The sequence below is a fragment of the Mytilus californianus genome, unplaced genomic scaffold, assembly GCF_021869535.1.
Source record: "Mytilus californianus isolate M0D057914Y unplaced genomic scaffold, xbMytCali1.0.p SCAF_7, whole genome shotgun sequence".
Lineage (NCBI taxonomy): Eukaryota > Metazoa > Mollusca > Bivalvia > Mytilida > Mytilidae > Mytilus > Mytilus californianus.
The window spans coordinates 106,739,322-106,851,034 of NW_026262723.1; the positions used below are offsets into that span (position 1 = coordinate 106,739,322).

The following is a 111,713-nucleotide window of genomic DNA, read 5'->3' on the forward strand; positions in this document are numbered from 1 at the left end:
CCCTTTTGTGGTAGACATACACATGCATTGTATTGATTCCCCTTTTGTGGTAGATATACACATGCATTGAATTGCGTGATTCCCCTTTTGTGGTAGATATACACATGCATTGTATTGATTCCCCTTTTGTGGTAGATATACACATGCATTGCATTGATTCCCCTTTTGTGGTAGACATACACATGCATTGTATTGATTCCCCTTTTGTGGTAGATATACACATGCATTGTATTGATTCCCCTTTTGTGGTAGATATACACATGTATTGTATTGATTCCCCTTTTGTGGTAGACATACACATGTATTGTATTGGTTCCCCTTTTGTGGTAGACATACACATGTATTGTATTGATTCCCCTTTTGTGGTAGACATACACATGTATTGTATTGGTTCCCCTTTTGTGGTAGACATACACATGTATTGTATTGATTCCCCTTTTGTGGTAGACATACACATGTATTGTATTGATTCCCCTTTTGTGATAGATATACACATGTATTGTATTGATTCCCCTTTTGTGGTAGACATACACATGTATTGTATACCTGTTTATTGTTGAAGACTGTATATTGACTACTTGATGTCTTTTGGTTAGTTGTTTGTGTCATTGGATTGCTACCTCACTCATCTCATATACATATTTAACATACAAGGAACCAATATCAGAGTTGTCTTGTGTTCACTGATTCTTAATCCTACATGTACTTGTATGCAATACCCCACATTAGTGCAGAATACATGGAAGACCTTTACATAATTTCCATGATGTAAATAAGGTTGCCATGCTGTTTATACAATATTTTACAGCTTTTTTCAGTATGATTTAAAACAATTTCATTTGTTGTTACAGGTGTTCAGTCCTCACAAAACAATGGAGAAATGCTATGTTTAAAAGATGCATTAGTTCATCTTGTTTAAAAAGAAATAATGGAAATGTTTTGTTTACAAACAAGCTAAACAGTTTTACATACTTCCCAAGTCGCTGCTATCCATCTTCAGAGTATCCAGAGACTTTTGATCCTTTCAAGAAGAAAATGCCAGAGTTTGATCCAAATATTTCGAAAAGGAAATTCCAAACCATATATTTCTTTAAACCAATTAAAGTGGCAAAAATTTTGTCAATGTTAAAGATTTACCAGACTGGAGTTACGTTTGCCCTAGTTCCATACTCATTATTTATGTTTCATTCTCAACTTGCTGATTTTAATGTTATTGCTGCATGTGTTGGACTTTCAATATCTGCCACGGTTTCATTGTATTATATCAGTATGTATATACAAAATATTACAGGTATCATTGGTGTAAACGAGGATATGACAAAAGTTATGATTTCACATTTGAATTTCTGGGGCAAACGTGAGGATGAAATTTTCAAAAGAGAGGAGATTGTTCCTTTCTCGGACAGTGGAGAAGATGTGAAAAGTGACATTTATAAAATGATCACATTTTTTTCAAATGACCAGAAGTATTATCTTTTTGTGAATAGAGGCGAAGTGGTAGATAGAGAAAAGTTTGAAAATATTTTTGGAAGCTTGAGATAAATAAATGTTTCACTTTCATCTTCAAGATTTTAGTGACAAATAATTCAGAATAAAAGATGACATAATTCAAAGTTTCCTGTTTTAGAGGTAGAAAGGTGTGTCAATCAACAATCTGTGATTATATCATGAAATGATTTGTTAGATATCTGAAAAAAGAAAAATGACTTTTTAAGATATATTAGAGAATGTATGGCATGCCAACAACATGCAATACATGTACATGTACCGGTACATTGTATATATACTTTTCAAATTTTCAATTCTCAATTGATTTCCAAATGATAAAAAAAAATAGGATTTAAACATTTTTATGACTTTAAAAATCTTTAAGAAGACACTTCTCAGCTTGTTAAAATTAGCCTTATAAATGATTTGACTGTAAAAATACTTCTTTTTAGCTCACCTGGCCATCATTTTGCGTCTGTTGTAATCTAATTTTGTCAAACTTTTTCAAAGATCTTTTTCTATGAAACTACAGAACCAATTTCAACAAACCTTGAGGTGAGTGATCCTTAGTGTATTTAGTATAAAGTTTGTGTTTTTTCACTGGTTAGTCAACAAACATGTCCAACAGGGCTAAAAATAGAGCATAGGGGTAAAATGTATAAATTGTCTTTATCATGAAAACCATAACAGGTAGAGAAAATCTGAAAAGGTAAAAATACTCAGAATGACCAGATCTATACCTACTAATTTTCAGATGACTGTATGGAGTTATTGCCCTTAAAGTATATGACGGTTTTTAGATAATCTTCATGTTTTTGCCTTTTATCTTAAAAACTACATTAGATGGGCAAAAACTTATAAAGACAAAAATTATCAGCAATTCAAGAACTATAAAAATGCCACAATAACTGATACCATAGGATGACTTCTTAAACTTGTTTTGACTAATTTTTGTGTCTGTTGTGAAATTTTCAAAGATCTTCTCTGAATAACCAAACAAATTTCAACAAAAACCTATCTATTTTTTTGTTAGTACACCCAACTTGGTGCAGTGAAGTAACCATTTTTTGGGTCCTATCTATACTCTGCTATGTCAAATACTTAATCATTATATATATAACAGGCTATTATTTCAACTTGGAATTATTTTTAATTATGGAATTTGCATAATTTCTTGTGCTTGAAAATTTTAATAAATTCCATGTTTATTCTGTATTTTAACGTTCTGTGCGGGGCACAACACTTTCTATTACAAAGAAGAATGCACATTTTCAATAGAATGTACTGTGCGGTGCACAACACTATCTATATAAAATACATTGTATGGAAAGAGTTATGCACCGCTCAAAACATTATAATACAGAATAAACATGGAATTTATTAAAAATTTGAAGCACAAGAAATTATGCAAATTCCATAATTAAAAGTAATTCCAAGTTGAAATAAAAGCCTGTTAATTATGCAAATATCCAATTTTCAAAATGATGTGTATGTAAATTATATTTGTCAATTATAAAAATAAGAAGATGTGGTATAATTGCCAATGAGACAACTCTCCACCAGAGACCAAATGACATAGAAATTAACAATTATAGGTCACTGTACGGCCTTCAAGAATGAGCAAAACCCATACCGCATAGTCAGCTATAAAAGGCCCCGAAATGACAAATGTAAAACAATTCAAATGAGAAAACTAACGGCCTGATTTATGTAAAAAAAGATGAACGAAATACTATATGATATACAGCGACAAATGACAACCAATGAATTACAGGCTCCTGACTTGGGACAGGCACTTACAGAATGAGGTATAGTTAAACATGTTAGCGGGGCACCCAACCCTCCCCTAACCTGGGACAGTGGTGCAACAGCACAACATATAAACAAACTATAAAAATCAGTTGAAAAGGGCTTAACTCATCAGATTGATACGAAGAGGAAAAATAAACAACAAAAACACAGACAGGACGTGGCAGGGTATATATACATCCCTACAACAACAAAAACTAAGTACAGATCAGAGAGTACAATGTACTCGCAGTTATTGACAGCTACTTCAAAGCCAATAACAACTAATAAAAAAATCATATATCTAAGACTTAAACCATTTTATTGAAAAGTACACAAGTTACAGAAGACTACAAATTATGGACAATGGGATGTAACATGATTCCATATATTTGCTTCAGTATGTTTCTCTGCTAAATACAATGCAATGCTTTGACTTGCAGTTCTCAATGCACAATGAAATCAATATTTACAACGAAGTGTTCAAAATTGCTTTGAATCATAAATGTGAAGGACAAAAAATCTGCAGTAAGATCTGCACAGTTAGTCCCCATTGGAAAAAAATCACTTTATGGTATATCTTCAAGATAACATCTAGCTAAAAAATGGTTAACAAATTGTAACTCTTGTAACTTATAGTACCCAGAAATTAATGTCAACCAAGGATTTGTATAGTATTTGTCTTGCTATACAAATCCTTGTGTCAACCAACTTCAACAGATACAGTTAAGTCAGGTTTTTAGTAATCCCTGACTTAATAATGTACCAGTGATAAATGCAGAGTTCTGGTGATATGTTTGAGAACTATACTTATCATACACCGAATGGGTCAAGTACTGTTGATCATGTTATTCTGTCAGAGAGTATCCTGAACCAAATATTTATTTTAAAGTCTCAGATTTTTTACCAACATTGTCAGATACTCGCTGTAATCTAGAATGGGAATTTCTTGCTACATATAAGGGAACGACCATTTAACTTCAAGGGGGGTATGGTTTTTGTCGAGCCTTCGACTTTAGTCGAAAAAGCGAGACATAGCGATCCTACATTCCGTCGTCGTCGGCGTCGTCGTCGTCGTTGTCGGCGGCGTCCACAAATATTCACTCTGTGGTTAAAGTTTTTGAAATTTTAATAACTTTCTTAAACAATCCTGGATTTCTACCAAACTTGGACAGAAGCTTGTTTATGATCATAAGATAGTATCCAGAAGTAAATTTTGTAAAATTAAAATTCCATTTTTTCCGTATTTTACTTATAAATGGACTTAGTTTTTCTGCCGGGAAATATTACATTCACTCTGTGGTTAAAGTTTTTAAAATTTTAATAACTTTCTTAAACTATCCTTGGTTTGTACCAAACTTGGACAGAAGCTTGTTTATGATCATAAGATAGTATCTAGAAGTAAATTTTGTAAAAACATAAATCCATTTTTTCCTTATTTTACTTTTAAATGGACTTAGATTTTCTGCCAGGAAACAACACATTCACTCTGTGGTTAAAGTTTTTAAAATTTTAATAACTTTCTTATACTATTTTGGATTTGTACCAAACTTGGACAGAAGCTTGTTTATGATCAAAAGCTAGTATCTAGAAGGAAATTTTGTAAAAAAATAAATCCATTTTTTCCGTATTTTACTTTTAAATGGACTTAGATTTTCTGCCAGGAAACAACATATTCACTCTGTGGTTAAATTTTTTAAAAATTTTAATAACTTTCTTATACTATTTTGGATTTGTACCAAACTAGGACAGAAGCTTGTTTATGATCAAATGCTAGTATCTAGAAGGAAATTTTGTTTTCTTCCAGTTAACATTACATTCAGTCTGCAGTTAAAGTTTTTAAACATTTATTAGATTCATAAACTATCCTGGATTTTTACCAAACTTGGACAGAAGCTTCTTTCGATCAAAAGATGGTATCAAGAGGAATATGTTTATTGATTTACTTCCTCATTTTTGTTGAGCCTGCGATTAACAGAAAAAGTAGGCGAGACACTGGGTTCCGCGGAACCCTTACGAATTTTTTCCTAAAAAAATATTCTGATCCCCAATTTGATGAAAAAAAATATTGTGGTCAAGCAGATGATAAAAAAAATATATTATGAATCCAGACTTTCCCCATACCTTATAGTGTTAAATTTTGAAAAAAAATAATTTGATTGATAGCATCGAAAAACTAAAAAAAAAAATCTGACTCAGACAAAAAACCATAATCCCCCCTTGAGGTTAAATGGTTGCTCCCTAAGCAAGGATGAGTATCTCAAGACAATATTACACAATCCTTATCATCTAATTTTAAATGGGATAATGACTTGGCTACTAACTTTTTAATCAATGGCACTTGTGATCTGCTGACATTCAAAATGTTCTTCTTCTGGTATACAGTTAATACAACTTCATAACATTGATGATTACTTACATGCGTGGGGGATGTAAATAAAAATATATCAAAGAAAAGTGCAAAACAATAATAGAATTTACTTTGATGTGACTATGTACATGATCAAGAATTTAATTAGTTATTTAAGTCTATGTACATTGTAGAGAAAAGTTGGTGTCAACTGCTCTCTGAAGGATTCGATTTTTGGACATGCTATAATAACTTGTGGTAGCATATTCCACTGAACTATTGTATGAGGAAACCATGACCATTTGTAAGTTTTTTGTAGTAAAGATTTGCCGAAATGCTTGGTTTTGTGTCTGTTGAAATTAGTGCTATTGATGGTATTGCAATTAGTCTGTGTACGACCTTGTAAAACATGATAATTAGATATAAGAAGATGTGGTATGAGTGCCAATGAGAAAACTCTCCATCCAAGTCAAAATTTATAAAAGTAAACCATTATAGGTCACAGTACGGTCTTCAACACGGAGCCTTGGCTCACACCGAACAGTAAGCTATAAAGGGCCCCAAAAATTACTAGTGTAAAACCATTCAAACGGGAAAACCAACGGTCTAATCTATATAAAAAACGAGAAACACTTATGAACCACATCAACAAACGACAACTACTGAACATCAGATTCCTGACTTAGGACAGGTGCAAACAAATGCAGCGGGTTTAAACGTTTTAATGGTACCAAACCTTCACCCTTTTTCTGAAATAATAGTGTAACATCACAACATAGAAAAACACACTATAAAATATCAACTGAAATAGCTTAACTCAATCAAAGGACATATTAACACCATTGAACATACACTGGACAAATAAATTTGACCTATAATACAATGTAAATACAAAATAAATTAACTAAGGGAAGAATAATAAAAGTAACATGTTATATCGGTATGAAATGTTAAACAATTAAAGAAAAACAATCTGCTCGAACAAAAATATCAGCCGTTTGCAATAACTTTAAACACAGGTAAATGAAAATAATTTTGTTGTTAGGTATACGTATACAGTTCCAATAGAGAAAGGAAATATTTTTACAAAATAAATAATTTTGATGTTCATAGTACGAAGTGAAAATTTATAGTAATACCAAACACTTATAAAAGCTGGTATATAGACCAGATATAACCCTGAATAACATTAAATAACAAAAAAGCAATACAATTAGTATCAACAGGTCAAATAAACAAGAAAGTACGATTTGAGAGTACTCGCAGTAACTGACAGCTAGTTAAAAGCCAAAACAATTAATAATAAAAAGTCATGCATCAGAGACTAAAATCAACTAAAACACATCCCAGGGATTTAGTAAAAAAGTCTGGTTTTTAGATGGCGCTCTGCATGGAATGGCAATTCAACTTTGATTAACATATTTGTTGCATGTATAGCGGGCAACACGCCTCTACCATTTAAAGCTTTTTTATGTGTTCTGCTGTATGTGGATCCCATAGGCTGCAACTATATTCAAGTTTGGGTCTTATATTAATTTAAATGTTATATTAAAGTTATAAAAAAGGTAATTTTTTTCAGAGACAAGTGCCTGTGCCATACGTGTATTGTTCAAATACTCATATGGTCCGAAACATATATATATATATTCTTAAATAGTCTTTACTTGTACTAGGTTTGCAGACGATTCAGTAGTGAATGCATCTGATATTGCTCATTTAGAATATGTGCCTTTTTCTTTGGAGTTCGTTATACATGTTATATGAGCATATAGAGATAGTGATCCGGCGGCGGCGACAGCGTTAACCAACGACTTAACTAAAGTTTCATATTTTAGAAGGAAGAACACCTGGATGCTTCATACTTTAGATGCCTTATGTTATGAAGTTTCCGTCTACCATATGTCCATTGCATTGTCCTTGACCTCATTGTCATGGTTTAGTGACTACTTGAAAAAAGATTTTTTGTAATGTTAATTTCTCTCTTATTATGAGTAATATGATAACTATATTTGGTATGTGCGTACCTTGGCAAGGTCCTCATGTCTGTCGGACAGTTTTCACTTGACCTCGACCTCATTTCATTGATCAGTGAACAAGGTTAAGTTTTCGTGGTCAAGTTCAAATCTCAAATACTATAATCAATAGATCTACTATATTCGGTATATGGAATGATTTAAGGTGTACATGTCCAACTGACAGGTATCATCTGACCTTGACCTCATTTCCATGGTTCAGTGGTTTAAGTTAAGTTTTTGTGTTTTGGTCTGTTTTTTTTTTAATATTGTATGCAATAGGTCAACTATATTTGGTGTATGGAAATATTTTACGATGTACATGTCGTCTGGCAGGTTATATTGACCTTGACTTCATTTTCACGGTTCATTGCTCAATGTTAAGATTTTGTGCTTTGATCTGTTTTTCTTAAACTATAAGCAATATATCAACTATATTGGGTGGATGGAATGATTGTAAGGTGTGTATGTATGTTTGTCTGGCAGGTATCATCTGACCTTGATCTCATTTTCATGGTTCATTGGTCAATGTAAAGATTCCTGGTAAAGTTTGTTTCTTGTATACTGTATGCAATAAGTCAACTATATTTGATGCATGGAATGATTGTAAGGTGTACATGTCTGTCTGTCAGGGTGCATCTGACTTTGACCTCATTTTCATGGTTCATTGATCAATATAAATTGTTCATGGTTTGATCTGTTTCTTGTATACTATAAAAATTGGTCAACTATATTCGGTCGGTGTATGGAATGATTGTAAGGTGAAACATGCATTTCAAAAGTCTGGCTTGGCTTATAAGACGTTGACCTCATTTTCTTGGATCATGTTAAGTTAATGTGATACTTGTAGTAAAACTTTATATTTAGGACTATCAACATAAAATCAATGGTCAGTAAAGCAGGCGAGACAGTTTAGCGTGTGCACTCCTAGTTTTTTTAGGCAGTGGCTATTTTGATGGCGCCGGCAAAATAGAAAATATGATATTTTACCGGCTCTAGGTAAGCGGAAGCCAATTTTGCCAGTAAAAACTATTTTGTTCACAGTCATATCTATACTACTAAAATAACGAGGTCCAATTTGTTAGCCTGCATGACGTAAAAACAACGAATAAAAAAATTCAACTTTAAATATAACTAATATAGGACAATGGTTGATTAAAAATTACACCATTCCAGCCCTTTTGTTTTCCACATACTGTAATTAATAAAAAATATTACCAATAATTAACAAGTTCCGAGTCGAATCCGATACCGATACCAATAGTATATGTATGTATGTATGTTCTGTATCTTCTTCTTTTATTAGGAACACCAACATGGGTTGGGAGGAAATTTAACACACTGTATCATTACAGATTTAATATGAGCATTTTCCTACCCAGATCCCCAGCCTGGCCGTGACGGGTCATACTACCAGTCACATGTAGTTTCCAGTAGTTTGTAGTAAGAAAACCAGGACGGGTTCAAAAAGAAAGATTTTGAAAGCAGAGAAACTGTGCACCTTATAATCAGCGTGACTTTTTCAGATGACAATACAAATACTAAAAATCCAGGCTAAAAGTAAGATGTAGGTACTCTAATTCAGTCTCGGACCGCGTTCTAGTGCAATTTAACAAAAAATGACTATTATTTCAAAAGCATTTTTGTTTTTATTTTGAAGCTGTGCGATTGATTTTGTTTGATTGTATAATGTTTATATGCAATGCAATGTTTAACTGATATTATCTTACAACATATGTTTAAAAAATCTGAGATTTTATTTCTTATGCATTCATGTAGCATTATACTGTTACTGATTTTATTAGTACATTGTAATTTCAACTACATGTTTTGATATGATTTCATCGCTGCAAATGAATGCTCAATATTTTTATCTTTATTTCTTTTTACAAATTCTTATTTTCATTTTGACTGATATTTTAAAACAGTTATATGTATCTCAAATAGGAGCAGAGTGATTTAAGTAGTCGAACTACTGTATGTCAACACAGAGCCGAGGATGTGAGTTCGAATCTCGTACATGCTAGGTGCGCTCGACTACAATCTTAATTTACTAGGATTGTCTGTTTCCTACCGAAGGTCTGTGGTTCTCTACGGGCACTCCGGCTCCCTCCACCAATACAAACTAACCGCCACGAAATGTCACAATAGTGCTGAAAGTGACGCCAAGTTAAACATCAATCAATTAATTAATCAATGGATCTCAAATCAAATTTGTTAAACCACCTCTGTCATCATCATCATCATCATCATCATCATCATTTTTGTCTAAAATGGAAGTGGCCGCAATTGTGTTCAGTCTTAATATTTAAATATATGTTGTATTTGATGATAATACATAACATATATAAAGGTTCAGACTGAACACGAATGCGGCCACTTCCATTTTAGACAAAAACCATCAGAAAAGTGACGTTTTATGGCACATTTGATAGATTTTTCTCATTTAAGCTTGAATTTGAGCGTCTTTAATGACCAAATCAGTTCAAATCTTTTACATACACTAATTGAATCGACTGAAGAAGACACTTAAGTGTTTAAAAAATGACAAAAATCTTTCATCAGATGTACTTCGAATTTTAGGCCAAAACTAGCCCTTACCGGACTTTCTCCTTTGTTACTGGTATCTTCTTTTAGTATATGAGTAATAATTTGATTCTTTTATGTTGACAATGCATTTTTTAGGTACTTTTCAAAAGTAAATATAAAAATTCACTCTTTACAAAGAACCGGCAAAATAACAAATCTACTATATTTCCGGCGCCGGCAAAATAGCCATTAATATAGAAACGTGCTATTTTTCTGGCTTTAATTTAGATATTTTAATCAGAGCCGGCAAAATAGCCACTTCCTTTTTTTACACATAGGAGAAAGCATTTTGTTAGTGCTGCCAAGTTCTTCCATTTGAAGGTCCAGAATCATGTTTTCTGAATAGTTCCAATATGCAGAGCACATGAGTGTTTGCAATGTTTATTTCATGTGATTATAATCGTTTTTCATTTATGGATTTTTATTTGATTTTTATGCAAACGTTTTCTTTTGTGAATTTTTATTCGTAGGTGGTCTGTAATCCATGGCAATTTCATTTTGTGTTTTATATACTATTTTGTGGTACATTTGCATTAATGGTTTTTATAAGGTCGTCTTTTCAGTCCAGCAACAGTTTGCTTACTATTGTCATAAATTGTTTTGATCATTCCTACTAGTAATTAGATGTGTTTTTTTTTATGTTTTCACAATTTATTTTATGGGATTGCTTTTTTTTCTAGGCGCTTATTTATTTTTTATTTCCAGTGATATTGTACATTCAGTTAATACGACCTCATGGTCTGCATTCTCATTATCTGGCATCACTTTCAGTTTATTTTTTAAGTTTGGTGCATTATAAGATCAATATTATAGTTCTTTCACCTCTGTTTGGTGTGTCTACAACTCGACCAAGGGAGTTGTCATTTATCATGTCCTTGGAAAAGGATTTGGTTTTCCAGGAATAACTGATGCTGGGTCATTTACCAGTCTATTTAACAAAGATTAAAATCTCCTCTACAATTAAAAGTTGATTTTGAATTCCCATTCGTACGATGAAAGGCTTGCCTGTATTCAATTCTTCTTGTAATGAACCGGTCTCTGAGTATGTCTGTAGTAGCAACCAATAATTAATGTTCTGGTGTTAGCCTCAGTCCACACATTCTGAAAAGAAAATGTATTCGTAATTTTGATATTTCAATCAAGTCGTTAAATGTTTTTAGCTGCTTGTTAAACTGTGTAGTTTGAAGTATATCTTCATACTTTTGTTGTCTTACTTCACGTGTCGCAGTTTGTTGAGACTACGAAAATTTACACTATAAACTTTGACTCTCCAATGTGGCAGAATGCAAGACAGGATGTCTAACTGCCGGTTATAACGATATATATATAAAAAGGTAAAAGAGCTGAAGAATCCACTCAGATATCTTATTCATGGTCTTAGACTCCATGGACTCTTTAGTCTCACTTTTCGGCGTGCATTGACGACAGAAAAATAATAGAAGTTACAATTACGTGATGTTTTCTTTTATTATGAAATTAGTACAGAAAGTGTGAGAAAATATCTAAATAGAGATAAATATGTAGTCTATCCAGACTGCCATTCCAAAAACATATTAAGAACTTGCAGACTTTTTTAAAATGATATAGCCTTGACAATTATCAGTTTCTTTAAGAAAATTGTAAGACAATAAATGACTGAGTTAACAAAATTTAGAATTAGTCCCCATTACCTTCGGCGAAATAGAAAAGGGATGACACAAAGGTATACATTCAGATCAAAGATTTTCTAAGCTATATATCAATAACATTGTTGAAGATGAAATTTATTTTCTGCTTCAGTGTCCCAGGAACATATATATTGACATATATACTGTTCCCAGAATGTCCATCACTTCAAGTAGACTGAATGACACGAAAGGTCAAGTTCTATTTCTAATATTACTTATTTTAAATCTTTAAATCTTAAGATGACCAATGTATATGTTGATGTAAAATGAAGATCCCATGCAAAGCTAAAAATAAGGTAATAACATTGTTAAATGCTGTAATAAAGACTTTATTTTATTTTAGTTCTAAGAGTCAAGTAAATAAAAAAAAATAATAAGATATGGGTGGCCCCGGCTCCAGCTCTCAGTCCTACGTGAAGTTTACAGAACAATTCTATCTGCACTGTTCACACTGTGTTTTTGTCTCCTGCTTCATATATTTGTATTAGTATAGTTTATTGTTGATATCACAATCCATCTGTGTAAGGAGGTACAGAACGAATACGCGGCAATCCCACTGGTAATTATTATACTTGCTCCTCTCGGGTGTATGTATGAACGTAGATCCCTCCGTTATTCGGAGCACCCCCCGAGAGCTGCGAGGTTACAGTGGAATCCGTGTACACTCCCAATCGGGATTAATGGAGATGTGTCACTAACGTATTTACAACAATATTTACATGGACAATCTCCACCCCAACACAAAAGGAGTGCTAGGACACCGGGCAGTCTGTTATTATGGTGGAGGAAGCCGAAGTACTCGGAGAGAACCACCGGGCTGCTCGGCGGAAACAGACAAACCGAAGAGACATCAGAAGATTGATCTCTAAGTCAAAGTTTCATTGTTTCTAAATAAAGTGAGATTCTGACAACGTTTGTTTTTTGTGTTGAACAAATCTTAATCATCTTTTGGTTAGTGTATTGCTATAAATTTATGTTTCCATTGTTTCAAAATAAAGTGAGATTCTCACGTTTTTTTTTTTGTGTGCTGAATAAATCTTTAAATTATGTTTTGTGTTTTGGTTAGTGTTGTGATATATTTTTTTTTTCATTGTTTCAAAATAAAGTGAGATCAAAGGGGCCAAGCTGTTAAAATCAATTATCTTTCGTGTTTTTCTTTTAAAATCGTCAATGTTTTCACATACCAAGCTAAATACATGCAGTTTTTACATCAAAGCAAGTTAAATTAACAATCATGATTTTCAAACACACAATACCAATTTTAGCTGCGTATAAATACCATTAGCAGTAATCATACATTTGTACATAAATAATATTTAATAATTAATCATCAAATTGATAAAAAAAAACAAAAAAAAAAACATTCATATAATAATTCCCCAATTTTTATTCAGGAATTTTTTTTTGGTAAATACATATAAAAAAAATATCTAATAATTAAACTTGAATTTGAATAAAAATTGGGTGCGAACGTGTAGGGTGCGAACGGAACTAGGGGGGAACGTGAAGGGTGCGAAAGTGTATTGGGCGCGAACGGACCTGGTACCACTTTGACCTACCGAGGCCCCCATAGTACCCATGCTAGTTTAAACTCCGGTCTAGGTACCAGAGAAGTGTCACGGTGGGAGGGTGAAAATCACCCTTCTGATGTACTGAAATTTCCAGCTCCCCAAGCGAGATTCGAACTCGGAACCTTCAGCACTGTTGCCATCGGTCTTAACCACTTAACCACTATACCACGAACCCACGGGTGTCATAAAATTATTGTATCGTATCGTATCCGTAGTGGAACACCGTTTTCGGTTCTAAATTAGTATACTTTCAATCTGGTACCCTAACTGGTTTCTACAAACCAAAAACGAAAACATTACACGTGCAAAGCTTACTAATAGAATACAGAATACTAATAGTAATATTACCCAGTGCAAATTTAAAGGTACAAGCGACGATAAGTATTTTATGTAAAAATAAGGATATATGGTATACAACTTTTTATCAAAGATAAAATGTTAAGGATGTCACCATAGGGCATTTATGGGGGTCCATAGATTTATATTATTATTAACCCCAAAACAAAATTCAATAACGTAAATAACATACCAATACAAGTTCGTCACGCCAATTCAGTCTATGCAAATGTACCAATAATTTACAATAATTGTAAATTATTGGTACATTTGCATTGTAAATTATTGGTACATTTGCATAGACACTTGTTTCTATCCATTGGAAGGGATGCTATCCACATACAATATTATTCTATAATTTTATGGAAAGCCTCAGCTGTCCTGATCCTAAGCCTAAGGTAAAAGATCGACACAACTTATCTCTCTGTACTATATGGTATCAGGTCCTTCTGGCCCCAAGTCGATCCGGCCCAAAGTCGATCCGGCGCCATCATCCGGCCCCATGATAAAATAATGAATAATATTTTGAATCAATATGAAAATGAGTATGATTGGAATGTTTGTAAAGCAGCTTCAGCTTATAAATATGAAGTTATTTTTCATAATAAGTTAACTTGGAATATCATGGGGGGGAAAAGGTTTTATTTGATTCACATATAGATGAGATAAATAGATATTTACAATCCAATAGAACATATAACTATGTAATCATTATAATGACTTGTTTAAATCAAATCATTAGTCTATAATTTGTTTGTTTGTTCAACAATCCTTGATGATCGTGAACCAAAATAACACCAGTCGTATAAATCACTTAATTCAATCAAAATCATGATTGATAAAATTTACTTAAGCAACAAGGTCTTTTATTTGAAGATCTTATAATTAATTGTTATATTTTTTTCAGGTAACATGAAGAATAAATGTACTTTTATTTCTTTTCACCACTGTCTTCTCTGTGTTCCATTTTTTTGTACCATCGAATTGTGATATTAAAAGAAAAACCCATTCTGTCTCCTTTTTTATAGAAAGAATTTGGCAAATCAAACAACATTTCTCAATTTGAGAAGTTTTTATAACTTTAAACAGAAACAAAGTTTGTATACATCAGCTTGGGGATCGGCTTGTACATTTGTGTATGTAACTATTTCAATTTGTTATTACACCAATTGAAAGACTTGTTAAGATCACAGTCAATTGAAAAAATTCTAATTACTGCTGTTTATGTTGATGGTACTAAATTCTGTTATATGTTTTTATTATAATTATGCATACCCAATAGCCTTGAAAACTTGTAATAAAAACATAATCAACATAGTTTTATAAACTGCATAATCATCCGTATTCATTTAAGGGGATAAATTGATTTGAATTCAAATATTTCATATAAAAATAATATCATATTTCTATAGGAAATCTTAATATATAAATTTTAAAAAAATATTCAAATAAATGTCTCAACTTATGAAAATTCAATATTCAAATATTTGTCAAAGGCCAACTTTTTTACCGTCCAACTTTTATATTATTATAAAATTCATAAACATTTATGAATTACACTGAATTCTTATATATCTTTATTTTTATTCCTTATAAATATTTTTTATATTGGGGCTCGATCGACTTGGGCCGGATCGACTTGGGACCGGATCGACATGAAAGCTACTATATTATCCTCTTATGGTACACCGTTGCTCATGGTAATTTCTCGCAGTACTTTTAGAATATTAATTTAGGCGCAGGATCAGGTTTCAAGGCTTGCCAGTTCTTGAAATCGCCCTGATCTTACTATATATTCCCCTACAATTTGAGCTGATGCTTTGTAGTTTCTCTCTTTGGGGTTGACAATATTGATCATATATCTGTTGGGATGTTCAGTATTTCCATCTGTCTTAGCATGTCTTCTCCATCCTGTTGGTGTCTTGGCAGTGATATTGTTGTCTTTTTTCAAAACTACCTCTTCCGTTTTTTATTGGGAAAAATGCATGTTTTTTATTGAAATTGGGAAATTTGTATATTTTATTCTAAACACATTTCCGATTTTTTGCCAACCTTTGCAGTCTTTTTTGCACTGTTTTTTCATGTATATTTTGGTTGTCAGACATTTTCAACCTGAAAGATACTTTTCTAAGAGGGGAAAGAAACAGAAGCAATGATGGTACTTAATGCATTGAAAACCACATGTGTTACAAACACCATGATAATTCTGATCAGAAAACCGGATCTCAAAAGTGCTTTCTAATATCAAAATAATAACATGAATACGATATTTACAATCAATACTACCAATGGTCCAATGCCATCAATGTTTGGGGAAAATGTAAAACTTTTTGGGAGGAATTTTAAGCCATTTTTTTTTAGTAATTGGGAATTTTCTCTAGGGGAAAAAGCCGAATTTCGGCTGTAATTTGAGGCAAACAATATCACTGCTTGGGCAGTATGGTAAGAAATGTTCTGTTGTTTCTTCTTCACGGCATTCACAATATGGCTTGTGGGATTGACCTATTTGGTTTCTGTATTTATTTAATCTGCTGTAACCTATTCTCAGTTCTTACAATATTCTTCCTATTTGGGGTTTGGTTTGTCAAGTTGTACATGTACATCCCTCCCAACAATAGGTACTAAATCGAAAAGTTGTCACTAATTGTCCATCTACTTTGCCATTTCAATTTTGTAGACATCTTGACTGCGCTTCTTACATCTGACATTGTTATGACATTAAATTGGTCGTTTAGCAACCCCAAGTATTTTTTCATGAGAGTAAAAAGGTGAAAAGTGGTTCAGTTTATGTTTTTTAAAGATTAAATGGGTAAAATCCTGTCTGAAGTTGTATATATTATATAGTTTACAGTGTGTTTACTGATATTCGATGTATTGTCTAGATATATGCCATTATCCATGTAGTCAAACCTCCATGGGAATCTTTCTATGTCTTGACTTGGACAACAGTTGTTATATTTCGTTGGACACTTAAATTCGTGGATAAAGCCATCCACGAAAACCACGAAAATTGGTACCCCACGAATAAAAGTACTTTCACAGTATACAATTATACAATTTCTTTGCAAGAAGATAAAATGTATATTTTAATAAAATGTACATGTATCCTTTATTTAGATGGGAAGAAAACTTGAAAAAAGAAAACAAACAGAAGATGAAGGTGATATAAAAATTAAAAAGGAAAAGATAAATATAGATGACAGTAGAAAAGATGAATGCAGTCTTGAGAAAGGAAATTGCAAGAAAACAACTGAAGATATAATTGTGAATAATTGTAGAAACGACAGTGATGAAAATTCCAGTGTTAAATCTAAAAAGAAACATCTGAAAGAAACAGTAGTAATTGATAAAGATATTAATAATGATATTCCTCTTATGGATGCAAAAGATAATGTTTTAAATGAAGAAACTCAGACAGTAACAACAGAATCAAAAATCAAAGTTGAGAAAAATAGAGAAAATGACAAAAATGAAAATACACTTGATATTACAAATAAAGATGTGGAAGACATTATGAAAGAGGTCTCAGTAAATAAGAAAAAGAAGAAAAAAGAAAAAAATAAGAAAACAGAGCTGTGTATTACTGATAGTATAAAAACTGAAACAGAAGAAAATAAAAAATCACCAAAAGAACTTGCTATCGCATATCTGAAACTCTGGAAGAAGAATAGAGATGAATGGAAATTTCAGAAAGTCAGACAAGTCTGGTTGCTTAGTAATATGCTTGATTCAGAAATGGTAAGTCTGGTTTAATATTTAGCAATATGCTTTTTTACAGAAAAGTATTGTCATGCTTTTTTCACATTTTTCGATCAGTGTGAGAAAAAAATTTTCATCTCTAGAGAAAACTTCTTTCTTGGCAAATGATTGATCAAAATTTAATTATGACGTCAAATTTTCTTTGTTTCTTCTGAATTTCCTATTGTGACGTTATAAAAAAAGGCAACCATGCATCATGATGTCACATAACGTCACATATCAAGAACACAACTTTCTGCAAATCTTTGAAAAGGAAGGATAAACTTTGTTTAGATATCGTCTAAAAATCATTAGAGAAACAGATCCCACCACTAAAACTCAATGTAATACGATATTTCTCCACTCTCAACAGTTAAATTTTAATTATTTAAAAAGCTCGGCAAGCCTCACACTTGAAATATTAAAATTTAACTGTCTCGAGTAGAGAAATATCGTAACACACTTGATGCAGTGATGGAATCTATATTTCATTGACTTTTGTCAAGTGCCACAGAATACAATATTTGCACAGTACGTATACAGATTCTATTTTTAACAGATTGAAAAATATTTTACTCATATGTTGAACTCGATCATTTTTATCATTGAATGCTATAAGGTTGCTTTTTTTGGCAATGGTTTTCCTTTAACATTAATATTCAAATCCACAGTGATCCAACACAGGCAATGAAATTGAAAATGTGCTCCGGCAAATTTGTACACTGAGATTTAATTTTTTTTCTCAGATTTCCAATGTGTGCATGTGGAACTTACTCATTATTGTCATTGGATGCTTTAGATGTTACCTGGTCAGTTTGATAGGATCTACTTGTGATAGATCAATGATATTTTGTATGAAGTGGCATTACTATCAGTTCATATCAGTTTGATGGCTATTTTGAGGCCCTACCCTTTCATGTAGGTCCAGTGACTTTGATTTAATTACCAATTTTCAATGTTAGGTTTTTCTGCTTAAGTCAGTTTGATAATAACTACTTGTGATAGATCAATGATATTTTGTATAAAGTTGCATTACTATCAGTACATATCAGTTTGACGACTATTTTGAGGCCCTACCCCTAGGACATGGTCCAGTGACTGAATTAATTAGCTATTTTTAATGTTAAGTTTTTATGCTTAAGTTATATTGGTAGGAACTACTTTTTTATAGGACCGCAAAAATTGTTTTGCAGTCTTATATTGGTATCACGTCGTCGGCATCGTCCGAAGACATTTGGTTTCCGGACAATAACTTTAGTTAAAGTGTATGGATCTCTATGAAATTTAACCAAAAGGTTCAATACCACAAAAGGAAAGTTGGGATTGTTTTTGGGGGTGATGGGGTTATGGCCCAAACCGTTCAAGAATTAGGGGCAAAAAAAGGTTTTTCTGGATAATGGACAATTACTTAAGTATTAGTCTATGGATCTCTATGAAATTGAAGCACAAGGTTCCATACCACAAAGGAAAGGTTGGGTTTGACTGTGGGGGTTATGGCTCTAACCATTCAGGAATAAGGGGCAACAAGGGAGGGGGGACAAGGTTTTTCTGGTTTCCGGACAAATTCTTAGTATTAGTCAATGGATCTCTATGAAATTGTACCACAAGGTTCCATACCACACACAGAAGGTTGGGGTTGATTTTGTGGGTTGTGACTTTAATCGTTATGAAACTAGAGGCCAAATAGGGGCCAAAAACAAGACTTTTCTAATACTGGCTAAGCTGGTTCTAACATAAATTATTTCTGATCTATATAAAGAAACAACAAATACTGATATGGCAGGAGATACACACCAAACAAGGTGTGTAAATTATTATATTTAGTTTGTAAACAGATTTACTAAGTATTGCGCAACAGCAAAGTATTGCACAACAGCAAGAAATCTTCAATTGAAAATAAATACAAATCTTTTAACCAATTTCAATGAGGATTAATATAAAGTCTTGAATTGTTTGAGATTTTTACCATGTATTACTATATTGGATATTTGGACATTTTTAAATAGGTCTACATTGAGGTCCAAAGGGTCCAAAATTAGACTTTGTTTGATTTCATCAAAAACTGAATTCTTGTGGTTCTATGATATGCTAAATCTTACTGTGCATTCACCTTTTTAATTTTGGGCCCTTTTTTTATATGCTGAATCTAACCATGGAATTAGATTTTGGATATTGGACCATTAAGTAGATTAAATGTCCCATTTCAAATTTTTTAGTTATCTGACCACATTTATTCTGTGTCAGAAATCTATAATGTGTCAAATATTTAATCACTATCCAAATTCAGAGCTGTATCAAGCTTGAATATTGTGGCCATACTTGCCCCAACTGGTCAGAGTTCTACCTCTGCGGTCATATCCAATTGCTCCAGGCTGAGCGCATTTTTCTAAATTTTATGCCGATAGGCGAGACACATCTCTGTGCTCTGTGTCAACAGTTTATTGTTTGATAAGGTTTGGCTTTTAAAATATTTTGCCCTCAAGCTTCATTAAAGAGACAAAAAATGCTCATCTGGTGCAGAAAAATTGGTACTGTTAATGTTGTTGCATTAGGTGTCTGAATATTCCAATTTTAGCTCTATTCAGATGCCCACTGAAAAAGGTAAAGTCATAATACAAGTCTAAGTAAAATTAGTTTTATCTATAATTAAAGATACATGTATAACTTTTCTTTAGCCTGAATTCTTATTTATGTATCATCATGACCATGGGAAAGTCTACAATTTTATGCCAATGGACTGTAAAGATGTATTAGCATGGCACATGTCAATTTAACTGAATTGGGGTAGATTTTATTATATGATTTAATAAGATATAATTGACATTTTAACCACAAATTAAGCAGGCATCTCATTATGTCGAAACATAAAATTAGACTTTGTTTTCACTGTAGATAAAAGATAAACATTTTAAAACTTTACTACTGTATCTGGATGGTTTAAAAGGAAAAGCTCGGGAAACAACATCTTTAGCAGCACAAAAAATTATAGAATCAGATTCAGGTATGACTATTAAATATACACAAGTATAGAAGTAATATATTCTTATTATACCTCCACTTATACTCACAATTTAGGAGTGGGGGATATTTTGCATTTACCTTGTCTGTCTGTCTGTCCATTTGTCCAACAAATATTTCTACTGGACAGAATAACGATATTTGGACAGCAGCTTGACAGTGATGATCTGTATCATTTGAGCTCTTTTCATATTTGTCCGATATCTATTTCCTGTTTGCTGAAACCTTCCCCATATGCAGCTATATTTATGGTAAATCCTGACTATTTACCTATACCACTCCAAATTTTGTCTAGTTTGAGGGCCTGCAGGCCCCACCCCTTTTTCAGAATCCTGTATCTGCATCTGAGTATTTCACTTTCTCCTTCTTTAGATACAAATGTATGAAGTAATTTGTATTTTCAGACAGCTACTCAGTAAGAAGTGAAAGAGTACATTTTGTAAAGCACTTAATCTGATACAAATGTAGGTCATGTAGGTTGAATATCCATTATTTGTGTGATTTTGAAATTGATTAATTCAGATTGGGTTTCATTACTAAGCTTACTTGTTATACTTATTATTATGGGCAGCCTCTAGATGTCTGTTTGATTAATCTTTCTCATGACAAATATGAATGTTAACTCGATAACTACTTTTATTCATACCAAATTTTAATGTCATATGAAGTGCAGGATTATGTAATTAGTAATTATGGAGTAATTTGACCTCCATAGGATTGTTAAATTATTATTTTCATATTATTTTAAATGTGAATTATCTTTTCTTTATTTATCAAATTTTCATCTTTTTTCATTTCTTCAACCTTAAATAAACTTGAACAATTCAAATTTATAAAGTTTATGTTATAACATATTCTAAAAAGTATCTCAATGGGAGCTAATGTGCATGGTTTTAATTGTTACGTGAAGATAAAATGAAAAAATGCAAACAAATACTTTTTCAAAGGTTTTATTTAATAAAGTTTTGATGGAATAAATGACTGTTTACATGTATTCTTATCCTCTGAATTTTTTTCTGTAAACAGGGTGTATTTAGGGAGCTACCATTTGATTTTTATGGGGGGGCTAGGATGAAAAAATTTGTCCTGCCTTTTTATTTTTCCCTCTATTCGGTCCTGCCTTTTTATTTTTCACTCTATTCGGTCCTGCCTTTTTTTTTTAGTTTATCCTGACTTTTTTTTTTTACATAAATTGTCATCCTGCCTTTTTTTTTTGCAAATAATCTCGTCCTGCCTTTTTTTTTTACTCAAAACTCCTGTCCTGCCTATTTTTTTCAAATTTCATCCTAGCCCCCCAATAAAATTCAAATGGTAGCTCCCTTAGTCTGTATATCTACAGTAAACTAACAATATATATTTGTATTTCAGATAGTGGTGTTAAAGTTGACAGAGCTAGACAGATTGTCCAACAGTTATCTACAGAATAAATATACAAACTTGATAGTCTTCATTCAATGACTTTCATTTTTCATCCACCAATCTAAGTTATCTTAGTCTTATTAGTAGAAGATGGTTATGAAATGTGATTATTCAAAAATTGAAGCAGAACTATTGAATTTATTCAAACTTAGATTTTGGGATCAATAGGTTGAAGTTGAAGGTTGTTGTTACTAAAAAAATGTTTCCTGATAAAAATTTGAGTTTTCTATTTTAAAAATGAAATTTGTATAGATAAAAGATATAGAGAGGGGGAAGAGCCCTATCAATTTTTAGGTCAAAGGTCAAGGTCACAGCTGTTAAAATACAATTGAAAATTTTAAATGCAATTCATTGTTTCTGGGTGATTACTTTAAGTTGGATTAAAACACCTTATAAGGTGGTAGATAGTAGAAAAGGGACAACACCTATTGATTTTGAGGCTATCAGGTCAAAGATCAAGGTCACAGTTTCTAAAAAAGACAGCTATACATGGTTTGAAATTCTTAAAAATCTTGGTTTCTGGAATGAATCTTTGGCTTTTTATATTTCATGAATTTTTATATTGGGTGTGACAAGTTAGCCAGGATCTAGGGAACACATGCCAATTTTTTATTCCCCTGTCGTAGTGGAAGGGGCATTAAGTTTTACCCTTGTACATCCGTACGTCCCGAAATTGGTTACCCTTCTCGAACTTTAGTTTTCCTCAACCAAATGTTATGAAACTTAAACTTAATGCTTATTACCACAAAACACAGATCAAGTTTGAATTTGGGAGGTGACACTTTTACCTTTCTAGAGTTATGCCCCTTTACAAATGGAAAAATTGCAGAATTTTTTGTTTCCATTTTCTAACTTAAGTTTGCCTCAACCAAATGTTATAAAACTTAAACTCAATGCTTATTACCACAAAACACAGATCAAGTTTGAATTTGGGAGGCGTCACTTTTACCTTTCTAGAGTTATGCCCCTTTACAAATGGAAAAATTGCAGAATTTTTTGTTTCCATTTTCTAACTTAAGTTTGCCTCAACCAAATGTTATGAATCTTATACACAATGCTTATTACCACAAAACATAGATCAATTTTAAATTTCGGAGGCGTCACTTTCACTGTTCTAGAGTTATGCCCCTTTACAAATGGAAAAATTGCTGAATTTTTTGTTTCCGTTCTCTAACTTAAGTTTGCCTCAACCGAATGTTATGAATCTCATAGAGAAAGCATTTAAAACACATGACTGATTTGAAAAGTTTCTCCATTGGCATTGAATATATATCTAGAAATAGAACTCATTGTTCAAGGCTGTACAAAGACCTATAGTTGCATACATCTACGTCACTTGGTTTCTTGTGGATAATTGTCTCATTGGCAATTAATTACCACATCTTTGTATTTTTATATCAAAGAAGTTTATGACAGTCTATGAGTGATAGAACGTGTAGGAAAACTTGATATTTTTTATATGCAATTTAGTGACTAATCCTACACCAACCGTCACTTCTTAGTTTTAAGGGTTAGTTTAAACAATAATAGTATTAACTACATTGCGACTTTTTTCCTGTTTAGTTTTTTCATACTCCTTCCCTATTTACAAAAGGGTGGGTCTTCTAAGAACATTCCTATAAATAACTCTTATCATAAAAAAATTTGAAATGCTATCATCAAAGATAACAGTTAGGTGGAAATATTTATTTTATCTTTCAATTCTTAAATAACTTTGGTTATCTATTTTTGTCAATATTCTTTGAAAGCAAGATAACTATTCTTTATAAATCAATATTGTGTCACCAGATTTGCTATTTGACCTTGAATTCTTCATAGCTTGACATATTGTATAGAAGCTTGTCTATTATTGAAGACCTTATTTTGACCTTCAGATGTCTTGGTTTTTTTGCTTTGTTGATTTGCTGTCTCATTGGTCTATACCCCACATCTTCTTTTCTTCAGTTTTAACTAAAGAATACAGGAATATTTCCAATCCATTTTAGTACATGAATCTGAAGTTACAAAAAGAGGTCAGAATAGTTTTCAATTCCTGAATGATTTAAACCTATGAAGGGAAATCTTTTATTCTCTGCCATTCTACAAACTTTGCAGAGAGCATTTCTTTCGAAAATACTTCATCTTCCAGTAGGTAAAAAAAAGATACCATACAAACATCAGTCTTTTAGATACAAGTGAAAAGTGGATGCCAAGCAATAGAATAGTCTAATCTATGTATAAGATATGGTAATAAAATGAAATAAAATATACATAAAGTATACATAAAGTGGACAACACTGCTGCTATTTGTATTTATTATAAGTAATACAACAACAAAATCTATGGTTACAGAAACGTAACAAACCTATGAATTGAACAGACTTGACGTTATCGTGCTGAATGAAAAATCATGTGAGCTTTTGTCATCATTTGACATCCGTCATGCTGTGCAAGTTGTCTTCTATTATAAACTTTTACAAAATTTAAGATTTTATGCTGTACTGAAATCACAGATGCACACCAGAATGGCCTAAACATTAACATTGGACCAGATTTAAAATACACGTTGACAGATTCCTATTTTTAAATTCGGTCAATATGATCCATTTATCATAATTATGACAACAGAAAATATTTTTTATGTCATTCTTGAATTCCAGATTTTCTACAATTTATCATATTGAACTATATGAGAAATACTTGAGAACCATCTTTATACTTGCACTTTTTCAGTAACTATGCTTGTATTCAGGTGAGTGATTTTGGCTCCTTGGAGTTTCTAGTTCAAATCATTGTCCCGTTCATGAATAACCTTTGCTTTTTTAAAGTTATTTAATCAAAAGGGAAATTTACAGGAAAATTTTGTTCCTTGAGAATGCCTACACTTTTTATGAAGCTTAATTAGTATTTTGTCTGTTGGAGTATGCAAACTTTTACTGACAGAAGTTCTACAAGTCTTTTAAGTTATGGAGCTAGAGTAATACCCAGCTGGAGAGAAAAGACTCTGGGGGTAAAGTCCATTTGCTTATGAAAGAATATCCATTGAAATAATTACATTAACCTGTGTGGTATTTAAATATGATGTTTACAATTTTTATTGGTGCATTGTTGAAGAGGGTTTAACTTCCCGGCTCATTGATGTTTGTTCAAATAGCCCGTCATACCAGGAAGTATAATTCTACTGGTAGGTTAGGAAGTAAGTGGGTCAAGATTTGCAATGTATTACATGTGTTACAGTTTGTGAATTGTGTAAGGGAAGATGTATGAAAAGTGTTACATGGCAAAAGCATAAAAAAATCCAGGATTTAAGAGACGCATATATATAAGTAAGTATGAATAACTGATGTTAAATTCTTCTGTATCCTGTTATGTATTTAAATGTATGTGAAGTTATTTTACACCTTATAAAAGTGGGAGATGATATGCCATGCTGATTCTTAAGATGATTTATATACTTGATAGTTAACATCAAACGTCGTAAACATATAAACACTGTGGCTTAAGGGCTTAGTCTAGTATCAAAACTGTCATTATAAGAGAGGTATTTTAATTCATATCAAATCCAGTGAAAAGGTCAAAAAGGTCAACTATCTTAAAAGGTAAAAAAAGATAAGTTCATTCTGGGTCTTAAGAATAGATGTTGCTACAACACTAAATATTCCAGTTTTGATATTTTGTGTCAAAATTACTGATTATTTGAAATTGATCATTGAAATAATTAAAAACTCAGCTAAATACATATGCTGATAATTACTACATTATAAATTTATTCAACTGTTAAAACATATGTAACCCTTTATAGCATGTAAGTTGTTTTATGTAACTAACTATCATGCTATAGGCAGTATTTTAAAAAGAAAAATGTGAACTTCTGTGAATTTAGAGCAAATCATGGCTAACTAAAAGCAAAGATTATAGACACTGTGTGTGGTAAAAAAAGACATCTATTAACATTGGAATCTGGGAAAAGTAATATTAAAAAAAAGTAATGTTTGGCACAAGACCATTAAAGGATGAAAATACTACTTATTTCCTTGTATCTTAGTGGAATTTTGTCTCATATTCAACCCTTACCATGACATAAATATTCTTTCATTCCCATTTTTGATGAAATTTATACTTTTTTTTCTTTCTGAAAAGTCATTAATTTAACCTAGTTGTTCTAACAAAAAGTCACAGTCATTGAAGTCTATAAAGGTATTCTCAGAAAGGTAAAACAGTGTATTTGTTATTCGAACAGAAATCAATGCCATTTTAGATGCACAAAGGATGCAGTATGATTGTTACATAGCTACCCAGGTATCAACAAACTTTCTTTAGATGATAGGTGTTGAAATAGATATGAATACCATGTTAAGGAGATAGTTTGTTTAAAAGGAAAACTTCTCAGCTCTTGATTTTTCAATTATTTTTAAGATACAAAGTAGAAAATATGCCAAGTTATTAAGTAAGTTTTAGAATAAAATGAAAATAAATGAGGGTAAAAGATTACAAGAGAATATAACATACAATAAAAGTAATGTATCCTGTTTTTTTTCCAGTTAAGTAATGTATACAGTTTAATTTGTCAAATTTGTCAAATCGGCAGAAAGAAATGCGCAATGAATGCAAATCTAAAAGTGGAGTAGCGAGGGCGTTACAATCCATCCCCTTTAGATTTTGATTGCCAAAAAATTTTAAACTTGTTTTTCACGATTCATATGATTTTTTAGCATAAAATCGTCCAAAAATATTCCTTTTTATACGACCACAAAAAACTTTTTGGGATCGTATAATGGTATGATGTTGTCTGCGTCGTCTTCAGAAGACACATTTGGTTTCCGGACAATAATTTTAGTTTAAGTGAATGGATCTCTTATGAAATTTTTTAAGAAGGTTCAATACCATAACAGGGAGGTTGGGATTGATTTTGGGGATGATGGTCCTAAATGGTTTAGGAATTAGGGGCCCAAAAGGGGCCCAAAACAAGCATTTTTCTAGTTTCAGGATAATAACTTGTGTATAAGTATTTTTATTGCTCTGAAATTGTACCATAATGTTTAATACCACAAGTAGAAGATTGGAATTCATTTTGGGGGTTATGGTGCCAACAGTTTAGGAATTAAGGACCAAAAAGGGGCCAAAAAGAAGCATTTTTGTAGTTTCAAGAAAATAACTTGTGTGTGAGTGTATGCATCTCTCTGACATTGTACCACAAGGTTTCATATCACAAAGAGAAGTCTGGGATTGAGTTTGGGGGTAATTGTCCCATACATGCAGGAATGAGGGGCCAAAAATGGGCAAAAAACAAGCATTTTTCTAGTTTCCAGACAATAACTTGTGTTTAAGTGAATGGATCTCTCTGAAATTGTACTACAAGGTTCCATACTACAAAGGAAAGGCTGGGATTGAGTTTGGAGGTAATTGCTCTAAGGAGGGATTAAAAAATGGTGGGGGGTTCCATTTTTTTTAAGGGCTTCATATTTTGTTTTCAAAATTTTTACAAATTTCAAATTTTTGAAAAGTTTCAAGAAGAAAGATGAAACCTTAAATTGCACAGTATTGCGCAATAGATTTGTAAGATCTTTGACCACATTTATTTTGTGTCAGAAACCTATATTGTGTCAAAAATTTGATCACAATCCAAATTCAGACAGTATCAAGCTTGAATATTGTGTCCAAATTTGCCCCAACTGTTTGGGGTTTGACCTCTGCGGTCGTATCAGGCTGTGCTCAGCGAAGCATTTTATTCTGGAATTACTCCCCACCTTTCAAATATACTGGATCCACCCCTGGGAGAGGATAGAAGAATTTTTCTTATTTGACTCCAGAGATTGCAGTGCATGCAATATTTTATTAAAACTATTAATGCTACATGAATATTAAGAAAAAAATCTGGGGACAATTTTGGACTATAATATCATTTATTATGTCATAAAATCATTAATAAGTCATAATGGACAGCATTTAGTTGCAGTTTACTGAGACGGTCAGGAATAAGTCACAGCAACCTACTATTCATACTTCAGAGAGTTTAGGTCATTTTTATATCAAGTTTCAAATCTTTGGTACTATATAATGTAGAACTATCATTATCTAAACTTGCATACAGGAGCACTTCACAGAATACAATACAGTATTGTCAAGACTTTAAATGTACAATCCTAGTTTGGACAGTACACAAGAGGTGACAGATTTGTAAGTTCTGAGTGGCTCTCTATATAAGACCACTTAACACATTATATTTAGGGTAGTGGGAATACTTTATATTTATAATCTCTGAGTGGAAAGTACAACAAAAATCGTCTAAGGTCAATTTTGCCTGAGGGAGTAATGCAACTTCAGTTTTAGTGCACTTATGGGTACACACATTTTTTAACTAGAGAAATTCAGAAACAAAAATTTTAATTTAAAATGATGATAATATTTTGTTGACACAATCTTAACCAGATAATGAGGACAATTAAACTTCTCTCCCTTTTCAAATTTAAGGAATTTGTTATCTTAACCATTAGACAGCAACCCATCAACACAAAATACCAAACATACTACAGGTAAACATACAATCTTCAATTACAGTCTGCACCGTTAGCCATTAGTCCGATGCCCCAGACTAGTAAAATTTTATTCGGACTAGTAAGTTTTTGCAAAGCTTTGTTTAGACACATAAGAAAAATGTTGGATTATTGTTCTTCAGACTAGTAGTCGGAGCAGACTGCAATTATATAGGAATATCTTTACAATATATTTATCTTATTCCTGTAAAGTAATGAATGAATCCAAGTTGACATACACTTTTACTATAAAACAGCTATATTTTAAATCAGATTTTTTGACATCAAATACTGCTCGTCAATGTTATTGACTTACCTGAGTAATAAATAGTATCTTTATTTGTAAGGACAACTTCAATTGTTTACAATGGTTTGATAACAAAAACTTTATACTTTTTATAGGGGTTTACCCTAATGATTTATCTACTATACAGGATCCATTTAAGAATAATGGGGGTCAGAATTATAACGGTCTTTATATTATAAGATAAGATAAGATAAAATATTTTATTAACCAGTCATGGTGCCCAAAAATTTGAGCTATACAATCAAATGAATTAGAAAATAAAGCACAGTAAATGATTATAAAGATTAGAGCATTAAAGTACATTTAAACAAAAACATGTATACACATTTAAACAAAATAACATATAAACAATGTTATATGTTTGTGAACTTTAAGATTATTTTCTGTTTGTTTATTTACATGTGAATTATAGATGTAAATAAATTATTCTAGTGGCATTGTTAAGGGAATTAGGCTATGTATGGTAACCTAGATAACCTATATAGGTCAGGATTTGAGAAGGACGTTTTTTAGCCCTTGTTAAGTATAAAGCTTTTTTGATAAAAGAATATTCTTATTCCTGAATAATTACTTCTGTGGTGGTGTATTGTGTAGACTTCAAATTAACTTTGTGATAGGCATGATGATTACTTCTGTGGTGATGTATTGTGTAGACTTCAGATGAACTTTGTGATAGGCATGATGATTACTTCTGTGGTGATGTATTGTGTAGACTTCAGATTAATTTTGTGATAGGCATGATGATTACTTCTGTGGTGATGTATTGTGTAGACTTCAGATTAACTTTGTGATAGGCATGATGATTACTTCTGTGGTGATGTATTGTGTAGACTTCAGATGAACTTTGTGATAGGCATGATGATTACTTCTGTGGTGATGTATTGTGTAGACTTCAAATTAACTTTGTGATAGGCATGATGATTACTTCTGTGGTGATGTATTGTGTAGACTTCAGATGAACTTTGTGATAGGCATGATGATTACTTCTGTGGTGATGTATTGTGTAGACTTCAGATTAACTTTGTGATAGGCATGATGATTACTTCTGTGGTGATGTATTGTGTAGACTTCAGATTAACTTTGTGATAAGCATGATGATTACTTTTGTGGTGATGTATTGTGTAGACTTCAGATTAACTTTGTGATAGGCATGATGATTACTTCTGTGGTGATGTATTGTGTAGACTTCAGATTAACTTTGTGATAAGCATGATGATTACTTCTGTGGTGATGTATTGTGTAGACTTCAGATTAACTTTGTGATAAGCATGATGATTACTTCTGTGGTGATGTATTGTGTAGACTTCAGATTAACTTTGTGATAGGCATGATGATTACTTCTGTGGTGATGTATTGTGTAGACTTCAGATTAACTTTGTGATAGGCATGATGATTACTTCTGTGGTGATGTATTGTGTAGACTTCAGATTAACTTTGTGATAGGCATGATGATTACTTCTGTGGTGATGTATTGTGTAGACTTCAGATTAACTTTGTGATAGGCATGATGATTACTTCTGTGGTGATGTATTGTGTAGACTTCAGATTAACTTTGTGATAAGCATGATGATTACTTCTGTGGTGATGTATTGTGTAGACTTCAGATTAACTTTGTGATAAGCATGATGATTACTTCTGTGGTGATGTATTGTGTAGACTTCAGATTAACTTTGTGATAGGCATGATGATTACTTCTGTGGTGATGTATTGTGTAGACTTCAGATTAACTTTGTGATAGGCATGATGATTACTTCTGTGGTGATGTATTGTGTAGACTTCAGATTAACTTTGTGATAGGCATGATGATTACTTCTGTGGTGATGTATTGTGTAGACTTCAGATTAACTTTGTGATAGGCATATGTATATTTGATGAGAGGATAGCAGTTGGATACATAAATGTTAATTCAGAAAACTTTAACAGAAATCGATTCTTTGTTCATACTTTCTGAACATGTAGTAATAGATATTTATAAGTGCTACAAACAAATGATGGTTACAGTAAGCATCTAAGTTCCCAAAACATATTCCCGAAGGAGAATCAACCATTATTTTTGTAAACCATGGCAAATGATCAATTCTGTTCAATATTGATACAGTATATATTAAAAACTGATCAGATTAAAATGCTAGAAAAATTTCTTCTGAACCATCTTGTGTGAAAGGAATATGGGTATGCATAGCTATACATCAAGGGGAGTTAAGCAAAGAAGTCTTGCAAGTTTTCTCAAGTAAATTCAAAAGAAAATTTTGATTTTGACAGCTAACAAATTTTGAAAAAGTTTCTATATAAATAAGAAGATGTGGTATGAGTGCCAATGAGACAACTCTCCATCCAAGTCACAATGTATAAAAAGTTAACAATTATAGGTCAAATTACGGCCTTCAACACAGAGCCTTGGCTCACACCGAACAGCAAGATATAAAGGGCTAGTGTGAAACAATTTAAACAGGAAAACCAACTGTCTAATCTATATAAAAAACAAGAAACACCTATGAACCAAACCAACAAACGACAACCACTGAACAACAGGCTCCTGACTTAGGACTCTGGTGCATAAAAATGCAGTGGGTTTAAACGTTTTAACAGGCGCCAACCTTTACCTTAACTTGAGACAGTAGTATAACTACATATTAAATAAAATTTATTCATCTATATAACAAACCAATGACAAATTATTTTTTAAATTTTATTTTGCTTTATCTATTTTATTTCAGTTCATAAAAAATGTCAGCATCAGAAGAGGATGATAGTATTTATGACAAGTTGATTGAGCCGAATCGTTACAGGATAGTCAAATATTTTGATCCTTTTGTTGTATTTGATATAATGAGGTCAAAGGGTGTTTTTACGATGGATGACCAAGAAAGAGTAATGAACATGTACCCGCCAACAAGAAGGGCAAGGGCAGGTAATTATTAACAAAAAGACTTATAATTAAAGGAGAAATGGAATTAAATTATTCAGGAATCTGAATGCATGCTGTATCCAATAATTACATTTATTACAGTGGTTGCAATGAATTACCGTGATTTCCCAGTGAAATAACAAGGGATAATTTCACATGTGAAGTAAACTCGATAATTTCGCTACTCTGACGTCATACAACAGTAGGTGTTGGCAAGACGTTGTCGTTGAAGTTGCATGAAAGCAAATTGTGAATGCGTAGAAAAAGATAAAGTTCCTTTCATTTTCTACTTTATTTTCCATTGAATAGCCCATTGTCAATGTAATAAAAAGAATAACTAATCAAAGAATTCAAATATCCAAAAAAAATTCAACTCGTGACCGAACAACACTGAAAATAACTCATGCGCTATGCGTATTCGTGAATTAATGTGTTGTTCGGTCACTCGTTGAATATTTTTCTATATTTGAATTCTTTGATTAGTTATTCTATATATAAATTAAAATACAGAGTACCTCCCTTCTTATTGCTTATTATAAAATCTGAAGTAAAGTTCACATATTAATCTAAGATGTTGCCATGATAGATTTCAAATTATGATTGAATAATAAGATGGATATTATGGTATGTTCTCTGCAGAGAATTGTATTTATTGAGGCTGAGGCCAGAGGTAAATATGATTATTATGTGACTAATAAAAGATTGTAACCATCAAAATCAGGTTTTGGAATTTTACCAGCTGTTTTAATGCTATATGTTAACATCACATTATAGGATAGAATAGCATCTTATGAAGTTGTATACCAAGAGACAAATGACCTAACCAGTCATATTATACCAGTATTGTAATTTATTTGCTTCACCACTGACCTGCCAACTATCCCGATTTATGGGGGATATCCCCCATGAGAGGTGTTGAGCTAAATTTTGAAATTCTTTACTTTATAAACTGAACACCTCAAAACAGGTATTCAAATGAGTAAAAAAAGGACATTTAAGCACATACATACTCATTTAAACAATATAGTAGTAGATTAAAAACACTTATGACAATAAAAGAGTAGCATAAGTTCCTGTTGCCATAAAATCCCCCATGGAGATTTTAAAAAGTTGGCAGGTATGACCACAGTGAATGTCCCAATTTGTTGGTTGACCATTGTCTTACCTATTGTCACTATTAGCAGTCGATTCGGCAGATGTTGCATTTCAGCTGTGAAAAATGGAAGACCTGGATTGAAATAAACAATTTTCAGATGATAAACTCATTGTCTAATCACAATGTAAGGTATACAAGAAATTGAAAGATATTTTACAAATTACAAAGCTTTGTCATAAATTACAAAATAATTGGGATGTTCAGACTTTCTTGTCAATTGTTAACTAAAAACATATGTAAAAAGATATATCAGGTTCTTTCAGTACTGCAGTTGAAGATCTTAGTAAGAAAGCTCTTAAAGTAATTTTCATGATTTAACGTAAATTTCATTGTACACATAATAATACACCTTTGCTCTTAAAACTTTTTGACTCCTGTGTTAAACCTGTTCTTCTATATGGAAGTGAATATGGGGTCTTACATTCTTAACCTGGACAAAAGATTAACACCAGGTTTAAATGATGATTTAGAAAAGACTTTTTTAAATTTTGCACCTGAAAAGGTTCACATTCGATATTGTAAATTTGTACTTGGTGCCACTAAATATGCTTCTAATATTGCCAGTATGGCAGAACTTGGTCGTTACCCAATTTCTATATTTGTTATTTTGCAGTATCTTAAATACTGGCTATATAGTACATTTGTATAAAGACCCTCTTTTGAATTTTTCAAAACTAGCATATAAGTCAATCAAAGATGTTGATTGTACCTTTCCATGTACCTTTAACAAACACATTTTTCAGTTTCTAAAATTCATTGGTTTTGACCATGTCTGGAATAATAAAGGAACACTGTCAGAAGGAAAACTCATATCTGCAGTGAAAAAAAGATTACAAGAAAGATATGAAAAATATTTTTTCTCATGTTTATCAGGTGAAGACCAAAACAAATTATGTACATATTACAAGCTAAAAAGGGAATATAAACCTGAGACTTATACAAAGTTGAATATCTTGAAACAATATATTAGACAGTTCTGTAAATTAAGAATTTCTAACCATAATTTACACATCAAAAAGGCAGATATAATAATACGCCTTTGGATCAAAGAATATGCAAACATTGTATTGATAACAAAATTGAAGATGAGTTTCATTTCATATGTGAATGCAACCTCTATCAAGACAAGAGGAAAAAGTTTTATGATGACATTGTTAATATTATACCACGTTTTTGTAATTTAGATAATTTTGATAAATTTAGATATTTAATGAACTGTTCGGAGACTGATGTTCTCAACAGATTTCTTTTATATATAGACAAATGTATCATGATTAGAAATTCATCAGTGGGAATAATTGCATAATATTGATGTGGGTGTTTTGTCTATTGTTTGTAATACGTTACAAAATTGCTGTCTCTTTTTTGTTTTAGTTTTTCTATGTTTTCATGTATTTCAGCGATGATCTTTTTGTACTGGATTTTATACTGAATAAAATTAGTTAGTTAGTTAGTTAGTTTTTCAGATTGAAATATTTTAGTGTAAAGAGATACCAAAAAAATATAGTAATTAAGGACATAGAAATTTTCCTGTTATAGAATATCCTGAATTTGGATGTTATTTTTTTGCATGTATAAAGTTGACCTTGTTGTCTCTAAGAAGGAAGTTGCATATCAAGTAACTATAAAATTACTTGTTTAGAAAAGAATTTGATATCAGCATACTTAATTCCTTTGGGTTTTCTATCTATGAAAATATTTTGTAATATTAATAAAATTTATGTAAAATATGCCTTAAATGGAAATTATTCGAAAGTTTTATTTTGAAAATTTATTTCTGACACAATTAAAAAAAACATGACCATATCAGGTTACAAAGGATTAGTTCCTTATATCTTGAACTATGAAACTAAGGAATAAAATATGAACAATTAATCATTAGTACACATTTTACATTTATTATGGTCATTGGTTTATACTATTTTTAAAGATATATTGAAAAAATTCATGCCAAAAAAATTAATGAAAATATTTGACGACGAATACTTTTGAATAACTGCCTTGCTAAATACAGTTATTTGGCCTAAGTTTTCTTTGAAATTTGAAATGTAATTTTATCATATCAATTTATTGGTATATCTATTTTAAACCTTATAAATAATGAAAAAACTAAAAACAGCTAGTTTATGCTCTATGTCATCACAGTGAGGCCACTGTTAACAAATTCTTTGTTTGATGTTGCCTACCCATGCCTTGTAGGGTTGGAGACTAAGGTAGGTAGGAATTTTTTTTTTTGGCAATCAACATTAGTTACATGTTTTAGTTCAGAAAACAACATTAAGGTAGAAAAAAATCTTTAATAAAAAGATTTGAAACAATTTGTGTCATTAAATTTTTCAGGTAGGCTGCTTTTTAGGTGGGTAGGTAGGCAACATCAAACAGTTTTAATTTTACTTTCGGCCTAAAGAAAATCCTTGTCTAAAAATTTTAGGAAAAGCATACAGAATTTCATGTGTTTATTAGACGCACTAATATAGAATGCATGCAAGAACCACTTAAATGATTTACCATTGTGTTTGTATGAAGTTACTATGAGCTATACCACTATTATAAATATTTACTTTATTCATGCATGCAATAAATAATTTTCACTCAGGAATTGTAAAAAAAAAACAAGGCTTGTTTGTCATTCAAAAAAAAATATACTAATATTAAACATTTTGGTGAATATTCATAATGTTTTTAAAGACCTTTAGATACAATTTAACTTTGCACTATACTGATTTATGATTTTTACACAAAAAGCAGATGATTTATCATTGAATTTGAAGGCCAAATAGGGACCCTTTGTGCATCTCCTTTTCTGAAAGGTGCACAAACTTAAAGGACTTTACTGTAAAGATATATAATGTATATTCCAAACACAGTACATCTTGTTTGTATATAACATAAATGTGACAAATAAAGATTTTTAAAACCTAGACTTTCAACTAACCACTGACACCTCATAAACAATTGTTCTAATCCTTATATTTCATAAGCCTTTAGATTCAAAGTTCATGAAGTCTTTTCTGAAAGCTTATGATTATCATGTACTGTAAATTCAGAAAATATTGCAAGGTTTTTTTTACTGAGGAATTCATTATCATTCGTTGAATACCAATTTTTGTGGATTTCAAATTTAAATTTTTAACAAATTACAAATTTTCTATATGAATGTACGCAAAATCCGGCAAAACCTAGAAAAAAAATATCCACAATAAATGAAAGTTTTCATCAAACCATGAAAATTGGTGCCCACAAAAATAAAAGAATTCACAGTATTGTAAATAATGCGACTTGATAAATATCACATTAATAAGACCTCACATTCTGAAATCTGACACATATATTCTGTATTGAGCTTTTCCTGTAATCACAAAAAATTTCTCAAATTTTGTCTGTCATGTTGAAATCGCAATATTAAATGCAGGCAATAATTTCTGAATTTACGGTATTTCCATTTCATGTTGTTCCAAGTTAATAGCATTGCAATTTTTACTAGCAAGTGGATCTTGCTCATAATTAGAAGAGAATATTGAAATACCTATACTATTATTTGTATGAAGAAATCAATATGCCATTTAGATTAGAATAAGAAATGTTTGAAATACATGTTTAATCATGAAAAATGTTTTTTTTTACAAATAGGACAGTTTCTGGATATTTTACAAACCAAGGGGGATAATGGTGTCAAGATATTTATAGAAGTTTTAGAGTATGACTACCCACATGTATACAAACTGATTACCAATAAGGATGCTAAAGAACCTCCTAGAAGTAAGTACATGTAGCAGTAAATACCCCCAAGACCCTCCCATGAGTAAGTACTGAAAAAAATTCCTAAGGATTCTTCAAGGAGTCGGATCTCTTATAGGTGATAAAAGTTGTCTTAGGAAAAAGTGTCAATTAAGTTGCTAAAGGTTGTCCTAGGAGTAAGTTCTAACAAAGATGCTTTATAAGGTAGTTCCGATAGTCAGTTCAAACAGAGGTGCATAAGATCATCCCAGGAGTAAGTTTCAACAAAAGTACTTAAGTTCAACCTGAAAATTAGTGCTAATTAGGGTACTTAAGGTCATCCCAGGAGTAAGATCCAACAAAGGTGCTAAAGGTCATCCCAGGAGTAAGATCAAACAGAGGTGATGTAGGTCGTCCCAGGAGTAAGTATAAAAAATGGTGCTAAAGGTTATTCCAGGAGTAAAAACCACTTTTGTGTGAAAAGAAAGAAACTGAACGATAGAATTTTAAAATAGAATCTGAGAAGATAGCTCTTATAATGTGCTTTAAGAAAGAAAAAAAAGTGGGGTCACAGGACTTGTCATACTAAATAACAAAATATCTAAATTTATTATAAAATCCATTAAAAAATTTAGTTATCTAGTAAGTTATTTCCCCTTTTATGGCTAAATTGAAAAAAATAGAATCACACACAAATTATTCTATATTTCTAAAAACTGTTTTAATGATAAGATAAACCAAATCATTTTCTTCATGTAAATGAAAAGTTATATAGATGAATTTCATTCCGTTCTCAAAATTTACTTATATCATAAAAGATTGAGACTTATTGTTTTTTGTGTTTTTATGATCCAAGATTGCTGACCTTAAAAGAGGGGCGAAAGATACCAGAGGGACATTCAAACTCATAAGTCTGACAATGCCATGGCTAAAAAAGAAAAAAACCAACAGACAAACAATAGTACACAAAACACAACATAGAAAACTAAAGACTGAGCAACACGAACCCCACCAAAAACTGGGGTGATCTCAGGTGCTCCAGAAGGGTAAGCAGATCCTGCTCCACATTGCTCATGTTAGTACAAACCCGGTAATAAGTCTAATTCAGTACCTCACATTCAGGAAAAGGGGATGAGATTGTAGTTACGACATTAGGAACATATCCGCTATCAACTGTGAAACGGATATTCCATAACGATCAACCAACTCGTGATGGCGTCTGTAAAACTTACGAAGGGATGATTTCAACTTCACCACTTGGAAGTCTTGGTTTGATAGCTTCCTTGTGAGCAGCAACCCTCTATCAAGGAAATCATGATAGGAAATACAAGCCCTGGAATATTGTATCAACTGGGAGATATATATACTCCGTATGCAGGCTCTGCTGGAATGTTGCTACATAGAAATGGAAAGTTCACAATTGGGAAGCTAAAATCATCACTTTTGTTGTAAAGTTTTGTTTTCAACAGACCCTCATTGTCAATTTCTTGATGTAAGTCAAGATATGAGGCAGACTTAACTGTATCTGTTGTATCCTTTAATTAAGTTCGATGGGATAGATGCGTTCAACATAGTCACCAAATTTTGAATTATTTAGTGAGAGAACATCATCTATATAGCGGAAAGTAAAAATAAAGGATACAGCTAACTTCTTTTCTTTCTTCCTAAGAAGTTTCTGTATGAAGTCAGCCTCATATGAAATAAAGGAACAAGTCGGCAAGAAGAGGGGCACAGTTTGTTCCCATGGGAATTCCGATTGTTTGTTGAAAAACACGTCCTCCAAATGTAACAAATATATTGTCAATCACGAAATCAAGCATCTTGATAATGTCAGTTTTAGAGAATTTGTTTTGAATCAGAGTGATTTTTTACAAAGTAGGATTTATCCCACCCTAAGACAAGATACTTGTGGTAGCAATACACAGTTAGAAGTTCAGTTTCACAATTTGGCCATGGTGAAATTTTAAATATTAAAGTTTTTGTACAATAAAAGTTGATTTTTGAATAGCTGAAGAATAATATAGCTTTCCAAGTGGGTTTAAATGAACATCAAGATTGTTTTTTGCATGTTTTATAGGCCATTTTTAGCTCACCTGGCCCAATGGGCCAAGTGAACTTTTCTCATCACTTGGTGTCCCTCGTCCGTTGTCGTCATCCGTCGTTCGTTAACTTTTACAAAAATCTTCTCCTCTGAAACTTCTGGGCCAAATTTAACCAAACTTGGCCACAATCATCATTGGGGTATCTAGTTTAAAAAATGTGTCCAACGACCCTGCCTGCCAACCAACATGCCCGCCATGGCTAAAAATAGGGATAAAATGCAGTTTTTGGCTTATATCTCTGAAACTAAAGCATTTAGAGTAAATCTGACTGAGATATGTTCATCAGGTTAAGATCTTTCTGCCCAGACGAATCAGACAACCTGTTGTTGGGTTGCTGCCCCATAAATAGTAATTTTAAGGAAATTTTGCAGTGTTTTGTTATTATCTTGAATATTATTATCGATAGAGATAAACTGTAAGCAGCAATAATGTTCAGCAAAGTAAGATCTACAAATAAGTCAACATGACCAAAATTGTCAATTGACCCCCTATGGAGTTATTGCCCTTTATAGTCAATTTTTAACAATTTTTCGTAAATTTTTGTAATCTTTCACAAAAATGTTCTCCTCCGAAACTTGGCCATAATCATTATGAGGGTATCTAGTTTAAATAATGTGTCCAATGACCCCGCCTGCCAACCAACATGGCTGACATGGCTAAAAATAGAACATAGGGGTAAAATGCAGTTTTTGGCTTATATCTCTGAAACTAAAGCATTTCGGGTAAATCTGACAATGGGTAAAAATGTTCATCAGGTCTAGATCTATCTGCCCTGAAATTCTCAGACGATTCAGACAACTTGTTGTTGGGTTGATGCCCCTGAATTGGTAATTTTAAGGAAATGTTTCCGGTTTTGGTAATCATCTTGAATATTATTATTGATAGAGATAAACTGTAACAGCAATAATGTTCAGCAAAGTAAGATTTACAAATAAGTCAACATGACCAAAATTGTCAATTGACCCCTTCTTGAGTTATTGCTCTTTAAAGTCAATTTTTAACAATTTTTCGTAAATTTTTGTAACCTTTTACTAAAATCTTCTCCTCTGAAACTACATAGACAAATTTAACCAAACTTGGCCACAATCATCATTAGGGTATATAGTTTAAAAAATGTGTCCAATGACCCCGCCTGCCAACCAACATGGCCACCATGGCTAAAAATAGAACATAGGGGTAAAATGCAGTTTTTGGCTTATATCTCTGAAACTAAAGCAAAAGTATAATGGTTGCATTATTTCATGCATCAATTGTAAACAAAAACATCAGGCTAGCAACACAGGCTCCATGGAGCCTCTAGTTCTGTTTGACAGTCCGTATTTTCACATCCGTACCGCCCATAGGTCCAGAAATTATTTAAGTGTTTTTCATCAAAGATTTGACCCTCGAACTTTTCAATTCAATTTTATGGAAAAAGGAGCTGAAATGCATATGATTTTGTTTGGACCTCTTGATAGATAAATGTTTATGGTTTCAGAAAAGGTATCACTCTAATGGATTGAAATTCTCCTTTGGACCAAATTTTGGGGACTTTTGTGACATTTTCACCCCCCTTTTTGCAGTATTTTGAATCAAATAAATGCAGATTGTTGCCATGGTTACACCAAAAAGAGATTATATTTCACCATTTTAACTATTGGAAATCAAATCTATGGAAGATGCTGTTTCCATATATTAGCCTTATTTGTTAGAAAGCAAGAGAAAGAGGGTGGTTAAAAATTATGAGTGTCATTTTAAAGTTTTTTCCTAACTGGTTATTGCTACCTGTATCTACGGTGGCTGCTTTTTTTAATGAAACAAAGCAGGACCAACTCTTTCAATTTGTCTTTTAGTTTGGAATGGAGAATACTTGTGTAAAGTGTAGAAAAGTCAAATGTTTTAATACTATTGCAAGATGAAAGAGTCTTAGATTATATGTACTCTATAAAAAGATCTTTGTTATTTTGTAGTACTTAGTTTGAGCAGTGTATGCAAAAACATTAAAAACTATTATATGACTTTGCAAAGTAACATCATCACTATGATATGCTTATGTTGTCCTTTTTTTTTGCCTTTTTTCTTAGCTGACATGGTCCATAGGGCCATGTGATTGTCCATAGGGCCATGTGAGCTTTTGCCATCACTTTGCGTCAATCATCTGTCTATCTGTTGTCTGTAATCTTTTCTTTAAAAATCTTCTACTCTGAAACTGCTCAATGGATTGAAACCAAAGTTTGTCTGCTTCATCTATAGGATGTCAACTATACAGTTTGTAATTTTCATCCTAGTTGATCAACCAACATGGCCGTTGTGGCTAAAAATAAAACATAGGGGTCAAACTACAGTTTTGGCTAGCATCTCTTATATTGAGGCAATTAGAAAAAAACTGACGTGGAAAAATGGTCATCACAACAAGTTCTATCTATCCTGAAAATTTATGGAAAATATGTTGATCTGTTTTGGAGTTATTTCCCCTGAAATGTTGATTTTTACCCTTTTTTTACAGTTTTGACTTTTATCTAAAAACCTATAGGAGCTAGTTTAAACATGTAAATTGCAAAAATGATCAGCAACACAAAGAGTGTCTATAGTATGTGCTTAGAAAAGTCCTAATTAGCAAACCTGCTATTTTTTCACCAGGTGAGCAATACAGGCACAGGTGTGCCTCTTGTTTCACTCTTCATACCAAGACTCAATGATTTCTCCTTAAGAAATGAACCACTGACCCGAAATATTTATCTCATTAAAACGGAGATGTTCATGGCAATAAAATATCATTTTTAAACAATATTTGTGGACAAAATTTCAATTAATCACATATATATACTTTTGCTTGTCAGATGCAGTTCAACAAATTTTAAATGCATACAACATTATATAATGTTTTAGTACTTTGCCTTATTTGTACTAGAAATACATTTAAGTTGATTTCAAGGGTAAAGGAAAACCACAAATATAAGTAATTAATTGAATACTAAAATAAACTTTTTAATCTGTCTACGGACATCTTTCCTAGACAAGATTTTTAACTGTCTGTTTATGGACAACTTTCCCACACACATTTTTAACTGTAGGTGTTATTACATACAGATGTACTTTAATAACCAAAAGATAGAGAAAATAATGTATGAACATGTTTATCTCTAGCTAGAGTCAAAACAGAAACAATCATTTCACTTTTGTAGGATTTTTATATATTAAACCAAGATGTCGTTAAATGAAATTAGATATCCTGCATTTATCATGCTTTTTAATAAGATATGGTCAAATAGCTCCGAAATTATTGAAAACTATCATTCTGCATTGACAATAATATCTTGGTGTAAATTAGATACACCCATTCGTGCTAATGCCCTCAGGGTGTATCTAATACATATACACGTACAAATACAAATACAAATATTTTTATTGGCACAAACTCATTAACAATAAATGGTTAAGACCTATTGTATACATATAATTATATTAATTGACATGGTAGAATGAAAAGTTACATGATAACATATCATGATAGAATGAAAAGTTATATATTGATGTTTCATATTAGTTCACTATTTCTTATATTTAGACACTCTGATAGTGATATGAAAGAGGAAGACAGTCTAAGTAATAATGCTGAGCTATTGTTAACCAATAGAGATATTTTTTCATCAGTGGTAATGTTACGCTGTATTTCAAATATAACATTTATTTTATTTTCTAATATTTCTCGTTTTGAGGTAAATCTATTACATTGTAATAAGAAATGTTGTTCATCCTCAATTTCCCCATTTTTACAGACAGGACAGTATCTTTCCTCTCTAGGAATGTTAAGATGTCTTCCCCTTTCAATCATTAAAGAATGTGCACTTATGGGTATTTAGCATATTGCTGCTCTATCTTTTAAATTGTTTAGTGAATCAACATATGATGGTCTTTGACCCATTTTGTAGACTTGACGAAAGAAACTGAGTTTAGAAGATTCCTGTATGTTTGCATTTTGATTTTTCAAGCACTGATCATAAATTCTTTGTTTTACTTGTCCCAAGTGCTGCTTTGTTAAACAACTTTTTTCTACAAGATTTAAATATCCTAATTTTTAGCTCACCTGGCCCAAAGGGCCAAGTGAGCTTTTCTCATCACTTGTCGTCCGTCGTTGTTAACTTTTACAAAAATCTTCTTCTCTGAAACTACTGGGCCAAATTTAACCAAACTTGGCCACAATCATCATTAGGGTATCTAGTTTAAAAAAATGTGTCCGATGACCCTGCCTGCCAACCAACATGTCAGACAAGGCTAAAAATAGAACTTGGGGGGAAAATGCAGTTTTTGACTTATATCTCTGAAACTAAAGCAAACGTATAACGGTTGCATTATTTCATGCATCAATTGTAAATAAAAATATCAGGTGAGCGACACAGGCTCCTTGGAGCCTCTAGTTGTAAAATGCATTTAGTTTTTTTGATCCAGGGGTTTGAAAACCTTGTTGCACAGAAAATTTGATTTACAAGTGTATTTTCTGATGAAAGTATATGCTCTAAAATATTTATGCTTGAAAATACAATTTTATTTTTGAGTGGAATTCGACCAAGCTCAGCACAACAAGCATCATTTGAAGCTTTGCAATGAACACCAAGTGCTTCTTTGATAAATTTAATGTGTAGTTTCTATAAGTAACAGAAACGTGTTATCTCTCTCTCAACATATTTCTTCTGAAGATGTCACACCTATTCTGCCATGTCATGAAAAATGTAGAAATCAAAGTTCAAAATGAAATATGATTTCAAATATTTTAAATGTATGTCTTTACATTTAGGGCAACAGGTGTTGTTTGACAATCATGTAATCATATTAAGGTGGTTCATAATACTACAGGGAGATAACTCTGTAAAAAACCGCTGAACGTTTTAATCACGTTCTATTGCTAAGGAAATATTAAGCTTCTCAATGATCAAAATTAGTGTTTGTCAAACTGCTATATATCCAATGAAATTTTTCCGATAAAGTGTGTGGTTCAAGTTTTTTGAAATTTTTATATATTTGTCAAAGGGTCAAAGTAATTATTTTGTCAACATTTTTTGAAAATTAAACGAGCCAAATTAATTTTAGTCAAGGTGTTTGGTACCACCTTAAGCATAAATACTCAAAATAATAAATATTTATTTCAATGGTTGCAATGAATTACCAATATTTCACAGTGGAAAAAAAAACCAAATAATTTCACATGTGAAATAAATCTGATAATTTCACTCCTCTGACGTCATATAATAATTGGTGTTGTCAAGACGTTGTTGACATTGCATCAAAAACAATTGAGAATGCATAGAAAAAGATATAGTTCCTTTCATTTTATATTTTATTTTTTTTCAACAGTCCATGGCCAATGAAATAAAAAGGTTAACTAATCAAAGAATTAAAATATCCAAAAATATTCAATTCATGCCCAAACAACACCGATTATTAACTCATGAGCTACACATATTCTTGAATTAACGTGTTGTGCAGTCACTTGTTGAACTCATTGAATTCTTTTTTATATTTGAATACTTGGATAAGCTATTCTATAATTATAATTTTTGATAATTGCAGCTTTTAAACAACACAGAGAATCCATAAGATCCAAATGGATAGACAAAACAGGAGAATTAGTAGATATGATCAAGAATCAGTTTATGGAAAATGTTAATCTCAGGGAAAACTTAGAAGATCTCAAGGCTGTAGTCACATTAAATCAAGAAAATATCCAGGCTTCAGAGGTATATATGAAAATAAGAAGATGTGGGATGCTTGCCAATGAGACAACTCTCCACAAGAGACCAAATGACGTAGAAGTTAACAACTATAGGTCACCATACAGCCTTCAACAATAAGCAAAAACCATACCACATAGTAAGCTATAAAAGGCCCCATAATGACAAATGCAAAACAATTCAAAAGATAAGTCTATCAAAAACAACTTATAAATGAAATGCTTCAATTTTCTAATGCTTCAGGCATCACATAGGAATAAATGAAATACAAAAAAAAAAGCATGTGAAATTTCAAAACAGAGGTGCATATAATGTCAGGTCAACTTTGCCTATGGGAGTTGCAACTTGATTTAGTAAGTTTACATAATTTATTAACTTTTAATTTACAATTACCTTTTTTGTACAAGATGATGCACCGTCCTGGGACACTTGCTAGCTTAGCAGATTTTTTACTCGTGCTGCCTTCTACAAGCACCAGTACCCACCCATAGATAGTAAATGAACCTATTACACCGACTTTAATTTGGTACAATTACAATACATAGAAATTTCATAAGATAATGTAATTTTTATTGGCTGAGGTATATTTTTATTTTTATTTCCATATAAAATACAACATCCATGATCTAGTGCTCTAATTGACAGAATTAAAACAAAGCATAGAAAATAATTGAAAGGCTTGATTTCACTCATATTTTAATGTTAAAGCATAGAAGATTATCCAGTTGTAAAAGCGTTGAACATGTACACATTTATAGTATTTAGCACTTCCACAATTTATCAAAGATTTGCTTTAGTCACACTTTTACATCCCCTTAAAATTACAAAATGAAGCATTCAATTCTTAAATGCTTGAAATAAAGCAGGAACAACCTTAAATTGGTATGTTGGTTATCAAAAGTTTTGAATACAAAATGTATAACATATATGTAGGCAGTAAAACAAAAAATATACAACTGCTAAAACTATCAAATTGAATGTTTAATTCATAGCGATTTATAGGAGATTTAAAGGTGGGTTCGTTAATGTTAGATCAGTATATGTGTAAACACACCATGTGTATTAAAGTGGTGTATCAGTTTTAATTTCTGTATAGCTCATAGTGTTATTTTTTGTTAATTTCTTTAGAATGAAAGCAATGAACTACGAGATAAGATGCGGATAATATCTGGAGAAAATGATGAATTGAAAGAACAGAATAGTTCTTTGTTAAGAGAGAGAGATAGATTAAAAGATGACAATTGTAAGTTTTATAGTCTCTGGGTATCTTTTAAGTACTAGCTGTTATTTAAAACATGTGTAAGACTTATATCCATGTAAATTGTCACAAACTGTTATCAACTTATTATTTTTACTTGACTGTAAGTGTTGCTCTCCGCCTATTGCAGTTTATTCAAAATCCTGAAGATGAATTATAAATTTTTGAAGAATGATCCATTTGTTGTTTAATACTTGGCAGAAAGTGTTTAATAGAATATTTTCTCCAAGCGAGACTTGAAAATCATAGATTGTCTAAAATGGAATATAGTTTCTTTGGTCAGGGGTTATTTTTTTTAATTTTTAGATTTTAGAAGGGTGTTTTCAGACTTCAAAATATGTTAAAAAAAAATAAATACAAGAAAATGAGATTTTTACCACAATGGTAACCTGCCAAGTTCAGCTCTACAAGCAGCATTAAGTGCTTTGTTATTAACACATAAATTTTTTTTTATGAACTTCATATGGAAATTTTCCAAAATAGTACTGTCTCCTGAATTATTGAAAATGCCCCAAACCCCACTACTATAAAGCAAGATAAGACTTACTAATGAATCAAAAAGCTTTTTTTAAACTTTTACAAGGATTATCCAATCCAATTGTTTTCTTAACCTTAAAATATGCTTTTCTAGTTTTTTCCATAAATATTCCATATATATTCTAACACATAATGGCCATGTATGAAATTTTTATCACATTTTTTAGGGAACTACAAATAAAAGCTTCTTGAAATTTGTAAGCAGGCTGTTTTTCTCATTGTTGAAGGTCGTACGGTTGCCTATAATTGCTTACATCCTCTTCATATGAACTTGGGTGGATAGTTGTCTCATTGGCAATCATACCACATCTCCTTATTTTTATATTGATATGAACAAGCTTTTCCCTGTGATGTGTTTTAAGATTTATACCTCTTCAACTTTCTGTTTACCAAATATTTTTATATTCAAACACATAATTGCCATGTATGAAATTTTCGCCACATATTTTTAGGGAGCTACAAATAAGAGCTTCCTGAAATTTGTTATAAGGCTTCAAGTGAATATTCTTTACAGTGTTATGTATTTTTATATTGGTTGCTGTTCAACTCTGTCACCGAAATGGATATCATTATTCAATATTGAGCAATAGCTTGAAGTTCCACTTGTTAATTACCCATGATCCTTTACATTAAGAAAGATCAAACTGCATGTATTTGTTTTTGTCGTGTTTCTTTTCAGTAAAGATACAGAAAGAATGTATAGAATATTTTAAAGAGAGAGACTTGTATAAAGATAGAATCAGACATATACAACAGGAAAAAGACTACATAGAACAAGAGATTAATAATTTGAAGGAACATATAAAACAGCTTAAAAGTAAGTTTGATTGTATGACTTAGCTCAGGTATAAGTAAGATTATATGACTTACCTCAGATATAAGTAAGATCACTGGACTTAGCTCAGATAAAAGTAATATTGTATGACTTATATAAAATAAGGAGATGTGGTATGATCTGGAGCACCGAAAATTATAATATTAGGGTTCGAAATACAACTTGTTACATTCATTTTTTGTTTCATATTTATCGTATGAAGAACTGCATTAGGCTATTAGAGCCGGCTGACAGATACTTGCCTCGAATTTTGTAGCATCAAACATGTATCCATTTACAGTAGGATACATATTTCAGTGGCAGATCCAGGGGGGGTTCGGAGGATCAATGCATTTGAATGGGGACATATAGTTGGAACCCCCCCCCCCCCTTTATCCTGGGTTAGGAACCCCCCTTTTATAAATGGATGGAACCGCCCCTGTATTTGATAGTAGAAAAAGCGGGAAAAGTGTATGTGGTCAACGCTTCATAAAAAAAACACTTTAATAAAGCCCAGAGAGTGGAACCTAGTCACTGTCTGTGAATGCTAATTCGACCTTTCTTGTGCCACTAAGATCCAATCGTTTGAGAACAGCTTCTGCGTTCACTTGCCCTTAGCATAGACGTGAAGCATGGCTAAACCACATAATCTGTCTTCGGTCATTGTTGACCTGCACCATGTCTTTAAATGTTGAAGGGCAGAAAAAGATCTCTCACATGAGCAAGAACCAACCAGCAATGTCAATAGCAGCTTCAAAATTGTATGAATATTTGGATACAGGTCCCGATCAGCATATGGGAAACCAAAATCTCTGACAGTCACACTTGTTCAAGAGACTTATTTGCAGGAAATAAATAATTGCAGAACCAAATGCCAGTTTACTGGCGATGGTAATCAGGCAAAGAGTTCGATACCTAAAGTAGTTGAAATAAAAGTACAGAAGCTGCACGACAACATTAATTACTATTCAAAGTATGCATATCTTAATTCTTGATATGAAAATGCAAGGATGTTTTCTACACCTGCAGGCCTAGCTTTATCCACTTTCATTTTTTTCTTATTGATATTTTTTTTGCCAGAAAAATGAGACTTATTTTCACAGAATTTAGATTTCTTGATTCAGGTATCAGACTATGTTTTACTTTCATATTTATCTTGTCCCTGATTTTGATCCTCTTGAGATTAGAATTAAGTAAGGGGTATCATTTGCTGATTTTGTCTAAATTGCCAAATTAGCAAAAATAAATCTCTTGTGTAAAGAAATACGTAACTTTCTTTATGACAGTTGAATTAAAACTTAACAGAACAGATGTTAGAACACAAAAGTTTGAAAAAATACAGAACAGACTGCAGGAGATCAAAACGGTTAGTATTCTTATAATGAGTATTCATTACCTAGTAAATTTTTGTTCCCTCTAATAAAGTTTTTCCAGCGGTGTTGGTGGTGTCAGCAATTTGTTTAAGATGGAGATAATGTCAGTTTAAAGGGAACAACACAAAGTAAGTCAATAATATTTGGTATGAAGTTGTTTTAGCATTGACAAACATGTATCTCATATTCATGGAGATCATTTTGCTCTGCAGCTTTAGTCATGGTTCATTGACTTTGAATGTATTGTGTAGTTAAGATGCTTTTAAAGTATTGCCATTTTAATTTTAATTTTTGTATTATGCTATCAAAATTATATACAGCCAAGGCATATCTTTGTGTCAATAGTGTATTACTTAATTTTTACAACAATTTTTTTATACTTCATCACTCATAATTTTTACTTTTTTATTTGTAACAGAATAGTATTTGCTTCAATCCCTTTTACCCACAGAAAAAAATATCATGTGGTTTCTACTTAACCTTCTAAATACTTTTCCTAATATGATCCCTATCAACTTTTTTTCTCTAATTTTATAAAAAGAATTTCAGATAGGACAAACTGTATCTTTAACTATATAAACCTTATGGAAAGAGCATGTTTTGATGTACATAGGTTGTTATGAATTATTGTTGCAAAACTAGCTATTTTTGCCAGAAATGTGTATTGCACCACTGAATACATCAAACTCTTTCTACCTGCTTTGTATAGGCAGGGATACAGTTTGTTCTACCTAGGAGTTTCTGTATTTGGAAAATAGACTCTACTAGTGTAATTATAGATGTTAAAAAAAAATACATTACAGTGAAAGGGTAAGGCTGATTTGTAAATTTAAGTCTTTGACAGCTTACAAAAAAACTTGATGTTTCTGGGATTTTCAATTTTATATTCTTGTGAAATTGACCACTCACTATTATCACATCCAAATGGGTAGTTTTGCTTTTTACTAAGGAACAAGATACGTTATCAAGAACAGAAATGGAGAAACAGATTTTAAGAGATGAACTAGCAGAAACTCAAGTTAAAGTAGAGGAACTGGTTGAAGAAATGGATAATTTGCGTGTAGAATTAGACAAGTCTCAGGCTGATTGTAGTAAGGTAAATATAACCTAACTTTCACAACAAAGGAGAGACCATGCAATTTGATCTTTATTTTAAAGTTGAGATAATAGAAATTTAAAACAGGTAGCTTTAAATTGTAATAATTGGGCATGGTAAATAGGCCTACTCCAGATAAAATTTTCATGGATAAAATTGTTGAAGCCTTAGACTGAATTAGTTCCATAAATTAAAATGTTTATTGAAGATTTTCACTGTAAGTCATAGTGAATAACAGATAATATTTTGTGAATAACTAATTATTGATTATCATTTAAGGTATCTGCCATTAATCATTAAAATGAAATTTTCTATATAAATGAAAGATTGTTGGAATTGATAAAATTTTCAACCGTTAACCAAAGATATAAATTACTCTAGAATATATGTCCTTGGTGTAACTAACGGTTTTAAAACGTCATTCAGTACTTTGCTAAAGCAAGCTCAGAAAGTCTTAGAAAAATCTCTCCAGGAAACTGACTGTTCTTTAAGCAATTTTATTCTTTTTAAAGTTTGAGGCAAGGCATTTGGTGGAGAAATATCATGCACTCAATATTCACAATATGTTTGACAGTTAGGTGTAAGATGAGAAAATAAGTGACAAGACTCCAAATGTTATTAATTTTGACATGTTTATGCTGCCACCAATTATCATTTGAAGAACTTGTGATCACCAAATACACTGGTGTAGCAAACAGTACAGCTAGATCCAGGTTATTGGGACTTCTGATGGGCTTTCTGTTTTACTGGGAATGTGGGACAAGTTCCTAAGTCAGACAGATGTTAGAGCAATCTTGAATTTGGTATGGTCTGGGTCTTACTACAAGTACCTTTTGGCTATTTTGGCTACTTTAATAGAAATTATACAAAACTAAGTATTTATGATCTTGAGTACTGAAAAAAAACATATGAAACATTGATAGTAGAACTAAATGTTATTGGCTAAATATCCACAGTCATGATGGTTTATTAGGAACGAGCTAAATTCAACAATATCTTTATTTTTGTATTAATGATCATCATCTGAACAGGATAAAAAAAGGAAGCAGTATCTTCTTAAGTGATAACTTGGTAGCATATATCAATGTTGTTTAAAAATGAATTTATATATATTTTATAGCTGAGAGAGAAGATTGAAAGAGAGAAAAAAGAGAGAACTCAGCTTGAACAATGGCGTCAGGAAAAAGACAAAACAATAGAAAACTATTTCGAAAGAATAGGAGAACTGGAATTAGATAAACAAAATGTAAGGATGTGTTATTAAAGAATTGGGAAAGATTTGTCAGTTTTGTATATTGTATGTTATCACTAATATTCAGCTTTTGAATTGTTTAAACGATAATATATGAAATGTTATTATATTATAATGAATTTATAAAATAAAAAAATATAGAAAAGGAATAATGGCTTTCCTGAGACATTCTAATCATTTTGGTTTCTGGAGCAATAACTTGCATTTTGACATGTAATGAAACCTAAATATTGTTACCTCACATCAAAGATGTAGCTACACAAAGGGATCACCTCTGTGGTCTTGGGTCAATATCCAAAAAATGAAGTAAGTGTACGGGTAGTAAGAGTCATACTTAATCTGCAGCTCCCTGAAAATAGTTTGACAACATTTACCTGAGATTAACTAACACAGAAGCTTCTACAGAACATGAAATTTTGTGCGTCTTAATTTAAAAAATAATTTAAGAGTTTTTTTTCCATACCAAATGATGCATGGTTCTGTTAACATCATTTTATTAAGCTCCTTGAAAATAGCTCTACAGGTCAATAGTTGGTAGTGACATTTATAGAGGCCACCCTTAACAAATTCTTTGTTTGATGTTGCCTACCCATGCCTTGTAGGGTTGTAAGGTAGGTAGGGATTTTATTTTTTTTTACCAACAACATTAGTTACACGTTTTAGACAAGAAAACTATGTTAGAGCACAAAAAATCTTTAAAAAAAATTGAAACGATTTGTGTCATAAAACTTTTCAGGTAGGCTGCTTTTTAGGTGGGTAGGTAGGCAACATCAAACAGTTTTAATTTTATTTTTGGCCAGATGTTAGATGGCAAAGTTGACAGTTGACATCTAAAGAAAAAGTTTGATTTTTAAGTCAACATTACACTTTTACACTCACAGCAGCAATCACAGGCAAGACACAGGGCTTCACAGAACCCCTTACAAATTTTTTATTGTTGTAGTTGGAAGGGGAAAGAAATCGAGAACAACAGAAAAACCGAGAGTTAGATCTAAAGATTTCTAAGTTGTTCAGTGAAAAACACCAATGGCAGCAATCAGTAGAAACATACAGACAAGAAATATCAGAGCTTAAAAAAAGAAAATCTATGGTGAGTTATTTGTTTATTATTGAATTTTTCACGATTGATCTCATTTAACATTAAAACAATTAGGTTCATGCCAATTTATCATCTTCTTTTCATCACATTCTTTCAACTTTTCAACTGATTTTTTTTTAAAGTTTATAATGTTTTGCTGTTATACAAATTCCCCAGGTTAGTGGGAGGGTTGAGTGCTCACAATATGAAATAAGGAGATGAAGTATGATTGCCAATGAGACAACTATCTAACAGAGGTCAAATAAAGTGGATTTAAGTAGCTAAAAGGTCACAGTACAGCCTTCAACAATAAGAAAAACCAATACCGTATTGTCAGCTGATACCTGTTTAACTTTGCCACATTCTTCATGTGCCTGTCAAAGCCAGGAGCCAGTAGTCCATTGAAAGTTGGTGATTGTCATAATTGCTATTTGTTTTATATTATATTTTAAATCAGGCTGTTAGTTTTCCTTGCTTTTGAATTGAAAGTTTTTTAAACCCCTTTGCAATAACCTTTATTCTTTATCTTGTTCTTTTATTATATTTCATGAATGCTTAGCAACATGGCATGCATGTTCTGAAATAAGACATCAAACTAAATAGGAATTAAAATATATAACACTGAATATTAATAAGTCAATTGTTAGAGAAAGAGGTAATAACACAATGAAAACAATCTATATTTATTAAAAGTTTGGTAATTTGGGTCAAACTCCATGTGTCTGTACACATCAACATATTAGGAATGAGGTAAGCAGCTAAGTTTTAATAATAAATATTGCTGTATGTTCGTTTTAAACAGTTAAAGCACTGTGACAGGTAAATATTGGATTTAGAATGTATGAAAGAAATGGTGGAAAAATACCTTCTACTTTACCTCTGACAGTGGTTTAACAAGTACTACTTTTTAACTATTACTAATTCCTCTGACTTTAACTTGTCTTGACTTGTATAAAATGCTACCACTTTCATGATGATGGACTAACTGGTCCACTGACAAGCATTGTATAAATTTACAGTAAAAATGTAATACCATATAACAGGTTATTTTTTGTGCCAGGTTTTGTTCATGTTTTTTGTCTTAGGAGGGATAGTTAAATAATTGCCATGATCATTGAAAGTGCATTTAAATAGACAGTGAAATGTTTCCTTATGATAAATTTTTTAGTAAAATGCCTACCATGACATAGCAAATATAAGATGAATACTTTCAAAACATAGCGTATTTAATTTGCAGGAAAAACTCTTGACTGGTTTTATGACTTTGATTCTATACATTCCTCTTTTTCTTCGAGGTATAGTTTTGGACAATGATTAAGAAAATCAATGTATAATTTAATACAACATCTATTTAGATCAGCTAGTTTTTACTAAAATCAACAATGAAATTAATTGCCTGTAATATTACAACAGATATCTAGATTACCTAGACTATATTGACACACTGATATAGTCTTTTGCTCTGATGTGGTGTAAATCAATCACCAATCAATAAAATCCTAAATTATATGCACCCATGTTAAAATGATCATACATTGATAGTATGTTTTGTGTCTACTTTTGACTATAATTTTGGAAACTCAATCTCCTTAGTGAATACAAAGATTACACTTACTCAGCTGAAACACATTTAGAATTAATCGCTTCTATTTAGATAGCAACATGTACATGTTTTGTCTTTAGCAGCTTCAGAAAGGCCATATGTGTATGTATGTGATTTTAACCATTTACCTCGATGTTATGTATTTTAACCTTTGTCGCCAAAGGCTGAAGCAGGTCTACCGGTAGTAACCACTCTACTCTGTCCTTCTGTCTGGTCGTCCATGCAAATAAATATTTTCTTCAAAGTTTTCTTGGCTTCTATGAAAGGGAATGATTTTATATTTGGTCTGCATGATAATGTTGAGTTGTACCGAGTAAGCAATTTTGACATCTGACATGTAGCCACTTCCTGTTTGCCAATAGTTTGAAATTTTATAACACTCATTCTACAAGGAGTATTTTCGTCATACTTTTCTTGGCTCCTATTGAAGTGAATTATTTTAATATTTGGTCTGGGAATGATTAGTTATGCTCCCGTGTACATGTTACCTCAATCGAATGCATACAGCAATGCAGGTCAAGACCCAGTATTGATTTTATTAACTGCTGTTAATTCTTGATGTTCTATTATGATTTTTGTTTTTAAAACAAAAAAATTATAACAGTTGAAATCATTGTAAAATTAAAATATATTGTGAGTATTGTTTTAATATTTCATTTAGATAGCCTCATGCTTATTTGTGGGATTTAATGTAAACAGCTGTTCATCAGTAATGTCTAAAACAAGTCTGATAATCAGTGCTGATCAACTAATTTTGCAGAAATTATGTCCCCTTGTGATATAATTTATATTGAAAATTGCTTTGTAAGCAGCCTTACCTAAACAGTTCTAGTTGGGTTTCTATGAAGTTATATCAAAGGTTTATATCAATCAGGTCTTGGATTAGTTTGATAATCAGTACTGATCAATTAATTTTTTCAGAAGTTATGCCCCTTGGAAATAAATAGTATATGAAAAATTGCATTGTTATTAGTAATCTATTGCCAAAATGTCTTGTAGGCTTTTTATGAAAAAGTTTTAAAGAGGTATTGCCCTTGGACAGATAAATATGTGCATTGAAGGGGGACATTGGTAACCTGTTCTTTTATTTAAACTCTTGTAGTTATTTTTTATTTATTTTAGGAAGTACCCACTCCACCAGGAGGTCCTGTATCTGGTGGTAAGTAGAAATAGTATAAAAATAAGGAGATGTGGTATGATTGCCAATGAGAAAACTAACTATCCATCAAAGTTCAAATGATGTGAATAAAAGCAATTATAGGCAGTTGTATGGCCTTCAATAAGTATATGTATTACTATATTAAGACTGAACTCACTAAATATTATTATCATTTTGCATCAGAATATCCACTTTATTCCCCCGTGTGATGCTGCCTAGGCAAGCTTGAAGAAGTCATGTACTTTCAATCCCTTAATCATAATAGAATTTCAAAATAAGGTTTATTGCATTTTGGAAATACAACTGGTTTTGTTACTTGTTTGTTGCTTAACAGTTTATTTTAAGACTAACATAGAATACATTAAAATGAATGTAAAAATCCTTGGTGGCTTAATATCTTTTTAAACCATTTTAACCAAGCTTGACATGGTGATACCCAGGTTGTTCATTGCACTTAGTGATTGCAAGATGTTTAAATTTGGCCCTTTGAAGCCTTTACTTGTGTTGGAGTCACAGGTTGGCCTCAATTATCATTGTCTTTGATTATTGTCATAGAAACATTTTAAAACAAATTTGTAACTATTCTTCAACTTAAAAATAAAAAGGATAACAGGAATTACTAAAGATATCAGTCCATACAACAGTACTAAATATATCAGTCTACACAACAGTACTAAATATATCAGTCCATACAACAGTACTAAATATATCAGTCCATACAACAGTACTAAATATATCAGTCCATACAACAGTACTAAATATATCAGTCTACACAACAGTACTAAATATATCAGTCCATACAACAGTACTAAATATATCAGTCCATACAACAGTACTAAATATATCAGTCCATACAACAGTACTAAATATATCAGTCCATACAACAGTACTAAATATATCAGTCCATACAACAGTACTAAATATATCAGTCCACACAACAGTACTAAATATATCAGTCCATACAACAGTACTAAATATATCAGTCCATACAACAGTACTAAATATATCAGTCCAGACAACAGTACTAAATATATCAGTCCATACAACAAACAACGCCAACCACCAACACCCAACTTCTACGAAAAATAGATGAACAAACAAGGAACAACAACAAACAACACATTTGACAAAAGACAACCAAAATTGCACAGACTTCACTACATGAAGCTAAATTGTGCAATCTTCCAAGAATTTCTGACAGATACTAACTGACTTTTTATAGACTCCACTAATAAAGTAAAATTGTTCAATCTACCAAGAATTTCTGACCTTGCTTAGAGTATGCGACAGATAGTAAAGTTGTGAACCTTCTGTTTAAAGTTTTGATAATACTACATTCTATATCTGATTTGTTAAATGTCTTTGTTTGGCCAAGAGGCAATGATTTGTTAGGTTGCATGATTTCAATCATTTAGAAAAAAAAATAACGATTTTTTTAATTGTTTCATACATGTAAACATGCAATATGAATAAAATTGCAAAAAACAACATAAGGCAACTAAAATAAACATTATACAATTATGGCCCGTTGAAATGGTGAATATCCAAAATTGTCAACACGAGAAGGTTATTTCACTGAGGGCGCAGCCCGAAGTGAAATAACTTTTAAGGGTTGACAATTTTGGATATTCATCACTTCTAAGGGGCCACAATTGTTTTATTATACCGAACTAACAGTGAAAGGGCATTTTGAATCATTGTAAAAGCACTTACCCTTGAGTCAGTAACAAACACAAGTTGACGTTCAAAAATACATGTAATTTGTGTCTTAGAATTCTCGTATGTTGGTACAACAAAGGTAGATTCTTTTTGTAAAATATTGATGGCCCTGAAAAGGACCGTTATTAGAGATATCATCGGCACAAGATGCACGTTAAAAGCCTTATTTCCTCTTCTCTCCATCAATGAGCTCATCAATGGGCTTCTTGTAACTTGAACGTTGCCATTTTGTTTATTTACGTCTGTGACGTCATTTTCATGAGTACAAATCAACAAACTAAAAAGGTTATTCGCCGGTGAATAATAGGGTTATTCAACGCTGTTGTAAATTTTTAGGGTTATTCGTTCTTCCTTGCAATTGAATGAAAATTAACTGAATTATTCCATGTCACGTGATAACGTTTTACCCAATAGAATTGTTTGAAATATATGTAAGGTGTAATAAAACCATTTAGTCTTTAGGAATAAGCCTACTGCATACAACAAGCCTTAAAATCCCTATTGTAACAACAACTTGTCAAGGTTTCAGAAGAAAGGATGGGGATCTGAAAGCAAACTTTAAAAATTTTAAATTGTCACAGTTATTTTCATTTCAGAAGTTGTAACAGAACAACCTGGATTATGCTGTCCACCAGTTCCATGCAGATTAATAAGTATGATTATGTTTTGCACTACAGATCAGTCTACATGTTAACCCTGATACCATCCATCTTCCCCGTATCAGACTTTGGACTAAAACTTCAGGGATGATATTGGAAGTCTTTTGGTGATATCAGGACTCATATGTTATAATCTACATTTGTAGATGTACTAAAAAGCATAGGAGTAAAACATTTTGACAAAAGAAAAATAAAATGGTCAAATTTCATTTGATTCAGTTTAAGAATTACTTTAAATGCTAAAATTAGATATTTTTGTTGTAGGTGAAGGTGCATCAAATAAATCAAGTGAATCATCAGAAGATTTAACTGAGTGTATACAGCTTGAGGTTGCCCTTGATACTTTACCATGGACAATAGATCAGTGTGCTGGTCGGCCTGTATCTGGCCCGTTTATAAGGTGAAATCAATGTGATACTCCAAATTTTATCATTCTCTATCAGAATTTTTTTTATTGATGTGTTTTTTAGGGTTGAATTGTTTGTATTATGTTGTATGAGACCATTGAATGTTTGTTAGGGTTAAGTAAACATTTGTCATCACTTGGTATCAATTTTGTCCTGGCACCAAGTTTTTGTCTACCGTTTTAGCTCACCTGGCTTAAAAGGACATGTGAGCTTTGTCATCACTTGGAGTATGTTATCGTCGTCCATTGTCTGTCCTCTGCCAATCGTTGACAGTCTGTTGTAATCCTTGTAAATAATCTTCTCCTCTGAATGTACTGGACCAAATGTTACAAAACTTTACCTGAATGTTCCTTTTGGTATTTAGTTTAAAAAGTGTATCTGGGGTTTTGATCCATTATCAAACATGGCCAATTCTGCTAAAAATAGTATATAGGGGTAAAATGCAGTTTTTTGCTTATATCTCAAAAACTAAAGCAGTTATAGCAAAAAAATAAGGAGATAAATGATCAGCAGGTCATTATGTCTATCTTCTGTCAAATTTTCTGAAAAATCAGACCACACAGTTTGGAGTTGAAGCCCCTGAAATGTCATTTTTAGTAAATTTTAAAGTTTTTGGCTTATATTTAAAAAAAAACTAAAGTTAATGCAATCTATCATAGGTAGAATTGATCAACAGGTCAAGGTCTATCTCCCATGGAATTTTCAATAAAATTGGACAACCTGTTTTGGAATTATTACCCCTGAAATGTCATTTTTTGCAAATTTCACAGTTTTTGGTTAATATTTTGAAAACTAGAACAGATAGAGAGAAATTTTAAACAGTAAAAATGACCAGTAAAATCAACAAATAAGTCAATTTGGCTGAAATAGTCAATTGACCCCTTATAACTGATTTTCTATTAAATTATGTAATTCTGAATCACATCATTAAGCATCACATATTTAAACATTCCTCCTTAGTTTTACCTTTGTTTAGGATTAAATATATGTTATGTCTAGCTAACAAACATCGGTCAAGCAATGCTTGTTGCCTAGCAGTATCACACAATACCTAGGAATTGCTATTTCATTACTGTATATTCTTTATTTAGGAAATATATATTGTAAGTACATGTTATATAAACACACAGTCAAACCCACTGATAATGGAAATAATATAGCTGAAAGCATATAGCATTTGGTTTTAATTAGTTGTAAATTATTTTCTTCATTGCTTTGGGAAATTTCTAATGCATTCTTGATTTAGTGACTTTAAGTTCTTTTATCATCAACCCTATTTTGGATTTCCTACACTGTTATTTAAATGTCTCAAGAAAGTTTAGTAGAATATCATTTTCTAACCTGTTATAACGTAAACAGGTTATGTTTTATGAAGAAAAAAAACAGTAAAAACTGTCATCCATATAAATCCTACAAAAATGCCACTTAATAAGATCTAAAAATAAGCAAATTAACTGATTGCAATAAAAGAAAAAACAAATAGCAAAATGGCATAATTTTTACCATGTGAGCGTTCAGGTTTGGGAGCCTCTTGTTATAATGTTCTGGAAGGTGACATATAGGCATTACATATTAAACGTGAGAATATTGTCATCCTTATTATACCCGTCCATTTGTCCATCTGTCTGTCAGTCCATCAGTCCTGTTCTTGTCACCGCAACTCCTCTGAAACCACACAACAGAATTTCATGAAACTCTGTAGATAACAAGGAGAAACTGTAGATGTACATATCGACAGGAAATTATGATTCAATATTTTTCTAGGAGTTATGCCCCTTTGAACTTAAAACTTACAATTTTGGACTATTATATACTACTGCAACAGTTTGTCATTACAACTTCTCTGAATCCACATGATGGAAGTTAATGAAACTTTGTAGATAATAAGGACATAATATGTAAATGTGCATATCCACAAGAAATTTTTTGATCAGTTCACTTTTGTAGGAGTTATGAGTCTTTGAACTTAGGAATTTAGTGATATTTTGTTTGACCAGTGACAATGTGGGGGCATGGGGTATGTGAGGGTGCTCACAAAGGTTCTTTAATTTTAATTACTATGGATTCATATATTTTCGTAGGTACTAATTTTAGTGGATTGAGGAAAATTTGCTTTGTTGATATTTTATTCTGTGGTTTTGCCAAAGTCTGCATATATTCTTATAGAAAATTTCTAATTCATTGAACATTTAAATTCATGGTTCCCCTGTTCCCACAAAATCCACGAAAATGAGTATTAAGTGAATCCACAGTATACATTTATTATAGTTGAAAAGTTTCTCATTTTCTTGTTTATTTATATGTGGCAGATAAAATAAATACTCTGGTGCTCCAAATCTGAAAGGGAATTTTTTTTGGCGCTTCATGCTGATCTAATGAGTAAAGCCATTTTCAACTGATTTTTACAGTTTGTTCATATGTTTTGCTGTTACACACACCACTGTTTTAGGTAAGGGCACTCACAATTTATTTGACCCACCACATTCTGTATATGCCTGTCCTTAGTCGGGAGCCTGTAATTTAGTGGTTGTCCTTTCTTGTTTATCAGTTTAATCATTGTTTTATGGACTCAAATTTCACCTTTTTATCTTTTAACAATAGTGTTGTATGTTTCTTCTCAATTGTTTGTTTTTAAAAGCCCCTTTCAATTCTGAAAACTTTTCTCATGTATTTATCTTTGGTACTCTTTTAACATCCATGTATTCCAACGTCAGTCGGAATATACTTTAGGTGATCATACTTCAGTACTTGACGTTGTTTTCAATTTGTTGATATGTTGGTATTTTGGATTGCCGTGTAACAAAGTAGTCCTGACAAAAGACAATTGATATTTATTATTTTGTTTTCTTATAATTCTTGGGATATGATGCATTTACCTCTTCCCTGTGAACTTTACAGTGAAACCTATATATAGATTGAATTTTATTTTGATTCAAGGTTTATAGGTCAAAAGTTTATAGGTTAAAGGTTATAGGGTAAAGGTTTATTATTATAAGTTTATAGGTTAAAGGTTATAGGTTAAAAGATTATAGATTTATAGCTTTAAGGTCAAAAGGTTAAAGGTTTATAGGTTAAATGTTTATAGATTACAGGAATATACAGCCTTATGAATGATGAATGAGTGATACTTGCTCCTAATATTGAATTAATATAGAATTATTAGCAAAAACGATATTAATTAATCTTAATTCTATTTAAGGAATTATAAACATTTATTAAGCAGGAATATTATGTCTTACCAGCTCTAACTAATATTTTTCCTCTGATCTCCTATTTGTTTTGACAATGCTATGTAAAATTTAGAAAATAAATGCCTACTTAACATTAACAGCATGCTACTGTGTTGCTGAAAAGTTTTGTATGTACTGTGTAACTCTAAATAATGTTCACCTTCATGCATTTTCTTGTACATTTCCAATGTCATAATGCTTATGTTATTATGTCACAGTAAGGTTCAATTGTTTAATAACATGATTTAGACCGATTGACCTTGGGTCAACCATTATAACTCAATTTGAAAAGGAACTTGAAATTGGTCTTAAGAATGTTTCCAAATTTTATCAGCGGCTTTTTTGAAAGATATAATTATTCAATCTTAAATTTATTGTCAAATTGTCAATATCTTGGATAATGATTTCATTAAATTAATATTGTAGTGTTTAATTGGCTAGAAAACAAGTTTATGTATCACAAATGGTTAAAACTGGTCTTCCATTGAATTGTGTAAGCCTGAACCACATCATTCAGCATCATATATTTAACCATCCCTCCCTTGTTTTACGTTTGCTTGATATTATTCATATGCCATGTCTTTGCTAACAAAAACATTGACGAAGCAAATTCAAGCAATGCTTGTTGCCTAGCAGCATCAAATAATTCCTAAGGGAATTGCTTATCTTATTACTGTATATTCTTTATTTAGGAAATATATATTGTAAGTACATGTTACATAACCACACAGTCAAATCCATTGATAATGAAATAATATAGCTAATATTGTATAATGATAACCATATAGCATTTGGTTTTAATTAGTTGTAAATTGTTTGTCCATTGTTTTGGGAAAATTTCCAACAAATTCTTAATTTGGTGACTTAAAGTTTGTCTACCATTAACCCTATTTTCAAACTGTCTAGATTCTGAAACAGAGGATTATTGACAGTTCTTCTATCCATCCATATACTGTGGATTCATTTATTTTCGTGGGTACCAATTTTCGTGGATTGAGGAAAAAATGTGTTTTCGTGGATATTTGATTTCGTTGTTTTGCCAAAGTCTGCATAGAAACGTATAGAAAATGTGTACTTCGTCGAACTTTGGAATTCGTGGTTCGCTTATTCCCACGAAATCAACGAAAATTGGTATCCCACGAATAATAATGAATCTATATAGTCATTATTTTGTATTATAATGTCGCTTTTATCCTTCTAGAGTTATGCCCCTTTACAAATGGAAAAATTGCTGAATTTTTTGGTTCCATTCTCTAACTTAAGTTTGCCTCAACCAAATGTTATGAAACTTATACACAATGCTTATTACCTTATAACACAGATCAAGTTTGAACTTTGATGTCGTCACTTTGACCGTTCTATAGTTTTGCCCCTTTACAAATGGAAATATTGCTGAATATTTAGTTTCCGTTCTCTAACTTAAGTTTGCCTCAACCAAATGTTATGAAACTTATACACAATGCTTATTACCACAAAACTCAGATCAAGAACAAATTTGGGTAGCATCACTTTTACTGTTCTTGAGTTATGTCCCTTTTTAACGTTATATGCAAGCAGGGGCACCATCTGTGTCCCATATACACATTCCCTATTTATTTTACAAGGGTAAGGGTGGAGAAAATAAAAAAGGCCCTACAGTAAAAAAAATCAGAAAAGTTTACTGAACAAGTAATAAAAAGAGTCGTAAAATAATTGGTCCCCCTCTGCCCCTTCCAATGACTACCGCTGAATATTTGAATAATTATTTGAAAGTTAGTTTTAATTAAATCTTTTATAGTAGCCATTCTAGATTTAAGTTGAAAAATATCTAAATTTTGCAAATTAACTTAAGGGAGTTTCATGTCATCAGACAGTTTCATTACTTTATAGTAAGCAAATAGAAAATTTTCTTTATTTGAAAATTGATGATACCAGTATGAACATTTGTAAAATATTTTCATTATTAATGGATTCAACTGTGTAAAAAGTATATGTATTATTCATAGGTGTGATTTGCTTGTTTAATTTTAGGGTTCTAATAATTGCATTTTCTGCTAGATTACATGGGTATCCTTAGTATTAGTTAAAACGAAGAACTTAGACTGTCTTTTACCTTTAGTTTACCCATTGACATTATAATCATAGGTGTCAAGTCTCCAGATATCAATTAGAGTTCGATATAGTATTATTTGATAATTGATCTTTTACCAAATTAAATTTTTATGATGCAGGACTAACAAGTAAATCTGTGAGCTAGTGCTCACTAATGATACCCTCGCCCCGCTAAAAGTATAAGATAAACAGGAAGTTGTTGAGTGATGAATCTGAAAACGCATCACACGGTATAGCTGACTCATATAAACCCTGAAACCAAATTTAAAAAATCCTTGTAATGTAGTTCCTGAGAAAGATGCGACGAAAAATATTCATGGGACTGACGGATGGACTGACAGATGGATGGACTGACTGATGGATGGACTGACAGATGGACGGACTGACAGATGGACGGACAGACAGAGGTAAAACAGTATACCCCCACTTTTTTAAGACGGGGGTATAATTATGGTATATTGGATTAACAGTTGAACTTAGAAAATAATTAATAAGAATTCTTTAGCTAACAATTCTACTCTTGTTAATTTATCAAGCATGATTTATAACTTAATCTGTACTCTTCAAGTTTGTGCTTGTATTTTAATGGTACATTGTATTTCTGATATTGCTTAAATGTATTATATAACATAGCCTTACAGTCATCTAGCTATCTATGTGCAACTTTAAAATCTAACAAAACAAAAGCAGTGATTCTAATTTATTTTTATATAAAATATTTGACTTAATGTGTATTGAATACAGTGTATATAATTGAAAGAATTACAGGTTCTTAATTTGGTCATATTAAAGATCACAGTACTGTTTCACAAATCTATTATAAGACTTACACCTGTAGGTAACAAGTATATGACCATTTTAGTATCACATGGTCTGTTGAAATGCTGTCCACCAAAAAGAAATATTTTGTGTCAAACCAGAAAAATATAAAGATTTTTTTTTATGCATTAGATCATCAATACTGACAATGCTGAATCAGTATGTACAGAAATTGAGGGAGATTCATGTCATCTGTAGCCGATTTAGCATTAGCAGAAAGATCTGCCATGATTTTATATCTATTATCTCTCATTGAACATCAGTATACTTCATCACTATTAAGCAATACTATGATATATAACTTAGCTTCTAGTTATATCTGTAGCACTCTTCTGTCTGGCTTGGAAATACATGAAAAGTCACCATAAAAAATTTGTTTGTAGGTTTCGTTTTCGCTGTTATTTGATAAATTGTAAATATCTAGTCCATTCTTTATTTTTACCCTTATGGCTACATCCATCCAGAAGTTATGCCCAGCAATGTTTATGGTTTCCATGTAAAGATTTACTTTGAAAAAAGCTTTGATTTTATAAGAGAAAAAAATATTTTTAGCTAGCTTCTAAAATTTTCTTGAGATTGAATTTCAAACATTTTAGTTTTAGCAATTTTTTTGTATTTGTCTTTTAAGTTAATAACATGCATTATATTTTCAACAGATCTGGTAGTTATGAAGATACAAGAGAGAAATGGACAGTGAAAATGAAAATGCCGCTGTTAGATAAAATGACAATATGTGGGGGAAACTTTACTGGAATATTTGTAGAAAAGACAAAAAAGAAGGAAAATGTTCTGAAACCAGGAGATAAAATTGAATCTGTAAGTATATTAGTTCCCATTTATTATAAATAAGTAGGAAACATGGTACACTACACTTATATTTCAGCGCTCAAGATATCATTCTTTTTATAAGTACTGGAGAAATGATCAGAAATTTATGACGAAAATATTATGTTCATTTAACAATAACATTTTAAAAAATTCAACTAACCACAAACAGAAATTTGGTATCTGGCAGATCTGAAAAGTATTTTACAGTAGATTCATTATTGAGGGGCCTGATGGGGGGGGTCTCATCACGATTCACGAGTTGATTTTTTTTGTCAATCACGATTCACAGAAAATAAATTTCCATGATCACGGATCACGAAAATATAAAAAAAAAAAAAAATCTGTAGAAAAACACATCACGATAGCGAAAATGCGCCGATCACGAAGAACTAAAATAACCCATCAGGCCCCTCATTATTATTTGTGGGATACTAATTTTAGTGGATTTCATGGGTAAAAGTGAATCACAAATTTAAATGTTCAATGAAGTACAAATTTTCTATAGGCTTGTATGCAGACTTTGGTAAAAACCACCAAATCAAATATCCATGAAAATATACTCTTTCCTAAATCCATGAAAATTGTTACGGACGAAAATAAATGGTTCCACAGTATTTGATTATATGATATATAAGATATCTCATATAGTATATATATAAGATACTGTTGGTTTGTTTTTTTAGACCTCAGATTCTGAATTTTACTTGCCATCTTCTTCCTTTATTATTCTCAATCACCAAAGAAACATATTTGCAGATGATTGTAATGTAATTCGTTTTTAGACGACCGCAAAAAATTTTGCAGTTGTATATTGGTATCACGTTGTCGTTGTCGTCAGCGTCATCCGAAGACATTTGGTTTACGGACAATAACTTTAGTAAATGTAAATAGAAATCTATGAAATTTAAACACAAGGTTTATAACCACAAAAGGAAGGTTGGGATTGATTTTGGGGGTTATAGTCCTAACAGTTTAGGGATTAGGGGCCAAAATGGGGCCCAAATAAGCATTTTTCTAGTTTCCAGACAATAACTTGTGGAACGGTGTATGGATCTCTCTGAAATTATACCACAAGTTTCCATACCACGAAGGTGCTTTGGCTTTGGGGGGTTATGGCTCAAACTGTTTAGAAATTAGGGGCAAAAAAGTGAGAAAAAACAAGGGTGTCCTGGTTAATGGACAATTAATAAAAAGTACAATGTTATGTTTGGATTACCTCCCTTACACTGCTTTTAAATTATGTATAAAGAAAGTTACTATTTAAAAATGCTGATTAAGGAATATTAATTTTTGCCATGATTATGTATGTCATTTTCTATTTTAAGACTTTTATGATGTATTTAAATGGGTAATTATGGTTGCAAACTCCATTGGAAATTTGAATTGAGATTTTTTCTCATTTCAGATTTCAGAAATTAAAAAGAAAATTTCTTCAAAAATTTTTTTTTTGCAAAAAAAAAGGAGGGGGGGGGGGGGGGGTAATTTTTTTTTTTTTTTTGGGGGGGGGGGGGGGGAGGTCAATTTGCAACAGCATAGGCCATAGTGTATTGCACAAAAGCAAAAAATTGAATATAAATTCAAATCATATAACCAATTCTAAGTTCTTTGACTACAGTTATTCTGTGTCAGAAACCTATTATGTGTCAAATATTTAATTATAATCCAAATTCAGACCTGTATCAAGCGCAAATATTGTGTCCATTTTTGCCCCAACTGTTCAGGGTTGGACCTCTGCAGTCGTATCCAGCTGCGCTCGGCGAAGCAATTTATTGTCATATGCAAGATGACATCACTTCCAAACAGAATTTTCAATAAATCCCTCTGCATAATGTATGTGCAAATGTTTTCAACAGAATTCTGACACCAAAAAAGGCTTCTGAAATCCAAGTCTTTGCATTATGTGTAACAATATTACCTTTATGGGGATGAAGAATCCAATATGAATATTTTTTGGATTATGTCAATTTAATGTGTAAATTCATGCTCACAGTTGGATATGTGCCAGCCTCTGGTTCAGAAGGTCATGGGTCACAATCCCAGTTTTCATAAAAGCAAAGATTTGTCTCAGGTTCCTTACTCAGCATGAGTTAGTGGTATCATATTTAATGTCACCCTTTTTAAATGGATATGATGATATGATTTCACCTATAAATAAAGGTAATGTAATGTAACTATTATTCCCTGAATTTTTATATCCACACCATATTGAACAGTTTTGGTTACTAATTGATACAAATATTTATAATTTCAAAATGTTTGATATTGTGTACATTGATATTTTAATTTCATCTAAGAACTTGAAATGATATTTGCAGATGTGTAAAATTACAGAAGAGTATGAGCAACAAGATCGCACCTCTTTTGATGGTTTTACTCAAAGTCAGGCTAAAGAGAAACTTTCCTTCAAACATCATTCAGATGAAATGGAGGTCACATTTAGAAGAAGAAAAATCAATAACACTCCAGGTTAGTAAATCTAGATATGTAAAAAAGGTGTTCTGGTTAGTACATCTAAAAATATAACTTGAAAATCTAGACATATAAAAAAGGGGTTCTGGTTAGTACATCGAAAAATGTAACTTGAAAATCTAGACATGTAAAGAAGGGGTTCTGGTTAGTACATCTAAAATTATAACTTGAAAATCTAGACAAGTAAAAAAGGGGTTCTGGTTAGTACATCTAAAAACATAACTTGAAAATAAAGACATGTAAAAAAGGGGTTCTGATTAGTACATCTAAAAATATAATTTGAAAATGTAGACATGTAATAAAGGGGTTCTGGTTAGTACATCTTAAAATATAACTAAAAAATCTAGACATGTTAAAAAGAGGTTCTTGAACTTGAATAAACTAGGTTGAATGGAAATTCTCTTTTAAATCTAGTTGATTCAGCTGTATTTCTATCCCAGCTATTGGAAGCCAGAAAGGAAGGGAGATAATTAACTTTTTAATGAAAGTTATATTGACTTTTGACTTAAGAGGAGGTGTGTAGCTCATGAGTAGATCTTCCCCAAGTTTGTCCTGATAGATTTCAATGAAATTTTTTATTTTGTAAATTTTCCAGAATTTGATTGTGCAAAGCTTTGGATGGCAGATGCAAAGAATTCAAAAAGAGGAGACTATTTCTATGTCAGGTAAAAATATTTAAGAAAGATGACATTATGTCAAAGTTAAACAATATTTAAAATTGATGTTAATAGTTCATAGACAGCAAATGTTAATCATAGAATGGTGAATGTCAGGGAGATGGGGAAAAGTGTAGACAGCAAATATTAATCATAGAATGGTGAATGTCAGGGAGATGGGGAAAAGTGTAGACAGCAAATATTAATCATAGAATGGTGAATGTCAGGGAGATGGGGAAAAGTGTAGACAGCAAATATTAATTATAGAATGGTGAATGTCAGGGAGATGGGGAAAAGTGTAGACAGCAAATATTAATCATAGAATTGTGAATGTCAGGGAGATGGGGAAAAGTGTAGACAGCAAATATTAATCATAGAATGGTGAATGTCAAGGAGATGGGGAAAAGTGTAGACAGCAAATATTAATTATAGAATGGTGAATGTCAGGGAGATAGGGAAAAGTATAGACAGCAAATATTAATCATAGAATGGTGAATGTCAGGGAGATGGGGAAAAGTGTAGACAGCAAATATTAATTATAGAATGGTGAATGTCAGGGAGATGGGGAAAAGTATTTACCTTAATTGTGTTTTATGATATTTTAAGCTGAGACACAAAATGCCTTCAAACTTCACATAAAATATTTGCCCATAAGCATCCACCTTTTATGATGAAATTGTTTGACCAAACTAAGTTAATTACTCCAATAAAGATCCTTGCAAGGATCATATATATTAATAAGAGTGCACAAGCTGAAATGTCTGGCTTGCTTTACTTATGAATAAATTTATGTTGAAAGTTTGTAATATGAAGGTTTTACTACAAGTATCACATAAACTTACATAATCAATGTTCTATGAAAATGAGGTCAGGGTCAGATGAACCATGCCAGACAGACATGTAGACCTTACAATCATTCCATACACCAAATATAGTGGTCCTATCACTTGCAGTACCTGAGAAATAGATCGTAACATTCTACAGATGCCTTCACATGATAATATTTAAATTGAATTTTTGAACTTTTTCTGAAATGCTAGAATTCTTCTTGGTTGCATTTTTTCTTTATTGGCAAATGCTTTGGTTTGTTAAACTTGTTTGAAATTATGATGATACTAATTTTATCTTTTCAGAGCTAACAGTCCATACAATCCAGATGGATCGCCAGGCTTACCCAAACATAAAATACAGACTGGTGACATATTTCTTGTACAAGACACTTGTCCTGTTACTGCTGGTGAATGGCAGGCACTGAAGTTTGACAAGAAACGTGGTGACTGGGGACCACTTTGTCAGTCTATACCGGATAGTAATCAGTAAGTGATTTTAATCTGTACTAGAAAGTAGTCAGTCTGTAGTAGAGAGATCAGTAAGTAATCAGTCTATACCAGATAGTAATCAGTAAGTGATTTATCTGTACTGGATATTTGTCATTAGGTAGTCAATCTATACCAGAAAGTAATCAGTAAGTGATTTATCTGTACTGGATAGTTATCATTAGGTAGTCAATCTATACCAGAAAGTAATCAGTAAGTGATTTATCTGTACTGGATAGTTGTCATTAGGTAGTCAATCTATACCAGAAAGTAATCAGTAAGTGATTTATCTGTACTGGATAGTTGTCATTAGGTAGTCAATCTATACCAGAAAGTAATCAGTAAGTGATTTATCTGTACTGGATAGTTGTCATTAGGTAGTCAATCTTTACCAGATAGTAATCAGTAAGTGATTTATCTGTACTGGATAGTTGTCATTAGGTAGTCAATCTATACCAGATTGTGACCAATAAGTAGTCAGTCTATACCAGATAGTGGTCAAAACGTATTCAGTAAGAAAGTAATTTAATTATACCAGAAAGTGATCAGTAAGTAGTCAATCTATACCCGAATATTATTAAAAAGTAGTCAGTCTATACTATATGGTAATCAGCAAGTAGTCAGTCTATACTATATGGTAATCAGCAAGTAGTCAGTCTATACTATATGGTAATCAGCAAGTAGTTAGTCTATACCAGTTAAGTGATCCACTGTTGGTTTTTAAATTTTGTTTCACTGACTGTTGTGAAATTTTATGAATGTGAAGAGAGTGTTTAGTCTATTATATGAAAAATACAAATATTGAATAAAAATGAAAACATATTCTGATAACTTTTTGCTATATACTTCAAGCAAAAGTATTATGTTGTAACAGATTTATCAGCAGTGATATTTTTCAGTTCGAGGAGACAGCTTTTGATGAATAGACAACAATCATCTGATCCAAAACAAGGGAGACATAGAGCATTTAAAAGTTAGTAGTACTTGCATAGATATCAATGATATGAGGTATAGGGTATACACCAACTATAAAACACATTTAATCAGAAAATCTGGATCATAAGCAATGGGAACATAAACATTTAACATAAATAATATCTCTGACTGCAACATGTTGTTCTTCTTACATATTTCTCAAAAAATTAATATCATATACACAGATGTCTATTTTTTGTAAATTTATGCAGTTAGGTTGCTGCCATATGGACATCTTCCCATTATTTCCTTTTTCAAATTTTCTAGTTTTTACCAAGTAATTGCATAGATGCAAGTGGTTTATTATGTGCCCAAAACCTGTATCATCACCAATTGTATGAGTCTTTTTGGAACAAAGTCTTTTCTTATGGGAAAACAATATTCTCTGGAACAAATTGGTCATATTAAACTGAACTAGGCTTGAATCATCCATATATAGGTAAATGTAGATGGAGGGTTTATGTCAAGGAGACAGCAACCCTAAGACACACATTCAGAGTTCAACCTTCACAACATAAAGCATAAATAGATTAGTCAAATATGGAGAAATTAGTCATTTGATGGTCAAACCAGTAGGATCACTATAACTAAAAATTAACAAAAAATGATTAAATGCATGTATTGTTTGTTACTTTTTCACCTAGGAATGTTCATTTTGTAACCCTAAATTTCTTTCTGGTGTAAACTTTTCAACCTTATTCATAAATTCAGTGTTGTGGCTACCCTAGAATAAAGGAGTGCAACTCCCCTCTGCCCAAATACTCCTGACCTATGTCAGTTTTGTTTTTGGTTACTTTCAATGCAGAAAAAATCATTTCAAGTACTAGAAAAAGACTTTTTTAAACCCCAAAAATAATAAAAACCAGAAAAATACAGTTGTTTCAGTTCTTTCCTATTAATATAACCAAGTTGTCCTTCTTCACACGATAAACCACACTAACATGGCCCACATTTTAAATCTGTGCAATAAATCCTAGCTAGAACACTTTTGGTTAGTGAAAGAAACATCTTAGCATACTTTATATAATCTTTGTCCTAATATGAATTTGTATGGGAATGATATCTAAGTAATTGTTACCTGCCATACAAAATATCTGTGATGGAAAGAATTGGTGTCTTCCTCGAATGCCAACATTTTATATGTTACCTATTCCTTGAATGCCAACAAAAATAATTCAATAGATGTTTATATAATAACAATAGGTGTTTTTATAAGTATTTAACTGTTAAAAATGATTAGTGAACTTGATAGAAATGCAACATTTTATCACTTTTTGCTAAGAAAAAATAGAAGACTTTAGGGTTAAAATCATTATGAATTTTAAAGAAATAAAGAAAATTAAAACATTTTTATTACTTTTAATTAAATAAAAAGGTATATTTGGAAATGAAATGTTTATAAACATCAGACATATTAGAAATATTAAAGACATTTTAATTAAATACAATTATTTCAAATTGAAAAAAAGATATTAGAGATTTATTAAATTCCATATCATTTTAAATATTATATAGTTAATATGAACTATATGAAGATTTCAATTGAACAATTAATTAAACATTAAAAAACCATGCATCAGAAATAATTAAGTAAATTTGATAACTTCCAATCTGGAAACCCTACAAAGTTTCAAGAAAATCCATAAAATAGGGTAACAAGTTTTCCGATGAGTTGCGAACATAATAAACACCTAAACAATATTATTTTATGAATCACTTACAATAAAAATAGATGTGATATCATAACCAAGAAAAATATCCTGAACAAACTGTATAAAATAAAACATAGTAATCTAACATGAGATACAAAGTTTCAAGAAATTCCCTCATGTAATATGGGAGGATATTACATGCAGCACACACAACTATAGAAATATCGAAAAAAAGCTTCAAAGTCCAAAGAGGCTTTTGTAGAATTTGTGAAAACTGGAATCCCTGACAATATGCACATGTTGACTTTGTGATGCAACACTTTTCAAAGTTTCATTTTAAGAGAATTCATATTTGTTCAAGCAGTAACAGCAAAAAATGATTTTCAATAACTTGACAAACATGAATTATATTTAACTACCTGCAATTTACATATCTGTTTAATTATTAGTATGATTGTTTTGATAAGCATGAACTTTTGTTGTGATAACTACTTACACCTATTCCTCGAACGCCAACATAATTTTACAGGTAAATTGTCGGTAGATCAAAGGATGTTGGCATTCAAGGAATAAACCAAAGAATTTACTGTTACTCTTAGATGTTTGGTTTTTAAAGGCAGTGCTTTAATGCCTTTCTGGTTGCCGGGTTAATCTTTCCTTCCGCGATATCCAACTTATCTACGTGGGGGGTCATTAGTCTACAAATAGATCCGGAAATGTTAAATTCTCTCCTCTTCTTTTTGTGATATAAAATGTTTTTTGTTTCATTTCATTTACATTGGGAAATAAAGAAACGATCATTGTGTTTTGTTAGTTTTAAAAACTTCTGATATATTTGTATTTTGCATTATAAGCAGTCAACCGATTGACAAACTAGAATTATTTGAATTCCGTGTGGAAAGAGGTCGGGTTAATTTCGAGTGTTATCTGCAATCTAGATGTTTTTAAATCATTTCAGTCGTTGATATAATAATTAAAGGTCGACTGAACATGAATTATATTATACAATTTAAAGCGCATTTCTGTTTATGCATGTGAAGCCGTATGATGTTATTGTTATTTCGGTATCAGTTATAAAAAGTAGCAAATTATCGTTCCTGAATAGGTGGCGCGTGGTAGCCGGTCCTGTTCCTTAACTTCCGGTTTCTGCACTGTGCAACTATTAGCAGATTAGATTAATTAAGGATGCCAAGTACTTGTTGTTGTGTACCTGGATGTCATTTAAGAGGAGGACATGCATTTCCAAATGACTCAAAAAGAAGGAAAAGTTGGATCAACGCCATGGCCCATACGCAGATTGGACGAGAACACGATTTCTCGTGGAGTCCATCTCAATCAGCTGTTGTTTGCGAGGCACATTTTACTGAAAAAGACTACGTGCAGGAAACTATTCATGGTAAAACTCTATTTTCTTTTTGAAATATATAGTTATATATATATAATTGCCATGCGCATAAACCAAAGTCTGTTTACAACCGCAATTATCGTTTTAGAATAAAAGGGGGTGGTTAATTCAAGAGTCATAATTTTTTGGATTACCGGGGTACGATTCAATGTGATCTGTTTGAGATTTTTTGGTGAATGCTACAATTATAATGATTTCTTACAAGAGGTATATCATACTGAGAATTATTTTAGCAGTAATTATGCTAATGTAATAATGACAGGAATGCATAAGCTATGCCTCATAGACTTTCTTGAAAAATATCAATGACAATGTTAACAGGAACAAAACAATGACATGCTCTCATCTACATTATAGTTATTTATGTACAGACAATGTACGTTTGTTGCTTAAGTCTCTCATTGTTTGTCCTTTGGATTTATATAACATACATTGAATCAGGCAAACATAGTTTTATCCAGATTGTAATGAATAAATCTAGTTATCATTTTGCCAGGTAGTACAAAGTATACATTGCTAATAGATTAAATAGAAGTTCATTTAATTTTCAAAAAACTAATGTTTTATAACCTTTTTCAGGGTGCAAACCCACCATACAGAGACTTAAGTCTACTACCATTCCAAACCTATTTTCCTGGACCAAGCAAGAGACTGAATCGTCAGCAAAAAAAAAATTGGGGCAGTTTCCTGTGAAAACTAAAGAACTAAACTTGATGAATATTGTAGGAGAAATCTAGAGGAAAGTTTTGATTGTGAAGTTAGTTTTCCTGAAGAAGCCATTCATACTGCAGAAAGGATTTATGACTGTACATGTCCACCACCAACTGCCAAGCTAATGTTGAGCTTCACAGATGGAATTACGCAAATACCATCAATGCCTATGTTTTCAGCAGAGAATTTCGCAAATGATGACACATGACACAGCCATGCATTGTTATACCGGTTTAGAGTCGTATACTAAATTTTTATTTGTTTTGACCACACTTGGTCCAGCAGAACATTGTTTGAGATACATATATTTAAAGATTGATAGCATTATACAACCAACTTTGAACTGTCTAGATTGTAGATTGAATCTAGTGTTAAGAATATTGTGTATACATGGATTGTTTTTATGTCTAAACAGTGGCGAGAGGCTAACGCTTGGCCATCTAGTGGTTTAGTCTGGTATTTTTTGCCATCCGACTTCAAATTAAAGTTTCCTACAACTTTTTACTTGGATTATTATTGACAGCACAGAATATCCTGTGATATAACCTAAAGCTCCTAGAGCTCAACAGGCAACCTTTTCATCATATAAAAACAGAAACACTGAAAATACTTGTATGTTCGACACCTGGTGGTTTAGTCAACTATGTCTCTAATGCATATGTTGGTTGTACCAGTGACCGTCAAATAGTTGAAAGATGTAGAATAGTTCAATTATGTGATCCAGGTGACAGTGTGATGGCAGACAAAGGTTTTAATGTGCAAGATTTTTTTGCTAACTTTTTTCAAAAAAAGAAACGGAATTAGTTCGAAAACTCTTATACGGGATAGAAAAGTCTCCTATTAACACGTGCACATAGATATATTGGACTTGGCAAAACATACAAAATTCTAACAAATCCTATGAATGGAACTGAAACAAAACTTTCATCTGAAATAACATTAGTTGTTTTATGTTGTGTAATTTTAGAACTTGTTGTGCCAAAGGATGCATAAATGAAAGTGACGCAATGAGACAACTACATATATTATGACAGTTACCAAACAACGAGTCTTCGAGATGTCATTTTTTCTTGATTAAGAACTTCTTTTTTCATTCATAAATTACTTTATACTTGGAAATAATTTAATTTTTACTTGGAGTTATAGTTTCTAGAAAAAGTATTGTCATCGAAAGAGTTGACATCTTGCAATGTACATTTAACATTATGTTACTTGTCTAGTTGATGTTCTTGCAATATACACAATACAGGCCTCTACAATAATTTTTTTTTCAACTTGCCCAATAGGACAAGTACATACCAAAACTTCCTTGTCCGAATGGAATTGTAACTTGTCCAAAAAAAAATCTTTATATTAACCTTTTTTGCATTTTAAGTTAATTCAATGAACAAAATGAATTAAAACAACAGAACAGGATTTAATTTATAACTCTTGATATCCTTTTCAAAAATATGAGTCGAAAATAACTAAATCTAGTCATGTCACAGGACTTCATTTCTAGTTTTCGTCAATGCCAAAGGCTCATCAGACACTGCACATGAGGCACAGTTTGGTAGGCCTGTCAGTCTACACTCATTTGGTATGTATCCTGGTCTTTTATGTTGGTTAAATAATGATTATTATGATTAATGCCTTGCTTACTACAATCAGCTTTGTTTTTAATATATTAAAATGTTTATTCAAACACAATCAAATAAAATTAAAATTGAGAATGGAAATGGGGAATATGTCAAAGAGACAACAACCCAACCAAAGAGCACACAACAGCCAAAGGCCACCAATGGGTCTTCAAAGTATTGTTTTGTCTACATATGATCAAATATGATTTTATGAATTTTATGGTCAATAATTCTTCATCTTTATTTTTAAAATATTTTTGTTAAATAAAATTTATATTATTCATTATAAAGCAACAGAATAAGGTAGGGAAACGAGGTACTGGTTTGTCTTGGTCCCCAAATGTCTCCACAGGGCATAACTGTCTATTAAATATGGAGCTGATTTGTTTCCGTGCCAGTGCCGAACTGCGATGTCACCTTATCTACAAAACGCATCGCTGATTCCGATCAGTAAGACTGGTTTCCGAGAATAGTATGCGTTTTATCCGTTATAAAGTATCTGACAAAGAACCAGTAATTATCGATTGCAAGTAAACATGTCAAATTAATATTTGTTTTTATCTTCTTTTCTTGTTTTTTGTTTATTAGTTTGATCATCAAAGTTGGATTTAATTTATTTTCTACAGAATGATTTTACTTTTCCTGTCGGACAAGCTTGATATGGCTTTTACTTGTACGACCTTTTTTTCCTCTGGTATCGGACAAGCGTTATTGTCGAGCCCTGCAATACAGTGACTAAGCAATCATTATGACCTACTTTTCATAGGATGGAAGTCATTAGATATGCTAATATAAACAATAATAAAGAATAGTCCATTTATATTAATTAGTAAAAGTTCTTTTATGTCTTCAAAGTGTGTACCATGGTGAGGTACAGAAAATCATATATGCATGTATATGGTGATTATCACCAAGGTTCAAATTTATTTTCTGAAGTATAGGAAGACAATGTGTACCCCATTGTTAAATTTACATTGCTTTTAAGATTAAAATAGAGATTGACTGTATGTTACCATAGTTTACAAATAAAATTGATATAACATATCCATATAAAGTGTATTTTATAATAATGCCACAATATCTATTATCATCATCCATGCCAAAATATATGCTTGGTATATCCAATATGTAACTCCACAGATACACACATATACTATGTGCGAGTTAATTATATCACAGTCATACAAATTGCTCATAAACATCAAAGTGGACTGAGATTTAATACCAACATTCTTGTTGGCATACTTTACCATGAGCTGTGTTGCATATACATGGCATATAAACATGTGTTCACCTTATTTTTAAAGCTGTGGAATCCAAGGATAGCAGGTAAATACCATCATACATATATAAAATGATAGATAGACAAAGTCATCTGTGCACGATAAGTTCAACAGGATTATTCTACATAGTTCTATGGTACCAAATCAAAAGTTTATATAAAAGAAAGAAGTCAAAGGTTTCCCATCATAGTTTAGTTACATACATTTTTTTTGTACCTGAGGTCGTTGAATATAGATCATTATATAAACAAGATAAATAAGGAGATGTGGTATGATTGCCAATGAAACAACTATCATCCATACTTACTAGTTACAAACCACATTTGCAAAGTTGAATGAAGTACAGTTGATAACATGTATTTATTACTAAAAAGAAAATGCCCAACTATATTAAACAGTATTTGACTATAAACATAGATAAACAAGGTACAAACTGGACATAATGCACTAGTTCATAAACAAGTGAGAACAATCGCCTTCATATAGTGTTCATAATATGACATTCATAAAACTTGTTCAATATCATTAGAGAACTCTAAATCTTAAATACTGAAAGCCACCTCTAATAAGTACACTGTACTATGCAAGATAATGATATAACTGGACTAAAAATACACACAACCTGTAATTAACTGCCTTTACAGCGCTTTCGCACTTTGATTGAATTAAAACCATCATGACAGAGCGAAACATCTAATATGGCCACCCTGACAGAAAATGTGTTTTTAGCTTTATTTGTATGGTATATGGTATGTGTTTGAGCTTTTTATTTTGCCATTTGATAAGGAACTTTCCGTTTTGAAGTTTCCTTGGCGTTCGGTATTTTTGTTATTTTACTTTTTTTTTCTCTATTAGTATCCTGATTCTGTTTTGAAAGAACAGTAATATGTTTTAGTGGATGAGCACACTCATACTTTGAAACAGTGCAGCCAGTTTAGATAAAACTTGTCTTAAATAAAAAATAAAAATTGAAGTTTCAAAATTAAATGTGATGGATGATACAGCTTTCCAAAAGTGGAGAACATAGGAGAACATAGTTTTATATAACAGATCCTTTTGACAAGTTTTTATTTCTCATAGATGTCACATGAGCAATTGAGTTTCCTGGAAGACTCTGGTTAAACAATGTTTGGTTGCGATGCATTTGTAACATTTCATTTGTAACATTTCATTTATTACATTTCACTTGTAACATTTCATAACATTTCATTTGGAACATTTCACTTGTAACATTTCATAACATTTCATTTGTTACATTTCATTTGTAACAATTCACTTGTAACATTTCATTTGTAACATTTCAATTCTTCTATCATTTCACTTGTAACATTTCATTTGTAACATTTCATTTGTTACATTTCATTTGTCACATTTCATTTGTTACATTTCTCATTTGTTACATTTTTTACTTGATTTTGTTGTCCAGTATTAATAACTTTCTTTTTTACAGAGAGAAGTTTATACACCAATGTGTTCCCAATGAAAGGTAAGTTTAAAGAGAAAATTGTATACAAATGTGTTTCAGTTAAGATATGATTATCAAAATGAATTTGACTAAAATGTGTTCACAATGAAAGGTCAGTTGATAATTAAATTGTAGACCAGTGAGTTCTCAATGATAAATTAATACGTTGATAAAATTCCACAGAAAAAGTGAGTTCAAATGAAAAACTGAAAATCAATGAGCTCCCACTTAGAGTAAATTTAGAGAGAATATTAAACTTTAAAGGAAAAGAGTAAATTTAGAGAGAATATTAAACTTTAAAGGAAAAGGCATAGAGGATAGAGTGCCAGAAGATTTATTGACTGTGTTAAAATAATAAAATAAGGTGTCTTAATATGCACTCAAATGTATGAAATTGGAGAAATATAATGAAAAATTTAAAAAAAACAGAAAAAGTCATCAGGGAATTGAGGGTATTCAAGAGTTCTGCCTATTTTCATGCATCACACACCCATTGTTAAACATTATGACACTTAAGTCAGTGTAAGTACCCTTTTTATATTGTAGCTACCAGTAAGTTACCAGTATGGATGGTTGGACCTCAGGATGTTGTGTTAGCTATTCAAAACCTCATGTGTCTGCATTATCCTGCAGAGTTTGTAACAGCACAAACAGGTCAGTTGTCACTCCTTGTCAGGAGATGTTGTATGATTGCTGAATGATCAAGACAGATATCCACCATAGATAATTTGGTTGAATTTTAACATTATATATTCTACCAAAATTAAATAACTTCTGTTTTATTCTGTTAAAAAGTACCACATTAATTACAAATTAGATGACAATTCAATTTAGGTGGTGGCAGAAGGATTTGTAAATGAATATCCTGGCCTTGTAAGAGCTATAACAAAATCTTGCTTAAGACAAGATGTAAATGAATTTACTGCTCCACAAAATACAGGAAATGACGGTAAACAAAAATGAAAAAAACTTTCTCGCCCATAGGCTGCATGAAAATGAATCCATCTACCAACAAGTGAAAATGAATGTTCCACCCAAAAAATCCTTTACCCCACCAGGAAAATCAAATTGTCCATCCAAAATGATTTATGAATAGAATATCAATCTGTGATCAACCAGTAATCAGAATGGTTCAGTTAATCACTGTGTCATAATAACTTATTAATAACTATCACTACAGGTCAGGTTAGAATGAAAAGTAAGTATGCAATAAGTCATTTGAGGTCATGGTGGAATAAGGTCACTTTTGGTATCAGGGTAGCCATAACAAGTTAGATAAATTGTGTTCAGTTGTTATTCCTGAAATTTTGATTTAAACATTTAATGTTTCATCTTCAGTCACTATAGATAATGATTAAATGAGATGTTAAATAAGTCATCTTCAGTCACTATAGATCATGATGAAATACAAAGTTGAATAAGTCATCTTTAGTCACTTTAGATCATAATAGAATGAGATCTTAAATAAGTCATCTTCAGTCGCTATAGATCATGATAAAATACAAAGTTGAATAAGTCGTCTTTAGTCACTTTAGATCATGATAGAATGAGATGTTAAATAAGTCATCCTCAGTTACCATAAATCATGATAGAATACAAAGTTGAATAAGTCATCTTTAGTCACTTTAGATTATGATAGAATGAGAAATTGAATGGGTCATCTTCAGTCACTATAGATCATGATTGAATTAATAGTTCAATGGGTCATCTTCAGTCACTATAGATCATGATTGAATTAATAGTTCAATGGGTCATCTTCAGTCACTATAGATCATGACAGAATTGATAGTTGAATTCGTCATCTTCAGTCACTATAGATCATGATAGAATTAATAGTTGAATAAGCCATCTTCAGTCACTATAGATCATGATACAATAAGAAGTTGAATAGGTCATCTTCAGTCATTATAAATCATTATTATACCTCAGTTATCATTTTCTATATAAAATAAGTACACAATATTTTCACTATTTTTCAAATTGCAAGCGTTGGAACTATTTGACCAGTCAATAGTCCAACTATTTGCCCTCAATGAAATATTTTACCGGAATTTCAACTGCAGCTACAGGATTGGCTAATGGGTTTTTAACAATTCATTCGGTACTATTGGAATTCATCTCAATTATTAACGTCCCATTCGCAAGTCGTTGGAACACACACCAAGTCACATCAGACGACAGGATCATGGCTCAGTCAGGCCGATTTGTGTCGCTTTCTGATAGAGATCTGGAAGGATTAATTAAGGACAAAGAAGCCAAAAACACAAAATCAGTCTTGAACTCTTCCTAACTGCTGAAAAGATTATTTCCGACTACCTTAAAGAATAAGACAGCAATCTAAAAACCTAAGAGGAGTTAGACGAGGTGGAACCAACTGTTCTTTACTCAGGAGGTTCTATGGAGAAATACGCAAGTCAGACGGAAACAATTATGCTTACAAATCAATGTTGACAATACGTTTTGGATTACAAAACATTTCATTCAGTGTCTGTTGTCTCTTTTGGTATAATAAAACACTTACTGACTGGATATTCGTGGAATAGTAAGTTTATTGTCCCCTCCGATACAACTATTGTCCTCGGCTACGCCTCAGGGCAATAGTTGCACCTCGGGGGATAATAAACTTACTATTCCACTCATACCAAGTCAATAAGTATAAATGATAGATTGAAAAGTTGAATATGTCATATTCAGTTGCTTTAGATCATGATAGAATGAGAAGTATAACAAGTCATTTTTAGTCACTTTAGATGATGATAGAATGAGAACTTCAGTCATTTTAGATGATGATAGAATGAGAACTTCAGTCATTTTAGATGATGATAGAATGAGAACTTCAGTCATTTTAGATGATGATAGAATGAGAAGTTGAATGGATCATCTTCAGTCACTTTAAATCACGATAGAATTAATGGTTAAATGTGTCATCTTCAGTCACTGTAGATCATGATAGAATTAATAGTTGAATTCGTCATCTTCAGTCACTATAGATCATGATAGAATTAATAGTTGAATAAGCCATCTTCAGTCACTATAGATCATGATACAATAAGAAGTTGAATAGGTCATCTTCAGTCATTATAGATCATTATTATACCTCAGATATCATTTTCTATATTAAATAAGTACACAATATTTTCACTATTTTTCAAATTGCAAGTGCAATAGTTGCACCTAAGGGGATAATAAACTTACTATTCCACTCATACCAAGTCAATAAGTATAAATGATAGATTGAAAAGTTGAATATGTCATATTCAGTTGCTTTAGATCATGATAGAATGAGAAGTTGAATAAGTCATTTTTAGTCACTTTAGATGATGATAGAATGAGAACTTCAGTCATTTTAGATGATGATAGAATGAGAACTTCAGTCATTTTAGATGATAATAGAATGAGAAGTTGAATGGATCATCTTCAGTCACTTTAAATCACGATAGAATTAATGGTTAAATGTGTCATCTTCAATCACAATAAATCATGATAGAATGAAAGTTGTTTGGGTCATCTTCAATCACTAAAAATCATGATAGAATTAATAGTTGAATAAGTATTCTTCAGTCACTGTAGATCATGATAGAATAAGAAGTTGATTAGGTCATCTTCAGTCACTTTAGATCATGTCAGAATGAGAAGTTGAATGGGTCATATTAGGACATGATAGCATGAGAAGTTGAATAAGTCATCTTCATTCACTATAGATCAAGATAGAATGAGAAGTTGAATAAGTCATTATCAGTCACTATAGATCATGATAGCATGAGAAGTATAATAAGTCATTATCAGTCACTATAGATCATGATAGCATGAGAAGTATAATAAGTCATTATCAGTCACTATAGATCATGATAGCATGAGAAGTATAACAAGTCATTATCAGTCACTATAGATCATGATAGCATGAGAAGTATAATAAGTCATTATCAGTCACTATAGATCATGATAGAATGAGAAGTATAATAAGTCATTATCAGTCACTATAGATCATGATAGCATGAGAAGTTGAATGGGTCATCTTCAGTTGCTTAAGATTATGATAGAATGAATAGTTGAATAGGTCATCTTCAGTTGCTTAAGATTATGATAGAATGAATAGTTGAATAGGTCATCTTCAGTTGCTTTAGAACATGATAGAATGAGATGTTGAATAAGTCATCTTCAGTCACCTTAGATCATGATAGAATGAGTAGTTGAATATGTTATCTTAAGTTGCTCTATATCACGACAGAATGAGAATTTGAATAGTTCATCTTCAGTCTCTTTAGATCATGATAAGATGAGAAGTTGAATAAATCATATTGAGATCCATTTGATCACAGTAGAATAAAAAAGAAATAGATATAGGTCTTGATAAGTTAGCTGAACTATAAGTTGGAAACCTCAGTTTATAAAGCCTCCATTGGCTCATCGTCAGAAATTTTCAAAGAGGGATCAAGCTAAGAGGATGCAGGACATTAAAATGAATGAAGTTTTATAAACTGTAAATTGAAGGATGTATGATACTTCAAGCCGACAATATTTAATGTCTGATTTTTGAAATCATGCTCTCATGCAATTAAATCTGTTGCTTCAAATAGACAAAATGTGTATTACTACTATGATTTTTTAAACTGTTGTTTTTATTGCACTATTACAGACATTTTGCATTATGTAACTTTCAACAAGCAATGGTCAGTTAGCTGATTCTTTTAATTGTTTGGGTTTTGTTTGTTTGTTAAACGTATTCTTCTTTTAATTGACAGGTAATTTCCAGCAGGTAATGGCTGGAGTCAGGATGCAGGTAAGGCTGAAACAAACTTTATTATCAAATTTTCTGTCTTGTGTATTGTATCAAGATAGTAACTATAACCTTCAAGCAGATCTGCAGAGACATCAAACAATTTTGGTCTTGACATGTAGTAGATGAGGAATAATGCATTTTTTTTAATTCAGCAAGTTTTACAACAGTTCTGTCCCTTTTAAGTAGTTTGCATATTTATCATCATACATTTTTTATTTTATAAAAGTTAGGGGGGAACCACGTTTTTTCCACATGTTGGTGTTGGAGACCTACGATTGATTTTTTTTACATTTTATTAGGTCTTTCCACAATAGGTCTTTCCACTGAAAAGTGGAAAGACCTATTGTATTTGTTCTGATTATTAGGTCTTTCCACTTTTGTGTGGAAAGACCTATTGTATTTGTTCTGATTATTATTATTATTATTATTATTATTTTTTTCTTCCGCCTAATTTTGTTCTCACGTAAAATTTTTGTTTCGCAAGATGTCGCTTAGATATTTCTTATATAATATCATACAGTTTATGCGCTTTTTATTTTCACCCATTCTAAGCCGAACAATTTTCTTTGTAGGAGTTATCTCCCCGAACACTGTTTTCCTTGTTACTGCATCTCCTCCGTAACCGTAAAAGAAAGCGACAAATTTATTTTACCAAATTACTCGTTATATACTCATGATGTTTTGTCCAATTTTGACCGAGGCGGTAGGTAAACTCCATATGAGAGTTATTTCCCCTTCTGTATTTGACATAAGGGATATATAAATGTATAGCATGAATGGTAAGTGATAGAGACCTAAGGTATATTGATTTGAGTTCCTTGGTCCATTTAAATGAAATTGAGGCCAAGGTCAAAGGTCAAGGTCATATTCTAAATTTTGACTTTTCCTTGTTATTTGATCTCCTCTGTCACTTTTAAAGATACAAATTAAAGAACAAGTGCAAAATGTTTGCCTAATTATGATTAAGATATGATACATTTGGTCTGAAACAATCAAATGACATCTTATAGGAGTTATTGTCCCTGAAATGATTCAATTTAAGGTTAATTGATTATTACTCAAACTTGTTACATGATAAAGCAATAGGGTCTTTTGCAAACTGTTGGTTGACCTATGACCTTGAAAAATGTCAACCGGAAGTGACCTTGAGTGAACCGGAAGTAGTATTTTTTGCACTTATTTCATGGAAAAGTACCTAGAAACCATATATTTTTTGAATGACCATAGGTTAACCTATCTTTTGAGGCCGGAAGTAGCATTTTATAAACCGGATGTAGCATATTATCTTCCTTATTACAGGCATAAGTATATACAAACTATATATTTTTGGAATCAGTGTGAATAAAGCTATCATATGAGACCGGAAGTGACATTTTCTAAACCGGAAGTAGCTAATTATCTCCCTTTTTACATGCAAAAGTATATAAAAACCATATATTTTTGGAATCAGTATAAATAAAGCTATCATATGAGACCGGAAGTGACATTTTCTAAACCGGAAGTTGGCAATAATCTCCCTTATTTTAGGCAAAAGTATATAGAAACCATATATTAATTGAATCAGTATGAAGAAACCAAAGCTTGGACACCAATAGTAATTTTGAGTAAACTGGATGTAGCTTCTCATCAATAATTTAGAACATTGATGTGGAAAGACCTTCAATTGTTCTCTGAACAATTGGTTTTTAATTATTATTTTTTTTTCTTCTTCCGCCACTTTTATTTCTTGCGTATAAATTTTGTTTTGCAAGATGTCGCTTAGATGTTTGGTATATGATATCGAACAGTTTATGCGCCTTTGAAATTCACCCTGCGTAACCGAATACTTTTCTTTGTAGGAGTTATCTCCCCGAACACTGTTTTCCTTGTGACTGCATCTCCTCCGTAACCGTATAAGAAAGCGACAAATTTATTTTATAAAATTGCTCGTTATATCCTTCGCATGATTTGTTCAATTTTGACCGAAGCCATACAAACACTCCATATGAGAGTTATTTCCCCTTATGCATTTGATATAAGTGATATGCATTTCTGTCTTGTAAACCATAAGTGATAGAGACCTAGGATCTTTTTATTTGAGGTCCAAAAAAAGAAAATAAGGTCAAGGTCATATTTCAAATTTTGATTTTGGCTTATTTTCAATTGTTTTCAAAAACCGTATAAGATATTGACAACATATTTTTACTAAATTGTAAGTTGCGACATGTCGTAACACATAAATTTTGGTTGAAAAGGTTTACTAACATTAAATTGGAGTTTTCTCCCCTCTTATATTAAAAATTAGGCATATAGTGATATAACTCATTAACCATTTATAATTAAGACCTATGGTCTTTTGATTTTAAGCCCTTGGTTTATGACCTTGAAATTGAGCTCAAGGTCATTGGTAAATTTGACGTTCTAGATATTGACCTTTGCTTTTACCTCATATGTATAAATGATAAAGCCATGGCAGTACGTTGCAAGCCACTTGACCATGGAAAAGCCAACCGGAAGTGACCATGTGCAAACCAGAAGTAGCTATTTTTTGTACTTATTAAATGTAAAAGTATATTGAACCATACATTTTTTGAATCAGTATCAAGTAAACTATAAAAAAAAAACGGAAGTGACATTTTTCAAACCGGAAGTAACAATGTATCTCCCTTATTTAGAAAAAAAATGTATAGAAACCATATATTTTTGGAATCAGTGTACAATAAGCTATCATTTGACGCTGGATATGATATTTTAATAGTTCTATATCAAAATTGATCTTTATGGGTGGAAAGACCTTCAATTGTTCTCTGAACAATTGGTTTTTAATTTATGATGGGAGATTCTTGCCATACCAACATTATTTATTTTTCTATTTCAGGATAAACATGTTTTAATGCACATAAATACCCAGTCGTCAACAGACAGGATAGGAATACTGCTGTTATTTAGCATTCTGAGCACAGACAAACAGAAACTTAGGTTAGTTAAAAAAAACACCCAGTAATATATATAAGAATAAATAGCCAGTAATATATATAAGAATAAATAGCCAGTAATACATATAAGAATAAATAGCCAGTAATTTATTCAAAAGCAATAAGTAAATAAAGGGACCAAAAAACTTTATTGACAATGGTTAAGATCGAAAATTCCAGTAGGTTCTAATCCTTCAAAGCATTCATTCTTCAGATTACATAAAATTGTTGACCACTGACCCTGCCCATATTCAGATTTATAACTATTCACACAATAATTCTAAGTAATCCATATGTATTCAAAAATATCATATGCATTGAGAATTCATAAAGGGATTTATTTGCTTTTATGACCAATCTTTTGATATTTTCATGTGTAACGATCTACTTTTCCAGTATTGTATCTTTCTTATAAAAATAACTGTTAAAAAGTTAATCTTGTGATAATGACATAATTTCTAAATTCAAATATTTAAGTATTTAATGTACAGAATCATAAGTTAAATTATAGTGTAGAGAAAACAAACAGATATTTATTTTAATTGTGAGACACAAAAAAATTTACATTCCTTTAGTCCTATATATAAGATTTATATTCACATTTCAGTGAAATCTTAAAGAAGAATGTGACTCCTGATGCTACGACCATAAATGAAGAAATATTAAGACAACAAGGATTAGATATAGGTATTAATTTACAAGAAAACACTTGATCAGCCAGTGCCTACTGTTACAAAATGTATAAATTACCACCTCTGAAACCACTTATGATATCTAATTTAGCAATTCTTATTCTGAATATTTGATATTCTTCTCACAATCTGATTATGTAGACTTCAAATCAGTTTGAAACTCATCATCAAAAAAATATACTGTAAATTCAGAAATTATTGTGTGCATTTTTTATTGCAATTTTTGAAGAATGAACAAAAATGCGAGATTAATTATTGCCTTTTCAGGAAAATGTGCATACAGATATATATGCATAAGATATCAGAATGTGAGTTCTTATTATTGTGATAATCACCTAGTCACATTATTCACATTAATAAAAACCTCGCAATAATTCTGAATTTACAGTAATTACTGTATATGTTCAGTAATGCCAGATTGGTAAAAATACTAAAATACAAAGGAGTCACTGAGTTACTTAATATACTGATCAGCAAGTACATTTACTTAAAGCTTTTGAAGTTTATATTCACTCAGCATAATTTTCTTACAGGAATACATTATCATTAATCAAATTTAACAACAAAGTGCCTTATGATACTTTAATTGAACAGCCTTTAGATGTGTTATATCTTCAATTTTATTCTTTTTCTTTTTGTTTTATACATTAGGAACCTCGTCAAAAGAAAATGATATTTTATGATTTCAGGAGAAGTAAAAATTCCATGTAATGGGGTAAAAGATGAAACAACGCTAGTAGATACAGTGTATAATAAAATAAACAATATGCAAAAACAGATTCTGTGGTTGTGTGAAAATAGATTGAGGAAGTATAAACCAGACGTTCTTAGGGACTACAAATGTTTCTTCACCGAGAGTAATTTCTCCATGGCGTACTCGAGGTTTAACTCATCACAGGATGAGCAGTCAAATACAGGGCAAGAAACCATGTCAAATACTGGGCAGGAAACCAGTTCTAATACTGGTAAAGAAGAACCATTTCGAGTCAGACATGACAGTATTGCATTAGACAGGGATGTTTGTAATTCATGGGCAGAAGAAGATCATTGCTGAGTTTTAATTCATCTTAGATTTTTTGAATGACTGAAACTAACTGTGATACATTGACATTGTATGAAAACCATATAGAGGTATCTTTCATTATACTGCCATATGTTGATAAGCAGTTAAAATCTGTGATGTATAATGGTACATTTAGGTTGACCTTGACATTCATTGAATATGTGACAGAAATGTATGATGGCATTTAGCATTCAAGAAAAAATTGCACAAGGTCAGAACAAGAAAATATGTCACTACAAAGTCCACATAATCTTCTATTTTGATATTTTAGAGGATTTGATAATTAAAGAACAAATGTTATTTTATAGATATTGTGTGAAATTTTTTATGAAGTATTCCTCGAACAGCATTTTGTACAGAATAAAAGGATTTTTTATAAACTGCATTTAATTCAAGATTTGATTCATTCAAATGTTTTAAATTTTGGTGCTAGCACTTGAAGAGGTTCACAAAACCTCCATCATCTTGTCATTCGCTCATCCTTGTCACTTGCCAAGAAATAATAAATAGAAATTTAGTTATATAAAAGTGCAATCCGTGATGAAATATTTTTAGCCTATTTCAACTCTTAAGGTAAAATCTTTGTTTAGCTGTTAAATTACAAATGAGAATTATAGATCACATTGACCTTTTTTTTAAAAATTTTTCTGAAAGAATCTGTTATCCAAATATGTTGATGACAATGATTTGTTTGCACCATCTGTATGGAGACACACTAACAATGTGCCAGAGGAATTTCATAAGTACTATAATGAACTTCTTTTTTTTTCCATAGGATCCATCTATGTTTTCTTTTTTTGGACGATATCATAAAATTTCAAGCCTCTAATTACATTAAATTGCGAAATGCTAATGCAGCAGTAGTTAAATGAAACCATAACTCAGAATAAGAAACATTGGCTGTTTATAAATACTTGAATTATACAAGCGGAGAAGTCAGTCGCAGGGATTATGTTTGTGTCTTAAAATACAAGTTTCAGGCTTTAATATGATTATGTTGCCTGACTGTAAATAGTTTTATGTTTTGTTATTATACCTTTTCAAAAATTGGCGCAAATGTATACTTTATTTTTGACGCAAATGATGCTAGGCATTTTGAAAACATTTTTGGCACAAACAGAATTCTCCAAGGACATTGGGGTATATACTATCATATCTTCTCAAAAATCTTTTACTCATATTAATTTTTTTTATTTTATTTGTTTATTTTGTTAATTTGCTGAATAACTTAAGTCTTCAAACTCTTGTATTCTATTGAGTTGGATATTTGCAGGCCAGAAATCTTTCGTTCCATTATTTTAAAGTTGTGCAATTTCCGAATTACATCTGAAATGGTCAACCATTTTTTGCCATTGTACTCGGTTATGGATGTATATGATTATATAGAACATTATTTGTCCTTTGTTATTTCTCATTGGAGTATTATATTTGATTTTTACAGTGCATTCAATTTTAAAGTATTACAAATTATCTCCCTTTTGATGAATATGCTTAGAGTTCGTGTTATGATGGTAGTAAAGACTAATCAGCTCAAAGGCAGAATTCTGTGTTTAGAGGTGTGGTGAGTGGGTGGGAGAGGGAGGGACATGATATGTTTCCTGCTAAATGTTACCTGATAAAATGTTTAATAGAGTGATTATTTAGCATGGATAATATTTCTATCACATAAACATGTTCTTGTTCTGAAAATGGTTAAAAAATTTCATACTGTTCATTGTATATTATTATTATTGTAGCTGATTTAGTGTAATCTCATACATAGCTATGCTGTTAAAAACATGATGTAAAAATGTATTTGAGTCATTTTGAGGGATGATTAATCTTGCCAAATAGAATGTATACCTCATAAAAGTTGATCATCCTCTTCTCAATAGATGACTTAATATTATATTCAGGTATTAGCTTACAATATTATTATTAGCATTTAGTTTATAGATTATCCTTTTAATTATTTGCCAATACATGTACATTTGTTATCATTACATCTTATTTTCTTTATATGAAAAATGATGCATTTCTCATGGAAAATAAGGCTGTAGGAAACATCATATATAATGATGCATTTCTCGTGGAAAAAAGGGCTGTAGGAAACGTCATATATAACGATGCATTTCTCGTGGAAAATAGGGCTGTAGGAAACATCATATATAACAATGCATTTCTGGTGGAAAATAAGGCTGTAGGAAACATCATATATAACGATGCATTTCTCGTGGAAAAAAGGGCTGTAGGAAACGTCATATATAACGATGCATTTCTCGTGGAAAATAGGGCTGTAGGAAACATCATATATAACGATGCATTTCTCGTGGAAAATAGGGCTGTAGGAAACATCATATATAACGATGCATTTCTGGTGGAAAATAGGGCTGTAGGAAACATCATATATAACGATGCATTTCTCATGGAAAATAGGGCTGTAGGAAACATCATATATAACGATGCATTTCTTGTGGAAAATAGGGCTGTAAGAAACATCATATATTCATTCTTATCTTGTACAGGGACTTCAATCTGATATTAGTGTTTCTTTACATAGGAAGAAAGGAAGACATTTGCAATCTCTATATATTATGAATCTCCTATTCCTTATTATATGTGTTAAATTTTTACATATAACTCCCAGATAAACAATTTTATTCACAGTTATGGAGACATTTAGTGCTCTTATTATCATCATGCAACATTAGGTTATTATTTATTACGGAGTAAACATTACATTATAACTTACATTATAATTATGATTTTAAGTATGAAGCATTACCATTATAAGATACAAAAGCTAGTCATAGTAAGGTCCCTACCTATACAGTAATCACTTCTTTTGTCTTTCCATACAGATATCTATATATAAATTGTAATTCAAGTACTAAGTTGTTTTTTTTAAAGTTTACATATTTCATAAAGTTCCTTTAATTTTGAAGTACCTTGGAGGTCTAATGGTAGCGTGCTGGCCTAAAGTGAGGAAGGTCGTGGATTTAATCCCCAGCCGGGTCAAACCAAAGACTTGAAAATAGGTATTTGATGCTTCTTCACTAAGCAGGAGGAAGAGCAAAGATTGGTCAGCCTGCAGTCAGAATAATATGTCTAAGTAGGGTGCCATGTCTACTGTTATCTTGTGAATACCACATTAAACATCCAGCTCAGCATGTCTGTCTAGAACAAAGCAGGGTTCATATTCAAAATACATGAATATGTTCTCATCCTGAATATGCATTTAACTTGCCGTTGGATGCTAAACAATCATTGAAAACTGTTATAGAAAAAATCTGACTGGGGCAAAAATGTTTAGAATATTGAGCTCTACCAATTGTCCATATATGTCAAAACTGTCAGACGACTTCTTATAGGTGTTATTGCCCTTAAATGACAAATTTTACCTTTTTTTTTCATTTTTGTCTACTATTTGCCGAGATAGTAAGTAGACTGTCACTCTTAATAGGAGTGATTGCCCTTAAATGAGGATTTTGTTTACCCTCTTTTGGGTCTTGAGCAAAAACTAAAGAAGATAGAGAGAAACTAAACAGACTAAATGATCAGCAATACAAGATCAACAAAACAGAGATTATTGTCATGAATTCTATTCTCGTCTACAATGTTGGAGAGTGTCCTTTGTTGAATATGCACATAGACAAAGGTGAGCGACACAGGCTCCTCTAGTTTTTTACCAACCATAAAAGAGGATTTCTTCTTTAATTTTTTTCACTCACTAGTAACTAAATTTTCAAGACCTAGTCTTACAAAAGGTGGCAAAGGATTAAGATGAAGTTAAATAATCACCCTTTTATCATTTTTTAAAGAAAATATTTTAATTTATACTGCATTATCTTCATGTTAACTTGAATTCATGAAATTGAATTTATTTTTTTCGAACAACAAAAAAAGCAGTCTTGAATTTACATACATGAATTACTTTTTTCAATCGGAATATAGTCATGATTTTGCCAATCTGGTACATGTACCAAAAAAAGTCATTGTAATATTTTTATTTCTTATTTATTTTTTTAATTTTTTAAAGGTTTTATGTACTTTATATACATAGTAATAATATATACTAATGCTTTATACTGTTATACGTCTCTATCCTTAAAGGTATCTGTACCATATTTAAACATGGTGGGATTTTAATTTCTAAAATTTTTGAAATCACACAAAAAAATATATTCGTTATTGCAAGTTTGCCAAGGGAATCTACTGTATAACAAAGTTATGTTGTATTTTTTTTTTTTACCAATCACATGATTAATTAAGGTAATGATTCCTTAAGTGATAGAGTATTAACTTCTTATTAATAATTGTTTTAAAAAAAATTACTAGTTATGTCTGTTACAGCTTAAGAATTTTATTCTAATGAATAAAATAATGTTTTTAAAGGTGTGTAGTTTTTTTTTGCTTTTATTATTATGCGTTATGCCATTTAGAGTAGTGTTATGATCAGTTAGTATCAAGACTTATTCAACTCCAATACATGCAGTGGAACATTACAGTCAATAAGAACTCTTAATTCAAAACTAAAGTTTAAAGATTGCATACAGATAAATCTTTGATTCAAGTTGAAGGTATTTTTAATTTAAATTATCCAATCAGTGATTTAAAAGATTTTACTAGTCAATCAAACCCTTGCAGATGACTAAAGTTATAGATGCCCCATTTTTCAGACTAAGGATTTTTAGAAATAATTTATGGTGACTGTATACATGTGATTATTTCTTGTGACAACACAACATTCCTGGGACAAACAAACTTCCACAAAATATTACACAGAAAACTTAACTTAGAGCAATGTGAACCTTGAACCTTATCAAAACTGGTTTATTCTTGGGTGCTCTGGAGGAGTAAGAAGTTCCTATTCAACTATTGTTGCTCATGCAAGTAAAAATTTGGTGATAGGTCGCATTCAGGGATGTTATCAATGAGAATAGGAGGACAAGATTATAGCTAAGACAAATGGAAAATGGGACACAGATATACAATGACAGTCAACCAAATCATAATGACAATCGTAAAGCTTTGGAAGAGATTGCCTCAACCTTACCTGGTTCCAAATATTCCTTGTAAGGAGCAATCCTCTGTCAAAGAAATCATGACATAATAGAATTGCTCTGGAATATTGAATTACCCTAAGATGATCCCATATTCAGATGTTTGCTGGAATGTGGTTACATAAAAATTTAGTTCAATCATCTCAAAAGACCCTAATTGTGAATTCCTTGATGTAATTCAAGCTACGAAACTGACCTCACTGTGTCCATGTTACCCTTTATTTTAAGTGTATGTGACAACATAGTCAATACTTTTGTTGGTGGTGGGAGGGCATTATCTTATATAGAGGAACGTGAAGTTAAAGATTAATGTCTGGTTTTTGTTCTCTTCGAGAAGTCCCTGTATGAAATCTGTTTACGAATAAATAAACGAACAGGTTGGAAAGAATATTGATTGAATGATTGATTGATTGATTGATAGATTGATGATTGCTTTACGCCTCATCTGCGCAAATGCCATATCGCGGCGACCGGGAAGAATTAGAGCATTAATTGTCCCCATAGGAATACTGTATGTCTCCTGAAACACATCCGTTAAGTTTACAAGACCTGTTAATAGAAACATCAATCATCAAGATGACAAGTCTGATATTACTCAGACGTCTGATAGCCTCTTTTGAGGACTGGTTGGACCTTAATCTTAGATTGCTTTTGCGTCCGATACTGCCGGTAATGGGGGACTGATAGGGACCCACTGTTCCCGTAAATAGGAAAACTAATCGAAATCGATCATCTCTTTTGTCTCAATAAGTGAAGAAAACTAGTTTGAAGGGTAGATTAGTCAAAATCTTACAAGAAACATGTAATGTTGTTTCAAACTACAAATAAAATGGTCACGCTCAGTCTGATGTTAATCCCAGAAAACACCATGCAGACCCAATGATTGAACAATCATAAAATATTGGACAAGTATATATGATATACGGATTTGTAGTTCCATTGGAAGATATATAAGTGTCTATAGAAAAAAACCAGCAAATTTAACAGATATCAGATCGTCTAGACGACACTGTACAAACAGGAACATTATAAAAGTCTTTAAGGAATGACTGTAATATTTTTTTTCTGTCTATTGGAAATAACATCAAAAATGTGGTGCACACTGAATACTAGTAACCCGCGTATTTAAAAGTGTGCACCACATTTTTGAGGTTATTTCCAATAGACAGAAAAAATATTACAGTCATTCCTTATAATTTAATTCTAAATTCCGTTTTAAGGAGTAAATCATGAAAAAACGTTGATGACGTCACGGTCACAAGACAAAATTATGTCTATGAGCTGATAGACAAAAAACATTCAGCCAATCAGAAGACGTTTTACATCCAAAATTAAATAATTAGGCAATGATACTATATACCAATAAGATGAAATGCTATCATATTGACAAATGTTTCGGCACAACAAATGGCTTTCGTCAGGGTCAACCCTTTTGTTAATTGAAAAATGCTGTCTAGAATCACATGAGTTTTTGGTGTTTTAAAGAGCTCTTCACAGGTGACTTTGTAAATCATCGAGAAAAACATTTTGACGTGACTGTGTATTTAGACATCCTAAGGTATCAAAAGGTAGTAATACATGTAAATATTTTGACTTGGATGGAGAGTTGTCTCATTGGCACCCATATCACATCTTCTTATGTCTATCTAATAACTGATGGACATTTACAAACTAAAACTGTTTTTCTTTCTGTTGGTGCCATTTGGATTAATATAAAAATAAGATTGCCAATGAGGCAAATAAAGCACTCAGTTCAGATCTATCAAAAATCTTTCCCGATTCTCCTGGGTTTCTTGCAGTGAAAAGTGATCAATTTATCTAATCACCGGTTGACAGAGGCTGCTCTGAAAATATTTCTGTCCATTACCAGTCCCATTCAGTAATGAGACCAAATTGTCATTGGGGATGAACATTGCATTCATGCAATAACAATCCTAATTGGCTTGCTTGATAGTTATCAATTTTCCAGAGAATGCTAGTCGTTTCGTAACCTGGTCGTTTCGTAACTAGGTCAATTCGTAAGTTTCATACCTGGTGTAATTATACATGGTTTTAAAGTGTGTCTCTATTAGTTTTGTCTTAATTAAACAGTTAAAGACAATATATATAAATTAATTCACTAGTTTCGTCTCTGGAAGTGTATATCTCTTTGAAATGTCTATATATTGAAGCCAGAATAAATTTCTTGTGTTTTTTTCATATAATACAGGAAATCATTTGAATAAACTCAAAGTAATTTATTTATCACAGTTCTGCATACCTAATATATTCTTTATTTAAAAATGATCAAAGTGTGCATCAAATAATAACAATATTGTAATAATTTTAAAACTATCAAATCAGAGACATATATATATATATATGTTTCTGATCAAATAATAACAATATTGTAATAATTTAAAACTGTTTTAAATTATTTAATTCTTTGCTAATTGGTGATTATGCCTGGTGTTGAACCTTAATGGTAATATGACAGCTATTGACAGGTGATTATAAGTAATAAAGTATCAAGTGATTAAGTAGAGGATTAAAAATGGCACACGACCTACTGGTAAAAAAAATAATTATTTTCTACTTTTTTTTTCACTTTGACATGCAATTGCATAACCGTCCTCCTTTTTCACCCGGGATTGGGACGCTGCGTTGGCGGAGTTCAAGTTTTTTTCTTTTTTTTTTTAGTAAATCGTTTTCCTTTAGAACATTAACTTACTCAATTTTTTTTCTTTCTTTGAGATTCATCATTATGTTGTCCTTTGTTACATATGATCAATAAGTCTTTTCATATTTTTAATCGAAATATTTATTCAACATTTCTTCCATAACTTACAACTCATATCAAATGTATAGAATAGAATAGAATAGAATATTTTATTTCCCAAATTACAGGGCCCATAAAGGGCATAAAATCAGATACAATTGATTTACATAATTGGTAACAACAACAATAATAGTCACTTGAAAATATATATTTAGTATATTAGCATTGGTCAGAATCAGAGCCAAAAACCACATATATATTGTGAATAAAAGAATAAAATTACATTATATGCATTCATTCTCAAATCATTTACTTGACTTAGTGTCAATATGCATACCTGATCTCCTTAATTCAAAACAGTCACAAATATAACAGCCCAGTATTTCCATAAGAGTTACATTTTCTTGAGTCAAGAGCCATAAAAATTTAGAAGATTTATTTAAATTTTTAAAATTATAACAATTGTCAGATATGTATTGAAAAAAGTCTTCCCTTTGAGTATCAAAGAGGACATTCTAACAAAAAATGAAGCTCATCTTCAACTTTACCAAGTGAGCAATTTGAACAAAGACGCTCAGATCTTTCTATATATTTTTTTGAATATCTGTCTGTCTCAATTTTTAAAGAGTGAGCACTTATTCTTAATTTACAAATTGACTGTCTTTTTTTAAAATCCTGTAGTTCTAAATATTTTTCTTTTTTAAAACAATTTTTTATAGAAAAATAAGTACCAAGCTTCCCTTTTTCAGAGTTAATTGTTTGATACTTCAGTCTATTCCAAAATGTTAAATAACTTTCACATAGTTTATTTTTAACATACTGACATAAAGAACCAATTGATTGGTCAAAATTTGGTAAATCAATCTCTCTCTGAATATAATCTATACTAGAGTACCATGTATTTACATTAGAAATATGTAATTGTTTACAACATATGAATGCATCAAATAATAATCCTTCTTTCAAACCTTCCAGTCTATGACAATATTTTAACATTGATAAAATTATAGTAAAATAAATAGGAAATCTACCAAGCTCTGACATCACAGCTATGTTACTGGACTTTCTGTTTACACCAAGAATATATTTCATAAATTTGTTATGAGCTTTTTCAGAGGAATCCTGACCAAAAACTTTTTCCAATATATAATCATTATCTTTTTTACATGCAGCTGAATCAGTACGAAACATTCCCCATATTTCACTGCCATATAATAGTACTTATCACTACTTTTGAGACAAAAAAACCCCAGTGCATCGAGCACAAACAACATTATGAACATGCTATCCATGATCATATAATGAACTTTACGATGCCAGATTTACCGAAAACGAGACTCGAACCCAACCTCGAAATTTAGCAGACATATAACTGCTTGTTTAATAGAAATGCACGAAGATGGTTAACTAGTAATCGATGACGAAACTCTTGAATATGTGATACCAATCTGGCAGATTTTGTCTTTTGTCCAAAATCCGCAAGGCTATTGATAACACAGGAAGACCAATTGTTTTTGCGAACGGTCATCCAACTTTAAAGATTTCTCAATTCGTCAACATATTGAAGGTCTACCATTTCATATCACGGGCACATCTGATTACCTTAAGAAATGCAGGCCTTAAATATCCTTCCTGTCGACATAAGACTTGCCTCTGGACTTCACCTCTCCTTCAGATATGTATCACATGCATATAGCATTGATGCATGTTGAGAAGTTTTGGGATCCCAGGAAATGTCCACCTACTGAAGGCTTGGTAAAAATGATTACGATGGAACTGAAGAAAAAAAAAACATCATATTTAATGAATATCATTACCAACAAATCAACAGAACAACAATGGATACAAAATGGCCCTTCTTAAAGATGGAGAACTTGATCTTCTTTCATTGTACCAACATTAAATAAGTGACATACCAAACAACGTTACATTACTGGGTCAGCCAAGTGCTCAACAAAACCTCTTTCCAAACTATCAACATCAACTTTATCAGCAATCAAAGCCCGGCTTCAGAGTTACTGTGAAAGTACCTAATGTAGGGGTGGTAGGAATCAAATGTTGATACTTAAAAAATCCAAAGATCTGTTGGAGTTCATACGTCAATCTAAGATTCGTTCCCGTTGCAATAATATGAATCATGTGACTTTAAACTAGTATTTTCCTTTCTACACTTTTAGAAAGATTGAAAAAATTTGTACTAACATCCCGTTTTAGCAAGTGATAAATGAGGGGGTGGACATCTAAAAAGAGAGGTGGGAGAAAGGGGGGTGGGAAGTAGGAGAAGAGGTGGTGGGAGGTGGGAGGCAAGGGTTGGGAGGTGGGAGAAAGGGGGGTAGGAGATGGGAGAAAAAATAGTTTCTATGTAAAATTAATCTAGAGCCGATTTTATCTTAAAGGGATCATAAATGATCTAAGATTGGTCTTTGATTTTCTTAAACTTTTATACAGCATTTAACATCAGGACATAATTTCATAGAAATTGATCCAATATCCACCCATTTTGGTGTGAATCATATCTCTGGCCTAATTTCGTAGACATTAATCCAATATCCACCCATTTTGGTGCGAATCATATCTCTGGCCTAAACATAGAAGAATTTATAAAAACAAGAAAAAGACTAAAACATTGAAAAGTTCAAAGCAGTCAAAAATAAAATAAAATTACATAAACAACAAATCAAGCTCAAAACAGCAAAACAATTTGTAGTGAATCTTTCATCTATAAAACATTATCACAACCGGAAATATTAGTTCTTGCTGAAGGACTAAACTTTGTTCCAACTACAAAAATATCCATAAAACAAATAATGAAAGATTTCAAAAGAACTGAAAGGAATTTGATACTTTCATTCTTTTTCCTTGAAAATCCAAATATACAGAGTAAAATTCATCCCTTAAAGGAGAAATCAAACTTTCCGGTGCCGGTGTTTGCTGATTACCCCATTGAAAAATACGTTTTCTATACGAAAATGGAATTATCTAGATATATACCGAAAAACAATTTAACCTTTCACTACAAGAAAGAAATTGCCTCAAGAATCTAAAACACGATGAAAATATCATCATTCACAACGCGGATAAAAACAATGTAACAGTCATTTAAATCTTACCGACTAACTCAAAGAAGGTGAAAACAATTGAATGATTAAATACGTTATGAACAAATACAAGAGATAATTCTTAGAAACACTCAGAAAAAAATATATGAAGTAATTTACAAAATGAAAGAAGAAAACTGTATTGATAAAATATCTTTCAAATATACTAAAAATGAACAAAACTATGTAAAAACACCTCTTGCATACTTCCTCCCTAAAATTCACAAACTGGACAGAGAAATTTTACAAAACATTGAAAACGAAAACAATCAAATAACAACTATAAATGTCCCGGGTAGACCAATTATATCACAGTGTAATGGACCGCTTGAAAGAATGGGGAAGATATTTAGATTATATATTTCTTACTTCCCTTAGTAAAAAACACAAAAAAACGTACATTTCTGACACAGGTGACTTAGTGAGAAATATTGAAAACTACATTTGATAATAATGTACTACTTGTTACATATGATATAACATCACTATATACCAATATCAGATTTGAGGAAATCACACACGCTTTACAAAAACCGCTTGATAAACATGAAGAAATTCAATATCCTATAACAAAAGCTAACAATAAATTTATGCTTGAAATAACAAAACTCATCCTTTCCAATAATGAATTTACCTTTCACCATGTTCACGGAAATTCATATCGACAAATTATTGGAGCATCAATGGGAGCAACAGCTTCCTCTGAAATATGTGACATTGCTATTTACAACCACATAAAGTCAATCCTTGAAAACTCTCTAATCAAGTTATGAAAAAAAGAATGAGAGCTAGATGACGGACTACTGGTTGTAAACGCAAAAGTGTCTAAAATTGATTTCCTGTTTGAAAATCCAAATAAACAACACGACATGCTAAATTTCACTTATGAATGCAATAATCTAGACCTTGAAATCCTCAAAGGTGAACGCTTCGAAAATACTGGTGTTTTAGACCTGAAATGCTTTACAAAGAATACCAAAAAATTCCAATTTCTTCATAAAAACTCAAACCACCCCATTTCAAACTTTAAATGCTTTATTAAAGGCGTAGGTACTCGTATATTTAGAAACATCAACACTGAAAGTGAATTTCAAAACAGAAAAAACCCTATTTATTGCAAAACTATTAATTAGAGGATATAAACTGAAATTGGTAAAACAAATTCTATCAAAAATCAAATTCCAAGACAGACAATATAGATTAAAGAAAAAGAACAAAGTTGAAAATAAATGTAATGTATCATTCATTATATAATAATTACATTACATGTATATTTCATTATAATACGTTATTTTGATTGGCTAACAGCAATCTCGCGTCATTCTGAAATTAACCTTCATTTCAAAATGAAATGTAACATTCATGATGACACGAGCTTCCACAATAAAGTGCACAGGTTAAAAAAAAAAAGAAAAACTCGATAGAAATCGTGTTTTCATGATCCTAGCAAAAAAATGTAATTATAAGTATTGAATGCTTCTTTTGGTAATTTTATAGGGTTGTAAAAGCGTTGACCGTGCTTCATACAAAATGTACTTCGGTCAACGCATTTACATCAAAATAAATTTACAAAGTTCCTAATTATCATACTCAAGCATTTATAACTTAAAAAAGTATTCAGGAAATACTGGCATCTTATTAAACAGACTCTACAATAGGTGCCAGATTCCATAAAAATTTATCAATAGGATTCAAAAGAAATAGAACATTGGTAAATTAGTGAAACCAACTATAAAATAATTTGTATAGGCCTCACAGTTTCTACTAAATATTTAACCGTGCAGAACTAATTAATGACCATCATGTAAACCACACATGTACACTGATATTCTTATGACAAACTTTCTTACCATCATGACCATGGAACACTTAATCAACATAAAATTTTATTGAAATATAGTTCGAAAAAAAAAAAAAAAAACGAAATTCAAATTTAATTAACAAATTAAAAATAATAATAAATGATAAAAAAAAATATTCAAAAAAATTAAAACAGTAATAAAAAAGAATTAAATGGAAAAAAAACAAAAGGGGTGGTCTCATATGAAGGTTTCCATGGAATTATCTAAATTCCGAAAAAAAAACCCGAAACATTGCGTACAGAACACAGTATCAATGTAAGGCCAGAGATATGATTGGCACCAAAATGGATGGATATTGGATCAATTTCTGTGAAAGTATATTTAATAGGTACAATTAAACAATGGTCGAAAAATTGATGATATAGGGTGGGAGGTGGGAGACTGGGGGAGGGAGGTGGGAGAGGGTACCCCCTGTCCACCCCTTCATAAATCATTCATCGTAAAATCTACCATAATTTAACCAAAAATTCTTTGAAACCGACATAATTTAGATTTATTGACAAAATATTTAGTACATTTGGGGATACGTTTTCAACGAACAACCGTGCTCGTGTTCTTGTCGACCTTTTTTCTTCATTCATATGAGGCTTACTTCTGACACCGGAGTTTCTCATACAGAACAGAAGCTAGCATTAAAGTTTAAATTCATGTTCCGCTATATAGATGATGTCATCCCACTATATAATTCAAAGTTTGACAAGGCGCTGTCAGTATCTCTTAGATACTTATGAACTTTTAACGTCTCCTTTATATCTTCTGCCTATTTTCTTAATCTGCCTTATATATTGACTTACATCTAGAAATTGGCAATGAGGGTCGGTTGAGAACAAAAGTTTACGACAAAAGAAATGAGTTTAGCTTTCCCAATTGTGAACTGTCCATTTGTATGTGGTAATACTCCAACAGCACTTGCACAAGGAGTATATATCCCCCAATTGATACGATATTCTTAAGTTAAAGTCATCCCTCGACAGTTTTACGGACATCCTGCACACTGTGCTAAAAGCATGCCGTATAGACAAGCGCAGTGTCAAGCGAATTCTGTTCTAACCACACGGGCACTTGTCTCAGAATTTTTTTTCCCTATATACCTTAATATAACACATATTAAGGTATATAGGGGGAAAAATGCTGAGACAAGTGCCTGTGGTTTTAACCCAGAAACAAAAGTCGACTGAGTCACACGAAACCCACGTGTAGGGACGGGGTTATAAAGGCTAAGACTATTCAGCATGTGTTTAATAAGCCGAGAGTATCAAGCCAACATCGAGTGGTATAAATTTATGTTATTTGCCTTTTAACAATGGTTATAAATACACTGGAGAAGTAAATCCGATTATACATAACTTGTCCTACCCGTAATCGATTTTATAATTATTTTAATCTTGGGGGACATTCAACAGTCAAATAATCTCATCAGTTTCAACGAATCACAATACTACACGTGTAATAGACTGGATAATTTTAAATCATACAATAGTGTGTGTTAAGTATAAAATTTGTATATAACCAACCACGCTTGCTTAGCTCTTTAAAACCATGGATTGGTGCATCATGAGGGATTTTATTTTGACACTCTCCCTGTGGAACGTCTGCACGTGTACCGATTTTGCTGGAGCTTCTGTGAATGAGGCCGAGGATGAAAAGGAAGGTGTTATAAATTTAAGAACACCTAGTCTGAGTGATGAAGAGGCTCACAGTTTACACATGCCAGCAGGACTCAAGTGTGACGGATGTTTAGTCGTGGCATATCAGGTATTCTAGTCACCAGAGACATACAGTTGATGTTTCTGTTTACACTAAGGCAGGGACTTTATACTAACTGTCGGGGGAAAAGGGGAGGGGGAGATTTTGAAAATAAATAACTTGGGTCGGTAAAGTACTGAATAAATAAATTTCTTTGCATAAGACAGGATGCAAATGAATATTCGTTGTTCAACACAAAGTGCAGGAAACAATGTGTATTTGTAACACTAACAGCCACTATGTTCCGTCAGTTACTTTGTTCCGGCGGAACTTTTCAACTAGTTATTTCGTTCCGATGGAACTTTCCAACTAGTTGTTTTATTCCGAGTGCAGTCGAAAAGTTCCGGAAAAAAGTAGCTAGTTGAAAAGTCCCGGAACAATGTAGCTAGTTGAATATTTCTGGCGGAACAGAACAACTAGTTACATCGTTCCGAATATACCATATTTCGTCCTTTTTGTAGAAAGAGGGGGAAGAATGAGTATCAGTATATATAAGAGCAAATCATTAATTTACAAGAATACCCAACGCACTGAAAGGGGTTTCTTTGGGGACAAATATGCAAAATTTAAGTTGTATTTCATAGCTCACATAAAACGGAATAAGTTGCATTATCATGCAAATTTAGTATTCATAGTACCCTCAAGAGAGGAAAGAGTACGTGGTTCTTTGCCTCAATTCTCCGAATGGAACTTTGTGACTGGTTGATAAGTTCCGTTGGAACTTTTGGGCTAGTTTGTTAGTTCCGGTTTTGACTAATTTGGCAAAAAGGAACTTTCTAACTAGTTGATATGTTCCGTTGGAACTTTTCAACTAGTCACTTTGTTCCGGTGGAACTTTTAAACCAGAGGAAGAACAAAGTACAAATGTAACTAGTTAATAAGTTCCTCGGGAACTTTTCGGCTAGTAAGTTCTTAAAATCCGCCCGGAACTTTCCAACATCGGAACAAATGAGCATTTACATATTCAAGATAAAAGGCATGAATTTGACAGATACAATAAATTACAATGACACAGATATAGCACTAGACATAGTTTATAGACACTAAAATGATTTACATGTTTACTAAAAATTATAATTTAAAAAATAAAATTATGAACATTGTCATGATATTTTGATAATATGAATAGACTAGATTAAATATTGGGTGAAATTTAAATTGACTAGATTTTCACTGTAGCCTTAGGATGACCTACAAAAGTTATTGAAACTTATTTCAAGTGGGGTGTACAAATTTTTCACCCACCAAAGCTGCCAAAAAATAAGCATAGGTAGCATCAGATGAAAAATTATCAATCCAGAAAAAAATGCTTCTGTTCCCTCCGCCCAGAATATTAAATGATTGTCCTCTTTTTCATACAGGCGACGTTGTATTTCTTTTATGAATGTACCTGATGATGATCATTATTTGATTTCATGCCATATGAACATATATTCAAATGTTCGATCAATTTATACACCTATTCTATGTGCCGTCCCCACCAAAAATAAATTGTCACTAAAAAGTTCATCAAAAATTTTCAAAATTTGACTCTGGACACTTGTCTTTAGATATTGAAAAGGCTTCTGTCTAAGTTAAAAAATCCTCAAATGTTGGACAAAGTTATTTACAAATATATGTATAAAAAAAACTTTAATCACAGACTGTATCTATAGCAATTATATTTAATTGGTACATTTTACAATAAAGACAATATTCAAAGATCTTATAAACTTGTATATATAGTGTTAAATTTATAACCTTTAACATGTTTAAGAATAATTTTATTCAAAGGTTCACTAATTTTACATTTGTACATGGATCATATTTAAATATGCAGTCTCAATAAACAACATTACCATATTATTTTTTTTATGTGAAATCCCATTTGTAATAAGGTTTCTACAGGTACAGCTAAATTTCCCAAACCAGATCTTTGTATAGATCAATGAAAGAATTTAATTAGTAAAGGTTTTTTACTTTAATCATTGTTAATTTAAGTAATTTGTGGTAACCAAATCCCTGACCTAATAGCTTACAAGTTAAATTCAAGTTTTAAGTATTTACTGGCCATGGATAATCCAAGAATTCTTGAATAAAGAATGTTTTTAATATTTTTAAAAATGTCTCGTGTACAAAGTATTATTTATTATGTTCAGTTGTCTTGGTTACGTCAAATTTTATGTGATACAAATGTAAATTCAGTGTAAAGGCCTCAAGTGAGAATATAAGTGTTTGTACTGAAAATTGACCGAGCTTACCCATGAGAAATAAAGAATATGACTATATATGTATACAAGTGTTATTATCCAAAAGTCTACAAACTGAAATGAGAGAAGATTGATTGTTGGTTGCTTTTTGTCCAGAGGCAAATGTTTCGTGCATGTTAGGATGTGAAAAAATTAACAATAAATGCAGTAGGCAAAATTAAAGGTACATGTAGGTTCTGCAAATGAAAGTAACACTTATAAATTTCATGAATCTATAGTACCTTTCTGGAATTACCTGCACCAGGAATGCTCAGACCTAATTAAACATTTGAAAGCCAATGATGTGTATTAAACATGTTGAAATACGAAAAAATCTTAGGACCTAAATACTAGTAATAGTATATGAAACCCAAAAAGTATAGCCAAATTTATCTATTATCAACTTTGCTTGAGGGAGTTCACCTGCATATTGAGTATATATACAGTCAGAGCTCTGACATAAACAAGTCAGAATTGAAAGACTTATGGAAGTCAGAATATTAGATGTCATGAGTTACCTACCATCATTTTTATACCCAACGCAACGAGTTGCGGAGGGTATAATGTTTTTGACCCGTCCGTCCGACAGTCCGTCAGTCCTATTTCTTGTCATCGCAACTCCTCACAAACCACACAACAGAATTTCACGAAACCTTTTTAGATAATAAGGACATACTATGTAGTTGTGCATATCAACAGGAAATTACGATTCATTTTTTTTTTCTAGGAGTTGCGCCCCTTTGAACTTTTTTACTTTAATGTACTACTGCAACAGTTTGTCATCGCAACTCCTCTCAAACCACACTACAGAATTTCATGAAACCTTTTCAGATAATAAGGACATACTACGTAGATGTGCTTTTCGACAGGAAATTACGATTCAATTTTTTTCTCCAGGAGTTCCGCCCCTTTGAACTTATTTGCCCAATATACTACTGCAACCTTTTGTCATCGCAACTCCTCTCAAACCACACAACAGAAATTCAAGAAACCTTTTTAGATAATAAGGACATACTACGTAGATGTGCATATCAACAGGAAATTACGATTCAATTTTTTTTCCAGGAGTTACGCCCCTTTGAACTTATTTGCCCAATATACTACTGCAACCTTTTGTCATCGCAACTCCTCTCAAACCACACGACAGAATTTCATGAAACCTTTTCAGATAATAAGGACATACTACGTAGATTTGCATATCGACAGGAAATTACGATTCAATTTTTTTTCCAGGAGTTACGCCCCTTTGAACTTATTTGCCCAATATACTACTGCAACCTTTTGTCATCGCAACTCCTCTCAAACCACACAACAGAATTTCATGAAACTGTGTAGATAATAAGGACATACTATGTAGATGTGCATATTGACAGGAAATTATGATTCATTTTTTTTTTCTGATACAATTTTTTTTTCTTACACTTATTTTATTTCTCCAATGACAATGTGGGGACGTGGGTATGTGAGCGGGCTCACTAAGGTTCTTTAATTAAACATAAACTGACTTCTATAAGTTAAATGCCATTTTTTCTCTTAACCAAAAATTTGAAATTTTGACTTTTACAAGAAAAAAGACCACCTTATAAAATGCCAATCTTTCTAGACCATCATCATCAACTGAGCATCTACATGACAATGTTTAAAAATACCTTCCACAAACACTTTTTATCAACAAAAAATATGAATTGGAGCCTAAAAAATAAGAAGTCATGTGAAATTAACCATCTTATGTAAGTATGTTTTTCTGATAGATAAAATATTGTGAAAAATGTTATGTATAATTTTTGAAATAGATTTACTTGAAAACCAGCATGAAAAGATAGATTTTGATATTGTAAAGCATCATACAAATATTCCTGGTTATTTATTGAGTATTAGAGATTTGCTACAACTCTTTAAAATAAACTACTGAAAACTTCACATTCCACAGAACAGAATATGACCTGAAGAAGTCTGACACATTCTGACTTTTATTAAGTCTAAAAATGCATTATAACTCCTTTGTAAAAATACATAATCTGACTTGCACATGTCTTCTGGCTTGTTTATGACAGAGCTGTGACTGATATATATATATATAAAGTGCCTAGAAAATTGACCTAACAATGTTAAAGAAGATCTGATTCTTTACTTCCTCCCTGAGCAGGGCTGGAACCTGTACTTTTCACTTCTCACTTCTACGACAACACCGTCTATCATTGCGCTGACCCCTTATCCCCTCCTCTAACTATAGCTGATAAAATCGGCTTTCATTTAGGGAGTTGTTACCTTCTTGTAGGTATTAAACAAGGACATCTAACACAATACACAAAGTATATTTGAGTATACAGGAGTGATCATCTACTCATCTGTTCAGTATAATTACCATGATTACAAGATGCTATTCTATTTTATATTTTATCCAACGCAATCATAGGTTTATACTGAATAAAATTAGTTAGTTAGTTAGTTAGTTACTTAGAAACATAAGATTAATGATATGATTTATCCATGGGGAACTTTTGGAAGGTAGAGCTTGTCCCTTTGACGAGGATGAAGGACTGAAATATGAAAGCAGATGAGCAGCACATATTCTGCTTACTGCTTCAAAAACAATTACAATTATATTGCTATGAAGTAGGATACATTAAAGAAGGAAAGAAGCCTGTGTGTTCTGTTAATCTTTTAATTTGCTTCAAGATAGTTTAAATGTTATTCTTTTCTTGTCATTAAAGCTTGCAAGTGGGTTTAGCAAAGCTGAACGTGGACGACCTAAAAGACTTACAGAATCAGAAATCTTCGATGTAACAGATACTGTGTGTGGTCGTAATGGGTTTGATCAGTAAGTATATTTAAACATGTTCTTTTTGCTTTTATAAACAATAAATAGGATCCGACACAAATTGTTGCAAGCCAACTAAGTTAGGAATCTCTAGTCAGTCCTTTGTCTATCATTTGAATTATGTTTTTGACCCAATCCCCTCTTGGTACACCGATTTATCTTTTTCTACTTTTGTGCTACTTATACACTTAAAGATCTTCTATGAAACATGGGAAATGACACCACGTTTTATGCTGTCTGGTGAAAGTTCAGACTAAAATTTTTGTATTAATATAAAAACAAAATTAAGATGTTTATCATGATCAAGATTTAAAAAAGTTAATCAGAATTATTTGTTATCTACACTTGCTATCTGCTGTTCAACATACCCAGCTGAAGTCTGAATAGACAAACGTAACATAACTTATGGTCTGTAGTCTACACAAGACTTTAAAACAATGATAAAACTCATCATGCAGTAAGTTTTTTTGTAAAGTCAGTTTATATGGTTTACATACATGTAAAGATGTTAATATTTGCTCATCATGATGATTCTATACAATACTGTTTTGTGTATGTAGATATGGTGTTAAAGAATTGAAAGGAAAGAAACATTTATCTGGTCCAGGAATGCCAGCTAATGACTCCCCTGGTATAATGCAGGGTGGTGGTAAATGGCCTACAAGGTAAATACAGCATGATGTTTGTGTGTGTAGGGGAGGGGGTCACTTTTTGAAAGAAAAGCAAGGTAGTGAAAATGACATGAAATAGAAGTTTAGTTTCCAAATGGAACAAATATTCTGAAATATTATTTCCACTGGAATCCGAACAGAATAAAGGGTAAAGAATGTTTGTTCCAAGAGGAACAAGTATTATGGCATTGTTTATAAAAAAGTTACCTGGGGAACTCCTGTTAGGCAGAACAAATATACATTGATAAAAACACAGCTACAATGTAGTGAGCTTTGAAATAGCTTTCAAGGTAAAAAAATGTATTTGAAGACCGGGGATCTATGGTTTTTGTCTAGAGAAGGTGAAGGTACAACAGCTCTGCTTATCAGCTAATGCTTATGTTCCAATGTAAGAAACTGCTTTTATAATGTAGTGTAGATGGCCTGCAAGGTCAGGATGACTACAATTATTGTGTTGGTGCATCAGTCAAATGGATGTCTCTACATAAGAACCTCCAGATGACATAGCTCTGAAACTGGTATAATATAATGTAATGTAGATGGTCTTCAGGGGAAAGGCGAATGCAGTAGGATGTTTTTAGTCAGATGATCGAGTGTGGGGCAAAATGGTTGTTTAGTTTTACAGGGGGGTTGTGGGTAGCCAACTCTTGACAAATGAAGGTTGATATTTTGTTGGGAGGTGTTGGTAAGTGCTAAAACAGCCTGCAATATAAAAACTGTTGCAATATTATAATAGAAAAACAAAGGATATGGGGTATCCATCCAGGACACAAAATCAGTAAATGCACAACAAAAAAACATACAAAAAGCAAAGGAACACTGCAAGTTTAAGATGGCCCCTAGCACTGTCTTATGTTGGAGATTATGGGGATATCTCGGAGCTAGAAATACTAGCTTTAAAGTCCATGGTATAATGGTATAAAATATGGTGTTAGTAGATGACCTTTAAAGTAAAGAAGTATCCAAGAGGGTAGTATGTGCATTTTGATATGCTCATGTATTTCAAACCAATATGGTCATGAGAGGCAGATTTTGAGTATGTTTGTTAGACAGACATAATGTTTTGTCTGGTTTTCTGTTTGATTCAGCAGTTATAAATTATCTTTCATGGGAGTCAAAACAAAAAGATGATTTTTGAAAATTTGAGCAAATTCATCTAGAATAGTCAGTTAATTTATGAAAAAGAAAAAATAATAAAGCAAATGTTTTAATGATCTTTTTCTGACATACTGGACTTTGCACTTGTGTAAACACTCAATAGGAAATAATGTTTTAACTTCTTTTAAGTGTACAATGACTCTACTTTCAGATTACAAGCTATGTGTTCTAACTATATAGGAGAACTTGGAGAAGAGGAAGTATATGATGCGTACAGAGAAGACAAAACATTAGTTAAACCTCTGTGTTATGATAAAGGAATGTTTGGTTTGTGTTCTGATCAAAAAGAGAAGGATGAATTGTAGAGACTACAAATCAATAGAACTTTTAACAACAATCCAGGAAAAGGTTACACGTTTTGTTTTATTTCAAATCGAGGTTGGTTTGGAAAAAAAGAAGATGCAAATGGTATACAAATCTCTCCACATGGTCCAAAGAAAATATTGAAAATATCAGCCTGGAAAGCTGTTCAACATTTTAAATAATCATTGGATTAAAAAATATTCAGTTTTTCTATTGTCATAATCATTTTATGAAAAGAGAATGTGTATTGTCAAAAGCTTTAAATTGAATTGTTTATATTTTTGTTATTTTTATTTGTTGAAAAGGCAAGCAAGGATCTGAACATTATAGTTTTCTTATACATTGTTTTTTAGCCATGATTGACAAAGGAATTTGAACTGTTTTATTCCTTTACTCATGCAATTTAATTTCAGGTAGACTGACATTTCAACCATTGTTATGCATGACAAACTGATTCAGAAAGTGCATATCAATCATCTAAAACAGTAACAACATTATGCTCAATACTTTGTACAAAACCTAACAATGGTTTATTTATAGAAGGATATGCTTTCTCTTGCCATTATAGTGAGTGATAGCTACATGTATAGAAAGCATGATAGTATAGTGTTAAACAAATGTTTCCAAATTATTGTTTGCCTTAAAGTTAGATTTTTAGAGTTTTGTATTTGAATTAGTGTTTTTAAATGAATTGTTAATATTTTTTCATTGTTGTTTTAAAATTGATTTTAAATTACTTCATGTCTGTTTTTCAAGAATAAAAGAAGCTAGTAATTTTTTTCTTAGCAAAACCAGATATTTCATGATTTTTTTTTACAAAATTAAAATAAGGAGGTGTGGTAGACAATCATTCATCAACCAGAGACTTATGGATGAGGATGGAAACACTTTAAATAAGGTCTGTATTTATTTATACAGATTCAGATAACATTATAAACATTTGATACAAGTTGTATATTATTTTGAATTTAAACTGTTCAAATTGTACTAAATTCCCATAATATTGTTAATGAATCAGAAGTTCAATAAACTTTTTACTGAACATAATAATATTGTATATATAGTGTCTAATTTTACAATAATGCATAATAATTTATTCCATTTAAATCATATATTCATATAGAATGTAAATGTTGATGTTCTAAAAAAGGGAGATAACTTAAGCAATGTATGTCAGTTCTCCAGGAAAACTACCAAAACTTTTATTTTTAAGACTAAGTTACATTTAATCACTTGGCAAAGGTGATTTTTTTTCTTAAAAATTCAGATACTGTATTTTTGTATGCAAAAGAGTCAAATTGTACATTGAGATACTATAGCATTGGTCATTAACTGCTGTGTGCCTTTATAACCCACCTTTATATTGTAACTTGTTATTTATCTTGTTTCTATTTTGTATTGTTTACAATAAAATTATTCAGTTTTGTTGTGTTTGTCTGCTACTTGTACTCTAGAAGAATCGTGATTGTCAGTTACAATATTGGATGAAACCAGATTACCTTTATACATTAAAAGAACTATTATTGTTTGTTACAATATTGGATGAAACCAGAGTACCTATATAAACCAGTAGGACCAAAACAGTCAGTTACAAAATTGGATGAAACCAGATTACTTTTATACACTAGTCAACTCATGATTGTCAGTTAAAACATTGGCTGAAATAAAAAATATTATACACTAGTACAAATATGACAGTCAATTGCAATTTTGGATGAAACCAGAGTGCCTTTATACGCTATTAGACTCATGATACTTTGTTAAAATATTAGATTAAATTAGAATATCACATTTACTTAAAATTATCAATGATCCATGTAAATGACATCAAAATCCAAAGAAACCGTGCAAGACAAACATACACATTGCAATCATTCCATACACCATATGTAGTTGACCAATTGCTTATTGTATCTGAGAAAAACTTAACATTGACCCATGGACCATAGGAATGAGGTCAAATTTAGATGAAACCTGCCAGATGGACACGTAGACCTTACAATTATTGTTTACACTAAATGTAGTTGACCTACTGCTAATAGTATCTGAGAAACTGACCTAATCAGGAAAACTAAACTTTGATCACTGATTTATGAAATGAGATTTATATACCTGGCACACAGACATGGAAGACCTTGTAAGAATCTCATATACCAAATATATTTATCCTTTTACTCATAAGTGAGGAATTTACATGAAATTTTTAAAGTTTTTTTAAAGCAGTCACAGCACCATGAAAATGAGGTCACATATGACAGAAGGAAACTTCTTAAAAGAAGAGATGAAGCAACCAGGTCTTCTAACTACTGAAATATAAAGCATCAGACAAATAGCTTACACTACATCTGCAGGATTAGCAGCTCTATGTCTCACATTCTACCAGTTCTGTCCTAGCCAGACAATACAAATGGATATAACTAATAGTTTATATAGAAGAGGTATATAACAATCCCTTTCTGGGTATATACAACCATATTTTTATTCTCCTTTGTGTAAAGGTCAAGAATGCTGTGTTCTTCTTTGTGGTCTAATAAAGATATTCAAAATAGTCTCCAGCTGTTTCTGTGTTTCAACTTATAAACAGTTCAACTGATGCTTTTCAAAATTTAAATATGTTGTCACTGGTCACAAAAAGGAGGTCAAATTGGATATTGACAATTTCCACTTTTGTCATTCA

At 31.7% G+C, this 111,713-nt stretch overlaps 3 protein-coding genes across 9 annotated transcripts; all 3 read left to right on the forward strand.

Moving 5' to 3' along the window:
* Positions 1–5,778: 5,778 nt before the first annotated feature.
* Positions 5,779–21,998, forward strand: LOC127709379 (uncharacterized). Of its 2 annotated transcripts, none has more exons than XM_052214881.1 (4): positions 5,779–5,930; positions 16,919–17,539; positions 20,432–20,540; positions 21,926–21,998. In XM_052214881.1, the coding sequence occupies exons 2-4, from the start codon at positions 16,919–16,921 to the stop codon at positions 21,982–21,984; spliced, it is 789 nt and encodes a 262-aa protein (XP_052070841.1). In that variant the 5' UTR covers positions 5,779–5,930; the 3' UTR covers positions 21,985–21,998. The 2 variants fall into 2 exon arrangements, with proteins under 2 accessions (XP_052070841.1, XP_052070840.1); XM_052214880.1 differs by lacking the exon at positions 5,779–5,930 and adding an exon at positions 13,720–13,830.
* A 3,027-nt stretch (positions 21,999–25,025) lies between these two features.
* LOC127709374 (caspase recruitment domain-containing protein 14-like) lies at positions 25,026–91,722 on the forward strand. Of its 6 annotated transcripts, none has more exons than XM_052214869.1 (26): positions 25,026–25,281; positions 31,513–31,706; positions 36,490–36,618; positions 44,226–44,392; positions 45,515–45,629; positions 46,861–46,998; positions 48,282–48,361; positions 49,318–49,464; positions 50,585–50,710; positions 51,660–51,806; positions 52,488–52,544; positions 54,520–54,556; positions 56,872–56,928; positions 57,199–57,334; positions 64,138–64,297; positions 66,625–66,775; positions 67,374–67,443; positions 68,568–68,750; positions 69,650–69,723; positions 77,846–77,881; positions 78,407–78,514; positions 79,041–79,058; positions 82,603–82,640; positions 85,498–85,598; positions 86,202–86,281; positions 86,976–91,722. In XM_052214869.1, the coding sequence occupies exons 2-26, from the start codon at positions 31,523–31,525 to the stop codon at positions 87,338–87,340; spliced, it is 2,904 nt and encodes a 967-aa protein (XP_052070829.1). In that variant the 5' UTR covers positions 25,026–25,281; positions 31,513–31,522; the 3' UTR covers positions 87,341–91,722. The 6 variants fall into 6 exon arrangements, with proteins under 6 accessions (XP_052070829.1, XP_052070831.1, XP_052070833.1 ...); XM_052214870.1 differs by lacking the exon at positions 25,026–25,281 and adding an exon at positions 30,783–30,795; XM_052214871.1 differs by lacking the exon at positions 79,041–79,058 and having other exon boundaries at positions 25,027–25,281.
* Positions 91,723–101,442: 9,720 nt separating this feature from the next.
* On the forward strand, positions 101,443–110,460 carry LOC127709380 (marginal zone B- and B1-cell-specific protein-like). The gene is made up of 4 exons (XM_052214882.1): positions 101,443–101,864; positions 106,798–106,904; positions 107,465–107,569; positions 108,885–110,460. The coding sequence occupies exons 1-4, from the start codon at positions 101,649–101,651 to the stop codon at positions 109,036–109,038; spliced, it is 582 nt and encodes a 193-aa protein (XP_052070842.1). The 5' UTR covers positions 101,443–101,648; the 3' UTR covers positions 109,039–110,460.
* Positions 110,461–111,713: the final 1,253 nt, after the last annotated feature.

Coding starts and splice junctions, on each gene's coding strand:
- LOC127709380 (XM_052214882.1), top strand. CDS start 101,649: ATGGATTGGTGCATCATGAGGGATTTTATTTTGACACTCTCCCTGTGG. Junction 101,865..106,797: donor GTTTAGTCGTGGCATATCAG/GTATTCTAGTCA, acceptor TTGTCATTAAAG/CTTGCAAGTGGGTTTAGCAA. Junction 107,570..108,884: donor GGTGGTAAATGGCCTACAAG/GTAAATACAGCA, acceptor CTCTACTTTCAG/ATTACAAGCTATGTGTTCTA.
- LOC127709374 (XM_052214869.1), top strand. CDS start 31,523: ATGTCAGCATCAGAAGAGGATGATAGTATTTATGACAAGTTGATTGAG. Junction 54,557..56,871: donor AGGAGGTCCTGTATCTGGTG/GTAAGTAGAAAT, acceptor TTTTCATTTCAG/AAGTTGTAACAGAACAACCT. Junction 57,335..64,137: donor GTATCTGGCCCGTTTATAAG/GTGAAATCAATG, acceptor TATTTTCAACAG/ATCTGGTAGTTATGAAGATA.
- LOC127709379 (XM_052214881.1), top strand. CDS start 16,919: ATGGGAAGAAAACTTGAAAAAAGAAAACAAACAGAAGATGAAGGTGAT. Junction 17,540..20,431: donor ATATGCTTGATTCAGAAATG/GTAAGTCTGGTT, acceptor TTTTCACTGTAG/ATAAAAGATAAACATTTTAA. Junction 20,541..21,925: donor AATTATAGAATCAGATTCAG/GTATGACTATTA, acceptor TTTGTATTTCAG/ATAGTGGTGTTAAAGTTGAC.